Genomic DNA, 144,179 nt, shown 5'->3' with positions numbered 1-144,179 from the left:
AAATAGAAATATTTGACACCTGGAAACCTGGTTCACTTCCGGGGAACTCATTTTCTGACGCACTCATTTTGATAAATTTAATTTTGCATAAAAGTTTTCTTGTTCACTAAGGCATATGATAATCATGTCAGAGTGAAAATATTTTGAACGACGGAATTTATTTATATAATTTTCCACATTCACTACGCACAAAGGACATGAATTGATAACAAGTTATACATGCGACATTTTGACGGATCAACCAATAACTGTGGTGGCATATTTTACGCATGGAATACTGCTCAACTAACTTAAATACGATGATATGACGCTTCATAGGGTGGTATCTCATTTATGGTGAATGGCAGAAGCTAACTTATCGTTGACTTGGAATATTTTTGAAATAATTTACTCTCTAATAAGGTAATGACAAAAATCGTCGTCACTCTCTTCCAAATGTCACCAGTACATCTTTGAAAGTGGTTGTCATTTAAGCTATTAAAATGTCCTTCTCCCTCGTTGGAAGATAGCGGGAGATCACTCGTCTGAAATTCGGTAATTCCGCAAGAGGTGGCGTCTGTGGTCGCGATTTCCAAGGCACAGGAAGGGATGCATACGGGCACATTGTGGGCCAATAATCCCGGGTCTCCTCCAATACCGCCCTCTTAAATCGCTGGGTGTACAGGTTCCTCATTTTTTCACCCTGCGACAAATAATTCAGCAAAATTAAGTAGCCTTGTCCTAATAGTATGTATGTGTTAAACGCGGCGAGGAAAAGTTTTTGTGAACATGAAAGCGTGGATAAGTTGCAAATCGAACTGCATAAGTATACGTGAAACAAGATGTATTTTTTGTTTCATTTATTTTTCCTATCAAAGTTGCAGTGTTGACTTGTTTATGGGTTACCGAGTTATTACCTTAAAGAGTGACGATGGTATGTTTTTTTTAAATCAGCCCATGGGAACCTGAAGTCTGAAATGAAAAGGTACAATATATGCATGCCATTACTCCCACGTGAGCAGTATGTGATTGGATCTTCCGTATGTCGCGTGGCCGGCACAGAATGACATTCAGCTGCATCCAAACAATAACCCCACAAGCCGTCTCAAGGGCGTGTGGCCATTCATGATCCCGATGATGCCATCCATTTCTGCTGCTTCTCCTAGTGGTGGTTGGGCGCCGGTACTCTCATGAAAATCCTAGTCTTTAACACTAACATCTGAAACTTTCATTCCTAGGGAAAATATCAGCGTCCCAAAGAATATACTAGTATTGCTTCCTTGATAGTGACTGATTGCAATTTGGTTTTGGGCTTTGGTTGTGGTTAGATACCTGTCGACTCTGTGGTAGGTTTATAAAAACATATGAATTGATTGTGAAGATTTACAGAAATAAACTATATATGATATTCAAACGATTCTTCACGATTGAAGTAGAATTAATAGCAGTCGTGGAATTAATTAAAATCGAACCGACAGCGAAGTTGTTTTCGCGTCCTCGCTTGAGAGAAATTTCATTACAAATTCTTTGTAATAATTGTAACTTTAAATGATATAGATGGCAGTTTCAAAGATTATTTATAATTATTACTTGGGAGATATGCTCTTTTAAATAATTTACACTGCGAAACTTCTTCAACTTGGATGGGTGACAGGCTAAAATACCAAATATCAGCCTGATGTTTGAAGTAGTAGAGGTAGCTTTAGGGAGGCGACCGACAGCTGAGGTCATTGGGGATGGATGGGAAAGGAGGAAGGGTAAAGGGAAACCCGGCGTTAGCATTAGCCTACTCTTAACGGAAGCGCCAAGGGGTCCACAGCTTAACGTCCCATCCGACGGGCGGCGTACTCACAGTGCTCTTCACACAGCACCTCAAGTAAGAATCGGGATACCACTGAAAAAGATATGCCGCCTCCAGCAATCAAGCTGTCGGTAGGAAGCGATTTCGGGCCCTCTGGGCGGTAAATCAGTACGCTAGCCATCGCACCACCTCAATCCAACTGACGTTTGACAAGGCCAGTTGAAACATCGGTTTATGTTGCAAATTTTATACGTGTGTACAGGGTCCCACCCAAAAGTGGTAGGACTGATTTTTTTACAAGAATTTTATTGACGATATACTTACATCGACTTAATAATTTTCAAAGTATGCTCCTTGAGCTGCTACACACTTAGGATAACGTTGCTCCCATTCCCCGTATGCCCGCTGGAAATTTTCTTTGGGAATGCCGTTGATGACCCTCGTCGAAGCCTCTTGAACGGCCTTTATCGAGTCAAAACGTCGTCCCTTGAGCTGTCTTTTCATCAGGGTGAAGAAGAAGAAGTCCGGTGGTGCCAGATCGGGAGAATAGGGCGGGTGCGGAAACGTGGCAACGCCGTATTTGGCCAGGAGCTGTCTGACGACGAGCGCGCCATGGCACGGCGCGTTGTCATGATGAAGCACCCAGCAGTTTGCGATGGCCAGTCGGACTCTTTTCACGCGTTCTCGGAGGCGGGTGAGCACCTGCACGTAAAAGTTCTCATTCACAGTCTTTCCTGGTGGGACAAACTCCTTGTGAACCACTCCATGACGGTCGAAAAACACAATGAACATCGTTTTTATTTTTGATTTGCTCATGCAAGCCTTTTTTGGACGTGGGGACGCGGAAGTGTGCCATTCCGCGGATTCTCTTTTCGTTTCGGGGTCATATTGAAAAGCCCATATTTCATCACCAGTTATCACATTGTCCAAACAATTTTCATCTCGGTGCAAATTGGCTAACACTTCTTCGGAAATGCGCACACGCGTTGCCTGTTGGTCGACACTCAGAATTTTCGGCACCATCTTGGCGCACACCTTGCGCATGGCCAAATCCTGTGAAATAATACGTTGGACGTTGGATGCAGACAGACCCAACTGGTCTGCAATTTCTTCACTGTTAAGCGTCGGTCTGTGTTCAGCAGTGTCCTCACTCTGTCCACATTCGTGTCGGTTCTTGCCGTCGACGGCCGTCCGGAGCGATGGTCGTCTTCAACGAGCTCCCTACCCTCTTTAAACAACTTGTGCCACTCAAATACTGTGGAAAGGCTTAAGGCAGTGCCCCCATAAGCCTGCTTGATCATATCGAGGGTCTCAGTTGCCGTCTGCCCGAGTTTCGCACAAAACTTCACGGAATAACGTTGCTCTAAATTCAGATTCATTTTGTTTTCCGACGCGGACAAAAAAACTTGCTTCACTAAAAACGGTGTCCTCACTCAACGACAGCTCGCAGGCGACTAAGGTTGGTGTTGGTCTGTTGCTAAGAGCCCCCTCCACCTTACCCTGCCAGGCAGACCCCCCTCCACCGCTCCGTTCGCGCCAGAGAAAATCAGTCATACCACTTTTGGGTGCGACCCTGTACATGTACGCCTTCAAGTGCAATATGCGAGTGTGTGTGTATATATTTATATATACATACATATATATACATATATATATATATTATATATATACATATAAAAATTATATATATATATAATATATATATATTGTGTGTATATATATAAATTTTATATATATATATATATAAATAACGCATATATTGTAAAATATGTGCGGGCTTTACTTCACCCAGTTCCAATAACTTAAACTATTCATGGCCCTGTAGACCTCGAGGGCTCTCAGCCCTCAATAATGCATCGTCGGCGTATGGCTGAATGGATAATTTGCATATTTCACGTGATTACATTAACCTTATTCAGGCATTCGACTATTAAATTTACTCATAAAACCATTGATGGCCCGTGGTAGCATGCTGTCTCCTTTTTCCACATTGTCGTTTATTTCAAAAGAGTACCCAAGGTTCCATTCGGTCTTATCATTGCTGTATGATGCTCATGGATGATTTTTATAGATTCAACTAGTGTTCGTTCAATTCATATTCTCTCAAAAACTTCTACGTTCCTTGATCTACCCCGTCGCATACATTCTACAAATAGAAAACTGCACAATGAATTTGGTTTCGTACGTACATGCACCGCTAAATTACTTGCTGAAGAGGTCACAGATGATCCATGTATAACCTATTGGGCTGCAGACCATATTGCACGCCCTAGATTTTGCCCAATGTTACCTTCTGTGTACTTCACAGTAAACATCTGCCAACTATTGGCTCAGTGATCCTTACGTTCCGTTTACCCCCTTTCCCCTCGTAAAAAAGGTTCCGTTGTTGCATCATTACAATCGTTTGGTGCGACTAAAATTGCAAAAAAATTAAGCATTTCAAACGTACGATGGATAAATAATCAGCACCCAAACTTTATCGGCATCATTAGACATGCAATCTGCATCTGCATAGCTTTTCAATTTCAAAGAAATTCTCACTGCTTTTTAGCTTCATTATCACATATCGGCTTCCGTGAAATCATTTTCATCGCTTAATATGTTTGCCTCACTTTACTCATGAAAATAATCCCCACAGGGATCTAAAACAATCACGCAAAATTTTCACTAACCTCTTTTCTGCCGGCTTTGAAGTGGCTCATGTTGAACTCCGGTATTTTTGTGAGTTGTTTCGGAATTTTTGGTATCTCCACTTCATATGGATCGGCTCTCAAGTTAGCCCACTCGGTTTTACAGAATTTAAACATTTTTCCTAGGAGGAAATATTGTAAAAAATTCAATGGAAGTAAAAAATGCAATGAATGCAGTTGAAAGTTGTACAATAGTGTTCACGTCATTGATGTACTTCAGTTATACAATATGGCAAACTATGTTCGTTGGGCTTCGAGCTCTAGGGTGGGCGAGGGGGGCCCTTCCCCTCGCATTGAACACTTCCGGTTCTATGAGGGACCTACTTACAAGGAGGAGATGAGCCCAGAAATTTCTTAATTTTGCGAATAGGTCTTAAAACACCCCGTCCCCTATTCCCAAAAAAATGTCTCGATGCGTGAATTGGAAACATTGATTTACTTCATAATTTCAGTCTTGACTTCGTGGAACATCGTATATGGTTTCGGGAAGGTAAGCTGAAAAAAAGTGCCTAATGATACTATGTATTGAAAGCCGGGTCGTAAAATAAAATATTAGTGGAATTGATAAAGCTATGTTTTTCTTTCCGTAACGGAAACATTAATGTACTCATTTTAAATTTTAAGAGAAGTGATTAGTGCATTTTCCATTGAGTCATTTTCTTTTGAGGTTAATTTTATGAAGATTGGGTAGATATATACTAAGGCTGTCGAGACAGTATCGGCGATTTTCATGAATTTTTTCGTTGATTTTCAACGTCCGTTCATCTGCCACAAGGCTGGGTCGTCCACTCCGGTTCTCGTCGTGAACATTGTTGCGGCCATTTTTGAAGTGAATGCACCACTGCCTCACTCCGCCTTCTCTAATTATTCCGTATCCGTACGAAGTTGCCTATGAATTTCAATTGGCTTGTGGTTTTTTGCCAGTAAAAACCTAATCACAGATCGCACTTCCCAACTCGCGAGATTTTTTATTGCAGCGCACATTTTAACAGTTCGTAGTGAGCAAAATATAAGAACTACAGTCTTCACTTTACCACTGCAGGATGCGTACTGAGTATGGGGACGTTTAGACATCAAGGTGGTGGCTTCAGTCCTACCCACCGCCACGCTAGGTCGAAACGTAAGTTACTTTCTGGTCAGCCTTCTAATAAATATGCTCAAGGAAAAAATTCGCCATGGCAGCCAAGGGAGCATCAATCATTGGATTAGGAGGGACGACGGAAAAAATATTCCCAGAATTGCGCATTGGACGGATTTCCCATTTTCAAGACCAGTACATTTTTTAAGAAAGATACATAATCTTAAGAGAGAATTTAAGAAATTAATTTTATTCACAAACTGCTCTGGGATTCCAAAGAAACTGCGGGAGATGCCGAAACAGTAACTTTTAACGGAGTCATCCGCTAATGTGCATTTCAATGCAACAGGCGAATGATTTTTACACTTTGAAATTGTTGCATTGCTCTGGTATCTCTATTTACCACTTAATTCTATTATGGAAAGTGATGAGTTATAAATTCTGTTTTATCAAAGTGGCCTTAAAGATCGGAGGTCCACCGCTTTGGCAATTAGCCGTGGAACCCTTAAAAATAACATAAATCTGCCTCGCCAATTGGTCAGCTGAATATTTTCTGACACTAATTAAGGGGCGATTTAGAGGGGTGTGATAGTTGTAATATTAAATTGAATGGGCAAAATTAGCAGGAGATACACGATATGTTTCCTTATGCCGAAAAATATGTGACTCATATGTTACCGTTGGTTTGAAATACGTAAACGTATATTTACCATTAACATTTTTCTATTCACCAATAAAATATTGGCTGGAGGAGTGTACCTTTTGTTTTGGCATTTTATCGTCATTGTGACTTCATGATTCATCCATTCCACACGTTTAATTAGAGGAGATAATTTGGATTGGAATTTTACCCTTGCTTGAGCTGTATTTTGGATCTTCGTATCGTGTTCGAAGACCATCTCTTTCGACAGTACCGAGATAATGCATTCACAATGACTCATTTTTGGGCCAAGCTTAGCTCGCGGCTGAGGAAAAAGAACGGGCGGCCACTTCCGCAGAAAGTATACATCTTGGACAAGATTAACATCATTCTCTATCTATCTACATGGTACCATGCAAACCACCGCTAGGTTGGATGGCAAGTGGTGATTGCACACCAGGCATGAAAAATAAAAAATTAAGTTTTTTTTCAATCTTTAGATGCCGCAGACGAGATATAATTATTGGAATTGAAAGGTGATTTATTTTCCCCTGGTTTTATGGCAGTAAATGTTTCCCAAAATCTTTTTCTGTATACAGAAATGACCGAGTAAATAGACTCGGGGGCGTTATCTTTATTGCAGTTAAATACTCTTTCGTTAGTAGGCCCGAGATAATTTCCGAGATAGCGGTTTGGGAAGTGTTTGGTGTTCAATTGAAATTCCTTTCTCCAAAAGAATCGCAAAGAACCAGTGTTTATTTAATGTTTCACATCGCATCACAATGTTTATTAAATTACACTTATTGTTTTCAGTGCATATTCTTTATGAAAGAAGTCATCATTTAATTTTTCTAGCAAGGCATACTCGTACATTTACTGATAGTACATTATAAGCACTCGTGCATTTACCGACGAGTTGTGCCGAGGACATGGGAAATGAACTGCGAATGATATGTACAATTCAGAAAGCCCTTTTCGAATTAAATTTTAAGAATAATGCTATTCGCAAAATAAATATTTTCCTTCTATTATCCGATGAACGAAAGTTATGTGTAAATGTCGAGTAGTGAAAGACTACAGTGTACAAATTGAGTAGCTTCAGGCGTGATGTGGTGGAAATCGAACATAATGAATAACTGATCAAAGAACTTTTCCACTTGATAAATTTTTTTATTTTACGACCGGGTTTCGATGTATTATCATCATCAGGTATAAAAATAAAAAATTTTATCAATTGGAAAAGTGCTTCGATCAGTTATTCACTACAGTATACGATGGAGTGTTACGTAAGTATTCAAAAGGTACTCGATAATATGAACGCGGTAGATGAATTTGCTTGGACGGACGTGCGAGTTTCTATGACAATGTAAGACGGCTTTCGTCAGAGAATGATTCTGGTTGCTTTAGGATGGCAAAAGAAATCTCTCATTAAGTATCGATCATACACATCCACAAAGTGTCATTGAGAACTTTAAAAAAAATAGCTACCAAAGATTTCCTGGATGATGTGCTTACGCCAGGGAATTTTGCAGCAGAATTGGATGAATTGTAAGGCATCGAGTTGTATGGGTACTAAAGGTCTACAATATATTGCGATTGCGATTTTTAATGCCCATGTGATTTAACACTGTGATGCGAATAATGCGCGATATTCTCTCGGAAACGACCGTAGACGTGAACATTGTCAATGCGAAACAAGGTTGTGGAACCAATTTACCTAACATATTGGCCACATTCAACCCTCAGTAATTTAAGTAGAGCATAGAGTTATAAACGTTAACTCTTTGAAGTAAATGGTGTTGGATGGATATCGTCATTTTATAATTGGCGTCATGTTACACAATTCCAATTTTTATGCCATGTTACGATGTGTGATGTGAAATTAGACGTAATATGTTTACGTAGAAAGGTAGACATCTTGCGATTATTAATTTATATCGCCCTGCAGTGACCAAATTTCAACATTGCGCGTCCCAAATTGGTAATTGATGAGAGATATCAGTCACGTGACCTTATATCTACTTCAAATAGATTTATCAGCTACTGATATTTATAAAATCAATCAGAAATTGATGAATCAGAAATTCACCAATGAATGGCAAACGATAATTCGTTTCGTAACGGATGGAAAACATCCAAGGTCATACAACCATCACCTACATATACACCTGTTATGCAGGTGTAGTTAGTTTTATCAAGTAACTTGTCATGATCGAAGAGCTTCATTTTTCTTAGCAAGAAATGATCTCGGGTTGATAACAAAACTAGATATAAGTGAAAGGGTAATTGGCTGCAAAGTGATTAATTTAAACATGCAGAAATTACAGATTGTTTGAAGTATTTTCGACATTTTATGCACGGTATCTCTATTTCAGAGGAAAGGAACAAATTGATTTGGTCTTCAAGCGTTTAGAGAAGAATTTTGATGAAGTCCCGCGTACCAAATTTATATTAGGCCTATTCCACGACGAATGGGAGAGGAATTAACTTTTACCTTATTATTTTTTCAGCGCATTAATATACGTTGAAGAGAAAATAAGAAGTATGAATTGTAACCCGATCAAAGGAACAGTAGAAATGATAGAGCGAAGGTATGGAGAGTTCACAGAGATACGACAGAATGTTTTGCTACACAGAAAATTTGAGGATTTGGTCAGCGCTGAAGAACGGAACATCCGAGTACACTGTTAGGTCATCATAATCAGTATTTCAATCCTAGGATTGGTTTACTGCCGCCCTCCATTCTACTCTATTCAATGTCAATACCCTCAATCCCTAATACCTTCCCTGTTTTACGTCCTACTTAATTTGTCTTATGTACATGTCTCTTGGTCTTCCCTCATGGATTCTTCCCTTCTCTACCATGTCCAAATATTACGCGAACTGATGCCATAAAAACTTTATTTAACAAAATTTAGTCCACAGTGATTTTGTCACCTTCAAAGTACTCTACATTGGCTGCTATGTTCTTATTCCATCTTCTTTTCCACCGTTTAAAGCACGCTTGGAAGTCCTCGGCAGTTAGACTTTTTAGCAGTCTCGTCGTTTCTTGCTTCGTTGTGTCCATATCTTCCCAGTGATGTCCCCGAACAATCAATGCTGAATGTGCTGGTGTTTTGCCATGGTGAAGGATCTATCCATCGTGTAGTTGCACCCACAAAATAGTTGCACTGTTGATTTTCCTAAATTCAGTTCATCAGCTATCATTCGGACAGTTTTTCGACGATCATTAAGGACAAGGGACTGCACACGATCAATGTTGCCATCAACACAGGTGGTTGAAGTTCATCCCGGCCTAGCATCATCCTTGTGGCGCCCATGTGGCGTCTTGTCGGCCATCTTGAAAATCTTTTAATCTCCACTTGAAATCGGATGTTTTCTCCTGGGCATTATCACCGTAAACTGCTGTCAACATCATAGTAATATCTCAATAACTTTTCCAAAAAACTTGATGTTGATTCGTTGATCCGTGATTTCATCAATTTCCATTTTCGACTAACAGTAAACACAGTAAGGCTGCATATTCGAGGGAGATGTGGTGGTTTTCCGTTGCCTTCCACATTGCAGTACTGCGGCCGATTCCGTGAACTTCACTCTCGCCCGCAGCTGTGGCAACTGATGTCGGCCACTCGGTCTGCGTCACCAGTGCCTAATGGTGAAACTGCTGCGTTTCACCATGGTAGCTTTTTGGAGTGAATTTTTCTCCTTGCCTCGTTTCGAAATATCATTATTGTGTTTTTCTGTTAATGTGTGTCTGCCTCGTTCCGAAAAGAAATTAACAACTCTTTTTCTATGCTGAAAACTTTTTGCCGGTTACGGGAATCGAACCAGGGATCGTCGGCTCCACAGACAGACACGCTTGTACATCTCTGGTACACTCCTACCATCCAATGTTAGGTATTCAAAAGGTATATGCCTAAGTGATCCTGGCGAGAAGGAAACCATAGATGAGCTCTATACATATGTAGTATAATTAAGCTAGTGAGTTAAGATTGTAGAGGGAATGATTTCGATGCAGATAGTCTTGTGACAGTAAGGTCAGTCAGTATGGTTGAGAAATATAGTATAAATGGCTGAAAAGAAAATGAAGTAAAACAAACGAAAATTTATTGAGCTATTATAGTTCGACTCTTTATCTAATATACTGCTTGAAATTGGGATGCATCTCATTAAGAAAACGATGAGCTAACTGAAAATAAAGCAAATGCGAAAAGTTGACCGTTTCGTGAGAGCTCCGAACTACGTCGACGAGTCAGATTTTTGTATTTAAAGAAGAGAAAGGCACTTCCTAAAGGATCAGTTCAAGGATTCGTTTTTCCCCACTCATAATATGGAGTTTCCTAATTTTTTTTTGTCTTTTTGGAATAACTTTGGCCCTTGAATGATAAATCAAGTCGTCCCGTGGAAGACGAAAAGTACATTTTATGAATTACCCATTGAAAACTGGAAAATTGCCGTGGCTGAAGAACGCAGCCAGGAACTGGGAATGCTGCTCGTAGGCAGCGTGACGTCACAGAACTATCCTCCGGTACGCGACAACCTCTCACTCCTGTTAAGTACCTTCCGAAAATTTTGATGCAAGCCTTGAAAAGCGAACCCACCATCTTAAACGTGTAACACAAGTTGCTGCAACATTTTTTTTAAGCAAAGTAATTTAAAAAATGTGAGCGTAAGTAATCGACCCGAATCCCCTTCTTACGTTTTAAACTCCTACTTTTAATTGTATTGGGTACATGCACTGGACCAGTTCTCAGCATTTTTACGCCTGCCAACGGGAGAGTGAGGGTTTTAAATACTTCACAGAATAAATCGAAATATCACCCGCTCTGAGCCTCTGCAATATAATCGATTGGCCAAGAAAGTTGTCACAGTGGATGTTAGATAAAACCCTTACCAGTGGTAGAACCAATGTATGCCGAAAATTCAGAGCCAAGTTCTCAATAGTATACTAGACTAAATTAAATTGATGATAATGTTACACTTTTCATACATGCGGATATACATATGTACAATGTATGCGTACATGTGCGAAGGTTGTTCAATGAAAGTGATCATACATTACTTTCTTCGCATAACTTTCTGTCCAAAATTTTGATCATATGCTTTATTGTTAGCTTGATGCATATTGTATACAAGTTTCAATGATTTGGCTCCAGTATTGCTTAGGTGGCAGTCGGTGCAAGTTACAAGCAAGTAGGTTCAAGTTCCTATATTATTTGCGTCGAATGAATAATTTATCCTTGGAATACATTTCCACTAATCCAATTCAATGTTCTTAGGTGTGCTGAAGCAACTGATCTATTCATAGTTACAATAAAAAAAGAAACGCTAACATATTATGGGATTCCCCCTATGTATACACGTGGATTTCTTCTCTCTTTTGGGTACAAAATATGTGGATTATTTCCCTCGATGGAACATGGCTAATGTACCCGCCCACCTTGCCACAAGCCCTTGCATCGGAGTGCAGAGTATCATGTAGATGTAATTATAATTGCTCTACTCACCAGATTATGATGAATAATATTATAATAATCAATAACACTCATTAATTTAAGACTAGGGTAGAAAATTCTCCCATTATCTTATTTCATCATTAATTTTTACAGGTTTGTAACTTGACTTTATGATTGACGACGCGAATATTATAATTCCGTGTTTATATATTATAATTCCGCGTTACGCAGCAATTTTATAATTATGCGTTTCGAACTGAATACTACTTTCAAATTGGCTCCGTCTTGTCATTTTACTTACTTTTATCTTTTGGAGTCATCTTCGGCCTTATGGAAGCGAATTCTGGGACGGATTTCCGTCTCCTCTTGTCTAGCCAAAGCCTCACTTCAGGCAGTTTCCATGCAAACGGTAAGCGGGCAATAGGATCACCGAACTCTTCGGACACCCTCTTCAAAGCCTCCTGAAAGTGTCCAGAAGACGAAAGTTTATTGAGTCTCCTTATACAGCTCTTAGCTTTACGGCTCTTATGTGTTTCGAATGATTTAGGCAATCAATGGGAAAGAAAGTGAAAAAATGATCTTCCCTCGTCTGGTGTTTACATTTACAAATAATGCATTAGTTTTTTTTGCAAAACTACATTTAAATTTTGTTACAGAGGGCGCCCGATTTTGAAGATTGCGAAAGGGGTTTCCAAAAAAACAATACATTTTATATAATTCAACTCCACATAGTTACGTCCTCAGTGAATCTTTATTTGATATTCACAGGGTCACGCCCGATTTGATCAGCGTTAAAAAAACGACTTGCAATAAAAGTCTAAGATATTACTTTCGATCAATACATTTCTGCAATTTGTATCCGTGGTACATACCATTACTTGTCTCACTATTATCATGTTATCTACTTTTCGGCGAGACTGTCCTCTTCCATCTATGACCTCCTTCCTTCTAATTCTTCCGGGATGACCTATAAATGGAATATTATCATTTTACATCAAATATATTATATATGTATGTATGTATGTATGTATATATATATATATATATATATATATATATATATATATATATTATATGTGTGTGGCAGAAGGTGAATACACACCAGATTAATTTTGACCCAAATATAACCCCTACCGCGGTCGGATAGTGTTATTCTGATCCCTTATCGTTCGTGGAAAAAATGACATAAATCAATCTGTTCTACACTTAATATCTCTAATTTTACTAGCATGATCTCTCCTACCGTAGTACGATCGAGGTAATGATACATTTTCAACATCAATGCTTAAGAGAAGTCCTTCCAATTGATGCAATGCAAGAGAAATACTGTGTAATTTAATCTTCGTTCTGTCAGTGATTCTAGGCCTAGCTCCTCTAATATTTTGGATACGCTACTGAGTTTATCATAACAAAATTTTACAAATCTAACTCCTCTACGCTGCGTGCGATCCAATTCGGCAATTAATCCAACTTCGGGAGACTCACTTATAGATGTACTTGCAGCATTTATAAATGAGGCCTAATCAACGACAGATAACATTTTTCTTTGACCTTTTCATCCCATTTACCAAGTACTCTTCTGGTAAATCCTAATTTTTTGTCAGCTTGTCCACATATTCCCCGTATGAGTTTTCCCCAAAAGAGGTCGTGAGTGAGGGTTGCGCCTAGATATATAATGGAGTCTACACATTCCATTTCGGTATTCCCGATGTAGAAGGCGTTCGGGAGGGCATTGCTCATTTTCCAAAACTTCAACACTACGCACTTTTCCAAGTTTAATTCTAATTACCAAGAGGCGCACCAGCGTTGTACAGCATTTAGGTCATCTGATAAATCTGCTGTGTCCTCAAGTATTACGGTTATCACGGTAAACCACTACATTGTCGGCAAATAAACGTATCTTAGTAGTGACTACGGAGTCAATGTCGTTAACGTGAAGAAGGAATAAAAGACGTCCGATAACACTTCCGGGGAACACCTGGAGTCACTTCTACTGCCCTTGAGCTAACTCCAGCTTTGACTACTCTTTGTACCCGACCATTCAAAAAATCTATGATCCAACCCAGGATATTTTTATCTATGACATATGGTTATAGCCACGTGAGTAGTTAATATCGAGGTACTTTATGGAAGGCTTTGTTAAAACCTAGAATTACCGCTTCCACTGAAACATTGACAAATATCACTCTCTCCCGAAATAAGGATATCATGAACAAAAAGCGCAAGTCGTGTCTCGCAGAATCTAACCTACTGTAAACCGAGCTGATTTTTCATCATCAACTCCCGGCTATTGAGGTGTCTCACGATCGAACTAGCAACTATACTATATGTTCCATAACCTTGCATGAAATGCATGTGAGGGAAATGCTGCAAGTGCATGTAAGCATAATAAGAAAGGTAGACTCTTATGCTTTTCCGAAGAAATACTCAGCAGTCCTCGGTGGAAGTTCGTCGAGCGCCTACTAACTTCACATCACACATCACAGAAAATGTTGGCCCTCATAATCCATAAGTTTGTACGATACTCTCAATTGAACCGATTTTGGTAATATTTCGTACGTATTACAAGAGGATCTATGAATACTTAGTTCAATTATGAATACGTTACAGTCTCATTTCAATAGACAAAAGTTCTCCATTCTTCAAGGCGAAGCTACCTAATTGAACCGGTGTTAGTAATATTTCGTATGTATTACGAGAATAAATCATTAATCCGGATTAAATTTTAATAATATTCTCAAAAAATCGTACTATCTTTCGATTGCGGGTTTCATAGCATCACAAATTTCCGAAAGGATATAAAACTTACGCCTTTCCCATGTTGTATTTTTTTATTCTTACATTTCTAATCAACCCTCTCCCCGTGTTTGGGACACATATTAACTGTAATCAATCTTTTAAAAACTTTACTTTCACCCCTTGGAGAGGGGCCTGTTGTAGGGGTTTGTTTTGCGAGGAGAAACAAAATATTTATTTGGTAACTGTGTCCATCCAAAACCTACCTTAACCAGTAAATTACCTAATTAATTTATAATCAATATAAACCATATGCACAGTAATCAACTCTAAGGTCGGTTTTGTTGGTGATGATAGTTCATCCACTACTCCGCCCGACGGCGTGTGAAATTCACACACCAGGGTAGGGGGGCCAGTTAATTTCCCTGTGCCGGTTATGGTTTCCGAGGAAGAACTGGTACCCGAAAAATCACATAGCTTGGGTGCAGCTGCTGGTGCCCAGGAATCGAACCCGGGCCCTCCGGTCAGTAGTCCAACGCTCTACCCCAAAGCTACCGCTAGCCACAATAATTAATACACACCTCATGAAAACAAAACTGTGTGATTTCCACCAAGGCGTCAAAACCATGTAAAATGGAAGGATGAAATGTTCGACAGAAGAATACTCAGAAACTCTATAACGCTGCGACCAACTATTTTGAGAAAATTATGGTGGATTCTGACGAGTATTGAATGCGATGACGTTTGAGCAGAAATAGTTGAAACAAACTCGGAGAGAATTGTTTTCTCTAATCAACATGTTCCAACTGTGAATATAACAGTTCAGCTTATTACACCTAAGAACCAGTGTCGAATGACAATGAATCAACTATGCGTCACAGAAATAAACAATTAAATATAAAATTATTATATTGTTAAATAATTCAGTTCCCACTAGGGCGAACAAGTATATCGTTAAGTTTGACCAGAATCATTTAGATGCTTGAGTTCTTGAAATCAGGATAAACAAAAATTGTAAATTAAAGGACTTTCCCAAGATAAATCGAGCCCATTAAATGTAGGTATACCCACCGTTAACTTCGGGTGATCCTTTGTCGTTTTCCGTCAGTTGAAAGTATGTCAGGTAAGGAGATTTCCCATGGCGGCGAGTCTCTTTCTTGCACCTCGTCTTCAATGTCGCTGCCTCATTTTCAGCTTGGCCTAAGGTAAGAATGTGAATAAAAGTGAAACTGCAACCATAAAACCTCGAGAATAATTGACTTATACTCCTTGAATCATCCATCCCAATGTATCAAACTGACTGTATACAAATTTTTTTAAACCGTGGGTGGAGTTTGTGACCCCATACAAGGGGCCCCTCGGGTCGCGGATGAGGAGTATTTGTTACTCCTACACGACGCGCTTGTGCGGAGGGTTGGAGTGAAATCAAAAAGTTCCCATGGACCAACAGAAGTGGGCAGGTACCGGAACAAATATAGAAATGGATGCTTCCAGAGTAAAAAACTCCGGTTGTAAAATACTCGCCCATTTGGATCTCCTGGTGGCGAATGTTCCGGGAGCATCTACTATATTTCGCATGAACAACAAAGTGGAACTGAGATAAGTATCAACGGTCCCAAACAACCCGCCTCTTTAACACCCATGACATATATCCATAAAGAAAGGAACTCATAAGAATAGGGTAGAAGAGCCACGATTTTGAAAATTCAAAGGAACGTCAGCAAAGATTATAAGGACAGCGTCTCAAGTAGGCATGGCCGCTCTCGACATGATTTTTAAGGAACGGAAAACTTGGAAGCAAGGGCGCGGAGAAGCGCTAGTTTTTCTTCTCCGCCCTGCACCAAGAAGGAAGACCACAAAAAGAAATTCTGATATGGCCATGAGCTCACAGGAATCGCTGGTTACGTCTCTAATAAGCGACCAAGGAATAACGGTGCAGCTGTTGAACATACTTCACCGGTGCACCCCAGTGGAGAAAGAAGAGAACTGGAATGAGGTCGCCACGTCCATCGAGAAGATACTAGAGACAAAGAAATGAGACAAAACCTAGTCGACGACATTAGACTTGCTGACGTTAATCGAAGTATATGGATTTAGTTTGTAAGAAATAAGTGAAATGAATGATGCGTATGAGTAGAATGCTTACCTGCTGTGAGAAGTTTGGATACACGAAGAAATGCAACCTAGAACTTTCGTTCTACGGTACAACCGCAGAGGGCCTCTCAAACACGAAAAAAATTGTGAATAAGCATCACTTCTATCATTGACATAAGTAACGGAGAGGCACTTTCGTCTATAGCAATGAACTGGACCATCAATACAAAATCCTGCAGAATGAATGTCGGGTAGGAAACGAGAATATTGCCAAAAAAAGGCGAAGAATACCAGCCGGTCGTATTACTAATGTGGGACTGTGCTGGTTCTTCTTCACCCGCCGGAGGTTGGGAAAGGAAGTGAAAGGAGGTTGTAGTGGGTAGTAGGAGGGTGTCGGTCAATTCCGGAAACGGATGTCTCAAGCCTGAGGAGGTCTTATTACGGAGTCTATTAATGGATTTCCTCTCTCCTCGGATAAAAAAATGACAAAAAACACGATTTTAAAATATGCCATGAAAATAAGTGGCACAAAAGGGGAAGGTATTATTGGAAATGTTAATCAGAGTGAAAGGGTTAACAAATTTAAAGATTGAAAAGTAAATAGTGTAAATAATACAGTTTCTGCCACCTTCGCAAGGATATAAATTAAATAGCAAAACTGTACCAAATTCTCACCATTTTATGGTTGCCAATAGTAGTAAAACATACTCCAATACCTACGGGCAACAACTATGAAATTATGACACCGTCATCAGATAATTTTTGAAGTGGCATTAGTTGTTTACATGCAAGTTCCATTGCATATTTTCGAAAATGTATCGCATAAAAAAATTGAAGTAATCCTTGGAATCATAAGTTTGACTAGCTTTGAAGTTATACCATCAAATTCCAAGCAATTTGTTGTCTCAGAGAAGCACAAGTTAGTCAGATAAGAGGCAAAATTTGCCCAAAGATGGTATTGATCCGAGCTTCGTGGAATGAATTTTAGTTTGTGCTGACTTGTAATAAAGTGCATGCATTTTAGAAGGTTTGGTAGTTCATAAGTGTAATGATAATCGGATACAATCAATTTAAATGATACTAAATTTATATGTAGTTCAGAGCCTCAAGCAGTGCATGAATAAATGGAATATTGCTACGGTTTTATTTCTATTGGTTTATTAATAGGGTTTACCGTGCTCATTCTTGGTGAGATTTTCGCTTCTACCTGTCATAATAACCATATGAGTGACGAATGGAATCATCAAGGTAGTAGTACTATGAACATTTTTGCAGTAAGAGTATTGAAATTATGAGTATTCAGCCGTAGCAAGTACTCATTGAAAATGCGAGCTGTTATTTCCAAAACGGCGCAAAAAAGTCGGCCGTAACCGTGAGGATAGGTGAGAGAAGAACCGCTCACCCAGTCCGGCTGGTTACGGCATTGATATAATTGTTGAAGCCCTCTCTAAAATTCCCGAGAATAATTTTTATATTAGTTTTCAAACTTAGAATACACCGTCTGCCTTTCTTAAAGAAAAGTTTAACTGTCAAAAAGGATTTTTTCCTAAGTAAAGATTTCCGATTATTTGGATTAGAAAAATACAGAAGTGTAGATGTGTAAAGGAACATACCTCGGTATGATGGAAGATGTTAAATTCAATAACAGTTATCAAATCGAATGGAGGGATTCACCGTTGAGATGATTGACTGGAATGTAGGAAGATTTAGGAGCTACCACCCAAAAAATCACTCAGCTTGGGTCAAGCTGAGGCTACCCGGAATTGAACTTGGACTCTCGGGTCAGTAGCTTAACGCTCGACCCACTTGACGACCATGTCTCTACCATTCATTCGCTGTTGTTTGTCGAACTTAGAACCGTTGCTAAGGTGTAGGGATCCAACCGTCGTAGACCACTATAGAATTAAATGTAAAGAAAACATGAGATATAAGATTGTTTTCTGTCGTCCATGGATGATTTGAATTAACAGAATCAGAGCATACGTATGTTTGAGAAGTGTTCCAGGCTTGAGAGGCGTAACAGGTGTGAAATGCGTGGATGTTGAATTTTTTCACTACGTCGTCACTTTTTTGCATTACGGCATAAGTTATGGATATTTTGCAAGACTCGCGAAGACTTAACTCATAAATATTCAAAACGTTTGTGCAAGTAATATAAGAAGCAATTGTCGTTAAATTGGTATACTCTGACAAATGTTACGTTATTTTGGAAATATTTTGTTATGTGTTACCATAGAGATGAAAGGAAGCAGCTCCCAAACGATTACGGGGACCCATGTTCCTAGCATTCGCCCTCGCAAGGCCATACGTCTAAGAGGTCTGAGTCGACTGAGGCGCGGAGTCAAGATCGTTTTCAATGCCGTCGTAAGAAAGAGGAGGCTGATGAGGAGCAATGGGATGTGTTTTCTCACTTCCATTCAGACTCGAGCGTGGCCCTTATTCCCCCTGTGACAAGCATCCGGTTCGTTTACTCTAGGGGAGCCGCAACCCAGCTTCGTCATTATTTCGAGGAGTAGTTGTAGCTGGATCTGTAATCTCGTCAAAAGAATAATGCCATCTTTGCAGGGATGCTTTTTCTTCTTGGCTTGCTGTCCCTATGGTTATATTCATCGTATTGTCAGACCAATTTGGTACAAGATCTTAGGGCTATTAGGCCCCTCTGAGCAATCTCTAGCAAAAGTAATCGATGAGATGATTTCTTTTCACTTCCGAAAATTTCCAAATATCCTTTTGCAACCACAACATTTAAAATATCCTCGATTACGAAAATATCTGTGAAATGAGCTACTGTAGATATCGAGTCAAAACTTAAAGGAAATGTAAGAAAGATGTTTCAACAATGTGTACTATTGGTCACGCGAAAAACGCAAAATCTATCATAAAATTTAAAACTTCATTGCTTTCTGAAGGCAATGTATATTAATCGGAATTGGGATTAGAAATAATTAGTTTCTATTTACATGGTTTTAAAATTCTAGATATAAAAATGCGGATAAATTTTAACTTGTAAAATTTACAAATACTTCCGTAAGGCGACGCTGAAATATCCACGTCGAACAGCGGTCTCGATTGCCCCCATCCAATCGTTGGGTGCAAACAATTTATGTCGCCACTTTCGAGAATTCTTTGGGATAAAATCAACAAAAGATATCAACCCGAAGGTTGGTTTGATAGTTGAGGGTACAGCTCACCTGCTGCTCACGGGTGTGTGAAATTCCAACAGTTCGAATATTTTTTCATAAGCATGGCCAAGATCTAATTCCATTGAGTATATTAATACGACAAACGTTCTAAAATAATCTGTGGATTATTGATACGGTAGCACAGGAATCGTTGGTGTTCCGAAGATATCGTTGTGACCAAATAGCGAGTATCATGGCTTCACTGCAAAAAAAGTCCCATTGTGGGAATTAACGTTCTCAAAGAAGCTTTGGCAAACGTTTTTCAAGGTACCATGATTTTCACGGAATTTTTTTTTCAGATGACCCTTTGTAAAATAATTATCGAACAGCATTAAAGAGTATAAAGTTAAATTATTGTTTAAATAATAAATTAATTGAAGTTACATATATTAAATTATATTAAATGTTTACATTAAAAATCAATTTGATTGATGTAAAAGGTCTACTTTACGTTTCTACTTTTCCTAATTTACGTTCCTGCTAACGTTTGCGATGAACGAGTGGCATCAAATAATTTGCATAGTAGGATCATGTAAGTCTTCCAAAGAAAATGTTTTCAAAAACTGGGGAAATTACAATAAACCAATTCTTGTTCGAACGAGATTTGCTCTGTATCCTAATGACGTTGGATGTCTGATAATTACTGAGACAAAGCTGTACTGTATCCTCCACAAATGACGGACATGCCAGATATCTAAAGAAACTGCGGGAGATGCCGCAACAGTAACTTTCAACGGAGTCATCCGCTAATATGCATTTCAATGCAAACATTTCAGAGTGCAAAAATCATCGCCTTGATCCCGGTCAAGGGGAATGATTTTTGCACTCTGAAATTATTGCATTAAAATGGTAGATACCGTTCGCCTAGAAATCGATGGCTCTCAGTGCTATCCGTAGGGATAAAAAAATGACTTAACAAAATAATGTAATATTTTATCTGTCGAAATCCTGAAGCAGCCTGTTGACTGAATTAATTTGTTAATTCAACTATTGTATTAGCAGCGCGGGGGATTATTATGCTCATTTACAGATTCTCACAGAAAGTTGCAGCAAGTTTTATTAACATATTCGTATCAGCATATTAAATACGTACTGCGGTCTAATTAAATGGAACAACCTGGGGTTTAGCGAGCATGAATTGTAGTTCTTGTTATCAATAAATATTTGAATGGTACGAGCAATGAAAAAATCATCAAAATTATTTTCATAGCAAATGTTTAGACAATTGCTGCTGTCGTATATAATAAAATATAGTAGAAACCTATGATTGCCGATTCTAGATTAAACGCCCAGTGCACAATATGGAATGATTTTAATATTCGGCGGCATTTTAGGTGATAATTTTCCATACGTATCGTATTTTGTGCCACGTTTACAAGAGTTTTTACTGATAACAAAGTTAAATTTGATAAGCAACCAGAGTAACATTTAAGCCAATATTGAATGTTCGTATTTACGGCCTATTTGTAGTTGATGTGAACATGGAAACGGATATAAAACTAGTTTACGCGTACTGAAATGTTGATATCCCCATTATCATAAAATACCCAGTAACTTGACCCGACGAGTAATCACCGGAAAAAGCTTTAGGTGTTTGGTTGACGGAAAATAAACTGTTCAGTCAACCTCGGCGATAAGTTTTCTGTTAACATATTTTCCAGCGCTGTTTCCGAAATCTAAAATGTTCTTCTGTCCCTGTTTTACGAGCAACATTTCGTTTAATCTAACGATAATTTTCGTTCGTTCTTCAAAATTCACCAGAAATTTTGTCTTATCGTGCCGTGAGTATCGTGAGTAAATAACCCATCCTTAACACACACTGGCAAGTAGAAATAGAGGAATGGTAAAAAAAATGTTCAATAGATCTCATAAATATATTTCGGTTTAAATTTTGAATTCGTTTTCTCATGAAAACAGTACGCATACGAGTACAAATTAAATTCTTTTCATAGGAATGATTTTACGTATGTTGTTTCAACATCAATGAAAAATCACTAAAAATGAACAAAATACTTAAGGTTTTGACTCTGAATCACAAGAGAAGAGACCAACCTTCTGCTACAGGGTTGAGCCATGCCATTTTCTTGCCATTGAAATTTTTTTCTAATTTGACCGTACGCAAAAATGAAATATCAGAAGACGTACCACGAAGAATGTATCCACGTCTTTAAAGCCAACATTAGAGCTTAAGTGTATAATTCGCATGGAGAGGCCCAATTAAAGGGTATAATTAAATTTTTGAGTCAAATGAGATGCTAGGGAACGATTACTTCCTCCTCCCCCGCAATTGTAACGAATTTTCAGCGAAACGCATTTTTAATTTAAAACTTGTCTATAGTATTGAGGATTTTGAATTTGTAGCAAAAGTGATTTGATTAATTACATGTTACATTACTGCTATTCATTTGTCCTTGGTGCCTTTCCGTAAGCAGTTAATGAGAGTATTAAATAAAGGCGATAAATGACAATAATTAGGTTTGCCACTTTGCAGGGCTATCACTAATTAGTAGTTCTCCCCCGAAAATATCATCCATTTTCTAACCATTAAAATACAATACACTCCTAAATTATTTTTATTAATAAATATATAAATAATTAAAATGTGAATAACTATTTTTTAACTGGTTAGGACAAAGCTGTAATAGCCAAGCTTTAATTCCGGCCTCTACTTCAATTATTATTATTTATTAAGGTTTTTAGTGGACACAGACTATGCACTCCTAAATTTCATAGCCTCGCCTAGTAAGACAGAATGTGACACCCCACAATACAATACACTGTTCCTCAATTCCCCATATATTTGCCTTCATACTCCCACTACCTCGCTTGTCTAACGTTTCCCCTCAATCGCAGTCTTCAACATTTCATCCCAAATCAAAATGCTCTGAATCAATCTTTCCTGCCCTGCTAGGATTTCTCCATCCTAATCCCTAGTATTCTTTGTGTGTTTTCCTGTCCATTCATTTACAATTTACATCCTTCTCAACCCCCACATCTCAAAAACCTCCAATTAACACGAATGAATTTGCTTCAACGACCAAGTTTCCGAGCCGTACGAAGCCACGCACCATACCAGTATTTTCACGTCTTTCATTAACTCCCTTACGTAACGTCCCAGTCCTCCATTCCCTCATTCTTGTGGAAGTGTCTATGCCTAACGCAATCCTTATTATTATATCCATACTACTCTAGACCACCTTGGTCTAAAGCACTTTCCAACTGTTCCACCTGCCCTAGGTTTTGCCCTCCTATTTTAACGTTCAACTTAGCTTTTCCCTATCTCGAAAACCTTATAACCTTTGTTTTTCTTGCATTCATCTTCGTCCCATGCCTATCACATTGATATACCAATGCTCACAGCAGTGATGTACTTCATTAAGCAGTTGAATAAATATTTAAGAATTTTTTAAAACGATTTGAACGTGCAAAAGAGCTAGATAAAATTAATACTAAAGTTTAAAAATAAGGGCTTCTTATTTAAAAATATAGGGGATTTTGAGTTTAATTTTTTGCCAGCTCCATCTTGGTAGATGAGTACATATTTAGGGTTTAGTTACTAGGAATTGCAGGAAGTGTGTGACTATTCCAGGCGTTAGTATGACTTTACTCTTTAATTGAAAGCGCTGAAGGTACAATAGTTTAGCATTCCGATCCAACCGCCACACTGCATTCTTTAGTTTTTCTTCCTAAGCGGCACTGATGTAAATATGTAATTTTCACTGAAAAATCTGCTCTTCCTAGCATTGGAACATCTCGGAGAGAGCTCGGAGTGCGCTGTGGTTAGCGTCATCAATACCACCCACCTTCGTCTAAAGTCTTAAAGTGATTGCTCAAAAAACATACTTTTAGCTTCACTTTTAATGACAATCCTTTTTAAGGACATCTTTGATTATTGAAAGAGTCAAGTTCGTGTCACACGATCGTTTGTAAATGAAAGCGGGAGTAAAAGCCAAAATGATAACTTTTGCATGGATACTCGTAGATGGTCACGTGACGCGAAAATTTTCAGTGACCACGACAACAATCAGATTTTGACCCTTTTTCCATAATTTTTTACGTTACCACTTTTTCTGTCCTTGAATAATTTTTAATCCATACAATGCGATCTCAGAGACAGAATTCTGTTGCTAGAGGAGACTGTTTAAGATCTCATGGACCGAAATAATCGAACCAGTGAAGGGGCGTTTTGGAGGCTAGGGAATGGAGATAATCAATGGATGGGTGTATAGAATAAAAGAAGAGAATGTTCTGAGACAACAGTTGTGGAATTATATGATAAAAGGACAAGATTTTAAACAGGGGCGATATGCCAAGGATAGCAACCCTCGCAGACCTTTGGGCAAACCGAATGTCGCCCTTTCAGGAAAATGAAAGGAAAAACTGTAGTAACCACAATAACTAGACATACATTATTTTAAACCAAGCTGACTGTTGAGGAAAGTTGGAGAAGAAGATATTAGCCACATATAGGTATCAGTGCTGCTATATCAGACCAGAAGTAAACAGGAAAGCAGTATGTTCCCCACTTCTCTCCTTCCAGTTTTCCTATTGATCTCGTAGTCAACTAATTTAGCTGTTGACGCTCTAATTCTTCCCTCTCATTTGATTCCGCACTAACAGGCATGTAGTGAAAAGTGAATAGCATTTACAATCCGCTGAGCGATGGCGGAGGAAAAATCGGGTGAGGGCTATTATTAGCTCTCTCCTTGTTGAACTCCTTACCTACTGCTTGAGTGATACTCTTGAGTGATAATTAATGCTTTCACCCTATCGCATCGACGTTCGAACTTATGAGTTTCATGCAGTAATAAGTGATTTACCGGCCATTATTCAAAATAAACCTGTTATATGAATAGCTAAATAAGAAGAAACCGTTGATGCAAGAAATTCTATGAACAAAAGTATACAAAGGTAATGATGTTTATATTGAACTGAACAGTTTGCTGTTTCCCTGTATTTCCTCGGCAGCTTGTTAGCATAATTTACTGACTTATATGTCTTTTTAACCAAAATAGGAATTTAAATGATTTAAAAAAATTGTCATAAAAACTAACAAATCAAATACGAAATGATCGCATTCCGAAATTGCGAAATCTTTGAGCATTGCTCTTACACTCTCGTACAATGAAATACATTAAATTTTAATATTTTTAATCAACTTGGGCCGTGATTTCTGAGCTAACGTATAGATCTGAATACAACTCTTCCCGTTATTTTAATGTGTCTATGAATTTCATTCATCAGCTTTGATTTCGATTGTTTAAATTGCCCAGTGGAAGTGTGAGAGAATTTCATTTAGTTGGTTCTTACTCCTGAATGGATAATAATTTGCGACTGAGGAGAAAACAAATTTTTCAATGAACGTTGATCCGATTATGCTAGTGACCGTCTCGTATCAGACGTGCGTTGGAGAAGATAGTTTGTTGCTGAATTCCAAAGCTTATATAGTTTAAGTATTATTGCATACGGCCAAGTTCACTTAGGGTCCTCACACGGTGTGCTTGAGCATGGCAACGTATTCGGATATTCGCGAGGAAGAACTCACCAATTGGCCTACTCTCCCAGAGTTTTCTCAGAAAACCCACACTAATCATTAGATATGTCCTTTTTTTAGTAGCTATATATTCTTCAATAAAACTGCTGGAACTGGACTGACTACCTTGTGCTTCGATGGATATCCAAAATTTACATGTATAATACTCTGAACTACTTAGTTTAGAAATACTAAAGATTAGTCGAACGGAAAATTAGGCGGTGATTTGGCACTTAATGTCTGGAAAAATTCCTCAAAGCAGATAATCATAGCTAGAAAAACGATAGAAGTAAAAGGAAAAAGGAATAGCATCAGATGTAAAGAATCCTGACATCAATGATAGGGTAAAAAATATTAATTTGCAAAAGTAATATCTGCAAATTATGTGCCACCAATGCTTTTTCTAGTATGAATTATAAAATGCCTAAAGAACCCAACGTGGCCATTAATAAAATAAAAAAGTTCTATGCTGGATTCTAGGAAAAGGATGCCGTTAAAATCTTCCATATTTCTTTCTTTAATTACCTGAAAGAGCGAGTGGACCTTTGCCGCTCTACGTTCAACAAGGGTTTTCAAATATCACGACTATCGCTCTCTCATCGGCACAATCTGGCTTTGATCTGATGTTATTAAATGCGAAATATTCTTTAGAAAGAGGATATTTCATTTAATAAATCAAGAAATTAGGTCAAAAAATCCCTCGTTACTGAAAAAAGTGGTGACCATTATCAAAAATTCCCTTTATCGTTTCCTCTTGAGTTTTTGCGCCATAGTCTTGCGTTTGGTATTGCCATGCCATCGTGAAACGTAATAACGCAGCAAATTGCACGGCTTTCTATTATAATATACTCATCTTTCGAGAATAGGTGTAAGATTTATTCAAGAATCTTCCTTGTTCATGTTAATTGACAGCCTGAAGGGCCGAAGATAGACAGTTGGTACTGATTTCTCGAGTTGCATGATGGTATTAAGGAACTTTAAGTATCAAAATCCTCTTATTCATTCAGCTGGGAAATCTGGCAAAGTCCAGAATGGAGACATAGACCGACGTTTTAAAAAACAGGAATTTTACATGCGAATCGGGAATACATGGGTATATCGTACACGTATAACTGGATTTCCCCATAAAAATGAATTTTCTTTTATTTGTGAGATCAGTTCGTGTTTGGTAGAAGCCATTGCTATGCCCAGGCAATAACTAAAATTGTAAGCGGGTCCAACTCCAGTGATATCAGTGGCACGCGAAGTGATACGGTTCACATAAAAAATAACTAATCAGATTCAAAACATGTGAAAGAAAATTGGGAAAAAGCCAGGAATAGGGTTCTAGAAAACGAATGGCCGCACTATGATGAACATCTAGTGAGTTAGGCATTGGAAGTAGTTTAAAAAATACTGTAGAACCGATTGCCATAGGTATCCGGTTGAATGTTGCAGACATTGAACGGGTTGGCATGACTCATTTACTACTTCAAGCCTCTCAACGTGAGAGTCAGGGCTTCTACATCAACATTACAGAATACCTCTTGTTTCTATGCACGTGAAACTCCTTAAGTCTGACTTTCATTTCTATTTCCCAATCTTCCAATGCCTCTTTTACCATTTCCTTTCCTTCATTTTTAACCATATTGCTTGTGTTTTTAATATATCATTTTAAATGGCAAACCATAATGTAAATGTATTGATGTGATGAGTTATCGAACGTATCGTATATATCGATACCGTCCACCTGGAGTCGAAGGGACATGGTGCTGTTCAATAAAAGATATGACATTATCAAAGAGTGCAAAATCAAAGCAAATGCGATTATACCCACTCCAATTGTGATGTCGATGCGTGGTTTTGAGATTATATTGCCGATAAATAGCATTACGATGCTCGACTCCAAATATCACTCATCGCTGGACACGAAGGCCCGACAGATGTGGTCGTCCTCAACCGCTATTTATTATGATATAATCCAGCACTTTTACAAGATCTGCTAACCTTTAATCTACGTGACTGATATCGTGAAAACGTAAGGGAACCTGCGGTAACAATAACTGACAACAATGCTCTTATCATTCATTGCATGCCAAATGGACAAAATTAGCCAGTTTGAGTTTGAATTATTATCTTCAGGGCTACGAATAGCTTTTAAGTGGTGAGCGTTGGATGGAGTAATTTATATTCACGAGCCTTTCCACCGATTCGGTTAGGTCTCCTGAACTGTGAACTTTTTAAATTATAGGAATATAATAATATAAGTTTTATTTAAACAACTGTCCCTGACTTTTCTCAGTTACCTTGAACCCTTCTTCAGTGGATGAACTCGTTTTGTTCGAAAAGCGAATTCCTTTCTCCGAATTCAATCAAAGTGTAAATACACTTTTTTCGTGATTTTTGACAATGTGGTAATTTTGCAAGCCGTGTTAACCCTAGCTATATCAAAAAATTGTTATTTTCTTATGATCTAATTCATAATTATTTCCTCTAAAAGCCCTCTCAAATAAATTGCGAAATTAAGTTGTGCATTTGGTTTTGAAGAAAACGTGTGTTATTGTATTTAAAAAAATTAAATGCCTTACGTATCAAATTCTGCCTTCAAAGGAAGCTGTATTATATCAATTTAAGTGGCCTTAGACAAATTCCATAGAAACTGCGGGAGATGCCGCAATAGTAACTTTTAATGGAGTCATCCGCTAATATGCATTTCAATGCAATAAGTGTAAAAATCATTCCAAGGCGAATGATTTTTACAATCTAAAATTATTGCATTGCAATACCTGCCTTCTTTGAAATTGAGCCCATTGGACAAGCGGAATTCTTATCTGGGATACACAACCTGTCATAGATACGGTGAGTTCCTTACACATACGTCATTCATTCACTATTATGCTTGCCGTCCCGGCTCAAATGGTCGCTCGCTCAACATGTCCTCACCCTCCTGTTCCCTCTTCAAAATGACCTTCTCTCACTTTTGCTGGCTCTGCATTCAAACCTGGTAACCTCAGGAATTCTGAAATTTTCACAAAAGCGACCTTGAAAGAGTTCTATGCATTGGAATTTTTAATTGCAGTGGTTTTTTAGCTAACTTTTCAATTCTCCCTTACAATGATTATTCTTATCTTAAACTATTAAGAGCGACACTGATATCTTAAGAATTTTTCATGAATAAAAAACATTATTTAAAATATGAAGCAATACTCCATTTTTGAAATAATATTTCACCTATTATAAAAAGAGATAGCGGTTGAGTATAAGGAGCATTCTAGTAGTATTATTACGCATTGTTTGACCTAAAAATAATACGAGGTCTGTCCGATAAATATGCCAACTGAGGCCATAAAAACTTTATTTTGCAAAATTTAGCCCACATCAATTTTGTCCCCTTCAAAGTACTCTACATTTGTTGCTATACTCTTATTCCATATTGGTTTCCACTGCATAAAGCACCCTTGGGAGTCTTCGGCAGTTAGACTTGTTAGTTTTCTCGTCGTTTCTTGCTTTATTGTGTCCACATCTTCCCAGTGATGTACCCGAGGATAATCAAGGATGGTGATTGATTTTTTTGCCAGAAACAAGCGAACAATCAATGCTGAATGTGCAGGTGTTTTGTCATGGTGAAGGATCCATCCATCATGTTCGGTTAAAATAGTTGCACTGTTGATTTTCCTAAATTCAGTTCATCAGCTATCATTCGGACAGTTTTTCGACGATCGGTAAGGACAAGGGACTGCACACGATCAATGTTGCCGTCAACACAGGTGGTTGAAGTTCATCCCGGCCTAGCATCATCCTTGTGGCGCCCATGTGGCGTCTTGTCGGCCATCTTGAAAATCTTTTAATCTCCACTTGAAATCGGATGTTTTCGCCAGAGCATTATCACCGTAAACTGCTGTCAACATTTCAGTAATTTCTTGATAACTTTTACCGAACTTCACTAAAACACTTGATGTTGATTCGTTGCTCTGTGATTTCGTCAATTTCCATTTTCGACGAACAGTAACAATAAGGACAACAGAAACTAACATAACTGGCACCATACGCACAGCTCGACGATCTGCCAAGCACGGACGGCTCATTGGGCCTCAGGCAACTAGCGCAGCTAGTGGGTGGGGCTATATTTCGCGTAATGGCCGCTAGACTGCACCAGTTCACGCACTTATTACACAGACCAAGTACAGCCTTAATATTTTTAGCCTTGAGTAAAAATTACTTCTGCCTAACTGCAGTTAGTTTTGCCATAAATTTTATATTGGAACGGTAGGTGAAAACTAAGGGCAAGGTAGGTTTAACGAAATGCGAGGTATTTGTATTTGAATTCCTCTCATAAAACTGTTGATTAGAGATTAGTATATGATTTCTGCTGCGAGAAAAGCTTACACATTTTAGCAAATCACTGATTGAAATGCTGTTTATCATTGAAAGCTTGCAAAATTTTATGAATTCTTTAAAAACTTGAATCATTTGGTCTGCGACGCGATTATCAACATATATCCTTTCTGTGGTAGTAATATCGTGTATCATAGTCGACGTGGAGCTATTCTTAGGTCAGTATTTTTTCGATATGACATTACTTCTGTCTTTTCCCTCATTTAAATTCTAGGGTATTCTCTCTATACTATCACTGTTTAGTTTAAGTGCACAAACGCTATTACTGCACGATTAAAGTTTACAAACTTGAAGTTAATAGAATATTAATAATAGCACATAAGATGGAAGCTTATTTATTCTTTCTGTCACCAAGGGATTATCCGTAGATCTACCGATATGCATTGAAAAAAATTCAGCCGTTTGCCCAAAAAGATTTCTTTCGTGACATTTACGTAAGCTTGTAATGCACAATTAATCATATTTCAACATTGAGAAACAAATTTTGCTAGCTCATAATTTCTGTTTACGCTAAATGTAACTGTAAAGAGAATTATTTATGTATTTACGAGACAAATATACTTGGGTTATTTGCAAAAACCGTCAAATTTTAAAACGAAATATTTCATATTAACAAAAACGTCAATTTTTTTACGTAAACATAATGGCTAAATCATATCAATACGAGTTTTTATCATACTGAAAGCATCGGGCATAGAAAATAAATGCCAGGATCGATCTCCAATGATTGATTTTCCGAAGGCCCACCAAGTTTATTCATTCCCTTTTCCGCAGCAGCGGAACGCTTCCTCCTTCCAGATCCCTCCGTCCAATTTTTGAAGGCAAAGGGGGACAGGTTCCGATTCGCTGCCCTCCCTATCCCAAATCCATTGTCTCTTGTAAAAATTTATTGAGCCATGCTTTGAATTTGTGTTCGAGAAAAAATGAAAACAAAGATTATGTTATAAGGAAAGACGTCATCAGTAAATGCATTTATCTACCCACGAATCAAAACAGAATGAGATATAATCGATTTACGTTGACATCGCACGCTATGAAAGAAGTCCAAAGCCAACAAGGCATTTCAGATGAGACTGACCATAGAAGGACATAGTCAGAAATGCAGGAAGCACCTGGAAAACTACGTTTTAGATCCTGACATAGGCGAGCATGGATCATAAACGTACGTATGCTCGGTAAATCGTATCAAACAAAGTGTTCTTAAAATAATTTTGTTGACAAATTATTACGCCATATTTTAATAAAGAAGTGAAGGTATTTAGAGATGAACAATTTGTGTGGTCTAGGGAAATGGCGCCTTCGCGAAGATGTTGGAGAGTATTTTTATTAGACACCATGAATATTAGATTATCCGGGAAGATAAACGAATGGGTGAGAACAAGAAGACGGCCGGAAGGCCAATGCAAAAAAAAAACGTGAGCCATAATCCAGGCGGAATCGAAGGCCATGAGGAATCAGATTCTAATTTCAAGTGGATTCCACTTGTCGCATTTATTTTTACCCGTTACTGTCACTGTTTAAAATGTTAGGAATCCAAATGGTTACACCCCTATTTGTTTGCATTTAGTATGTAAAAATATTTTAGGAGATGTGGGTTTCAGATAAGAAGAAATGACTTCGCACCGCCGTCCTTCTCGTTAAAGAAATTTAAATCGATACTAGTGGGAATAGACTTTGTGTAAATAAACAGACCGAAAATTGAACACAGACAGATATTCCAACTGAAAGCTCTAGGGTTTAGTATCCTTCCTCACAGCGTTTCAAGATATGGTGCGTGTTCTGCTACATACAGAATGGCACTTAATGAAGTACTGCAGCTGAGATCAACGAAATCGTTGCTTCGTCATTTGCGTGCGCCACTGTAAGGTCACGTAATGCTGGCTGAAGACTGGCCTGTCTCGCGCTGCTTTTCGACTGTACCCATTGACCCAGGTTTTTACGTCACGGCTCACCCCTTTCACTCCGCTCCCCTTTCCACGCCCACTCTCGAAGTCTTTCCTCTCTTCTCGGTGCATTGGGTTGATGGTTTTCGATTGGGGCGAATGAATTTTAATAGCATTTCATTTGCATTACAAAAACGGAATGGGGGATGGAGAGTGGGTGTTACATGAGTTGACGTCGTCCTGCTGAGTTGACATTGCGGTTTTCCTAGACCTGGCAAATTAGTGTCGGTCTTAAAGTATTTTTCCCTCCTGTCGACGACGCTCGGACGGAAAATATCATCCCAAGAAGCCTGAAAATCAATCCTCATTCTGACATTTTCAGTCTGAGTCGGTCAGAATTCTTCCCCATGTTGAACGTTTTCCGTTGGAGGGGAACTAACGAGTCGTTTATAATTTCTTTTTTTCTAAATATGGCTAACCAACGATGCTCAAGTTAGCAATATGGTATGACTACCCAAATTGCATAAAGTAATGAATATACTCCATCTCATTACAAGGACGAAACCTATTATTGTCAGGGTATGAAGCTAATGAGTGAGGAAAATTTTTCCCTGGAGGTCAAGGTGACCCCTTTCATTGGACATTATTACTCCATGGCGGCCGACGATTGTATGGTTGTCTGCACAGACGCTCAAGATTAGCCATTAATTTCCTATTTTCTATTTGTAATTCATCTTTAAGTAAAAGTAATATGAGGAACCAATCTCACAAGATTTTTTAACAGTTGCTCCATCAAAAAAACTAGAAATAAGGGAATGAATACTGGTGATGAAAAATTTAGAACTGATTTTTTTAATGGACTTCTTTGAAGATTAATCAAATAAAAGAGAAATTAATGCAAAAGGTTTTTCCACAGAGACTTCAAAACCCCGTTATTGAGATTAAACTTAAAATGAACGAACCTGCGGTCGTGAAATAATCGAAAGGGAAAAAGCCAAGACCGTAAACTTAATTGGCACTGGGTGTGTTTAGAGGGTAGGCAAACACAAGGTGACATTTCAGCACCATATTCAATACTTCGATCCTTACCCGCATTATTACGTCATATCCATTCAGGCGAACAATGCGAGGTAGGCAGATTACTCACGAGCACAGGTTTTTTGAGATTTATAGGAAGTACCATTGAGAATTATAGGAAGTATCAGTGCCATTATGGTGCTTCTGAGGTCGCTTTGCTCTAACACATATTCGGTTTGGCAAGGATAATACGTGCCTGGGTTACAAGAGAGGAGTATTTCCAAGTAAAAAGTACCCTCACTCTAATCTATGGCAACATTCAAGACATTTCCCTCGTCGTCCCGAGCTTATCGACGCGCCAAACTACGGTGTGCATTTTGAAACTCGAGGATACTTGGATACTTCATCTATAATTGATTTATCTACGAGGAGGTTTATCTACAATTACAGCATCAAGTTTCTACTCATACATCAATGGTGTATATGCAAGGCGGGTATATGTAGTACTTTAAATAATTGCCACGGAGTTTTTTTGCTAGGTGCATTATGTGTGTGAGTTTGGCCTGTGAGTAAATATTCGGCTCCTGATCGAAGATCCTCGGGTTCAATCCCTCGTGATGATCAAGGACACCCCCCAAACTCATAGTAGGAACATGCACAAATAAACTGAATGCGAGATTTTCCGGGCACCAGACGAACGGTTCCAATTCGCTATCCACCTCCCTGGGGTGAAGTTCGAGGTGAGCTCTATCCTCTCATATCAAACAAACCTTCGTGATGATTGCTGTGACTTATTCATTGAGTAGCCATGACCTGGGTGGAATTCATGCTCTCGAACTTCGAGTTCTAGCCGACATCAGACTAATGCAAGCCGCGAGGGTTTTTGTGTTTACGATGAATCGGAACGGTATATGTCTCTTTTAAGGTACATGCTTACATACTTAAGACTCAACTTAGACTTCTGTCATAAGCAAGGGTGAAAAAACATTGTGTTGATAGATAGCTCTGGATCTATTTTGTCCCGTTATAACCCAGGATTTCATTTAATCAGTCTTTCTCCTTATTTATGACGGGTCGGGTTGGAAGAGTCGGACACATTGAGAACATTTCGATGCAAATTTCTTATGAGCGTAAAAACAAATAAATGGAGATGAACTTCCACAAGGTTGAGCCAGAGACCATCGAATACGTAAAAATTTATAAATTTTCTTGGGTTACCTGCTGTCTCATCTGGTAAACGTATCAGCAACATCAATAAGTCGGTCGATATATTATATTAATATCATCTCAAAGGATGCAGGGTATTCATGAATAGCTTCTGTATTTGATAGAAAAGCTGAAATTGCGCAAAGTCCAGTTTAGAACCAATAGGTCAATATTAATTTTTGCAATTATCAGGGCTCATTTTCATATACATACATCTATTTCCCACTTACCTGATAAATTCTTTGTGACGGGCAATAATGTGAGACATAAATTACCTGGAAGTTTAAAAAGCTCAAGAAAGAAGCATTGACAGAGAAACGACTTCCAGCATGTTGTTTTGATGGAGATAGAATTTAGTTTATTGGCTACCACGGTCACACCAACGAAACACGTCAGCGTGAAACATGCATATTCGGTGATTATTTTCAGCTGCTGATTCCCTCTTTTCACTTATCTGTCAATAATCAATTGTTTGCGTCCACCATGCATGTTTGCTGTCTTACCGCGGGCAAACTTTTAATTCCTTTATCTAAGTTCCTCGTAATAATGTTCGCCTGATGAAAGAAATTCTGGCCTTATGGTATTTCAATATTTCAACGCCGATGGATCTCCTTTCCCCTAGAGGCGTGAAAATTTTGACGCAAGTGCCTTAAAAAATTAATAAGTTCTCTTTTTTGGAACTTCCACATTACTGTGGTGTGTTCGCGTGTCGTCGACATCCCACTAGACATTTAGAGCGGCCTTTGAACTTTTTATTTGAGCTCCATATCCTTCGAACTTTCTGCTGCTGCCACGTCAGGAATGCGATGAGAGCGCCCCACTTCGTTCTGATTCGAATTGTCGCAGCCGGGCCCCGCCTTCGAGGAGAGTTTCGTGATGCCACTCCGTGCTTCGTAATTCACGGTCGCTCACTGACGTAAGCAGTCCTTAGGAGGTCACCCCGTTGCAGGAGCAAAAGAGAATAGGAATATTCTTTCGGATGTGTTTGCCCGTTCGTCTCCCGAATTCTCCACTTCTGTGCTTAATTTTCTCCCTCGACTGTGTTAAGACTGATTACAGCTGATTATTATTTTGGCATGTACCTGTTAGTGAAGAAGTTTGCAGGAATTCTTTTTACCTGGGAAAATATCAACGCCTTCACCGTGGTTTAGGATACGGTCAACCCTCACAGATAATCTCCAATATTAGCCCTGTCTTGATCGATGATAATAATGTTGACGCGGAATCTGGGACATTATGGATCGATTAACTCATTAACCTAAATATTGTTTTTCCTCGGAGCGCATGCTTTATTGACTATGTTCCAGTGTCAAACAGCATACTATCCTATCCTTTATTGCGGAGGTAGGAAAGAAATGGTTCGCCCAGAGCTTTATTTCGAGACGCGACTGGCCCGTGTAACGAAATACGCCCGACTGATGGGTCATAAATGTGGTTTTGCTGGCCCATCAATTCGCATTATTCTCTCATTACATTTGGGAATTTTTTCGCAAATAGCTGCTTTCATGTTATGTTAGAACTTCTTCACTTCTCGTCCTCACCCATCTCCTAAGCATTACCAACTAAAGTTTTATAGGAAGGCTTATGACATAACGTCGTTAGTAGAACGACGAACGGAACGGAACGTCGCACAAACTGAATAAAATAGCGAACATTTCTCTCTTTAATGCATTTTAATAAAGCAGCGAGTTTGGGGAAGTGCTCGCCATATAACCCAACGGGGATTGATTTCACCCATCCCTGCGATTCTGAATTAACAGATTTTCCATTTCAATTAGGAAAAGGTTCCGTTAAAAAAAAAGCAAAATAAATGTTACATCTCAAATCTGCGGTCTCCCCATACGGATAATAAATGGTAAATTGTTATGTAAATTGACACTGTGAACATTTGGGCTTGATTCCAATTTTAATGCGCCACCCGGGACGCAAATCACAAAGCGAAACGGATTTTTGTGAACTCAAAAATCATGCTTTAATTTCATAATTTTATCATAATTAACTGATCTCACTCAAAGTCATCATATGCCGACTGGAAGTTATTGAAGCGTGGGCCTATTAAAATTATGAGACAACATTCAAACTTCTGGCTTGGCAGGTTACATTATCTTTTTGGACATAAGATCATACGCTTGTCCATGATTCAGTTACTGTGGTTACATGATGCACCATGCCCTTAATACTAAAGCACGTAAGACCGATATATGTTTTGAAAGACGTCCTGGGATGTCGTTCCGAGTATTTTACCACATCTCTTTAGAAGATCCTAATGGGGAACTGTCATATTTACGTCGCAACAAAAATCTCAAATGCCCCAATGTTCATAATCAGGGAGATATAGTATATTAAAAGTGATTTTTGATTGTTTTTTCGCTTACTCTCAACCCAGCAAAGCCTAACCGTACATCTGTAAGTGTTTCTTGGAGGTAAACAGCTAAAGATTCTACACGATGGACAAATTACAAACGATCATTGTAAATGATCATGTAAACACGTGTTCGTAAGAAGTGTATAAAAATAACCGACTTGAGGATAATTCGGATATAGTTCCTGCTTTGTTTTTAGCAGCTAATTCTCATTTGTATTACAACCGAATGAATGCAACGCCAAAGCACTTTACAGAATTCACTATCCTAACTATTCAAAAATTATACCATATTTTCACACTGTGCGCAATTACGAGTAAACTTAACATACGAAATTACCTTTGGACTAAGATCGCTATGCGGTTATTATGAGAATATGGTTTCACACCTCTGGCAGTCGTTAGAAATGGTATTCCAGGCTTCGTGAAATAATTGATTTCCACATCTCAATTATTTGCATAAAGTTATGAAATTACGAGTGGTATCACAATCCATAGCTTAATAATATAGAATATTATCATTTGCTGTGTTAATTACTATATATTACGAAGCAATTTAATGCTAACAGTTACTTACTTCGCCTTATCGTTCGCTTGGCACAATAGTTCCACTCGACTAGTCCGACCTCGAATGACGAGCTAGGACATTCACTGATATCCCGTCGATAATGTTTCGGTTTATTTTGGTAATATTATTTTGATGGAGACAGGGTAAGAGAGCTCTTCAAAGTAACATTTTCTATTTTATTTTCCTTACATTTGTATAAAGGAAGAATAAATGGGTTAAACTTTCATCCTTTAATTTTTCTTTATAATCTCATTGTCCCTACGAAAGATAAGTTTTGACTCGAAGAAAATATTTTATGTACTGACCTCAAAACGTGAATATTTTCCTGGTTCCATTGAAAATATAATGGATGCGGATGTTGAGGATTAAAAGAAACTAACGATCAAAAGTAAGCTTAGCTTCATATTTTTTAAAATTTTATTATGCTCCTAACTCAGCATTTAATCAACTGAAGATTATTAAAAAATATATTTTAACTTTAATTTTTTTGTTTTCTCATTTGCAAATTGAACCAAACCGCCAGAAGGAAGTGCGTAACTTGGGGATGTTACACATTGATCAAACATTATAACATATATCTTACATCTCTCCTCAGGTGTTTAACATCATACGTTATCAGTTTTGATTTATGGCAATTATCTCAGCTATCCTTTTTTTACGCTTATTCCTTCATTTCTTAATTGCTCCGTGAACGCATCTTCCATAGCCTTTTTCTCGTAACTCATTTTTGGCTCCCGGAAGTTTTCCATTCCATAGTTCATTCTTTTAGGACCTTCGGTAAAATATTTTTCTTACTAGTTTTCTAGTTAGTTTTCCTCTCCTTCGTATCTTTCATATAAGACATCTCATTTTATCTGCTCTCTTGAACTTCGTCAAAACTTGTTTTATCCATGTAATGTGATTTTTTTGGCCTCAAATTATTCTCACTGTTATTCTTCTACACTCAACTGCTGCTATCAGTGATTTTTTTGGCCTCAAATTATTCTCACTGTTATTCTTCTACACTCAACTGCTGCTATCGATCTCGTCTCGTATAAGTCGTAAATTATTGAAATTCATTTGTACTCGTATACACGTTTTTACAAATGGTCTACCGATGTCCAGGCCATAACCCATCCCCTTTATGTATTCATGTGTGGCAAGTTTTTTTCCACCACTGTGACCTGGCTTATTCATATACCCATTGTGATTCAACAAGAAAAACCAACAAAATGTTCTTCAATTCTACTAGCTGTTTTCATTACATAAATCGATGTATTAATTTCTTATCATTTTAGGTTTTGCAATTCCTCCTCTGGAAATATGAATTTACAGCCATAGCATTAAGGTAAACTACATCAATGAAATTCATATGCATGGTCTCCTTAGAAGCCTCTTCTTTTACATTTCCTTGACTGGTATCGTGATAACCTATGCCACAAGTCCTTGCGCGGGTCTTGTGTACATATAAAAGTCGGTAGAAAGCGCTTCTTAGGAATCTCATGCAAGTCAATAAAAATCAAATATTTACTTCTCCAAAGGACATTGTGGTGCGGTGATAAAGCGTTGGACTAGTGAGCGAAGCGCCCAGGTTAGGTTCTTGGGGACGCCTCTGGGCACCCGCCGTTGATTTTTCGGGGGCCATAACTTCCTGTATAACCGTATGACGGTACAGAGAGAGGAACTGCCCTCACTACCCTGATGTGTGAATATCACACGCCGTTGGGCTTAATAGTAGGTGAACTCTACTCTCACCTATCAAACCGACCATTGGGTCGATTTCTGTGGTTGCTTTAGGTTTATTTACTTCTCCATCCCCTCCTTTTAGAATAATTATCAAATGAAACTAATTTTGAATTTGCACAATTCCACCATTCGAACATTTATCCATGCATACCCATCAAGTGACTGCTTCAAAACAAATATTCCTTCTTTTTCATTATCCAAACACCGAACGACGCACAATAGTTCAGATTTATATTCTAGTTGGATAAAATTTATAATGCAGTGAATGAAGCTTATGAATATATTTTTCAATCAATGTGTCATGTAAGTGTCGAATGACAACATTTCATTGTTTTTGGAAATTTTTTGGCAAAGTTGTTAGTAGTAAAGTCATTTAAATAGCAACATGACTGCGATGATTAATTTAGCAATATTAAGACATTTTACACTAATTTCAAAAGATGGAGAAAATTAACCATCACAGCGAAAAAACTAAAAGCTTACTGTTTACATATGTATCTTTATATGGACTTGCCAATAGTTTTATACTCTTCTCTGGGAATTGCATACCTTTTTGGTGATATTATTCTTCGGATGGTTCTTTTCTAATGCGATCGATAGTATTAGGATCAAAGAACTGTGGGAGATGTCGCAACGGTAACTTTAACGAAGTGCTAAAAATGTGAATTTAAATGCGATAATTTCAAAGTGTAAAAGGCGAATGATTTTTAAACTTTCCAATTGTTGCGTTTCAAGCACATGGAACAGTTCTTTCGCTGTGTTCTTCCATGAATCGTTTTTATGTATGTCCCTTAAATCGTTTGCAGTCTTTATTGAGTTATTTCCTTATTATTTCCACGTAATTGTCCAATTGCCTGTCTAGCAGATTAGATAATTCTTCCAACATGACTCAAAAGTTTAAATAGAATCAGATAAAACTCAAGAAGTCGTAAAGGTTATCAACCACTTAAAACCCGGCCGTCAAGATTAGTAGTACTGGTTAGACGGATACTTAAACATGCTCTCGACCGACTTTATTTCCCACCAAAATAGTGCCAATGATAGGACTGCAGCACCGTTGTTGTGTCATTCATAAAACAATGAAGCCATCCTAAAATAGTCACATGTTCCATTTTTGTCCAGGCAGATTGGGACTCTGGGCCACACAAAACGAACGTGACGAGAACTCTTATAAATGAATTTACATTTTTTAACGCCATTTTCAATTGTTAATTAACGCATTTTTAACAATTCTTTTTATCGGGAAAACGGCTGGCGGTACAGTTTATAAATCTGCCTCTTTAATCCATTAATATTCATTAATCCGGGTGCTTTTGCTAGTAAATGTAAGCTGTTGAATCCCTGTTAATACATTGTTTGTCATTGAATGAATTCCAAGTGGTCTACGATAAGCATCTATAATAATAATATGGGGCATTTTTTGGCAGAAAAAAAGGTTCATCTGAAAGTAATTTCACTATTATTTCACCAAGACCATGCCCATGACAACGTGATGTAAACCTTCATTCAGGGAAATATGCACAAATGTATTGATCTTTCACCATAATCACTTACTTGTTGGACATAGTTTTATCATTCCCTATCAAACTCATAATGCAAGTGGAGAATTCGCAATTTTGAAAATTGATCCGTCTTGGAGGGATTGAATCGATTGATTCAAGAGATCATTGATTTTCTAATATGTTTTTCCTAAGCAGTAATAGAATTGTGGTCATCAAATGGATTTAAATTTAAATAATCAATTTTAAACGTAATTTATTTCAATTAAATATCGCGAATATAGATATTTGCGGAATTATTGAACAGTTTATTGTAGGATAGGATACCAGGTTTTTCCTTGTTAGGCGAGTCCATCCAGTTTGCCCATCCGGAAACCTATCTTTAAAAAAAATGGTAGATGACCTAATTCAATAAAAACAATTTTCACAACCGAAAACACTTGCTAATAATGAGGCGACAAGTTTGGCTTTCTGTTGCCTCCGTCGGAATTGCCACAACTGACAAACCTTTCCTAAAGGTTTGTCAATTATGTCCTATGTCCACTTTGTAATGGGGCATATACGAGTACTTATGTGAGATAAGCCTTCGATACACTTTTGAAAGAAACTAATATAAAAATAACGTGAAGGTGTAATATTTTTCTAAGCTTCAACTTACATTTCCTTTTAGGCACATTCGTTCTTCCCGCTTCGGTGAAAATGAGGTTGTCAGTGCGCAGGCGCCGTGGCAGGATTTTGTCCAGCCACTCGATCGTCCGCGGCAGTTGGAGGCGTGCTGCTGAACTGAGAAGTAGTCGGTCTCGCTGGGGGAAGGACGACTCCCACACTTTGCCTGCGAATTAGCCGCCGGAGCGGTGAGCAAGAAGACGCTGGATCATTTCATCTTCATAGGTCAGAAAAATTTCTCCAGTCGCAACTAATCTAACAGGTTATCTAAAATATTGTGACGTAAAGGATAGCGTGACAAATTTTTGCGTGCCTCCAAATGTACGTGTTGCATGCTCTAAATTAAGTGAATAGCTCTTTTTTTTCTCTTTCCCTCAAACGGCACGTCAGAAATAACGCTTGTGATAGTGAATATCATTTGATACCATCAAAAGGCTGTCGCAGATTCTTTTGTGTTACCATCGCAAAGAAATTTATTCTTTCTTTTTTTCCAAAACAAGCTTGAATAAAAGTAAGATTTTTTCGAGTGAAACACAGTGCCGCTATTTTTAAAGTGAAAAAACTCGCTTGGTTTCAAAATCTTGTGTTTAGCGACGATTTGAAGCCGGTATTTTCAAATCGGTTGAATAAATGTTTATTTATATCTAAAATAGGGTGTTAATCAGTTTAATGGTGATTGATTAGTGGTGAATTGTTTCTATACGAGATGTATTGTAATTTTTATGTTTTTTTCTTTGGGTGGTGTATGTTCAAATGGATTCTAGCCTTGTAAAATTGAAATCTTATAAATTCGTATAAATCTTATATTAAAGCGAGTTTAGAATCGACTAGGGAGATTTAAGAGTCCAAGGACAAGGGCTATTATTAGCAACCTGTTAATTTAGTTTATCCCGCTGATAATATCTGTATTGATGTCGATTTTATCATGAGTCACTGATGAGTTAATTGACATAAATGAGAAAGATAACGTCGTCCACAAAAAAAACTCCCGGTTAAGTCCTTAAGAGCGTTTGACCTAATTATTTTTCGCAGTGAGACTCAACAATTTTGACCCTATCATACCGAATTGACGCGAATGACGAATCCACGCCAATATTCGTACATGTTGAACGTATGTGTATACAGCTCAAAATGACAGCAGTTGGATCTCGTCGACAGTATTTTAGAAAGATTGGACTGAATATGCCGCAACACTTGCCATCGATATTTCAACTTTTATCCGCAATTTTAACCCCTTATATGTTGTAATCGTCACATATAAACGTAGTAGTATTGTACGACCTAATAACCAATTAAAAGAAGCAACAAGGATATTTGAGTCTTCATGTTTAGGAATAACATATATCTCGTCAGAATTGGCAATATTTTGTGAATTTCAATATGGTAGGACTAATAATTAGTAGTTTAGTGTTGTAAAGGTAGTAATTGGGATTTCATTCACAAACTTACTATTCTTTCATATTCTTCTAGTAGCCAATTTAGACATTGTACGTTTCTTCAAACTAAGTATTTATTTTTTTTAACTCCCTGGAAATATTTTGTTCTACATGCAATATTACACTTACAACTATTACATTCACAACAATATATACATTTACAACTAATACAAAATTAAAATCAATTTTACTGTCAATTGTCAAAAAGTAGCAACCTGAATTTCAGAGGCGCGCGGATTTTTAACCTGGCCAACAGAAAGATGAAGGGGAAAAGATACTTGCGTACCTGTATAGTATGCTTAGAAACTATTTAATGTCAATTTTCCCGTCAATAAGTCAAACGATTTCCTTCTTCCTTTCGAATGCATGTAACGTGTTGGATTTTTTGACATTCAGCCGAAAGAAAATTGTGCACTCACGGAGCGCTTTCTTTTCAGTGCATTTGTATGCGATTCACGGGAAGAGCACTCACTCTCTGCTATCGGTCACGGACTGGGTGTGTGGCATTGCGGTCTTTTCCTTTCGCCTGTTTGAGCACGATTCTTACGAGCACGAAAATCACTTCGTTCGATAGACGTACTCGATTGAGTGACAATTTGTTTTCAACCACGTTTATTCCAATCTGCAAAACGAGGAGGAGTTACATACTTACACTATCGGTCATCCTGTTCAATTTTGATTGTATCTTTCCCCCACGTGTTAAAATATTTACGGAAATCGTCATCATTGGAGATGATTTTATTTCGGTGTTGGTCGATTTGCGGAAATGTGAAATAGTATGCTACTTGAGAAGACCGACTTCATAATTTTTAATTGTATGCATGGGACACTATTGATTGATTGATGAACATGTCGGTAACATTTAGGAACAGTAACTGTAACTTTAAGATAGATAATGGAACCAATGAATATCACACATTTTATTGCCAACGAAGGAAAATGAAAATGGACTCGAACGCGGCATCAACAAATTATAAAATATTATATGTCGCATAATATTTATTATTCCGTGCTTAAAATTTAAATAGTTTTTTTGAAATATTTACTGCTGACCAATAATGTAAAGAATAGACAGAGGATAAATAACTCCTTAATTTCACGTGTTTTCCTTCCCAGCTTTCAATCAGTGTAGGTAGGGTCAGTAATAATTTCGTTTGTATCTATAAACGATGTAACAATATTTTTGTGTTTTTGATCGCTAATGCTATCTTAGTGTGCATTATATATATTATATTTATATATATATACATATGTATGCACAAATATATATATATATATATATATATATATATATATATATATGTGTGTATATATATTTATATATAAAGTTCATTTGGCCAATGTGGATCGTCTCCTTGTTCTGGCTATGCTTGCCACGAAACGCAGTGTTCCTTTCCTTTATGACGTTGTCTGATTGCTTTCCCAACTATCCTTTCCTCTCGTGTTCTAGTCTATTTCTCTTTTGGTGGTTGAAACACCTACCTAACGCCATCTCCTGGCCAAAGAATCGGGGCACTTGGTTGCATAAATCCCCCGCAGATTTCCATGTAATTTACGTTTCCTCGAGAGCCCAAGCGGCTAGAGTAACGTTCCGGCAATTTGAAAGGTCTGTGGTGCAAGTCCCGGGCAAGGAAGTATTTTTGCTCTAGTGATCTGCTCGATTCCGCCTTCGCATTCTCTCATGTGTTTGTCTTTTATACGCATATCCCTTTTCCTTATATCTATATCCATGTATGTGTATACAAATATACAGAACGTCTATTTCATAGCCATAATTCACCTTCATAACTTACATTATAATTGATCTTGCACATCAGTCTTTCACAAATCAATTTACTCCGCATTTTTAATAATTCCACCTGCAATTAGGTCAGGTTAGGTTTAGCGATTTGATAGACACCTTATTTAATTGTGCTAAATATAGGTAACAGACTCGGGGGGGGGGAGAAGTAAGAATACATGACCCGCCCAATCACCCATAACTTTCACCTACTTTCTCCAGCCCATATGACCTCTGAACACTTCTTCTCCCTCGACCAGATATCCTCTCGAATAACCTACCTCGAATTCAGTAATAATATAACCTTTAGAAATGAGTTAAACGCTATATGCTGGGGTTTTTTAACTTTCTATGTGTAATACAGTAGGGGTAGGCACGAGCCGGCAATTTTAAAGGTGATTAAAGGTAATTAAAATTTTTAAAGGTAATTAAAATACAGCGTATGGCTGTAGAGAAAGCGTGTCACTCTAGGGTGAGTGTAATACAGTATACGTTTACTCTGCTTTCTATTAATAGAGAAAACATTTCAAATCGCGACGAAGGTAGATAATAGAAATGCAGGCTGTGACGATCGGCTTCCGCAATTAATTTCGCCCACGTGTGCTCTGGGCGATGTAAAGGTGGAATTTCCTCTTGCTTTTACACCTTATCTCATCAATTCGAAATTAAATCTACATGTAATCGTACTCACGGGTCGAATCGCACCGTTCGAAAGATTTTCAGGATCGTCGTGTTTGAAACTGTGATTGAAGGAAAACATTGACCTCCCCTCTCGTGCCTTCCCTCTTTCACATCCTTCCCCTCTCTCCTGCGCGATAGTCTCCTCGGAACATTGCCGCGTTCTCTCAATATTTCATTTGCGCTCTCGAGTTCGTCGACCCTTTGAACCACGTTTACATATGTGACAGACTGACTGTTGGTCTGATAAACCTGGTTGCTGGAAAAGAATTTCGTAGAAATAATGACTAAAGTCACGAGTTTAACTAAGTTGTTCTTAATGAAATCGTGACATTACTTTGCACTATAATGAGTACACAAACAATGATCTTGGTACTGCTTTGTTTTGAACATCTTAATTAATTTTCTACCGAGTTGTCAATTTAAATGTATTGATTTTATTTTAATTTCGGAAGATACAACGCCACTGGAATTTAGGTTTAAATACCTATTTTTCGCTTAAGGGCAAAGAGCAGCATCTACAGCAGCAATTTTTTCTCTGCTCCTTTTTATTTATGTTAATTCATTTCGTTTATTATCGAGCGTTTAATTCTTTCCGAAGAAAAACTATTCACGTGAATGGGTTTTGCGCAATTTTCCGCTTGTTAAGCGAAGCTCATCAGCGTAGAACCTCAATTTGTATTTTTTTTTGGGGTACTCTTTGGAAAACCGTGACCCGTCCATTATATACGATAATAATGCATGACGCTACCAATTATTTCGCTAATTTTGGCATTGCCAAACGAGAAAAGTAAAAGGAGTCATGAAATGTAATCGCTTGAACCAAATGCACAGTTTGGCTCTCTATCATTTTGACGTTGAGATAAATGATAAGGAAGTATCGCAATAAAAATAGGTTATAATCGATGAATAATGAATGCGCGCAATGTTTTTCCGTTAGCAATATCGATTTCCACAGATGAAATTCGTTGTAGGTGGTAATAAATTTCCCTTTATCACTCAATTCCGGTATCGGCTCCGAAATCAATTCGTTTCTCATTATTGTTCATTTAAGCGCTCCATGAATTATTTTTAGACTAACATACTATTGTCATACACACGTTCGTTGATAAGAATTTTCGAAATGCTCCCAGAGTACTTTTTGTAATTCATTGACTAAAAGTATTTAAATTAAACGCAACATATCAGGCACCTTGCTTGAAAGTCAATAAAAGTGACTAATGCATTGTATTTACTATTATCACCAGGATTCCTATTGTTATACGAAATTGTATTTTAACTGAAATTGAGTACTCATGATAAACTGTCACCTTTTATAGCTTCAGCAGCTGTTGGGAAAAATCATTTGAAGTCTGGGGTACTAAAAGGGCTTTTGAATATATGTCACAACTTTCCATCATGGCATACCTACATGCTCGTACATTTCTACTAGGAGTAGTTGATATTTATTCTATAGGTAATATTTCTTGACTGGAACAATGTGTATCCGTTAATTTCTTGGAAACCCGCTCGTGGTAGGTTTAATTAGATTAATTAAAAAATGGTGATCATTTAGTTGTAAACTTTTCTTGTTCCAGAAGGAAATGGATATCTTTTCAGAGTAGCTAGTTAATGAAGGGTAATCAAACCTACTACTGTGCGTAAAGTCAATCAGTAATCAAGCCGAAAAAGGATTGATTAAAATCAGTTGTGCTTTCTGTAGACTTTGCGATTAGCATGGAATGTTCGCTTTTTGCCTTTGATATATTAGAGAAGACCAAGCACAATACGTTCGTAACCTTCTGCCGCAAGTGAGCCAACGTACAAGAGCGCAGCCTTTCACACCGAGATCTTAAATCCCCGACCAAATTGGAAACCCGTAAATAAATACCAGTGGTGTCCTTGTATTTCCAACGAAAATATTTGAATTTATTTCCACCTACGTTTTCCTGGAATATGCCGTATTAACTGAGCATTGACATTGTAGACGCTTTGAGTACTATTATTGATATGTGCCCTAGCAAATAGCCGAGGGCTAGTGCCTTATCCCAAAGGTCAAAGGCTTGTATCTCACCTCTATTTGTTAACACGTTAAGGATTATAATTCCTTATATGACTTAATAATCTAAATAATGGTGAAATGTGAATTTTATATTTCTACCCCGTTTAAGTACAATTGACAGCAAACAAATCTCAATTTATTGAAGAATTAGCAGGCTTTGAGATCGCTATGATTATTGGTTGGGAATCGGAAATACATAAATCTAGGCAAATGAACTCATAAGTAGGGGAACAGCATCATCTATGCAGGAGTAGTTGAATCTAAAAAATGAAACTTTAAGTGTATAAATTTCTTCCTTTTAAAGTGCTTTAACACGAAAAATAAATTTCAAAATTTTCCATTTTTTACGCTAAGAGCTCAGTGTGTTTACTAAATAATTTTTTTTAAATTCTAGCTGATTGCTGAATAGACAATCTTGCTAGTGCATGATGATCAGTCATCCTAGCGCTTGTTAGATATACTTGAGATCTCTCCTAGTTCATTCGGATATTAGGTTAAATACGAAAAAAATGAAGTGATTATTTTTAAGCGATTGAGAGTAATATGGAATCGTTTGTAAATCGAGCCTCCATTTCATCTTTATTGAATTGAATTCACGCCTGGCCTAATTACTCAAGGCTTTTCTGCTCGCTATCGTCTTTTCAGGTTTAGAAGTCATTAATGAAGTTTTACTGAAACTTAGAGGAACTTTCACCTGGAATCATATAGTATTTCCTTTCACTTACCCATGTATTCGAAAACGTAACTTAAATGACGAAGGCTCCCATACATCAGCGGTAACTAACCTGGAGCCCGCGAATGGCTTTAATCAGATCTGAGTTTTCAGTCAGTGCCGCTCTGAATGTCAGGTAAAATAGTGTTCGAAATCTTTGAAGATTTAAGGTTTTGGATGATGACATAGTGGCTATAAGATTCTGCTCCCACTTTACCTGCAAAAATATTCGAGCCCTGTCCTAACAGAGTGAATACTTTTAAGAAAAGATGTAAGGAATATATGTCATAATTTGATTGATGTGTGGTGTTATGTATTATATGTAATAGCTTAATTTTTTTCAATTTATCTTTTTTTTATTGCTGATTGATGGATGTAAATGAGATGGGGATTCTCTTGCTTTGTTAAAGAGATTTGTGTTTGGAAGTTTCCTTAGTGCACTTTTGTTTTACTGAATATTTTATCTATTATCTTTTGTATTTATTTGGGACTTGTGTGCCACCTGGCACTGTCTATCAGCACATGTGTATTTTTAATAATAATAATAATAAATAGTAAGTGAATATCAGCCATGGTAGGGGTTAACATCAAAGCTCCAAGTCCATTTACTAGTCCTCGAAAAAGATTTAAATTTAGTGTAGGAAAACTTTTAAATACTTCTTAATGAAGTCAAGTAACAGGTGCCATTTATTGCCATGAGTAGACTCCATATGTGCAAATTACAAGTATTTGCAAACTGACTCATAGCTTTGAGAAACCCTAGGTGATATATCTTCTTCTATCAAGTCGCCCTCAGGGTTGGAACTTCATTGGTTTAATTTTGCAAAACCAATTACGTACAAGGCATGTTGTCCGCAAACTTTCAGTACTTTAAGAGTCCTATCCTAGTCAAAAAAGGTTTCGAACTTCTAATTTAGGACCTCTTAATGTAGCACCGAACGCCCCTGCATGTCGTAGAATCTACACTAGAGACTCAACTTCGGAGCGGGCGTGGGACGAAGTGGATTTAACAGCTGTTTTTCCACAGTCGTTGCACTTTGCACTTGCTGCGGGCATTATATCGTATATTGGTCGAGGTCACGCTCGTTCACTCTTGAAATGCGGAAGGGGAGGCAGAAAGAAGAGATTGAGGCGGAATGCCGGCGACTCGAGGGATCGCGCGTTCGAAAAGCGCCCCGACGAACACCAAGGTCGCGACCCCATTTTTGCAATGCAGCGTTGCAACCACGCCACTGTAGCCAATTGCCGCGGAAGCGACGGCCGGGGCGGGAAGGCGGAAGCGGCAGTGTGAGCTATGTTGCGCCTCCGTCAACGACACCTGAGGGAATCTCCGGGCGTCCGATTTATCGTCGGATCCCGCGGGAGAGGTGCACTAGGGCAAACGGAGAAGGGGATTGTGAGATGGAACCCCGAGGTGCAGACCCTTTTTTTCAATTAGTGGCTATTTTTCATTGCGATGACAATTACCGTGAAAAAATGGTTCAAAAACGTGAGTTCTCAGTGCTCAAAATTGTTCACGCCCATGACCACATATCAGCAGTAGTTTTTGTCTGCTGCCAAGCGTCTAAGACTTGCCCTCGATCCCAATGGCGACCACTAAGACATGCATTTGTAAAAGTAAAAGGATTGGAAGTAGCTTCAGATTTTTTGGTTGTTAATCTTCAGGTTCTTAAAGTTAATCTTAACTTTTAAATATATAATTGCAGTTGTAAGTTCTCACGATACTATGCATTAAATATCCGTTTGAGACTGTCCAAAACCTACCTTGAAATTGGTAGAATACGTATGGTTTGCCGGTAGAATTGGTATGGTTTGCCAGCCGTAAACTCTAGGTAGAATAACTAGAGTTTACGGCAGCACGCGTTACTCGGAAAGGACACCGCTGTCGACCCGCTTTCTTGGAAAGGCAATCATATACTGCAACATAGTGTGTCTCAAAGCTTTCGAAACGACCCTCGTATAACAATTATATACTCGTAGTATAAGGGCATCGAGAGGGTGCGGTGGCTATCGCACTTTCAGTAGTATCTCGATCCCTGCTTGAGGTGCTTTGTGTAGGGCACTTTGAGTGAGTACGCCGTCCGTCGGATGGGACGTTAAGCTGTGGACCCCTCGGCGCCTTTCGTAAAATGTAGGCTAATGCCGACGCCGGGTTTCTCTCCACCCTTCATCCTTTCCTGTCCATCCCTAATGGCGTATATGACCTTAGCTGTCGATCGCCTCCCCTAAATACTACTACTACTCGTAGTATACAAATATTGAATAATAACATCTCAGGGGGAAAAGCAGACTTATTTGGCGATGGATTTGCAAATATTATTTAGATTTTTCAAAAATTAATTCATAAAATACACTTAAGTAAAGCGAAATACATGAAATAATATAAAATTAGCCTGTTTACGGGTTGGAAATTCCTTCGTGAGCAACAGAGGTTCGCGTTTGACAGAGGGAAATCAGAAAGGACGTCAAGTGGCTTTACGGTATCTACCTATAAAAATATTAAGTGTAGTAGTTATTTCTAATAGGTAGCTATGGGCGTGAGAGCGATAGTTATGCAAGAATGAGATTGGGAGTTGAACTCACCACCGGGTGAGAAGGATTAGAGCTATTCATGTTCGACTTTTTTTTAAACACCAGATAGGCAGGCATTTTGGCCAGGTGTGTGAATAAATGAGCTTTAAGAAAAATCGTCTAATCTAATATATCCTGACAACTCAATTCAATTTTGGTAGCCGTCCAACGAGTTGATTTCCTGATTTGAAGAGGTAGATAAACTTATTCTTGTTTTCCCTTGCTCTTCCCACTACCGATAATTTCTTATCTCCCGGGACAAACCACCTCTCCTACTAATTTTCCCGGGTTTTTCCGGGTTCTGAGCTGCGATGCGTTAAGTACGGAATTTTCACGAAAAACGAAATTGCAAATTCTAAAAAATGTGTGGTTTCAAATACAGAAAGCTAGAAGAACACTGCCCAATTAACTGGAATATGTTTGGCCCATATGTCTACGAGCACTTAAATTTTCGTTTAAAAATTTATTCGAATAGTCCTGATATTAATGGTGGTGCTTACTGGAGCATTCCAACTGTCACCAGTTATTTATTTTTGTCTATACTCCCCGCGGAAAGCAACTTTCAAAGCACTGAGATTGTCATTCATATGATAATCGTCACCACAAACTGTTGGAACCTCATTCACACGAGCCCAAACAATGGGACGGGTGTATGAGGTGCTGCGGTGTACCCGCGACCTCTGCAATGTCCTAGTGACCTTAAGAGGTCAGTGATGAAGGAAGCGAGAAAGCATAGATTTGACAAGACGTAAGGACATAAAGACACAACCGAAGAAGAGATTCTGAATAAATTAATAATTTTCCAACGATGTTATTGTATAGCTTTAAATAAACTTCTTTAATGTCCTTTTAGCTGCTCAGATGAATAAAAAACAAAATCAGTCGCACATTAGCTGGAGAGAAATGTTTCTTCCCTGAAAGAATTACTTTGGCTGGATGGTGTACATGTATTGATAATGATAATTGGACTTTGACGGTATAAAATTTCAGCTGGAAACTTATGAAACACGTGTTCCTCCTGACAATGGATATTAAATTTGAGTATCACAGTTACTCTTTATACCTCTTGTTAATTTCATTAAAATTTATTGGAACTATATTTTCTGCGTCTTGAGTAAAAATAAAAGTTTTGTCTTTAAATTTTATGACTTTAAGTATTCCATTTTATTTAGTCCAATGCCGGGTTAGTTTCCGTCTACCCTTGCTTAGCTAAGGGAGAAGAGCTCACGTCGGAGTGTTCGGACAAAATATCCAATAATCGGATTTTCAAATGAGCCTCGTCGCAATACTGGCAGAGCACAAATGCATTTCAAGTTACCAATGGGAAATTATAACTAACGCTCCACAATTTTAATTTTGTACACTAGACCAGCGTCCACTAACCTTATGCGTGGCAGTGAATCCGACGGAACTAATTGAAGAAAAAATACGAGTTCGTAAACCTTAGTTGGTAAAGCATTGTGCATTTCTCAGCGTCGCGCCAGAGTATAAATCACCAGATCCTAGGTCAGAAATTAAGTGGGAGGAAAGGTCAGACGAGGATTATTCCTGTATTGCGTAATTTTAGTGCTGGTCGCCTACGATTGCAACCTTAGCATCGCATAACTTTGAGCAGAAATGTTTCTGGTCTCCGTGCTGGATTTAAAGTAAGCAAGCTCGGTTGGTGTCGTTTTTAATTAAAGCCAGCATAAAACAAATACTCATACTCATGAATAACTTCGTGATCTTATTCGTCGTGTATTTTCTTTAGTGGACAATTTGACGAGTCTAAAATCGATCCTTCCGCATAAGTAACTACTGACTTACTGGCTGAAAAGAACCTAGTTAACCTCTTCTTAAATTGATGAAATTCATCCGACTTTCCCCTGTTAGTGAAGTTTATATATTCCAAAAAGTTGAGGCTGAACTGAGACACAGCGGATGAGCTGTAGTTCCTGGTCAATTTTGATTCAAATCTTTCGGTATAGAATGAAACGCTTCCATGATTACTTTCAAACTATTGGATCAAATTCCGTTTTTTTCGTTCGAGTTTACGGAGTAATCGCCGAACCCAGTGCACTAATTTGTCATGTTCGTCCAACGGTCTGCGGTCGAAAGTTCTGGATTCAAACGACCAACCATGTGCATGGCCGAATACTCACCAGCTGGTTTCTCACGATAAAGTCGAAATCTGTATTCCTTACGGAGTCATTGTGGAGACGACCTTCATACCACGCTGCATGCAAAGGACAGCCAGTTTTCAATTAACTTCTTGCGTTGCATTAGTTATTCGGGAAGGTGGCACACAGCTGAGGTCACTTGCACCATTAGAATTGCATGGATAACTGGATACGAGTACACGGATGCTAGGTGGATACATGGTTACTAGATGGGATATCTAGACAAAAAGGAAGATTGATGAAAACACGTCGACGCCTTAGGCTATGGGAAAGGCGCCCTTAGACCTGCGGATTCCCATCCAATGGACGACGTACAAATGGAGTATACTTCTCTCGCCACCCAAGTGGGAATCAGAATGGTACTAAAAAAAATCCTCGGCCGATGATATCTGAACTCGAGTCTTTTGGGAAACCACTAGGCACTAACGTTAATGTAATGTTTGTTACCTTACTAACGCACCAACCCTATCCGCCCAAGTCTTTGCATGCTAATCCTTGAAATAGTATAAAATGAGTTCCCAATGTTTGCTGTAACTTGTTGATTTTAACGTCAGGAAAGAGTGAAAAAATATACATCGACTCACCTCCGGACTGTCCAGTGGCATTATAGAGGGTAAGCAAGAACTCCACCGGATCCACAACAATTTCCAGGTTATTCTTTGATGTGGCCAGCCGAGACATAATGGTTTCCAACGGTGCTCTTGTCCTAAGTTCAATTAATTTATGGCACAAGTTCAAGTCATGAATAGCCTAAAGTATTCTGTTATGATAAATGGGTGTTACACAATAAGGGACCTGGGACGGTGACTTTGAACTAAGGTTTTTCAACTAAATGAAAGTGTAGATCAATGGTAGCGTAAAAAAATCCATCCATCTTTCTCCATAATAACATAAGAAAGCTCCAAATCCAGGCGGGAATTAAGGGCCTAATGTAACTGTCGCGAACAAGTTTGGAAACAACGTGCGTGACTTCCGCTTCTTTAGGAAACTTAGAGTCACGCTCGCCAACTTTTCTTCCAGTTTTTGTGGAAGATACATTTGAAGAGTTTAATGTGGCATTAGTTAAAGAAAATAAATGGCTTGCGTAAGCCATAGATGTGCGAAGCATGACTTTGTACAAAAATACAATGCTGTGTTCAAAGCCACAGTTTTGAAAAAATTAAGTCACATAAATTACCTATGCCTAAAAACCACGTACGCATGAATATCATGAAAGTTTCTCTGTCTTTGGAAGCGTATCATACAATTAAGTTAAGTGCACAGACAGACTGTCCCAGAATGACGTTGAAATAACTTAGCAACGGTAGTTGCAAGATTATCCCTGTGGTAAATTTGTGTGTGGTTATTTTGGGGTACTCTTTACATGAAAGTAAATGCAATAGGTGATAACGTATACCCTGTATCCCTTTTTGGATGTTAATGTTGTGAAAATTACTCCTCGTTCCAGAACTATGGAATATACTCACGATGCTCTTGGCCGTTTCATGCTTAGGGCGAGGTGTTTGGACGAGGCCGAGGTGACATTTACAGCGTTCTTGACGAGAACTTTCTTCTCGTTTCTTGACGCGATGGTTTTTTGGGAACCTTCTCTTAAAGTCTCTTCATCCTATTTTTTGAGAAGTTTATGTATTAGATAGTGTTTTTGACGTTTTAAATACGTAATGTGGGCATCATTCTGTCACCAAAATAGGTAAATCAGGAGTGGCCAGGGGCATTTCTTACGCTTTGTTTTTTGTTTGCCATGACTTAGTTTTTTTGTGTGGAGGGTTGGTGAGAGGGATATGAAGAATTATTATATTCCTTCGATTTTTTCGTAAAATTATATCAATCCGAGAACAGGTGTTGGGCCTGATAACCCGCATTTCTTCAGAGCGATAAGATAAAGGAGCTCGTATTTTTTTGATAATGATAAGATGAATTAATTATTTATTTGGAGAAAGTTATATAATATGGTTTTCATTATTTCGATAAGGAAATCAGATAGCATATACGTGATACATTTTTTCTTTTTCCCTTCTTTTTTCCGATGAGCTTCATAAAGTCATTGTACGCAACGAAAACCAAAGTATACAATATTTAACAATTGTGGATTGGCAAAGACAATTTTACGAATAAATGTTTTGCAGTTACATTTCTACATTCAAAAAACGTATTTTTTGGAACTATCGCTTTGCATTTAAATTTCATACTGTATTCTGCTCAATTCTACTTCATTCTGTCATTATCTTAATCCCATCTTTACATAGCACACAGTGCAATGATTCATTTTGATATAAATGATATCATTAAAATGTTTATCTTTTTAACAGCAAATAAAGCGAGATCTATTCGACTGAAGTTAACGCACAGCATTGTTGAGGAAAACCATATTGCCCCTTGCATTTTTCAACGAGCCATTTCTTTATAGGTGAATGTCTGACTTCTAGAGAAAGGTAAAATTCAGAGATGATCAACTATCTTTAGGCTTCTAAGAAAAATTTAATTTGGGAAGAATATCATATTTTTCCAGGAATTCCACCAGCTGATTTTTAAAGCTACTAGTCAGTTTCGCCGTCGTTTTTCATGATTATGAAAATTATTAGAACTCTCCCAGGTTATTTCAGAAACTTCATGAATTTATGTAGATTAGGGCGGTCCATAGGGCGGTCATAATTGTTGTTTTAACTGATGCCAGGTTTTTCAAAAACTTCATCATAAACATGCAAAAGTCTTCATAAGCACGTGTTTTAAATTTCGACAAGAGTATGCAAAATTAATGTTCTACTTTTAGCGCATAACTTAATGGCTACTTTTTCTGCAAAATTTAACTGCATTTTAGGACCTTGTAAAGGTCGGTCTAGCTTGATTAAAAAAGTTTAAACGGCAACTCGACCTGCGACTCTATGGTCGCACTTGTATCTTTAATAATGGATTTAAATATGTTATTTCGCCTTTTAAAGGTCGATTTCTAGGTTTTCAAATTATAACACGACACTTTCTAAAAAAAACGAGTGAAAACACGCTGCTTATTTGAATGTTTTGAGTTTCAGGGTTTCCCCACCTCGTCTTTGAGGGCTTTCGTCATCCCTTCCTCAACTTTTGTCTCCTCCCCGTCTGCCTCCTCTCGTTCGGCCTCCGCGTCTTCCTCCTCCCCGTCCACCTCCAGCGACTCCTGCGTGCCCTCTCCCTCCGCCTCCTCCCAGGCGTCCTCCAATCCACTCCCAGGGTGGTCATCTCCCCCTTCCTCCCGCGGCTCCTCTGCTTCGCAACCGGAGGGCAGCATCATGAAGGGGCAGTGGTCGTCGCAGTTCCCGCACCAATCGCACCTTGGAACGAGGGGAGAGATGGGGTGGCCGTACGTGACGAAGAAGAGGTTGAGCGGTTATCGTTTAGATATCATTACTATGCGGGATTAGCCGAACGACAGAGAGGACGCGGGCATCCCCTCCCCTTCGCCTGGTGCTCGCGACACGGCAACAGCCTGCCCGGCAGTGCACGCCGGCGACGTTGCGGAAATCGCTTCCACGTCCCTTCACTTGCTACGGCATTGATTCTTAGAATTTAGAAGCATCAAATTAGAGGGGATACCACATGGCCTCTTTTATAGGCCATCTACTGGCTTGGTTGGTTCGTTAAGGCTGTTAAGTGCTGTGAACGAGCTATCTGTGACTCTTTCGCATGAAGGTCTTCGAAATGCATATCCATGAACCGCCTAGTCCGTAGGAACAACAGTAAGAGTAGTCAACAGTAGTCTTTTCAACATCTGAATTGCGAGTAAACATAAAACTTAGGGGAAAGAAACGTGAACACGCGGGGGATGTTCCAATGCTTCTTTGAGAGGTTAAGAGTTTTGGAAAGTTTCATTTTCAGATAACTTGATTCGATATGCTGAGTAATCATATTGAAATGTAGCAGTTTCATAATTTCCTTTTTGTTGTATTTTGCTCGTAGGTTTAGTTAAATTAATGCGCATGGACCAGCCTTATCATGTATCATCATATTACCGCATGAACTTATCAGGGACTGCCGTGAATGAAATGGTGAAATGATTCAAGGATTGGTCTGTGATCTCTCTAGTAGAAGAGAAAACACAAGTCCACAGGGTCCGAATCGGTCGGGATGAAATACTGGTTCGAAATGAAACTCTCGGTGGATCCCTTAAAATCGCCACTTCCCATGCTTTTCTGTACTTGGCTCACCTAATTGGAATATTCAGGCGTCATTTGCCAAGTGAATTGTGAAATTAGATTTGTTTAATTGTAGATCGAAACTTAAATAATTCCTTTAGTAGCTGCAGCTGTGTTAAGGAGACGTAAAGCATCAGCTTTTTGAGTAAAATAAGGTTAAATTTCATATTATGTGGATTCCAGGGTTACGGTAAGGGATAGAGATGAGAACCACTTGAATTAATCTTGTACTGTAAATAATATGCGCGTGATCAAAGATAGGGTAGTTAAAGTATTCGAATTAATATTCCACCTTTTTAATTTCGTTAGTATTTTGTTGTACGAAATAAAATGGAATTTTTCACCTCCTCGTTTATTAGCCTGTTTCCCTTCTGTTGCCAGTAGCTTTAAGTTTCTTTAAGTTGATATCTGTTTTCCAGCCACCCTGCCTCTAGATAATTTTGCCCTGGTTACCATAGCAGTTCTACGGATCAGATAATATTTTACATATGGCACAAATCTTGCAGAAAATATTGTCAATAGTCCGTGCATACTTTACTGTAATAAGTATAGTGTCATAAGTTCAAATAATGCGTCAGTTTTCATCATAGTATCTCTGTCCCACATTATTACTTTGACATTGCAACTTCTTTAAAGGGTCACTGCATACACGCCGGAGAGCCGCTTAGGAGCGAGACGAGGGTGAAATTTAAATATTTCTAGGCTCACGTTTAAATGTGTATTTGTAACTACGTACATTTCTTTAATACAGTATTTTTCATGCATAATCGGAGAAGAAATAATATTCCGGGAGTAGATCACCCTGGGAAAATAGTCATGGCACATATGAGGTTCATAGACGTGATTATTTGCGATACATCATTATCATCTATGCACTCTCACCCCGCAACGTTCTCTTCCCTCAGACATGACACAGAAACAGCCTTGGCGACACGGGAGGGCCTGGAGCGAGCTCTTTCCAATTTCAGTCGAAGTCCGATTTGTAGTAATTCACAGCTTCCTGGACCACTCGACGGCACCGACGAGTTTCATTCAAGCAGTGGAATTGCCTGACGTAACTCATCACGCGTGCAAAAATTCAGTGCGCATGACTGCCCTCGGCACTCTTGGTGTGTGCTAAGAGGAAAATGTAGCACACGCCTCATTTCGTTGCTCGATAAAATACACATACGTCTTCTTGATGTCTCAACTTCTGATTCAATGAACTCGTGGAAAGACGAGAGCAGTTTTTATTCTTGTTTTCACTATCCAAAATGACACATAACTTCTATCTAGAGCGCACGTTGAAGGACACTGGCTTTGATTTCGAAACAAATAGTGTGTGCAAATATATTTATCTTTTATGATATAAAGTAGGTAGCTCGACTAACGCAACGCTCTAAATACGGACTTTTTGATATGCGAACTTTTTTTCATATTCCATCCCAATCTCTCGGTGCGAAATAATTCTCCGGACGCGAACCGTAATGCTTTTATTCATGAATTGTATGACTACTTAATGTGAGCAACAATGCGGTAAAATTGTTTCAAACTGTCAAACGATGTCGTCGAGTGCAAAGCGCGTACGCAAATTTACTTCAAGCGTCACCTACGTAAGGGACGAAAAGAAATAATTGTTGACAGCTGATCAAAAACCAAACTACTCTACCATACATGAGGTAATGATTTTTTGACATTTAACGGAAGATGGTTTTTACACGAAGTTCGTTAAACGAAATATTTTGGAAATCAAAATCTGTAATAACTGTGCCCACGCAAACATATTTTTTTCCCAAAATGTCTAAACCTGTAAAAAGATTAATTGATTTCTCAGGATATGAAATGGAAAATTTGGACCTCGGACAAGAGCGGATTATTTTCGCAAGTCGAGGTACCGCTGTATTATTTTGGCGAGGATTATTACACATTATTACACATAACTAGGGTCACATAACTGGGAAAACAAAAGGATAGTGGGAAAGGTAGATATCGCGGAAGAGTTAATTTAGATATATTAAATTGACGCAGGCGAGAAAAACATCAGCGCAGGAACTAGAGTAGCCAGTTAACGAAGCCCTATGGTAAATTTAGGCGAACTACACTTGGAAGATATGGTATTCCTTCAGAATCTCATTAGGAAATAGGAAAACGTAAAGAGTATTTTTTGGTTAATTCTCATAATTAACGGTGAAAGAGTTTGAGCAGGAAAGTCCCTATGGTCTACTAAAATTCACATAGCTGGGATAAAGTTTGCGTTAGATAAAAGTTATGAGGACCATAAGGTTATGAGTTTTATTTCGTGCGGGGCAAGGGAGCATAGTTATCAATAAAAGTTTGGAAAAAAAAGGCAAAACACTATCGATGAAGTTCAGTTGAGAATTGATTTATACGGGTGACACTGTGGAATGTATCACACTTCGCTAGCATTACACACCGAACATGGTGAGGATGCATTTGTTTGCCTCCTTGGTTTTGACAAGACGCTCGACGCAGCAGAGTGGGCAAAGTTCGTTAGCGTTGCATAATGCTATAGGAAACGAGTGGAATAAACTCTTATTTGAAACCTAAACAAGAATCAGACAACGCAAGTACGGGAAGTGAGTAGAGAAAGCGAACGTGCATATCCATATTGTGAGCAAACTATGGCCGCCCGTTATCGCCCGTGAGTTAGAACTCACGCTGAGGAAATAATAAAAGAATTTATACTGTGCTGGGTGTAGGAATGCTATAAGTGTGGGGCTGATTTAGACACATCTTAAGAATGTGGAGTATATGTAAAACCGATAAGGCAAGGCTTTGCGGTAATTTCCGAGCGGAACAAAAGATAATGCCATGAATCAGAGAAAACAAAAATAAACCGAATATCGAGGAACGGGAAGGTGAAGTAAAACATTCAAGTTGAAGAGTATGAAGTTGAATCGCAGCCGGTCGAAACACTTAAGTGACTCAGCCTGGCCACTCAATCCAGAGAATAGAGGAATAGGGATAAATTCAGATATCGCTATTTTTATCAAATACTCCGAAACGGAAGATATTTTTTAAATTCGGGATTATGACATGTTAATCAAAATAAATGGACGCATTGTTTTAGATAAGAATGGTTTGAGAGGTGAATTTTCTGAATTCTATACCTGAATTCCTAGGATTTCAATAGTGGGGAAATCGGATTAGACTGGAGGTTCAGGCAGGATTAGCTGGTAGTATCACGTATGCTTTTCCTCTTATACACCGAGAAAATGATAGAAGATGCATGGGAATAAGTGGGGGGAGGAATGATTTAGGGGAGCTGTTGAAGTCAGATTTGTATACGATCAAGCTTTTGTTAACCAGTCAGCCAAATAATTGCGGTCATTGCTGACAGTATTACAGAACCAGAGTGATAGGTATGCGATGAGCATCAATCATCAGAAAACGAAGATAATGAGACTACGAATAAGTAAGAAGGTTAAGTTGTCTCGGTGTTTGAGAAAACCTTCGCCGCGACGCAAAAAGGTAAGACAAGTTCGGTCGATTGTCGAGATCATGCCCACTGTTTTATTTGATTCCGTAAGCGTCATTCACCATGAACTTCTACCACAAGGGAAGGGAGAAAATATGAAAAGTCGCTAGAGGAGCTACTTATATCCCAAAGGAATCGTACCAGGAGTGTCCCTTCCTTGGCCGAAACGCTGATTTCAGTGCAGGGTCTCTGGAGGAGGCTACTTCAAAGGAGGACAAGATTTATTAGCTTCTGGGTGATTGGGAAATTTTTGTTTAAGTAGTTCGCGAAATTTTGGGACAAACCTCGAATTGAAACTACATATTTGCAAACTGGAACATTGCAATTCCAAAACCAAATTTGAATTTTTTCATTTGTCTATGTTATTAAAAAATTCCACAAATTAAACAGCTCAAACATTTTACGTCAATTTGCAAATTGACGTAAAATCGGCGTTGAGTAGGTTTCTGAAATTCATTAGTGCTAAATTAGTCCTCTTTTTCTGTGCCATATGACTTCAAATTAATCGTAATTTTAGGCAGATTACGGCTCCTATAAATTCGGTTCTTCTGACATAGTAATCCAACGAAGAAATTTCTCCGCGCTCATGTAATTCAAGCAATTAATCAATCAACGGATAAGGCTGGGAAGGAGATATCCATAAATCGCTTGAAATATGTGAATAAGGCCGAAAGCGTTGCTAGCGCATTAACTGCATTTGCATAAAAGATAAATGGAGAGTAAACAAGTTTGTAGTACCTCTCAACCTTATTAGCTGCTGAAGATAGGTAGTGTTTTCGGGTTATCCTTAGGCGCAAAATCACCCGAAGTACATATGATCGGTAAAGCTTACTTAATTTCTCATCAAATATGATTAAATTAATATTGTAACGTTTCCCAATGCTTTCCATTCTACTTTTATCTCTATTCTTCAAGACCTCTCCAGTGCCCTTGCTGCAAAAATGTGAGAACTCAAAAATCCCCACATTTTGCTTCGTACGTGTCAAAAGTTCAGCCTCAACGAACACATGAGAAAGTCTATTTATAATATTACGTTGCAGCGAAGTGTGCATAGTATGCATTCCAAGAATATGTGTAGTGTATTTTAAGCTGATACTTTATTTGGTGATTTTTGGGTGGAGAAAATATTATTTGTCATATTCCTCCATGAAGCATGACGTAAACATAATAATTAAGGTCGTTTGAGCTTGAATGAAATACAAAAGAGGGCCACATAGTTATGTAGTAGCACATAGCATCACGACTTACCTCGCTTTAGCTTCCTCACCAGTCTCTTCACAATCGGCTATCCCTTTCTCTTCGCCTTCCGCGTCGCAGACGAGTGCCGGCATGAAGGCCGCACAATGGGTGTTGCACTCCCCACACCACTCGCACCATCTGACCCGCAACGTATGTGGTGATGAAGAGCGGGGAGAAATACGGAATCTTAGTCCATGAAGGTTCAATGCGAGTAAGCGGTGGAGCTGGTTGCAGATTTTTCAAATCTGCATCCGCGACCTTAGTGGCGTGTGGGGCTGATTGAGGTTACCGGCGCAAGACCAGGTTGATCCACACGTGCATGGTTCTATTAATCCGGAAGTTCAACTTCGCGCACCGATGCTCAGGGCCTAGATCCTTATCCTAGTCTAGTCTTAACCGCGGTCAAAGTCCCTTCCTGGACCAGCCCCAGGACCGGTCGAAAATGATTTAACAAGTGTGAATAAGAAGAGTGCATTTTTTCCATTTAACACTCAAGACGTGACACCGTGAGCTCAATTCAAAACAATATTTATTCAGTTCAGATTCTTTTATTATCTGTAGCTGTCTTTCAAACATTTTTTTAGTCTTTTTAGGAATTTTTAACGTGAAAGGCTAACTTCTGTGGAGTGACCACTGGATCATTACTCGAGTGCGTACAGAACGCATAAAACGTCTTGATTTGGAACATTTAAATCCCGTAGATTATATATAATGGACTATGTTTATATTTATCGATATTCTGTACGACCTATGATAGTTTCCGGGGCTTAAATTTAATAAGTTTGTATGTAATCGTATATCGTTTTTCAAACTCTTTTTGAATTTATCCTGATATTTCCATGTGAAAAAATTAGGATGTTAACAGTGGAAGTCGGCGAGAGACAAAACGCTTTCATTACTCGTAAAACTTACATTTCCACCTAATTTTTACTTTAAACTGTTCTCTTCTTAAATAGAGAATTAGGGATACTTTACTTTTAAACCTCCGAATAGCTGCTCTAACTTCTCGTGAGCGTTACCGATGCCGTTTACATGTTTATGATGGGCATACAACTTTGTAGGTTATTTTCGTTTGGTTCATTTAGAAAGTTTTTGTTTTCGACACACTTAAGGTTTGCTCTTCGAATTAAGTGATTATCTGGTCGGTTATCCATTTCATCATTTTTCTGCGTAATTGAAAATAGGATCTCATTCTAATAAAGTTCTTTTTAATTGGAATAGCTCAAATCGTAGAGGTTATTTAATCGGTGGGTTTTTGAACCCAGAGACAGTACTGCATCAAAATTGAGATCATGTATGAAGCAAATGGTTCTATAGAAAGAGTGCATTTGCAATTTGAAGACAGGTTGCGTGTTGGTAACGGTTTCCATATCACAATCTAAAAGGGCGAGCGAGGGCGTCATTGCGTGAAAACCTTTATATTTAACGCTGTGGCATCTTAGCCTGGAGATCTTGATTCTCGAGAGATCCGATTGGAGTAAAGCTCTTTGGTCATGAAAATAGGTGAAAGTACCGCTAGAAAGAAAAGAAACTTGCTAGATCATGTTAAATATATAACGTTAACGGTTCCGTCGGGGAAGTAACGACATACGGCGCTGAAGTGGAATGCTGAACAAACAATAGGCGGATAGAACTCTTCCACGTGCATGGGTAAGGTCTAAGAATGTCTTATTTGTTTGAAATTTTGATTGAAAGAGTCTTATGGAAGACCGATGAGGAAACCTTCCAAATATAACTAATTATGCTTGTAGAGAAGCACAGTCGATGGTTCAATGGTGAGATGCCGAGCTAAAAGAAAGGTTCTGGAAGATTTAAATGCAAAAATTAGCTATTAAATGAATAAGTTTGTAGAGAAATGAGCAAAAAGAAAATTCTACTCCGAAAATCTCATAAAACCTGAATTAAAGGTGACTGAGGTAAATTGCATTCATGCTGTACTTCGTTGTGGCATCGTTTATGATATATGAGCTAAATTAAAAAGGACGATGACCAAGCAACCAAGTCATACACAAATCCAGCATAAAAACACAAAAGAGCCGTGTGCGTAATCTCTGATCGAAATGTCAAAGCGAGAAACCATTTACACAACAGGTCTCTCCTTCATAATGTTACCTTAAAAAGGTAAGTAATTAATATTTTACTATAATTAGATGGCAGTTGAGGATAGTTTCACGAAAGTGCACGGCGATGGAATTAATATATACACCTTGTCATAATAGTAGTTCTAGGCATTAAATTTCCATCATAAATTACATAAGTCTCATCTTCCTGTAGTCATGAGAAATGCATTGCGGTCAGTTTAATTGGAAGGTCTTTTGCCATTCATAAATTCTCTTTTATATTCATCCCTTATGCCCCCTTTTGTAGCACAGGGAACACAATCTTCTCATTTTACTCAAGCGACCGTAACGAGGGGCTCTTCCATTGCAAACCTCCTCTCCCAATCCTACCATGTCATGTACATTTTCCTTACATTTTTGAAACGTATGGGAGACATCGCACCTGACTTGTGGGCACAGCATTTATAGTTTGGCATGGTTAACATCGGAACAAAGCGGTATGTTCTGTAAAATGTCTGATTAACTCGGATCCGAGTACAGAAGTTGGTAAATAGACATAATTCTCTCTCAATGGATAATAACCCTCCCTGTTCGAACAGCCTTCAGAGGCATGACGCTCGGTATCTTCCCACTAGAAGCAGTTCCTTCTTTTCCCGGGTGATTGTCACCTGCGCACCGGTGATCTGAATACCTAAGTGCCCTCGTGGATCAATATGGTCTTCGCGGCGAGAGGCAGTATGTAGTCATTTACGGTTCACCTCGTTTCCGGAAGGAGGTAGCCATCCATATTTTCCTCCCTGTACTCATCCTCGGTTGATCCGTCGGTTGGGGGCGTCGTCGAGTCGTGGCAAAACACCGATTCGCCCTCCGTCTCCTCGCACTCGGAGACGTCTTCCCCAAAATCTCTCTCCTGTCTGTCGCTCGGCACTCGCATTTCGTGATTCGAGGCCCCTTCGAAGGCGGACCATGCCCCCAGCCGCTCCGTTTCCACCTCTCTCTTCATCGGGGACTTGACGTTCGTGATGCAGGCGGACATGGCGACGTGTATCTGACCCAAGGTCGGCATGGGGCTCACGCCCAATTCTGAGAGAGCCTTCACGGTCCTCTTCCGGCGTCCCTCCTCGATATCGTACTTCAAGATCGTGGCCAGCGAATCCACTACCTGTACCTGCCAAGGGGAAATTCGAAACGATCGACTGGCTTCACATACTCATGGAAATATTTCATCTTATCTTACTCAACTTTCGGAAGGGAATTTAAATCGAATGAGAAAAGCAAAAAAAAAATGCAGTAATTATTCAATGGTGACCCCAAGTCATAGGGAACGTTATTTGGCGGATGTAATCTTAGTTGTAGTAATCATTATCGTGTTGAAATTTAGTAGATTGTGAAAAGAAAGAATGTCAACCAAATACGGGAATTGCGTTCTAGTTTGTTGTTTTGCGAACTTTAAGGGCCTTTAATCATGGCCTAGATAAAAATGAACCTGGTGATTGAAATTTTAAATAAAATGAAGAGATCGATGCTAGGCTGAAGTGGAAAGAGTTGCCAGAAAGTTTAAAAAATCATTAGTCACTCTATCCAGCATCTTTGTAAAACTTTTAATATTTACACTTTATAGTTATGCATAAATAATGATAAATTTTATTTCGTAATGTAGATATAAATTTGAAAAATTATTACCCCTCGCATTATGGCTAACCAGTGTTTTCTCTAAACACTTCGTGAAGAGATTAGTTATGTAAATATGGCTTTGGAATGTATCAATTGATGAAAAAGTCTTGAGGATTTCGCCTGCTTTTCCAGTATTCCAGTATGCCAGTATTCTTTTTTTTATTTACCAAGCCAAATTATTATTCTACTCTAATTTAAATTTGCATATTTGATTTGCGCTAAGTTATTTTACGTTGAGCGTTTACTTAAGAAATAAGTAAATTCAAATGTTAAAATTTTAATATCTAGTTACGAAAGCCCAAAAGTAGACTTTAATTTTGAAGGATTATTTTTACATTTCCTCCTTTATCCAATCAGTTATTTTTGTCCCAAGACGAGATGCAAATTAAGTACTCATGTAATTGTAAAGATGAAACGTAACGTTGATCGATGAAAATGTTAGGGAAACCCAAAGCCCGGCCCGAAGACACCCCCAGATCCAAAATCACCTGTTATTGTCTGCTGATATTTTCTTGAAACTGGTTATAAGAGGCTCTGAATATGACACATTGGTGTATTGTACAGTCACGTACAAGATTAGCCTTTTTGTGCTATTTTATGCCGCGATTTTGGTGGAGTAAGGATCTTTGTGACTCACTAAAGACGCTGGAATAAGGCGAAAGCCTTTTCATTAAATATATTTTTAACAGAAAGTAGTGTCGTTGGTAGTCCTTTTTCCAGAATTCCAGCTTCCACTTCTTGACAGCTTTAAATTCCAGGTCTCGTTCCTTGGATTAAAGTCGTTATGGGATCAAAACGGATGTAACTTATTTTAGGGGCGTTGGAGTAATTGAAGCTCATTAAATGACACGAAAGGAGGTTGACCTTCCTGGATCCTTCGGTACATAACCAGCACATTCCCACTTTCTTCTTTTGAACTGCTTAAGTAGCGTGTATCCCCTCCTATTCCATTCCAAAGTTCTTTATTTTTAATTTAACCTGTTCTTTGTATTAAAAAAAATTCTTTTTGCCCAACACACTTTCGAAGCATTGATTTTATTCTCTATGTTTTTGTTAGGTCCATGTCACTGCACCATATAAGAATGCTGACCATACAAGGCAATCATTCTCCATTTCAATTTTATGCAGTAATTACTGCTTGGTGGTTTTTTATTCGGTTCTCTATTTAGTTTATTATTTATCCCGAAGGTGTCTTTGGTCATTCCAGTTCTTATTTTGATCATTGCACTCCTTAAGTAATGATAATAAATGAGCTTGAAAATCACCTTTTTTTTAATCTTCGTAGTTATACTTCATGTTATTGACTTTAAGAAAATTTATTTTTATTTTTGATGGATCTTTCTTTCATCGGGGTCAGGATGTGACTGTCGAAATCGACTCTATATTTAGCGGAACACTTTTCCCGCGCCAGCGAATAATTAAGAAACCGATACTCTTAGTCAGCGGTCGCTAGCGGAGGTAACAGCATTCACTTCTTTTTTGCTTGGGGCTAATACGTCATTCTCAAGACTTAGTGTTTCAACAAGTCTAATATATATCATCGACTTATAACCCATGCTCTTCATCTGCGCGGGAACAACGTATTACACCAGTGGCGCAGGAAGTTGGTCGCGTTTTTAAATGATACGTTCCAATCCCCCTAAAGTATTTATGACCGTTATACGTTTACTCGTCCCTCCTCAATAATGGAAAACATATGATAACTTAGTTCACGGCGCGTTTTTATTGTTAATAGCCAATGGCAATCAATACTTTTGCTTTCTATTATTCTTTTCTTAGGTGTAAAAAAGTTAATAATCAACTATGCATTCTTATTCATACCCCAAATGTTCTTCTTCTTGTGTGACTGATGTTACTGATCAGAGCGATCAGAACACGATCTTAAATATTTACCTGAATATCCGAGAGTGCTGTGTACCATGGTGGGCCAATGTGCTTCCACCGCTTAGCTTCCACGGAATCCACTGAAAATTAAAAATGATAATTAAGTGAATTCTTCTTTGCTAGCCTAATGGCAGAAGAATCCTCAAAGGTTTCTTTGCATTTCTCACCGAGTGCAATATTTTCCACTTCCATAATATTTACTCAGTAGTAAAATCGATGAAAAAATACCCGTATGCTTGTGAAACACATGTCTTTTCTGCACTGCTGTTAATCTAAAGAAGAAAACAACCTTTTACATAGGTGTTTAATACTATTACGTCTTTCCTAAACGTGTGACGACTAGCCTTATATTAGTCGACCATTCATCCATGATGATGAATCAGTTAGCATGGCATTTAAAAGTTGCGAAGTGGATAATTTCTGTCCGGGAAAAATATCAAAATGTGCTGATTTTCGTCAGGTTCTAATACTGGCATAAAGGCGTAACTGATGGAGGGAAAACATTCCAAGCAACTAAAAAATATGAATATAAACGACCTACGGTTTAAACAATGAATTCTCCGCTTGTCATTTGACATATATAATTTTATTCTGAAGAATAATTGTTATTTCAAGTTCAAATGAGAGTAAGATAAAATCAGTAAATTCTCCTCGCGCACCTTTGAGACTCTTTGTGTTCCGCATTACGTCTTCCGTGTTCCTCCTTGTAGTCGTAACGTCGGTCTGCAGGAAATCAATGACGTCAGAGTGAGATAGAAACTTTCGTCTAAAAGCTGATTGTCTTCCGTTCGAAACATGCTTGCTTTGCGTGTCCATTCTTATCTCCCTCCATTTCAAAGAACGCTTCTGAGACCTAAGAGGTGGGGTGGTTTCTTGCTGGTGGGTACGTGACTGCATATAAATAATATCCTCACTGTGCATGCTCACACACACACACACAAAAACATATTGCGATTCGGTAAATGCAGTGAACGATTAAACCAGTCTTGCGTGCTACGTGCTTCAAGTAGCCCTGGTCAGATTCGCGCTTAATGACTTCCCGACTCGCCGTCGAAAATTTTTCGAAAAAAATATTAAAGTAACGGAAGTCTATACGATGTGTGGGAAAACTTGATGATGAATTAGAGTATACTTGGGAAGTGCATGTATGGGAGAAGTCTATTTGGTGCATTTCCAACGTCAAAAGCGACGTTTGGCGACGCGACAGCTCGTCAGGGGTTGGCGTGCGACATACAAGATGAAGACGCGTGATTTTTCACTGCAACATGGTAGACTCTATTCTCAAGCTCAGCGTTTGAAACAGCATTGAGGAAAAACTTTCTTTCGACGGCTCATGTGCATAATGAATGTGTAACTCAATACTCTCGCGGATAGAAACAAAAAAAGGGTACCAAAACAATCCCAAGGTCACGATGCAGCAATTCTAAAGGGAGCAATGGAAGCTGTTTTCTCCTTATTACAATAAGGGGCTGAAATTGTCTGAAGCCGTCCAATTCGAAAGGTTGCCCCATACGGGCGTCCACTGTTACGCATCCAGGATATGTGTAGTTTCGGGGTAACCCGAATGGGTGGTCGTGGATTTGAGAGGTGAACGGATGCAAGCTTCATATCGTGGAAAACCGGTTTGATGTCCTTCAATATAGTTAGGAACTTGTTGATATATTATCTTAAAGAGTCTCTACTAGAATAACTGCCTCCAAAGCTATCAACATTTTTATTACGCCAAATCATAGGTGTTAGAGAATGTGAAACGATATGGCGCACATATGGTGACGTACAATTTTTTTCGTTACCAGAATTCTAGACGTCAAAACCAAAATAGAACGGAAGCAAATGAAAAAAAAATGTTTTTTAAAACCCAGGTGAAATTTGGGCATTAGGTACGTGTTGTTTGACTCCGCAAGCCTCTGAATTTTTCTCCTTTATCCATTTTTCATTTATGTTTACCTAAAGCCCCGTCTCATTTCTATTTTCCAGCATGGCAGTCCACAACGTGAGGACTTAATAGGAGGACTTAGGAGTAATGTAAAAATACTTCAAGTTAGCGAAATACAAGTGTACCAGTCATTTAGTGCTTTTCTCCTCCTGCATTACATAACGAATCGTCCCTAACGGACTTTGTATGCTGTTCCCCTTTTCTGTCTTCTTTTATTCTTCCACGATTAAGCGTTCCACCATTCACCCTGTCCGCATTCAGCGTAATAATCTTGAGAATATTCACAACGCATCACAATGGTCCTTTATCAAAATTACAAATCTTTGCCCCATAGTTTCCTCCCTAAAGCACGCTAAAATGGGAACTTTTCTTCCTCGAAAGTCACACAAGAAATCCTTGAAAAAACTTCATTTCCTTTGCGCCCCTTTTTTTCATCATGTTCTGACGTTGCGATCATTTTCCAACCGGTCCTGCCCCTTTGCCGCCATCAATTTTCGATTTTCCCCACAATCAACAATCCACCACAAAGTTTGTCCGCTCATCCCTAACCATATGTCGGATCCCATTCCAAAACACACCTAGTAAAGACGCCGTGGACTTTTCTTGAACTCCCTTGACCGCAATTGAAACGTCTTAAATTGGAAAAGGTCCTTCCAACCTAACCCTAAAATCAACCCCATCAACATGTATGCAATACCTGCAGTTCCTACCGCAGCTTTTGGTGGAAGTCATTTGGAAACAAGCCTTCACGCCAGCTGTAGTCCAAGACTATCCATTCCGCACTCCTTAAATGCATCCTTAAATGCAAAGCCCCATCACCATAACGTAAACCGAAACATTTCCACCCAGCCATCCGATAGAACTCTTTGCCAACCTCCTCCAGTCAATAACTTCCTGCCCTTCTATCCTGAATTCTTTAAAATATAGGAAAAAAATCCATTACCAAATCTTACGCCTTTACAAACTGATCAACAATCCCAGCATCTTCATTATTGGAGAAAGGGAGAAAGCTCGACTGCTGTGCTCCACAGCACCACAGATCCTCATACCATCCCTACTCATCCAAACCCAACCATCCAGAAATCATCTCGTTACTTAAATACATACTGTAGGTTCTCCTGCAGTGTTTAACCACTTCTCATTAATAAATACAGTAATTGTTTATCAAATTTTCTTTTATCTTATAATTTTTGTGTCGATTTTTACTAACCCCCCTGTGGAAATTCGACGACCACCAGACCCGTTTCTCAATCCCTTACAATTCAAAAACTTCCCCCGACTCCGTACAACGCGAGATGCAAAGCCTGCTCGTCCCGCAGTTTCTTCCCCAACAGTGCCTCAAATTATACACCTGTCCCTTCCGCCCTCTTCCTCCACCTCAAAAAACGTAATGTATTACCTTAAATGCACACTCTGCTCGACTTTTTGCACCAGTCAATGAACCACACCCTCAATTCAAGACTTATTTTTAATTTAATCTCAATTCTGAATCTTTAATCCCTCCTACCCGTCCGCCTCCGTCCCCGTTCCCAAACACGCTGCTGTCCACATCTGTTTCGTCAAGTGGTACAATGTATCTATAATTTCTTCCCTTCCTTCTACAGGCAAACCAGTTCAACTACAAAATAAATGAGAAGGCATGCACAAGGCTATTTAAATCCCTTCATTCTTTCAGATTGAATGTTGCTCCCAACCGACACGCCCCTCGATCACCATTGCACTTATTACCTCCTCTTTTATCTATACTCCGGTCCCTCCTACCGCTAAAATCCCTTCTCCATCTTCGCTATTCATCTCTTCAATCATACTAATGATTTTACTATGTGTATAACTTCACAACCTTTACGTCGCTTTCTAAGAGTTCTTTAATTATAATCCATAATGGGCGTTTAAAAACAGGATTGGATTAGTTACTCATTACGGTAGCCAAAAGAAAAAGGTAAAAGGAAACATGTAACTATTTGTGATCTTATTTACCTAGAGCAATTGATTATTAAATAACATTAATTCATGTAAGGGTTCACGAGGAAGAAAGACTTATACGTTCATATATATATGTCATACTTTCTTCTAAACAAATTCACGATCGATCACGCAGCGGTCGATAGTTGGACTAGCTGCTGCCCTGGTAGTAACCTAGTGAAATCGATTATTTCAACCAAACCGTTTGAATTGGACCAAGAAACAACGTAAACATAACCCTTTTCCACGGTTTCCCTTGAGAATCAAATCAATTTTAAATTTATTAAATCATTAATAATTTATTAAATATTGGAGCATCGTTCACCATTTGATGCCCCAGGTACATTACGCTTAGGTATCCGAGAATCCCAAGGTCACCCTCGTTGAGAACGTTCTCGAAATGGGTCCCTTATAATGAAACTTCCAATAACAATGACATGGACAACACTGTCTTACCTTTCCCTCGCCTCTTCGCTCCCTTCAACGGAGGTGTTGCCTCGGGCTCCTTCACGAGGATCTTGGGGTCCATCTCATTCCTTCCGGAGCAGCATGCTGTCCACTCCCGTTCCTCATTTCTATCGCCTGCTCCACCCTCCCTCGTCGCCCCTGAATAAAAGGAGTCCTCGTCCTCGGGGGCTGATGGCTGCCTCCTCGATGGCCGCCCACCACAACACGATTCCTATCGATTCGGTTGGGCAAACAGAGTGGAAAGTAAATAGCAGCTTGTCGTGTGAAGGTGGCCATCAATTCATATAAAACCCGAGAACTGTTTGGGATGCCGAAGCAATGGATTTGTGAACTTGTTTTTTACAAGGGAAAATGTTTAGAAAGTTAAAAATTTCAAGGTCCTAATCCAATCGCTTAATTCAATTTACAGCTCCTCGACGCATGCAATGTCAAGTGATAAGATCCACGTTGCGTCGTCACTGGAAATATCTCTCTATCATAGTGTGATTTTGATTAACCTTAGCTCTGAATATTGTCTAAATTTTCAGTGTTAGCTAAAAAAAATCTATAAATGCTTCCTTTGGGTGTTTGAAATTTGTTTCTGGAAGGCGCAAAAATCATCTTCGTATCGTTAAAAACTCAGGCATTCAATCAGATTGACTAGGTCCTAAATGAAAAACTACGCTCGAAGTTCATATCAAATTTCTGATTCTATAGCTGTATCATTTGATTATTTTACGCATGTTATGTATTTTAATTGCAATGGTATCATTTTTTAGCATTTTATGTTTGTGTCTTTCTTGAGAAATAAAGAGGTGATGGTGTAATTTGTCAGATAAAAATTAGCGAATATTTTCCCCATTTACGTCAAATGAAATGGACTTTTATTGGAATACGAAAAATTTTACCTTATTATAACGAACTTTAAAGGCACTAATTTAAAAACGAGTCGATGTTTGGAAAATGCGACGGTAGAAATCATTCAAAAACTTCGTTAAGCTCCAATTATTCTGAATAATAGTGATACATTCATGCTCACACTTTTCTCTTTCGTGATATGCACTGTCAAGTAAAGCCTGCTATGTTAGTTACGAATGGAAAGTTAATCTCTCTTAATAATTTCTTCCATACTTTCCTTTATTTACATTCTCTTTTGTTCCTGAAATATTTGAATATTCCTGTCTCGAGAGCCTCTTCAACCACATTCCAAAAGTATTGTACTCTCTGATAATACCAGTTTGGTGATTCCATCCATTCTAATAGCGGAACCAAACCAGCGTAGAACAATTTCATACTTAATAATAACCGGTGCATCCAATTCACATTCTTTCATAACTTCTGCTTTTCGCAAACCCGTGTTTCGCTCCCACACAAAGTGGGAGGAAGTGTGGGAATAACTACAATACGTATATACTCATTGTTTGCTGCCTTAAATTCACATTATTTTTTATATGCTCCGCGTACTACAATTATCCTTCCTGCCGGTATTCGAACGTCTTGGGATCTCTTAACTTATCCCACTATCCTTCGTAAAAATCTTGCCAAAATGTAAAGGATCATCCAATTTTCCAATCACTTCTCACTTTACCCCCGCTATGCAATCATTTTCCCTTTCAAACATGACTAGTTGGAAGCATTTACCCTGACTTCATTCCTTCTAAACCTCACTAAAGCCATCCTGTCTTGTTCCCTTGTAGATGTCATAGGCTCTCAACTAGCAATACTGCATCGTCGACGTATAGAACGAGAACAGTTATAACTCATATCATATCCTACTCTTCCGTTAATATCTAAAACTTAAATCCATGGAAATGAACAACCATGGTGACATTACGCATTCTTATTTCAAGCCATTACTTATTTCTAACCATTCGCTTGGAGTCTCATTCGCTCTTTAACTAGGCTAACTAAATCGAAAAATCACTGTCCATTCCCTCATTAATCTCACAAAACCTTCCGAAGCTTTCCTCGATTCACCGCTTTAAAACGCCATTCTCATAAACGCCAAAAATATAATAATTTGGTTTCGTTAGAACACTGCCCGTAATACAATAATTGTATACCTTCCAATGGGTGAGACATTGGCAAAGGTATGCTGGCTTTCATGGTATTGCCTTTAGAAGTGATGCTAGCTTGTCTAAAGCAGTGAAATGGTAATACTAGGGTTTGGTTTCGCATGTACCATTCTGGTGATAATGTACTAAAACTGAATGTTAGAGAAGAGAGCCGTATCCGTCAGCATGAAATGCAAACATAATCACGTAGGAAAGGGTAGTGGAAAATCTGTCGACCTTGCACACCATACCTTTCATTACTTTTGAATGTCAATTTAAATCCTCAAGCGGCCAAGGGTCGCGACGGGTACCAAAAATCATACAAGATTGTCTAATTATCAAAAAACGGACATGAAGAAATACCGTAAATATTAATTATATTAATGCACCTACCAAAATCCGTTTATTTCTGATTCAGTCCTCAGGTTTTGGGTATGCATATGGGATTTAATTTCTGTTATAAGCTATAAAATCGTGTGATCCAAAAACATATTTTGAATCTTGAAAAAAATATGTATGAAGGATTCACCCCGTTTATGATTTATTTTGCCGGCCCTTTAGGGAGGACATTCGGTTCAATTAACGTCAATTGACCCTTTTCCAGGAACATGACAATCGCACTGCATTGAAACTAATAATTATAGTTGAAAAACATCCAAAAGCATAATAATTGGGTTTTCACAAAAGTAGAATGATTTTTTCGTTTTTTTTAATTGTGCAATCCAGTATTTCAACGTAATTAACGAAATATTTTCCCATCTTAATTGTTATTACCATGTATATACGTCCCACTCACGTCGCCTCAATAACTACAGGACGGGATGGAAAGTTGTCGTCTGCTATTTGGCAAATTAAGGCTAACCCAATTAGTGCATATACTTTGAGGAGAAATGAGGAAACTTTACAAAGGAAATCAAAATGAATAAATATCACGTAAAAAAATAGCCTGAAGAAATTTCCACTGACCCAAGGCTGCACGAAAATACGGAGATTGAAATGAACGCTTCCATGACCCCCCCGAGTTGTGCTTTATGAAAAACGTGAAACCACGTTTTGATGACATAGCTCTTAAAAATGCAGCCGCGTCGTCCGTGGAGGCAATGTCTTCGCCTGCAATGCGCAATCACGAAGTTCGTTTGTCCAAATACTGTCTGAGGTGGATTTCTCTCTCCCAAACAACATGGATGTGTTCATTCTTACGGCTCGCTCAATTAAATACATTACATCATAGGGACGCCATTGGTGGAATCACCTCATATTTATTGTTACATCTCGCAAAACCCTCCCATGGACTACAACCTTGACGTGGTGAAAGGGTTTGTGCGTTCCGATAACCCCTAGACCTGTGCTGGCAGGAGCAATGATTATTGCTCCTGGTAGGCTCACCCATACCAGATAGGTCGAAGGTTGGGAGCCAGACGAAAGGTAGTCCAAAAAGGCAAAAGAAGAAGACCTATTTAGTTATAATAGGAACTTGCAATGTTAGGACAATGTTGAGGACAGGAAAATTAGAGAAGATTATGCGAGAGATGGAAAGGGGAAATATAGATATTTTAGGTCTATACGAGGTGAGATGGAAGGATGGGGGGGGGGTTCCTGGAGTGATAATTATAAAATAATATACAGCAGCGGGGACGAGAACCAGCGAGGGGCTGCCATTATATTAAATAAAAGCGGTAGGAAGAAGCGTAGTAACATAGAACAAGCTCAAAATAATAATATTACTAGTAGAGATAAAAGCAGAACCGACGAACTTTGTCATTGCTCAGGTATACATGCCACCGAGCAATCATAAGATGGAAGAGGTCGATAGGATATACGATCAGTTAGAGGACATAATCGCGTGTGTTCCTGCAGGGAAATATTTGATAGTTATGGGGGATTGGAATGCGACGGTAGGCGAAGGAAGAGAGGGTGACGAGGTCGGGGACTGCGGTTTAGGCACGAGGAATGACCGCGGGGAGAAAGCAGTTGAGTTCTGCTGGAGACAGGGGTTAGTCATCGCCAACACTTGGTTTAGACACCACAAAATACATAGGTATATATGGAAAATGCCAGGTGACTCAGAAAGTTATATGTTAGACTATATTCTGGTTAGCCACAGATTCAGAAACAGTGCGATCAATTCGCACGGCTTCCCGGTGCGGATGAGGACTCGGACCACAATTTAGTTGTGATGAAGTGTAGCGTCCGTTTCGTTTCAAAAAGATAAGGCAGAGGCGGTGGGATAGTAAATGGAATGTAGAAACATTAAATGGATTGACAAGGAAGGAGTATCAGCAGGCTGTAGAAAAAATCATGGATGCTGGTAACGAGCTGAGTACTATTGAAGAAAAATGGGAATGTATCAAGAAAGGGATATCGAAAGCCGCAAAAGAAACTATAGGAACCATTAATGGGAATAGGACAAGTAAACCATGGATCACGGATGAGGTGATTACAAAGATAGATGAGAGAACAAAACGGAAGAATCTAAACAAAGAGTAGGGAAAAAGGGAGTACAAACAGTTAAATAATAAATTGATACGGGCAACAGATAAAGTAAAAGAAGCATGGTGGAAGGCGCAGTGCCAGGATATGGAAAGTTTGCAGAGGAAGGGTGAAATTCGTGCGCTATACAGCAATGTTAAATCACTATCGGGAAGTAAGAAGGGAAGATCTGTGCTAACAGCTAGAGATAAGTCGGGTAAGACAATAGTTGACAAAGAAAAGACCCAAGAGAGATGAAAGGAATATATAGAATAACTGTATGGTAAAGAACTTCGCCGACAAGGTTACACATAGAAAGAGATAATGACGTAGAGGGAGATAGCTTTGGTCCAGGCATACTCAACGATGAGATAGAAAGGGCATTAAGGGAGATGGAATCAAATAAGCCTGTGGAGGTACCCAACATTCCAGCGAACTACTGAATTTTTTTTGGAATATGTGGGATGAAGAGTCTATATGGACTGATTCGTAGTATATATGAGGAAGGAATCTGGCCGGAAGACTTTGTTAGATCAGTTAGTCCCTATTCCGAAAGAGGTAATGGCTACACCATATGAGGACTACAAAGCAATGTTTGATTTCCCATGCAGCTAAAGTTGTTCTCTGGGTCACCAACAAAAGGATGAAAATCAGGGCAAATGATTACTTGAAATCACTATAAAAATTACTATGAAATGACAGGGGATGATTAGTTTTGGTTTAGGAAGGATAAGTGGCACGTGTGATGCCATTGCAGTAATGAGATCACTAATCGAGAGGAATATAGCATACAATCAGGACGTATTTGTTTGTTTCGTTGATTTCGAAAAAGCGTTTGTTAGAGTGAATTGGGAAAAACTAATGAGTATATTGCAGAAAATAGGAATATATTGGAGGAACAAGAGGCTAATTCGCAACCTTTACATGAGTCGGACTGCTCAGAAGTGAGTGGGGAACGAAGAGCCGGGATGGGTAGTGTAAGAAAGAGGTGTAAGGCCCATTATCACCGGTGCTGTTCAACGCATATGTGCAGGAAATGATTAGGGAGGCATGGGAAGAATTGGAGGTAGGAACGAAAGTATGAAGGGAATTCGTAAAATTATTCAGGTTTGCTGGTGCCAAAGTAGTAATTTGTCAGTCAGCCGAATGGTTGAAAGCATTGCTGAGTGAATTAGATATTCAGTGCGATAGATATAGGATGAGGACCAATATAAATAAAACAAAGGTTATGCGATTTTCTAGAAAGAAAAAGGCCAAGCTTAACATTAAAATAAGAGGGCAAAAACTAGAGCAGGTAGAACAGTTTACGTATCTCGGAGGTGTTTTGGACCAACACGGTCAAAGTGGTAGGGACGTAAGGAGAAGAATTGCGCTAGGCAAAGAGGCTTTTACGAGGAGGAGGGAGTTGATGAGAGGGACGTTGAGTAAGGATATTAAGAAAAGACTCGTAAAAACTTTGATATGGAGCGTAGCTATGTACGGCGCGGAAATGTGGTCATTGAAGCAGGAGGATAGACGTAGACTGGAGGCTTTTGAAATGTGGGTGTGGAGAAGAATGGAGGAGGTGAAATGGACCGAAAGGAAAACAAATGAGGAAGTGCTAGGTATGGTGGGGGAAGAGCGGGCAGTGGGATATTGAATACTGTAGTAGAGGGGAGAATGTTAGGCAAACGAGGAAAGGGCAGGAACAGGATAGGGATGTTGTACGGGATGAAGGGAGGAAGGAAGCACACAGAGATGAATAGGGACTTGATGTAGAGTAGTTTGCTGGACTGTTTTTTTAGGAGTCAGAAAATATTCATTTGGTAGTTGAGTACATCCAAAACCTACCTTAACCGGTAGATTACTTAATAATAATCTCGCAAAATTACGCTACCTACCACACTAACCTGACCAAACAGGTTTCTCGCGCTGGTTTGTGAAGGTCACGGGTAGTCCTACCGGTGCTGCTATTTTCCTTATATCCACAATTAATTGATGGGTTTGTGTTGACGTAAAGGCAATTGGGTTGGGATTTTGGCTATTGAAACCTCAGAGTCTCGAATTTAAATCTAGGTGAAATCTATTAATACCCCCAATCTAAGGATAAACCCAAACCGTCATTTTCTGACGCTACAAATAGAAAGGCCTTCCTACCCTGGATGCATATGCCACCAAATAGGACTGATGACAGTGCCAGAACTACATTTTCTTCCGAAAATGTTGTTGTTAGAAGTTAAAATTTCTTCACAACTTTTAAAAAAATTGATAAATTACAAATATATAATAAATTAAACGGTTGTATTTGGCGTATATTTCTACATTAAACTGTCAATCAGGAATTTTGATGCGTTGGGTGGATTTCAGGAAAGTACCAATATAATTAAAATGTTTATTTTGCTATTGTTCGCATGTTCAATATATGTAAGTACTTAGAGCGCAGTTCGCGCATGTTAGACTAATATTATATGCAAAATTAATGTATGGCTTCATGTGGATTCCCCGTTTTGTCACTAATTTCTCTTCCATTATTCTGAACAATGCATGTGCTAAATACAGGGAAACTTTCCTTCGTAATTGAACGCTAATCTAATAACTTCTCTGCTCTTGGTGGCCGCAGTTCATGCCCCCGCTCTCCCATCTCTCGTTGACTTTCTATGTTGTATTATTTTGAAACGAATCTCCTTTCCCCCTTAGCTTTCTCTTTTACCGTAATCCCTCCAAGTTAAGACTGCCACGCATCCTAGACTAATATTAGCTAAAACCTATTGTACGGGTTCATGCGGATTCCTCGTTTTGTCACTTATTTCTATGACCACTTGTCCATTTTATTTTCTTATTTTATAATAAAGGAAGTTGTAGTCTAGTGGATAGAGCGGTGGGCTACTGTCTGGAGGTCTCAGGTTCAGTTCCGAGTGATGCCTATGATCAAATTTATACTTCACCCAAGATGTGTGATTTTATGGTATCAGATATAGCAGAATATTTATGACTCCAATAAAATTGAAAATTTATATTACTTCCGACACTATTTTCGAATACCTACTGTCCTCTGAGTATAAAATTATTTATTTATTTTACTTATTTATTCAGTATTAGTCCGAAAACAGCACATTTTGGCCTTTACATCGAATTATATCATCGAATTTACAACGATAATAATGGTCACATTTACAAACACTCAAGCCCTAGATGGAGGGAAACTCACCCAGGCGGGAATCGAACCCGCGATCCTTTGAATGGCAGACGAGGACGTTACCCCGCCGCCACCGGGGTCGGCAATCTACTGCAGGATGCGTCGTAAGGCCATAATGTTTCAAATTTAACTTGATTGGACAACGTATTAAAATATTACTTTGTAAGAAAAATGGTTATAAAATATGCGCACATATATGAAAACATTTCCCTGCTTTATAGTGTTCATAGATCCTTTACCGACTAGAATCATGCGTAAAAGCAATGAATATGGGTTTTTAAATGTTTTTTAGCTGTGACAAGCTTAGATTTTGTGAAAGACGGGTGCCCTATAGTACATACAAATTGCAGTTTATTTTTGAAAAAATGAATGAAATTCATGTCGATCCATTCACCTTTCGATATGGATTTTTGGGGGATTTCGAAAAATGAGTTACTTCTTCCTAGTCATATCAGGAACTTCATACTTCCTGTATAAGGAAAAGACAATGCGCGTCCAGGAACAATGTGCGTCTTGGAACGCCTCTACTCGCATTGCTGAAGAGAAAGCTCCATACACTCCTTTTGGGCACCGGGAACAACCATTTAACAGCTAAGCATAGGTACAAATTTTTGAGCACATTATGAATTGAGGCCCCCCACGGAATACTAATTTATTCTGGTGTAATGTCAAATTGATGGAAAACAAGCTCATGGGGGCTGAAAGGCAGCGTTGACACTTATTGTGTCGATCTTGTGACCATGATGAAAATGAGATGCCTTCATATAACCATGATAACCCAGCTAAGAGTGAAATTCCCACCTCAATAAAATAAACACTTACATTATTTCGTCATTTTTATCCTATTGTTTATTTTCGTAGCTAGCAATTCCAATGGGAAGCTCTATTGTTTTTATCCTTCATATACAGGGTCCGTACAATAAGTATGGGAACTGGTTCCAAAAATCAATATTAATTGCAGTTATCATTACAATTACTTAATAATCTTAAAAATATATTCCTCCTGCATCGATACACTTAGTTCGGCGTGTCTGCCACTCGTCAAAAGCCTGCTTGAAGTCGGTTTCCGGAATACTATTGAGAGCCTTTGTCGTCGCCGCTTCAACCGCCTCGATGGAGTCGATCCGATATCCTTCGAGCTCCTTTTGAGCTATCCTTAGAGGTAATAACGTTGTCGATAAAATCTTCATCTTCCTGGACGCAGTCCAAAATTTCTTCCGGAATTTCCACCCGCGACAGTTTTTGATCCTCGCTTCAGACTTTCGGCTTCGCGTACACTTTCCTCATCGCAAGATCCTCTGTTACAATGGTGTGGACGGTTCCGACTGAAAGGCCGGTCTCCTCACTGATAAGGGCGATGGTTAAACGCCTGTCAGAGTTCAAAACCTTTTTCACTTTGGCCACCTGAGCATCGGTTCGAGCGGTCGTCGGGCGTCCGACGCGGTGCTTGTCTTCGACGAGCTCCCGGCCTTCCATAAACATTTTGTGCCACTCAAAAACTCTTGTGCGGCTTAAGGCATCATCCCCATAAGCCTGTTTAATGAGTTTAAGGGTCTCTGACGTGGATTTACCGAGTTTAACGCAAAACTTCACTGCGCAGCGTTGCTCGACGGTGCGCTCCATGCTGGCGCGACGACACCACAAACAATCACACGTCACCAAAATCCACCTCCTGTCTCAACGCATGCCCGAGGGCGACTGAACTAAATTGCGCCTGAGTGGTGGGGAACCTCTCTACCAAGCCGACCGGTCGGACCCGGTCCGTTGAGGCTACAGCGAACCAGTCACGATACTTATTGTACGGACCCTGTAAATGGGATTGAACTTCCCCTGTTGCGATAATAATATCCATGTGATTAAGAACTAATTTGAAACTTTAAATTAATATTATTGTTCTAAAAATCCAGACCTAGCGTCATTTCGTCATTATATACCCGAATCAGGACATAATTTATCACTTGATCTCCATGTTTTACAAGCATTCCGTAGGTACATTATCAGGAGACGCTTTCTTAATGTTTCCGGTCAATTTAAAAATTCGAGTGGTTTCTTCAAACATTATTATTCAATTGAATTAAAGGTTCGCTAAATTTAAATCCTAGCGTGACAAAAATTTTCATATGTCAGTATATATGTGTTTTGCATGATTAAAAAAATGCTTAATATGTGTAAACGGTTTAACCTTATTCTCTAGGTTCCTCTCCAATATCTTCTGAAGTTGGTCTTCAGCCGCACAATTTTCGTTGCCGTCAAGATCAATATTGACTTTTTGTCCTCCAATGTTAATACAAATAGTGTTGTAACCCCAGCAGAAATCTTCGTGGCATGCACTACATAATGGCTGTTCGTCGATGGTCATCGTGGTTCAATTATCTTGGATTATTTTGAGCGTATGCGCTTTTTCTGCCAGGTCTTCACTGCTGCTGCCAGAACTCAAAATATAAGTAATTTACTGTCAGTTGCAATTCCAGAAAACTTTATTCCTGACAACAGAAATAAACAAAATAGTATAAAGGCGTACGATATGGAGTAACAATGGCAACAATGTTTAGTGTTTTTCTTCGCACATCATCGTTTGCTTTTGTAGTAGGTATACAACTTAAACGATAACGCGACTTTTTATACGTGTGGACTCTGATACTCGTAAAGGTAATGCGGTGCTCACCCAGTTCCATAAATCATATCTTTCCAAATTGGAAAAAATTCCATCCATTTTCATTTGTACTATTTTTTAATCACCACATAGCGTTCTACTGAAGTAAATTGAATTGAAGTGAAAGACAGTTCACTTGATCTTCTTCCTTGTGGCCCTTGCAAACATTAACTTAGTGACAATTGATCATTTAATCTTCATAATGCTTAACTTCATTTGGCTTGTAATTTACTTCAATATATTCTTAATTTTTTTCTATTCTTTAAAATCTTTGGTAAGGCGTATCTTAAAACAATATGCGTCAACTCAAATACTGTGTTATTTATAATTAATTTTAATAATATATCTCTTTCTAAATAATTTTAAAAATTAGGAGTTATTCATGACATTTATAAAACACAACTGAATTATCATTTGTTTTAATTTTACGTCAAGAAGCATGTTCCATATACTACTCCCTAAAGAGTAAGTTTGAAAATTTATTATTGTTAAGAATGGCATGCAGTTGTTTCTCGAATAATTAATGTCTGAATATAATAATAATAATATGTTTATTTGTCCAGCAGACAGCGCACTGTATTGAGAATACATGTGACGGGTGTATAGGACACGTCAGTAGGAAAACAATTAGTTGACAAAATGAAATGCAAAATAGTTATGACCTCAAAATAATACACACCTAAGTTTTAAATAGATATTCGTTGACACTACATTAGCACTCATCTACCAGTTATGCTCCTCGAGCAGGGAAATTCTTGTCTCATTTTTTTAATGGATAGGTAGATTGTTAAACAATTTTGTGCCCAATGATGTTGGTCCTTAAACTGCCATAGACAGGTTAGATGATTTCACTTGTATATATATCTTTACGTCTTCTGGCATTGCGACAGTAATATCTATTATTCATCGTCAATTCATTCTTTTTTTTCATAAGATAAGCCACCACATGATAGAAATATGAGAATGTACACAAGGTACAGTTAGTATTATAAAAATATTTTTAAAGATGATGTTCCCCATATTACAATTCCATGAGAATAGAGCAATGATTAATGTGTAATCGGTGCACGATTGAGGAAAAGTGTGACGTATTTATGCACGAACGATAGCGTTCAATAATTCACCATAGCAAAACCGTCAGTGAACACAAAATATGAACAAATTGTATTTGTACTTAAATCTAACACTGCGGAAAGATTGAAAAAAACTATATGCTCCAACATGCTTTGCGTGTTTGGCCTCCATGGGTGATAATCGGCAGCGCCTAATGGGCTGGAGGCAATGGGATTAAGTCTTAAACAGAGAGGAAGGAACAGGATCAGTACGGGGTACTAGATAGTACAGTAATGCGATGATATAATTTTACCCTTAATAAAATTAAGCCGTCTGCTGGTGCAGTACAGCTTATTCACCGCCGGAGTGTGCGCGTCACACATATGGAATCAATGATAAGTCTGTAAAAATTTTTATTTTTTTGGAACATCGACATTAATACGTCAGTCTACCGTCGTAAGTTTTGGATAGTCCCTCAAAAAAAATTATACTTCGTCTTTAACGTCCTCCATCCCAAATTTATGATTACCTTACATTTTCTTCTACAGTTATTCGGATTAAGTTTTCACTAATATCTTCTGTTAAATATGAGTGAGGTCCCTGCTATCAATTCCCGTTCATCACATACTCTACGCACATATCCTGAAATGCAACCATATACAATGCCTCTGTGTTGGTCAACTCACCAACCTTTCATCTGTAACGAGGGCCAAATCGATCGTTGCGATATTCCTAATTTTCACCAAGCCTAAGTATAACCTCCTCTCTGCCACACGAACGGTTCCTAGTGATTCACGTGGAGTTAGGCTTCGCATATTGGGTCTTCTTCCCCTTGCTGAATAGCTAAGTCACTCTACCATACAGGTGTCACACGATAATAAAATTATGTAAATGAAAATGCGCCCTAAAGCACGCTAACTCGGGTTTTTTTATGTTTGCAACATTGACTATCATAGTGCCCACTTGTGGTGAGTTGGGCCGCATAAGTGTATGCTTTCGAAATTTTGGTGAGTTCTAGACATAAAGTTTGTCTTTCCGACAAAATATGTCACTTAAGGAGAAGAGGAAAAGAAAAATGACGTAAATATGGTACAAACTTGGGTGAGCGAACGATTTGAATTCAATGCAGAAGAGGTGGAGGAATTCGGACGATCGGTGAGACTTCCGATGGTAGTCGGCGACGTATCAGGGTTTCGAGAACTGTAAGAGGCCCTTTTCCCTTTCCGCAAGCCAAATTATGTTACAAATATGAAATAAGTTGACCGAGAAATCTGAAAATGATTCAACATAACCACGAACTCGTAGCATTTAATGCCGCAATATTTTAAACCACTGCTCTCGCTGAATTAAAATACTGGAGGTGAAATCAAATTAGCTGAGTGCCACTGAGACATGTAATTAAGAATAAAAGAGGGGAAATAATTCAATGGTGAAACTGCCGACGGAGTTTATTCACAATAGCTGTAGTTTCTTCAAGAGCTAGTTGATAATTTCAAACGTGTTTTCCGATGGTATGTTGTCTCATTATCGTTGCATATTTATTGTGGAATCGATGGAAATACTCCATTGCAATGGCCACAGCTACCTAAGAATGAATATCATTTTCGGGCGACCAATATTTTTGGGAATGATTCCATGAGTTTAGTATTTTAATGTATCAAAATCATATGAGTTGAATTTACAGACTTAAAATAATGGTAAAACTAGCGATTGAAGTGGCGAATAATGTCAAAATAAAACTGTAAATCCATATGAAAAATACGCTTTTATGCAATCCGGGTTTCTCTGCGTTGCAGCATCATCAGCAACGATTAATGACTGAAGTGGTGCCGATTAATATTGCCAAGCGTCCTAGGAATTGCAACTAATTAATTGATAAATATTTTTGTTTTTTTTTATTTCTCATTTTTGTCACCTTCCTTGCCATGATTCCGTACCTCTAAAAGGAATCTCGTCCCACAGTTCGAAATTCACTAGTTTTTACCATTGGCAAAGGCCTCTTATACTAAGCACCTTAGAGACTTGGAGACCCGATGCCGCTGACCGATTTCGCTCGCAACATGCTCATGGGGAATACTTAAGTGCGAGCGTGCAAGCTTGGAGGAGCATCAATCCATCTTATCCTGAGTGTGCCGTTCGTTGGTATATCCGTTAACCGCGCTTTCGCTCACACTTCCAACTGCATTCAAAACCTAGACATTACTTGGATTCCGCCATACCTCCGCAGCCACAGTGTCAGTCTGGAGACGAAATCGACCTGCCGGACAAACTTTATCGAGGGTGAATGATTGTGCGAAGAGGCAGAAGGCCTCCACGTGAATACTTGGGATTCCAAACTCCAGTGTGGAAAAGGGAAACAGTCCCTTCATGACTAAACCTGAGGGAGGTCTGGTGACTTTTCTTTTTAGCCACCTATTTTTATTTATGGCACACCCCTCTCAATATCGTACTCCGTGAAGTCTTATACCCCCCCCCCTTTATTTTGCTTCGCGCCTTTCCTTTTAAGCCCTCTATTTAATTTTCAAATTTGAATCAACATCAACAGAAAATTCCCCTCATTTTGGAAGATCATTTGGTAGAACTCCATCCTCCACAACACAGGCTTCCTCATTTGTCCGTATATATAATGCCTTCTTAATGGCAGCGCAGTACGGGTGTGCCTGCTTATGGTTTACTCCCACAAACTATCAATCATTGGTTCCTTTCCAGCAATATAAATCAGTGGGGATACCTGTATGAGACTAAATGTTTGAATGAACGCTAATTGTGATATTTATTGAGGAATGTGTGCCAATTAGATTATTTCCGACCAGGGAAAGGTTTGAATAAAACCAAACTTCTACGACCATCGTGGGTTGTCAGAGATTTGTTGTCTTTCTAGTTAGCGACTTAACCTGTTCAGCTACATCTGTAGACGGGTAGATGTCTTATAGGAAGCTGATCGGGAATCGGGATGATCACTTGACTAGTGATACGCCGTCCGTCGGATGGGACGTTAATCTGTGGACGGACGGACGGACTTTCGTTAAGAGTAGCATGACACTGGGTTTCTCTCGACCCTTCATCCATTCCCATCCATCCCTAATGGCGCCAATGATACCAGCTGTTGGTCTTCTCCCCTAAAGTTACTACAACTAGGAAGATAATCGAAGGCTATACCCCCTCAATTGATTTGATATTTGGCAAAGGCCGTCATGCAGCACCTTGGCTTACTGAGATTATGTTTCTACTTATGAGCGTGAATTAATTTTCACCCGTAGAAAAATTGTGCTTTCAAATTCATAAGAAAATACTCTGCACTTCCTGTCACTCGACCGGCCACTCCTCTACCAGTCAATCCTTCTTGCCTTGAGGCGTTGCCTGTGATAAGGCCGACTGGAACGAATTCGATAGTCTACCTGGTTTCGAAGGACCAATTATATTGAACTGAAAAAATACTCTTTATACCTTAATTGGAAAAGATACAAATGCAGTTAGAATCAGCTCGATCTTTAAATTAATGTATTTATGAAATATTTTTTCTATTCTCTCATGCTGTGAAATTATTGGAAAATTTGGGACATTTCTGACGGATCATAGCAATTCGGCAATTAACCCTTCATTCCGTCCCAATTTGTGTTATTTAAAATAAGGCAATAACAATTTAGCAAAGTTTCCTGCCTTTTTCGTTTTATACGTTGGAATCTCTATAAATACAATTTTGTTTTTTTTCTGGCCCAAATTCAGGAAGTATGCTGTTTAGTTTCATGGCTACCGAAAAATATGACGGAATTTATGGTTTCTACATTTTTTTCTACATTGCAAAATATACGCTTGTAGAGCCACAAATATTCTCTTTACTTAGTGAAGTGCCAATTAAAAAGGTTTAGAAACCAATAGTCTGACCAGAGGATACCTATGGCATGAACCCGCAACATGTTTTGTGAATTTAATCTTAATCATAGTTCGATAAAAAATATTCACTACAAGCTGAGGATGACATTAAATTTTTCAAACACGAATTTTTGAAGGAAAATTATCAGACGGAAAGTGCATATAGCTATTGTGAAGGGAAATATAAATAAAGGAACATGTATCGTGTGTCCCCGCTAATGTAAACTTGTATTTTATTTTGATAAAACCGGTTGGTTCAAAAATCAGTGGCATGTGAATGAGTTTTCAATCGCTTCTACTTCACTGGATTAGATAAAGGTTTTTTGGGCAATATGTTATTTCTCAGAATGTCTACCGATTAGTTTGTTAACTTTTATTTTATTTGTTAACATTTATTGTCGATTTAATTAATTTTCTCCTCATGTTATAACTTCTGTAAGTTGGTGTAATGTGACCCAAAGTGCTTTATTTATTTTTCAGGTTTCATCAAGCCATCAATATGAAGGACTGGAAGGGAAGCACCTACGAATTGATGTGAGTTAATATATTTCACTTATTGTCCGCGTCAAGAGTCAATACATAAGTGATTCGCGTGCCGCATTACTTTTTGCCCTTGTTGTCTGGAATATTTTCATATTTATATTTTACTGGAGAGATAATATTTAAAAATGAATTTAGTAAAAATTGTAAACGTAATGAGTGAAACTATATTGCTAGAAAACAGTCCAATGGGGCTGGTAATTTTAAACATAACTTCAGTAAACCTATTTCGCAGTGGTACCTTCAGACATGGCGTTTTCATTTCATACTAATGGCAAATTTCATTCTCCTTACAACGATAAAGTGCTCCTCATTGATTTTCCTTTAGGGAATTTGAAATATTGGAGATATTGGTTCTAGTATTAGTGAGAATATGACATCAATTTTCAGTTTCATAGCTTAACTTCGTTCGAACGGAATGCTCGCAATTGGCATATGAGCATGTTAAGTCTGCCTATGTTGTTGGACTAAATGATGGGTGCGAAATATTTTGAAGGTTTACCCCGTTAATTTGAGAAAGTTCTCGCTCGGTGAAGTTATGGAATAGCTGCGCGACATTTCTTTCTGCTGGGCCACTCTGTGGTGTGGAATCGATACCAAAACACTCTGCAGCTGAATAGCATATTGCGTAGGCAAGTATAGGCTTGCAGGTAATCAGGTACCGGTGTAGATTGTCTGTAGAATAATAATTACTTTGATTTACTATTTACTGTATCGTGGTAAATAATAGACTACGTGCATTTTGTTAATAGTGTATTTAACCTTGGAGGCAAAATGGATTTGTGGTTTTCGATTTATTTCATTAATGATTCATCTCACTTCCGTGTAGATAAATGTAGGTATGAAAATATCAATGCATAATTGTAGGCAAATATTCATTTTATTGCCTACCCGTACTAGCCGTAGTTTTATCAATGGAAAATTAATGTGAAAATTTTAATTATTCTTCACGTTTTAAGTGATGATATATCTATCTTAACACCTCGGAAGTGCGACGAGGTTTTGGAAAAAAATTCGTTCATATTTATTTTATTGTTAATAAGATATCTGAGTAGACTTGTGGAAATGCATGTTTATTTTCATTTCTATGTTCTATGGTCAAAATTGTATCCTTGCGGCAGTGAATAACTATCGAATTTTGTAAAATCTTTTTATTATATATATATATATATGTACTGGGAATTGTTTTTATTGTCTATAGGGGGGCTGTAGACAAACACGCAAGAATCCTTCAGATATTTTTAGTCTCTTACCAATGTTTTTGAAATTTTAAAAATTCATAATGAAGATTATACCACTGTAATACTGCTGCGGACTGGTAGCATGATAATGTCATTATTTATATGTAATGGTGGTTTGGATAGTTGAAACTTCAGAAAAATCGTTTTCTTTCCAGGATGCGGGTTATAGGTGTGCTTCGATATGTAGTCTCCACAGTGGTTATGCTAGGTGCTGCACCTGAGCTTTTCTTTCTTTGGTCCATCTGGAAAGGTGTTTCCCTCGTTCTTCCACCTTGGGCATATCAATATGGGGATGACATCACTTACTCTATTTACCAGCGGCTTGTACTATTCTTTTTTCACCATTGCACTGGATTGCAGGTAGCGATATGAAATCTTCTTTCGTTAAATATGCAGTATTATTTGTGCCTTGTTAGAATTTTAATTAGAATGGCTTTGGCAGAGTGGTAGATTTGGATAATTTTCATTTGTGAATGATATGATAAGGAAAATAGTTGTTTGCAGAATGAACTTATGTCGAACATTTTTAAGTAGGTGCATGTAAAGAAAATATTATAAAAATGTATGCTTAATAAAATGTTTATAATGGTAACTATTATTAATCCTCACTCTTATCGTAGAAGCTAGGTTTCTGTTATTGTAGAATACTAGCCTTAGTCCATTGAAACATGTTCTGTTTTAATTTCTGACCATTCAATTTTTCGTTAACTGTAAGCAACAAAAAACGGTATACTAATAATTATCAATACTGGGAGTTTCATTTAATCATATGTTATGTGAGTGATATGTTAAAAGAGAAAATCACTGGTTTTATTGTTGGTTGTGTGAAATTTCACTGCAGTAATAAAAACTTATTAACTTTTAAGAAGCTGTTATTTTCAAATGCATTTTTCCTAATTATCTGTGTCCCCTTTAATTTGCTGATACCAGAAGAAGATATTAATAAACTCCAAAGAAAAAATTACAATAGCAAAAGAAATATGCTGACAATTTAAAGCTTCATTTTCAGACACTTATGTTTTCAATGTGTCCCCTTGTGATTGAGGCTGCACAGGCATATTGCTTTGTTTGTCAAAAAATGGCGGAAAAATAGTTGTTGGTTTAGATATTGCTGCTTATGTCAGATCAAAGTCAAATATTTCAGAAGCCAAGAAAGTAAATTTTTGTACTGCATCAAAATGTTATTCAGCCTCTACTTTTGAGGTAGTAATCATTGATGATATATGATTGGTCTACGTTAATATTACTCTATATTAGTGATCTCTCTCCCATTTAATTTAAAATGCACATGTGCTACTCTCTTTCATAGTAAATAATCCACAATTTTATGTTAGGACTAAGTGAGAACAGAAAATTGTGGATTATTTACTTTAAAAGAGGAACAAGTATGCACTTTAAAGGAATATTTTCTTTCATTATGGTCAATCCCTGTGGGGTTTTTACATTTCTGGCTCAACCTGCATACACAATATTACATCGTCTCATACCTTTAAAAATAATAAACTCCCTGTCATTATTTTTAATTGGATGTAATTACAGCTCTACTTATTCAATGTTCACCTATTAGGCATTGAAAAACTTCAGTTATAGGTTAACATGTCTTTTTCATTTTGCAACTCTTTCTGCCAGAGCATTTCTTCTGTTCCTTGTTTATCCTCTTTTTCAAATTTCACATAACCTTATTTCTTAGGTCTTCTAGTATGCTCCCTTCACAACTCTTCCCCAAGTTCTAATCCAAGTACTTGTTCCTCCGATGATTCTGGTATATTTTGATCCTGAATTTTGCCATCACAGTTACCAAAGTTGACCCAATCCAATGAGTTTTTTCTTCTTCCTCCTTTGCTTATCTTTTGGCTTTTTCACAGCTACAAATACTTATTGCTTTTTATATTTCTTGTCAAGTTTTTATTGTTCTGGCAATGACAAAATATCCAATCCAGTTGAAGCTCCTTAGGGCATTGCATTATAAGTAACTAATGATTTTCTCATGATACTGTGCAAGCTTTTATCTTTTAATTATTCTCAGTAGCATCAAATATGTGTGCTGAGTACAATCTATTCTCTTCTGGAACATGATTGGTGCCTTAATCATTTTCTCGTCAGTTTTCATTACATTCACTTTATAAAACATGGTCCTTACTCTTTTTTTTCATCTTAAAAGGTGAAATTAATTTGACCTTACATTTTATGCAAAGGGCAAGGTGGTTAGGCACAAGTTCATCCTTCACATCCTGCTGCCATGGAATATAGTTTCTTACCTCACTATAATTTTTTTGAAATTTATTTTCTGTACTTTCAATTATCTCAGCTTTTGTTCAGTGTACTGAGAAAGTCGCTGGGAGATAATTCAAGCCTTTGTGTTATTTGTTATCTGTATATGCGTTTTTAAGAAACTGCTTTTGTCCATATGTAAAATAATTTGGTATCCAGTGGACTCTTGGTGGTTTGGTGTTTTTTCCACGCAAAGTTGAGACAAAAAACATCTTCTCTTTAAAAGTTGGATAGACATTTCAATATCTCAATTGTTCAGGCAGTCAATATTGGGATAATATAGTGCAGTTTTTTTTCCATAACTTTTACTCTCATTATCCTGTGCTCTAGTTCTTACACGGAATGAAGTCATACTCTGCCTTTCTTCCAAATGCAAACAACCCTTCCAAAGCAAATGCTTATATGAGATTCAGTGTACCATTGGCTCAAGCTATGTTGGATAAATGATACAGCTGGTTAAAATTAGGCTTAGGGAGCATAGAAGTGCATGATGGAAAGTAGTTTCAGGTAGCTTAAGTATTGTTTGAATTCAAACACTACTTTTCTTCATGCTCGGATCAAAGTTGGCCAACAGTAGTTCACTTCTAAAAATCCCACAGCCTTCTTTACTCAGTGCCTGTTCAGGAAAATTATACCTCAAGTTGTTCAAGTATCACTGTATCTATTGGAGATATTCCTATGAATAATACCCATAATTTCATTTGATGAACATCAATAGTATGTCACTCTATCTTTCCCTGAGATTGGAATCACTGTGATTCTTTTTCATAGAGCTACCATCTGAGAAGAGGGCAAAACGTCTGCTCCTAAACTTGAACTCCTTATCTACTGAGTATGCTGCTTAAAGTCAATTATTTTCTTTTTGCAAATTGTTATGTCCATAATATTTTCTTCTAGTATTTAAAATAAAATATCACAATAAGGGAATATGGCCCTGAATATAAAAAGAACAAATTGAAATCAAAGACCATAATGTTAAATTTCCAGTAAAATGCTCATGTAGTTTTTGTGCTTGCTTATATTTTCCATTTTGTGGATATTGAAGATGTTGGACGTATGTCTGGAAAAATTTTCATGTAGGTATGTAAAGCCAGGTTCCTTTTAGCTGACTTACGGAACAAGTTGGAAAAATCACCATTAGTAAAGAAGTACACTGGCAGATTTCATGAATCTGGATTATGGTGAAAGAACCAGGTTTAACTGATGAGCATAGTAGTGTATGAAAAGAACATGTTTGCAGTTTTTGCGGAGATTTGTGTGTAGGCCTCTTTCTTTCCTCAACATCACCATGGCTCCATCGTATGTTCCGGAAATTCCTCTAATCTTTAAGCCTAAAGTAGCCCTAAGTCTTCAGCATATGAAGTAGGAGGGAATAAGCTCTTCAATTCAAACTGACCTCTTGAAAATGCAGAAATCTTACTTAAACTTCTCCATCTTCATAAGGTTATAGAATACTGTTGTCAACTGAGCCTTCATCAGTTACTGAAACTACAAAATGGGTTTTATAGATTTCTTTCTTACAATAGATAAAAGTTCATTCTGTATAATCCCAGGAAAATCACAAAATGCGGTAGATGTTATAAGATGCACTTTTAATGAATTGTCTCACTCAACTACTTCATTAAAGTAATTAATTAGATGTTTTGTATTTAAAGATAAAATGGTTTTATATTGCCTTCTAAAAGTTTGGTCTTACTTCCCTATCTTAGCTATTTCACTATTGTTTCTCACAGTGATTTTCACTTATAATTTTTGAAAATTCTGTTTTTAATAAAATTGTAACTGTATTGAATTTTTTTTATCTCTCTAAGAATTCAATTTTCTGGTATTTCCCAAAAAAATGAAAACATATGTAACTAATATGATTATGCAAGTCTTAATGGCTTTAAACAGTCTTGTATATGTTATTCAATTCATCAGTGTTCACTTTAATTCTGAACTATTTCCTCTTTGTAAATGAGTGGATATGGATAGCATAATAACTGGTTAATATTTGAAAGCCCACAAACCCAGGTATCAATCTGGTATCCTAGTTCACTACAGTTCACTGGAGGTATTTGCTTTCGATTCCCAAATGCGTAAACCACTACTCATGCATTAACAATCATAGTTGTTGCCATATTGCCTGTTGCTTACCGCTCCAGTTATTGTTATAATGGGCACATTTTAAAGGCCATTGGTTTCAATCTTCCTAAACTCAATGTTTTATTGTTCAGGGGCATTTTTTTGAAACAAATCTTTCAATATATCATAATTCATCCAGAAATCTGCAAAACCAAAACCTACCACTTCCCTGTGCCACCCATCTCACCTTCAGATATGTTTACTAAGTTCACAATTGGCTGCAAAACTTTACTGTAATAAATAAGTTAATGTTTGCTAGTTATAAGAAAACTGATCTTTATATTGCTTGAGAATCACCTTTGCCCCACAATTTCCACACTAAGGAACTTCCAGTGGAAATACTGTGTGTGTGTACCTTGTAATTATAATTTATCTATAGTTTATATAGGATTATGTTTGTGTTAATTGAAAGTAAGCAGAATTTAAAGTGGATTCAAATCTGCCTCATTTAACATTTAAATGAAGACAGGCCAATGATTCTTGTTAATATTACACCTTACCTAAGTATATATTTTCATATAGTAAATTTTTTAAAATAACAATTGAATTATTCATTCTCTCTCAACTTTGAATTAATATTTTCTCAATATTTTCTAGGTGTATTTCTATGGTGATACTGAGGAGGTGTTTAAGAAAAAGGAAACCGTCCTTTATATTGCCAATCATCAGTCAACTGGTAAATGTCATCTTAAACTGTGTTTATACATGTATAGACTATCATGCATAGGGTCAACATCTGGCCAATTACACCTATTGCATCCTGTTGGGCCACATAACTATAGAATCCTGAGGTTATGGGTGCCTAACATTTTGCACTATATAAAACAAAATCATGTGCATAGTTATTCTATGGTGGCACGATGAGTTTGTATTGGTTGTTCTCTGGCATACAATGTATAAATGAATACTTTCTTCATAGGGGGCTCTGAGAAAGATTTTATAGGGGCCAATTAGCCCCTATAATGCAGAGGGTTAACCCTGATCAAGAAGTATCTAATCTGTCAACACTTGCCATTGGTTATCATTTTTTTCTGTTTCCTTTTAATGTGGTAAAACTTTTTCTTTGTCTTCCAATATTATTTTTCCAGGTATCAAACTGGAGGATGTGGGAACTTGGTTCAGATCAAATATGTTTATAATTTGTACAGAAATTTTAGACTCATCAAACTTTGTGCGATGATCAATTCATTTCAATGGGTAATATGTACTTGTACATAATTTGTGGAGTATTGTACTTGAATTCTTTTTAAAACTAGTTTGGTTACATTTTGAGTTCAGAGGAAAAATTAAATCACAGCTCAAGTTTCCATTTGGTCTTATAAAATGAATGATTCAACTTTGATCTTAATTGCAGGTAAATTTCTAGTCTGACTTACTGCATTTTTAACTTTTAATCAATTTAATTTTTGATCAGTAATGCTGAAGTGGATGACTAATGAGGAATACATTTTATTTTCAAGAGAAGTTAAAAAGGGGATGGGATGTTGATCATATTTATTGTCATCGTACCATTAAATTCATGATAGGATTTTGCTTTCCTTTCTAGAGAATTCATTATCCATGACTGTTTTCAAAACTGTCTCACCTGCAGAAAAGTGTGCATAGTTGAGTCCCAGTCTGAGCAATGGGATGGTAGCATTCCCCTGAAGGAAGAATTACATATTAGTCTTGTCTAATTACTCCAAGTTGCTTGGAAGAAAATGCATATGGGCCTGGTGATAAGGGAAGTGCCATTTGAAACTCCTGAAAAAAATTATCCAATAATGCATTTTCCATAAGTTGAGCTACGTTTTCAGTACAATTTCACCACCTTATATGTGTATAGTTTATTGAATATGCATTATGCTATTGGCTGTAAATTCAAGAGTCCTGGAGTTTTCCTTTGTCATCATCAAGTAGCTGGTTTCTCTTTAATACCACTAAGATTAAGATTGTCCCAATCACTTCTAGTATATTGATCTAGTTATAAAACATGTGGGCCATTTATTCCTGTAAGTAGATAAGGGGATAGAGTGAGAAAATTAATCATTTTTAAGCATACTATAGTCTGCTCTCAAGAATTGTAAGAAAACCGGAATGAAAGATAGATTATACTTTGGACTCATCATCCAAAGCATGATATAAACTCACCCTTATTGTGAAAAATAATATCTTTTTTTATCCCAACACCCAAAATGTGACCACATAAAAATCTCATGTAAAGTTACTAATATTTCCAATTTACTCTATGGCCATTCACTCAACTCCTTGTCTAAGTAAAATTGATGCTACCAGCCTCAGGTTCCAAACTGCGATAAATATATATTGTGAGCTCCTTCAACCTTATTGTAGATCTTTCGGCATTAATTGTAGTCTTGCTGCTTAGAGTGTTCATTCCAGAAACTGCATTAGTCATTTGTGACCTCTTATTGTTTATAATTGGTGTTCTTCTTGCACCATAATTGCTGATACTTTTGCATACCTACTAATTCTCATGTAAATAAACTCATGTACAACAAATCATTTTTGCCAATTTTATTGTTGGTATTGTTGTTCATTTTGTCTATTAGGCCTTTGAAATTTTTTATCCAGTTCAGTTATAATAAATGAGTGTTTTGAACAGTGTTTCAATTACAGGAAAATAATCTGAAATGTGAGTGAAATTTAACTAAAATTAGGTGGCAACACTCACAACTAGTGATAATGAAATCTTGGGCCTAATGTTTGCACATATCTTGCAGTTTGAAAACATCAAAATATGTGTACATGCATAATGCTTGGAGAACTAAGCCATATCCCATTCATTATTGTGTATTTAAATGAGAGATGTCATAGAAATATAAAATATGTAGCCTTTGTAGACAGTTTTAATCAAGTAGTCTTGGACGTTAATTTATGGGAATGTATGGTCCATGTGATGTAATGGAAGGCTTTTACCTATTTAAATGATTTCCTGTTGTCTTTTCCCTTTGAAAATATTCAGTACTTTATGAATAAATACTAATTTCTTAGTACAATTTAAAGAGGATACCTTATTTCAATTGAGAGTTTTTTTTATGAGTCATACTTGCTTTGTGTATATTGTAGTTAAATTTTTTTTCATAGTGATTGAAACTTGTTTCATGCTATTAATTGATGAAAAATGGATAATTTTTAAAAAGGCATTATTTTAACATAAATTATGTGGTATTTTAGTTGATTGGATTCTCACCAACATGGTGGCTGTGGAGCAGGGATCTCTTGGTCACCTCAGATTTGTCATGAAGCATGAACTACAGATGTTGCCTTTATATGGTTATTACTTCTATCAGCATGGATGTATTTATGTGAAACGTAGCCATTTTGAAGCTAACAAAATGGTGAAGAGCATTGAATATCTTAAGGATACACGCATTCCGGTGAGTGTTAAGTGGTAAATAAAGGTGAATACTTCATATCCATAACATTCACCATAATATCACCTTAAACAAGCATTTAGTGAGTTTAACTTTCAGTCTTCCAGTTATTGCATGATAATACTTTGCATAAGTTGGTCTGGTATTGCAGTGGTTTGATCATGTACCATTAATGGTAGATACTTATTATTATTGATGTTCTACTGGTTAACATAAGTTTTCGATGGACACAGCCTATGTTTACAATTGTACAGCAGTTCATTTACTTACTCCTCCCAATAAAACTCAACCTAACATCTAGCACTACAGTAAGTCCCTCTTCAATTTAGTATACTTCCTACCTATCTTCATTCCATCCAACATTCCTATCCTATTCATAACCCTCCCTAGTTTGCCTAACATTCTCCCCTCTATCACCATCTTCAACATCCCTATCAGAATGCTGTGCTTCCTTTGGATTTTTTCCAACAATCCCCTCTTCTCTCCCACCATGATTTGTACTTTATTGTTTGTTTTAATCTCCGTCCATTTTACCCTTTCTATTATTCTCCATCTCCAGATCTCAAATCCTTGAGCATCCATATACACCTATCATCTTGCTTCAGCAACCAACTTTCCAATCAGTGTAAAACTACACTCCATACCAAAATTTTACTAGTCTTTTTCTTAACATCCATACTTCGTGTCCCTATCAACCATGCCCTCTTCCTTGTGTAAGATTCTTGGACTTGCATAATTCTTCTTCTTATGCCCCTACTACTTTGACCATCATGGTGGAATACATTTCTGAGATACATAAACTGTTTTACCTGCTCAAGTTTATATTGCTTGATTTCATTCCCTTAAATTCCTTCTCCATCTCCCAGTCAAGTCCGAACCTGAGCTATCATCATCATATTCTCTCTCCATGACTAAATTTGCTGGCCTAATATCATTAGGAAGTTCTACTGGGTGTTCTTTCAACCCTCTGGGTGTCAAGTGTAATTTCTAAATTTTGTTTTTACATAGATTTCCAAGCTATTTTAAAGAGAAATGTAGAATTTATGAAAAATATCCATAAAAAATTATTATTTATAATAATTTTCTGAACGTTAATCAAATCTTGTATAATGAAGTAAAAAAAAGAGATTAAAGAATAAAAATTGGAATTATCTATTGTTATTTATCTTTAAAGCTATCAAGAAAATAGTCACCTAAGGGATAATGACATTATCTGAAAAAAATCGTGTGTTGATCATGGCGACTTTTGTGCTGAAAGTATTAATAATGAGATCATTTCATTATGTCTGTCGTTCTTTTTTAGTCCATGACTCTATTAATAATTATAATTCTTGTTGTGTAAATAATTTTATCATATGTCAGAAGAGTTCATTTCTGCTGATGCTATTTATTTCTTAATGTGTTATTTTTCACCTGAATCAAATACTCTCTCTGCAGACTTGGGTGGTGATATTCCCTGAAGGTACCCGGTTTGATCCCGGTGATAAAGGGCGTGCCACAAAATCTAGGGAGGTTGCCATCAAAGCTGGACTTACTCCCTTGGAGCACCACCTGACACCAAGAGCCAAAGGTGCTTGGCTGGTTACTCGACATCTGCACCAGCGCTTAGATGCAGTGTATGATGTCACTGTTGCATATGCTGGCACATGCAACTCAATTGGATCTCGTACCAGAGCACCACATCTAGTTGGTTAGTTTTTATGTTATTTAAAATCTATTTGTGTGGTTTGTAGTGACTTTCAAAGTCACTTTTTATATGACTGAGTCAAATTTTTATATGAATGAAGGTAAGGTCTGTGGTGGTATAATCCTACGCGAAAGCAGAAGATTGCATCTCTCAATGTGATGGTTGCCAAAATCCTTTCCTCATTTATCTTAAGCTATAAATTTAATCAAAAGTTTGATTGATTGTCTTATTTGGACTGGGAAGATATATTGAAATGGAACATGTGGCCAAACTCCAGGGCTTCTAAATTGATAAGAAAAAATTAGGTAATGGATTTAGCCGCTATTAATTTTTCAGTTCACCTTTATTTCTGTTGAGCATTTTACCTCTTTTCCTATTCAGGTATGTATGTTTTTTTCCAATATTCACTCGATAAAAGCCGAAAGCCATTATTTAGTGAGGTCAGCTGAACCTCACTGAACTACTACTATCAATGTGATGAATAGTGATGAATACTATCAAATGAACAAAAGTATATTGATCTTAAATGTAAATGTGGTTTCAGCAAACAATAGCTTGGTTTCCTACACATTACAAGGTTAATATATTCTATTATTTCAGGCTTCACTTCGTGGAAGTATTTAATATCCATTACTAAAAAATAAAGAAAGACTCGTACTTTTCCACAGATTTTATTATACGGTACAACGTGTTTCACCGACTTGCGGCATCATCAGGTACAAATTTGCAAAACAGACAGAGAAAGAATATATACCCTCAGGACAGAGTGGGGGCGGGGAGGGTTGGAAGGATTTGAGAGGGGTGGGGGCTCGCAGGTGCGTTGATGGATTGTTTTGACCATTTCCAGGCTAATTTCTCGGAGAGGAGTGGAGAGGGGTATGGGAATAATTGCTCATTACAAAGTGTCGTGTTGGGGTTCACCAAGTGCCTTCTAATCTCTAATTGTTCGAGAGCGTCCATGGACGCTCTCGAGTCTCACTGTTTTGAAATGAGTAAAATGAGGGTAGAGCTGTTTCTAATAAAGGGTAATTATGATATTTCCTGAATTTATTTGGAGTCTGAGGCTGTGGAAAGGTGATTTTGAGAATTTGTATGATACTGGTGAAGAGTTTGACAGTGAGGCAAACTCATTAGACTTTGAAAGTGACTGCAGGAAAGTTTGTGTAATTAAAAATAAGGCCAGTAAGAATTTTAGAGAAAGGAAGAAGTCCAGATATATATGATACATCAAGCTAAGTGTTGAAATTAATGTAAGTTATCTATAGTTCATTTGTACACATTTTTAACCTGTTTGTCTGCAAAATTCTTGAGACTTTTTATTCCAAACCTGTGATTTTTAAGTACGAATATCTTATAGCCAACACTGTTTTTTTGCTGTGGAACTGTTAAATAATTGGCTCTAGGAGTGTCACCTTTCAAACTCAGCAAATAGTTTACCCTCACCCTCAGATAGCCATTAATCCTAGTAATAATAAAGGGAAGTACCATGTATACCACTTAGAAGATTAAACTACTGTAATAGTTTCACCAAAACCAAAATGCATGTTACTTTGGCATCTATATTAGCTAAAGTCCATGAATTCTCAGAATTTTCTGTTGTGATTGTCAGGTTTTTTAACCATACTCTTTTTTTGTATGAAATATACCTGGTGAACTGCTGTCACTGCACACAATGATTTGACTTTCCACGAATACATAATCATTATTAATATTTGTGGTCATCAAACTTTTATTTATTGTAAGTGAAGAAAATAAGTCATTTTCATAAATAAAGTGTTTATTTTATTACCTTATTGCTTGCAGTTACAAATTTTAAGAGTTAATTTAACGAAAATATAAGCTAGAGTATTCTTCCTAAGAAATAAGTTGAAATACCTAAATGCATTGATAGGTGAATTTTTTAATCAATGCCATTGCCTCTTTGATGCATAAAATCTTTAACATGACTGCCTCTCTGGGGCCTTGATAATGACTCCAATAGCCATTTATTCATATTCCCTTTCTTTGACTAATTAATAGTTATCAATTTTGTGTTAAATTACAGATTTCCTTTTGGGAAAATGCAAAGCTGTACATATTCACGTTCGCCGGATTCCAATGTCTTCTGTCCCTGTTGAAGAATCTCATTTTCAGCGTTGGATTCATTCATTGTTTGTGGAAAAAGATCGGTATGTACAAACTAAGGCATTTACTAAATTATCTTACAGTTTAAACAATTTGTTGTCACCAATATATTCTTGTGAATATGAATCCTCTTCATGTTGTTAAAATTTGTCAATAGGTGTTTAGCTTTATTGGAGAATGAAAGGATTCATTACTGTTTTTCTAGTGTTCGAAAATCTATTGGTTTCTTCTGTAAATTTATTTTGAGCTCTTTCTATTTCATATATCAAGCATAGTTGAAGACAAAAGGGATGGGTTTGTTCAAGGAGACATCTTTCAAAAGGACTATGTTTTTGTTCAAAAGCAATGTTTTTTTCATTGTAATGGATTCTTCTCATGTATTTGCCATGATCCCTCTTCTAGCAGGAAATATTTGCTCTAAATACGTGTGTCTGATGGCCAGAAAATGATTATGAAATACTATGATGTGATATATCACCCCAAATAGGAAGTCAGAACTAATGTTAGTAAAAGCTGTTTGAATGGCTATTTTTGATTATGTTTCTACATGTGCTATTAGAAACTAGATTGCCAGATATGCAATATTACATATTTGAGTTCTAATAGCCTAATGTTTTATTTCAGCCAAGCTTAGCTATAATTAAATTCTTTAATGTGCTTAGAACTCAGGGGGTGACTCATTCACCTGTCTTGTAACATAAAGTAAAAAAAAAATAGACACTGCCACTTAGGTGTTGCATCAGAAAGTTGAGCGTGCTGGGGTAAATTGTTGATAAACTTGACTGTAGCGCACAGGTTTGTGGTACCCTGAAAATTTTTGTTGCACTCCTTATCTGGTATGTAAATCATACTACTTGCTTAAAACTATTTAGGTTTACGTTTTTGGGAGCTAATCTTTTTATGATTTTTATACTCAAGAATATGAGGAAACACTGTACCTTGTACTTCAAGGGCAATGTGACATCTTGGACTTTGGAACTGAGACAGGTTTACAACATGTGTAATCTAAATACAGTTCTGTCTAGTCATCAGAAGAGTGATCAGTCAGTCAAAAAACAACTCTCAAGTTTTCTACAGTCTTGTTTCGGCCAATTCAAATATTATTATTATCATCACATGAGATGAACCACTTCTTAACTTTAGATAAAATATAAAATTTTTCTTAAGGTTCAGCTCAGTAAGTTAATCCTCCAGTTTTCCATGGTAAATGACCACTATAAATGAGGCAGTAGATGTGGCATAGGTACCATGAATTGTCATTCAATTTATTGTGGGTCATTTCATTGTTTCCTGTATTATTTCATTTCAATATGATAGCTTGAGGTGCATGAATGAAATCTTGGATTTTTTTTTGCGTAGGTGTCCTTTACTCAGCATATTATTAAGCATTTTTCATTCAGTTCTCTCATCAGTGTGAAAAATGATAATATGTAGATTTGTAATCATCCTTATTCAGAGTAGACAATGATGGGCAAGTGTTTAATATTCTTTTCTGAGTCAAAATACGATCTTTGAAAAGATTCTTTCGAGCACACAAAAATATTGGTAATAAAATGCGATGAGATATGGCAAAGAAAATACTTCCCAACTTCCTCAGACTTCAAGGAGGCTTTACTTATCTTCAATTCAATGCTTGGAATTCACATTGCACAGATTTTCAGTTCCCTAAGTTTTCAGCTTATGCATTGACTAAATTGCTGAAAGATTCCAACTTCTGAAGCGGTTACCTTGGAAGAATGTATGCCTCCAAATGCCATTCACTTGATGATTTTTGTTAGTGCTCTATTGCATTGGGTATGTTCATCTCTTTCTCCTCTGTCATTCTTAGTCTCTTTAACTTATTGATCAGTTGTTTCTTTTAAAGAATAAAGAAAATGTTGCCCCTAAAACTTCCATAACACTCCCAAGGATCCTTTTCCAACAAAAGAGAAGGATTTTTCCTATCACCAAATTTTATGATCCCTAACACTTGTCCATGAAACTAGTTCATAATGACTCTTGGCCTATTACTTCTGAACACCTTAATGTGACGTGATCACTGGTTTCCCTCATGCCACTAAAAATGCCCAACCATGGTTAAACTTGAATACAGGCATTTAGGGGCTCTGTTTTGCGAGAACACAGGAAACTTATGAAGTGTTATGTTATGTTAATATGTATGTGTACGTTAATACGTAAATGTTGATATTTTTGCCATTTATGGAATATTTTCTTGTATGGAACGTTTTGTTTTCTTTTTTCCAGATTGCTGAAAAGCTTTTATTCTAGTGACTCTGCCACCAATGCCAAAGTGGGGCCTTCAAATGCACTTCTCTGGGGCTGTGGTGAAAATGGCAATGGCCCTGTGTTCAAGCAAAATTTGGGCCTGCGTTCCACTTTGCCCAGCCTCTTAATATTCTCCCTCGTCTCAATTCCACTGTTTTTCACACGCTTTGGCCGCTCTGTTTACTTCAACACTTTAGTTGGAGGCACCTTGGGTGGGTATGCTTGGCTGGCAATTGCCTCTGTGTGCTGATCTCACCCAGCATTGGTGTTAGACTTGTGAACATGAAAGAGTGGGAACCGTCGTATTTTAGTCACTGGCTGTAGGCCTCACTTGCGAGCAATTTGGTGCAGGCCACTTAATTGAACCAACGATGTGGGCCCAAACTTGTTAAACTTGGCAAAAGTGCAGAATTGTTAGACACAACTTTTATGTGAGGCATGACATGACACAATATGGCTTGACCATTGATGAGAGGGGTTAGTTACCATGCTATAATCGATAAGTCCTTGATATTTTCCCAATGGTGTAAGCTTGCTGAATTACCAAATGCTAAGGCAATGTAGGAATTTTTAGCTTTGATTGCAGGAACTCGAGTTAAAAAAAAGTAGCAGCAAAGGCTCACAATCCTTCACTTTTGCTCTGCAATAGGATTTAAGTTTCAATTAAATAATTTTTCCCATGTTTAAATAAATGTTAAAGGTGGAAAATTGCATTTTTAAAGAATGTTGACATTGAGGCGTGATTTTTAATGTGGCCAAAGTTTATACTCAGGATGAGTATGAATGAAGTGAGTGCTTTAAAAGCCATGGTCTTGCCTGGCATTTTTAAAGTGTGCTTGAATGCCATGTGCTACCCATTTGATGATGTTGGCTATCTGGTTTTGTTAACTTGATGAGCATCTCCCTTAATCAAATGTGCCCAGTGGTGCCATTTTTTTTAGTTTTATGTATTTATAATTCAAGTTCGATTGTGATGTGATGGGTCAGACTCACTTGAGTATGATAGAATTGTTTGTATAAGGGTATTTAACTGTTTCGAGTGCCTCCATCGATAAGCATATGTTCGAAAAAATGCCAGTGTCTATGACAGTGATCCAATATCCTGCCCATCAATTCTTTGAATTAAGTGGACTGTTAAGGCATGCAGTGGGTGAAATGGTGAATATCATCACCTCTTACTTTAGGTCATCTAATGTAATATTATTCAACTCATACAAATTACTAAATTCCATAACTATAGGGCATTGTTGAAATTGGAAAGAGAGATTTATCACTGTGAAAGTCCTCGTGAATACATAATTAGATGATTTTTATTGGTCTTGCAAGATTGAATGATATTAAAATGATATTATTCCTACTCTTATACAGATATTTGAACGGAAGAATACTGGAGTACTTGATATCATGTGAAAGTATTGAATTAATTTGTTGGATCTCTCATGGTTTGTTGGCTGCATCCTTTTTACCATTCAGTCAGCCATAAAGAAAATTCCAGGTTGTTGATTCTTTTTGAACAGGTATTCATTTTATATGCCTTTTATAGATTGAACATAAAGAGTTATTTGACATTTAGTGGAGCATGTTTCAATTCCCAAAGATTAGTTCCTTTTTTTTCAAGTCTACGTTTAAAATAGTATTGTCTGTTTGTGACAAGCTGTAATTGTTCATTACTTTGTGATTTACAATGACCTTTATAAGGTTGATTTTAAAATATTATTTTTAGGAATTTTGAAATGCTTGGAATTATCAATTATTTTTAAATAGTTGTGTGTGCTATGGTAAAAATTATTTTTCATTTTGATGATAAGTATGCCATAACTATTGCAGTTTACTTTGTACATTTTATATTGGATTGCATATGTGCACATATATGTTTGTATGTATGTGTGAAATATGTATACACTAACAAAAGCATTTTAGGGTATTTTTAATAGTTTTTGTTAATGTAATGGCATGATTAACTACATCATAATTTGCCAAATATTGTCAAGAAAGTATTTTGTGTTACCATTATTATTATAATTTTACTGCACAATCTTTCCAAGTTAACACTTCATTTCTGGAAAAGGAATCACTGTGTGGCTATTTTAGATTTCTGTCAACATAATTGACAAGAGTCTCTAGTCCTCTTTATGGATGTGCAACCAAAGAAAGAGTTTCTCTACTTTGAAAGTGTTGGCTATTTACAAATATTGAACATTCTGAAGTGCCTCCTTTAACATCACTTCTTTAATTTTTTTTGTTAAAAAGGCTCGAGTTTTTATGGCAGTGCATCACCCTTTGCTTGTTTATATAAAAAATATATATTTAAAGCTTGCTCTGCTCATGTTTCTTTAAAGTTTGTCAGTTATAATTTGTTTTCACAATGACATTTCATACTGAAAACATGTATGCATCATTTCCTCAGGTTTGGAAGTAATTTCTTGCACAAATTGAAAAGCCCATGCATTTTTGTTATTAAAACCCTCTCGACCCACCCATGCACAAAAATTCATGGCTTTTACCTAGTTTGCTATGTTTTAGATACCAAACTAGGCATCAAGAACATTCAAAATTGAAATCACATTCTTTCTGGATATGGTTACTTAATAGAATGCATTCCACATTAAACATTCTTAGAGAATTCCAACTCCATTAGATAACCGTAAGTAAAGTTTTTCTTCAATTTTTACACTCAATTAAGATCCCAGGAAATGTTTCTCTAAGTCTGCCTAAGGTTTATTTCCAAATGTTTGTTAGACACATATTGGTAGATAATGCATTCCCTGCAGTGATGTATTAAATTGGTAAGAGTTATTGTTAATAAACCAATTTTCATCTCTATATGCAATAAAATTTTGTTAATAATCCAAGCTATCCCTAAAAGTTCATTGCAGAAGTGTTTTTCATCCACAGAGTTTTCCATTGCTCCATTTTTCATTTTCAGTAAGTTAATGAGCTCCAGGTAAGTGTATGATTCTGCTAACCTTCTTTGATACATTCCATAACTTGTCACTTTCCACCACCATTTACATCCAAAAATTTCTTTGAATGTTAAATTATTAGTCTTTACCTTTTCAAATTCTAGATGGTATTGTCCATAGTGTTTGAGTACCTTTCAAGAAAATGAGCTCTTCAAGTTAAGGCAACATTTCTCAAATATTTTAAATGTGTGGAATCCCTTTATGCAAGTGATTGAACTTTCATGGAACCTTAATCCAGACCCAGTATGAAAATCCAATTGCAATTTAAAAAATTACTGGTACTTAATAACCCTCCTCTTCAATGGAGTAAATTCTTCTACATTCCATTCCCCAAGCTGCCTTCCCTGGTTTATCTATTTGAATCAAACGCTACATTTCATAATTACTAAATTGCGAACTGAGTCAGCATCCACTCATGGGAAATTTTGGGAATCGAAATAACCATAATACAAATTACCACAATACTGGTATGTATAGTCTAACTGATACCTTTCCAAGTCACCTGGCATTTTCCATGCATACCCACACCTTTTGTGGTGTCTAAACCAAGTGTGGGTGATGATTAACCCTTCTGTAGAATTCAATTTCTTTCTCCCCGCAGTAATTTATTGTTCCCCACCTTAATACCATCTCTTCCTTCACCCACCAGTGTATTCCAATCCTTGTCACTAAGAAATGTTTCCCCACAGGAAAACCCATGATGATGTCCTCTTACTGATCGTGTACCCTGTAGGCTTCTTCATCCCTATGATTGCTTGTTGGCTTGTATACCTGAGCAGTGACTAAGTTCATCCGTTCTGCTTTTTCTTCTACGATTAATGTTCTATCCATTCTTGCTCTTATGTTATATATGCTTTTTCTTACCGTTTTATTCGATATAATTGCCATTCCTTGCTGGCAGTCATCCTCTCAGCTTTGTATTACTCTATAACTATGACTCCTGTAATTCCCACTATCCTTCCGTCTAATCTTGCACAGCCCTAAAACATCCATATTTACTCTTTCCATCTCTTGCCTTACAAGATATATACTATTTTCTATATTTGCATAAACTCCAATTTTCTTGTCAACAGTTTTCTAACATTCCAAGTTCCTATTCTACCTAATTCAGTCTTCTGTGCTGCTGCTGTCAGAGTTGCTTTGCAAGGATTTTGTGAGATGACAACCATTGAAGCCTTGCCTCTCCCGCTGCTGGGCACAACACATGACCAATTGGGCCAAGTCCTGTTGTTGCCTGGACTCATTTTCTCTATACTGTGCATCTTAAAAATCTTGGGATGAATAATCGAGGTGGTTTCCTGTTGCCTTCCTCAATAGCTTTTAATGTGACACCATTTCTCAATGGAGCCCTCCTGAGGTCAGATGCCTTTGCTGCCGTCTAACTGAGGAACAGATGCTGAGTGGACCATATTTCATCTCTCTCCCACCCTTTGACCTATCTGATATGGGTGACCCAACCAGTAGCAATTATCATTGCTCGTTGTAGTACAACTCTAGGGGCCATTGGAACAAAACCACCACTTGAAGGTTGTAGTCCTTGGCAGAGGATATTCAACATATGAAACCCAAAATGTTGTTGCCCTTAACTGCTATGTGCATAATAAAACTTCATTTATGCACCACCACAAGAAGAATTGCTTGTGGATGGTTTGTGGTCACACTGGAATATGCAAGTTATAATCATTGAGACCCAATTAATCATCACTGATATCTGGGTATAACTATGTTTCAATCAAGAGTAGGACATCAAAAGAAGTAGCTACCTCTACATATATAAACAGTTAAAGTTTTATTAGAAGTCCAAGAACATTCTGATATTATACCATGAAAGGCAGACCCACAGATTTTTTAATGAGAAAGCTACTTTTGCCACTATTTTTGGGAAACCACATGTAAAAATTATATGTTCTGTTCTCCATTCTTGGTTCTTCCTTCAAGATTTTCTGTAAATTATTTAATGCTTCCTTTTGAAAAGGAGTATGATAATTAATAACATTGGTTCTGTTGGTCAGCTTATTCTTATGGTGAAGCAAACACAGTACCATCTTTATTAAGAGACTGTGACAGGCTTAGGTTTCCTGGCATAAGATCAACTGGTGCAGGACACACATACATACTCATAATCAGGTAGGGTAATTATTGTTTTTAAGTTAAACAAATCATGAGAGCACCTTTAATCCTATTTAGCATCCTTGGCTGAATTGACTTAACTAGCAGGTTCTTAAAAGTCATGAATAATTACTTTTTGGATCTCCACAGGCATTAGCTCTTTGTTCCTTGAAAGGCCCAAGCAGCCAATGTGAATAGGCTGCAAACACAAGTCACTGAGATTTCTTTGCTCCACTGATTGCCACATGTATTGGAGGCATCTGAACCACTCGTAAATAAATGTGACAAAGCAAAACCTCTGAACCCAAAATCAGCATTAGGCATAAATTCAGCTTTTTCCAATTCAATCCCAAGCAAATGATAGTCATGGAAAATGGGAGCCTAATTTTGATATTACGTTGCTAAATTATGTTTTTTTTCTTTTGAGTTTCATGTGATTTTCATCACACTATTCACTTAGATAAGAAAGATTGTTCTGCAATTCTTTGGCATCAACCAAGCAATCGTTTGGGTGGTAAATATAAATCATCTGAGTAGAGATGCACTGAGGTCATTTATAGAAAAGAACATAAGTGTACAATCAGTATAGGTAAGTATTGTTTTTTGCGGATTTTAAGAAAGAATTACAGTAAGTTGGAAATCTTAATGAATGCATCACAGAAAATTCTATTGAATTATCTGCAACCTGTACCCTTCTAATACGTGGATGAGCATTTATAGAAAGAGGTGTTAAGAGAGGGTCAACCATGGTCACCATTATTTTCAATATATACGCTAAGGTAATAGCAAGGCAGGCAGGAGTGAAAGTAAGTGGGGAATTCATTAAATCAATTGGCTATCCGGATAATCAAGCTTTAGTCAGTCGGGTTAATGTCATTGCTGAAGGCATAAGAAAAGTAGTGTGATAGCTATGGAATGAGAATCAATGTAAAAAACAAAGTTTGTGACATTTTCAAGGAGGAAGAATACGCTAAACATTACATTCAAAAGGGCAAGAACAGATGAAATAGAAAACGAATTTAGTGCGGTTTATACCTAGATGGTCAAACTATTGGGGACTTCAGTCAAAAGCTTTCGCAGGGTGGTGTCAGCTGATGACGGGACATTCAGTAAGCATATGCAGAAAAGATTAGTGAAAACTCTTATATGGAATGCAGTATCATTCTGCATGGTCAGGGAAGGATGATGATTGGCAGCTTTTTAAACATTGATGTGGAAAAGGTGAAATGGACAGATAGGAAATCAAACAACGAGGTACTAGACTTGGAGGGAGAAGGGTATGATTGGAAAAAATCGACCAAAGACACGTAAATGGATGCAGTGCACTTAGATGGGTAATGGAATGCTTAAGACTGAGACAGACGGGAGTATGTAGAAAAACCGCGGAAAAAGATACTCATATTGGATTGAATTAAAGGATGAAGATTGAATACTTAACTGAACTTGGCCCACGACGAGCTAGCCCACGACTATCCACCGGCCGTTGGAGCTCTGGATTTTTCAGTCATACCAACGTAAATATTTATGCAAGACATAACTATGTAAATCCCCTAAACCATTGCAATAATCCGACTACAACGGACACACTAAAATCAGTGATACTCCCTGTAACCACTTGCAATTGTAAGACCGGGATGAATTATGTAGTAAACGATATAGGGCCCTAGAAAGAACTCTACACTGAAGTTAGCCCAAGCGGGAAGTCGTCTTTCATAGCAAAAACTATGAGGTCCTAACGAAAACGTTTTCGACAATATCTGCTGAACTAGAAAAGTAATTTTCCTGAAAATCACCAAAAACACTCGGCAATCCCTGCTCTATCACGGCACAGGCATAAAACCCACATCCATAGGCTAATGTAGCATCCAGGGCCCAGTGCAGTCCAAAGGGTCGCCCTTTCATACCAAAAACAAGAAATTACTTAACAATATCTACTAAACTAGAACATTTATTTCTCTAAATTTCACAATACACATTAGGCTACACATGTACTTCAAGCAGTCTTTCGCTTACCCCATGCTCCTGGCCTAGTTTAGTAACCAGGGCCATATTACCTCACCTCGGTCGTCATCTCACACGAAAAAACACAAAGTACTTCACAATATCTCCTAAACTAGAACATTTTTTTCTCCAAATTTATAAATACACATTAGGCTACACATGTACTTCAAGCAGTCTTTCGCTTACCCCATGCTCCTGGCCTAGTTTAGTAACCAGGGCCATATAACCTCACCTCGGTCGTAATCTCACACGAAAAAACAAAAAGTACTTCACAATATCTCCTAAACTAGAACATTTTTTTCTCCAAATTTATAAATACACATTAGGCTACACATGTACTTCAAGCAGTCTTTCGCTTACCCCATGCTCCTGGCCTAGTTTAGTAACCAGGGCCCAATAACCTCACATCGGTCGTCATCTCACACGAGAAAACACAAAGTACTTCACAATATCTCCTAAACTAGAACATTTTTTTCTCTAATTTTCACCATACACATTAGGCTACACATGTACTTTAAGCAGTCTTTCGCTTACCCCATGCTCCTGGCCTAGTTTAGTAACCAGGGCCATATAACCTCACCTCGGTCGTAATCTCACACTAAAAAACAAAAAGTACTTCACAATATCTCCTAAACTAGAACATTTTTTTCTCTAATATTCACAATACACCATAGGCTACACATGTTCTTTCAGCAGTCTTTCGCTTACCCCATGCTCCTGGGCTACTTTAGTAACCAGGGCCCAATTACCTCACCCCGGTCGTCATCTCACACGTGAAAACACAAAGTACTTCAGAATATCTCCTAAACTAGAACATTTTTTTCTCTAATTTTCACCATACACCCTAGGCTACACCAATGCTTCAAGCAGTCTTTCGCTTACCCCATGCTCCTGGCCTAGTTTAGTAGCCAGGGCCGATTAAAAGTGACTACGACACGACACTGAACTTGGCCCACGGCAAAGGGTTATCTCAGCTGATTTTCTAAGAATTTCAAAATATCTCCTTTACTAGAACATTTTTTTCTCTAATTTTCACCATACACCCTAAGCTAAACATGTACTTCAAGCAGTCTTTCGCTTACCCCATGCTCCTGGCCTAGTTTAGTAACCAGGGCCCAATTACCTCACCTCAGTCGTCATCTCACACGAAAAAACAAAAAGTACTTCACAATATCTCCTAAACTAGAACATTTTTTTCTCTAATATTCACAATACACCATAGGCTACACATGTTCTTTCAGCAGTCTTTCGCTTACCCCATGCTCCTGGCCTAGTTTAGTAACCAGGGCCCAATTACCTCACCCCGGTCGTCATCTCACACGTGAAAACACAAAGTACTTCAGAATATCTCCTAAACTAGAACATTTTTTTCTCTAATTTTCACCATACACCCTAGGCTACACAAGTACTTCAAGCAGTCTTTCGCTTACCCCATGCTCCTGGCCTAGTTTAGTAGCCAGGGCCGATTAAAAGTGACTACGACACGACACTGAACTTGGCCCACGGCAAAGGGTTATCTCAGCTGATTTTCTAAGAATTTAAAAATATCTCCTTTACTAGAACATTTTTTTCTCTAATTTTCACCATACACCCTAAGCTAAACATGTACTTCAAGCAGTCTTTCGCTTACCCCATGCTCCTGGCCTAGTTTAGTAACCAGGGCCCAATTACCTCACCTCAGTCGTCATCTCACACGAAAAAACACAAAGTACTTCACAATATCTCCTAAACTAGAACATTTTTTTCTCCAAATTTCACAATACACATTAGGCTACACATGTACTTCAAGCAGTCTTTCGCTTACCCCATGCTCCTGCCCTAGTTTAGTAACAAGGGCCCAATAACCTCACATCGGTCGTCATCTCACACGAGAAAACACAAAGTACTTCACAATATCTCCTAAACTAGAACATTTTTTTCTCTAATTTTCACAATACACATTAGGCTACACATGTACTTTCAGCAGTCTTTCGCTTACCCCATGCTCCTGGCCTAGTTTAGTAGCCAGGGCCGATTAAAAGTGACTACGACACGACACTGAACTTGGCCCACGGCAAAGGGTTATCTCGGCTGATTTTCTAAGAATTTCAAAATATCTCCTTAAGTGGAACATTTTTTTCTCTAATTTTCACCATACACCCTGAGCTACACAAGTACTTCAAGCAGTCTTTCGCTTACGCCATGCTCCTGGCCTAGTTTAGTAACCAGGGCCCAATAACCTCACCTCGGTCGTCATCTCTTACGAAAAAACACGAAGTACTTCGGAATATCTCCTAAACTAGAACATTTTTTTCTATAATTTTCACAATACACCCTAGGCTATACATGTACTTTCAGCAGTCTTTCGCTTACCCCACGCTCCTGGCCTAGTTTAGTAGCCAGGGCCGATTAAAAGTGACTACGACACGACACTGAACTTGGCCCACGGCAAAGGGTTATCTCAGCTGATTTTCTAAGAATTTCAAAATATCTCCTTAACTAGAACATTTTTTTCTCTAATTTTCACCATACACCCTAAGCTACACATGTAAATCAAAGCAGTCTTTCGCTTACCCCATGCTCCTGGCCTAGTTTAGTAACCAGGGCCCAATAACCTCACATCGGTCGTCATCTCACACGAGAAAACACAAAGTACTTCACAATATCTCCTAAACTAGAACATTTTTTTCTCTAATTTTCACAATACACATTAGGCTACACATGTACTTCAAGCAGTCTTTCGCTTACCCCATGCTCCTGGCCTAGTTTAGTAGCCAGGGCCGATTAAAAGTGACTACGACACGACACTGAACTTGGCCCACGGCAAAGGGTTATCTCAGCTGATTTTCTAAGAATTTCAAAATATCTCCTTAACTAGAACATTTTTTTCTCTAATTTTCACCATACACCCTAAGCTAAACATGTACTTCAAGCAGTCTTTCGCTTACCCCATGCTCCTGGCCTAGTTTAGTAACCAGGGCCCAATTACCTCACCTCAGTCGTCATCTCACACGAAAAAACACAAAGTACTTCACAATATCTCCTAAACTAGAACATTTTTTTCTCCAAATTTCACAATACACATTAGGCTACACATGTACTTCAAGCAGTCTTTCGCTTACCCCATGCTCCTTGCCTAGTTTAGTAACCAGGGCCCAATAACCTCACATCGGTCGTCATCTCACACGAGAAAACACAAAGTACTTCACAATATCTCCTAAACTAGAACATTTTTTTCTCTAATTTTCACAATACACATTAGGCTACACATGTACTTTCAGCAGTCTTTCGCTTACCCCATGCTCCTGGCCTAGTTTAGTAGCCAGGGCCGATTAAAAGTGACTACGACACGACACTGAACTTGGCCCACGGCAAAGGGTTATCTCGGCTGATTTTCTAAGAATTTCAAAATATCTCCTAAACTGGAACATTTTTTTCTCTAATTTTCACAATACACCATAGGCTACACATGTACTTACAGCAGTATTTCGCTTACCCCATGCTCCTGGCCTAGTTTAGTAACCAGGGCCCAATTATCTCACCTCAGTCGTCATCTCACACGAAAAAACACAAAGTACTTCACAATATCTCCTAAACTAGAACATTTTTTTCTCTAATTTTCACAACACACGGTAGGCTACACATGTACTTTCAGCAGTCTTTCGCTTACCCCATGCTCCTGGCCTAGTTTAGTAACCAGGGCCCAATTATCTCACCTCAGTCGTCATCTCACACGAAAAAACACAAAGTACTTCACAATATCTCCTAAACTAGAACATTTTTTTCTCTAATTTTCACCATACACCCTAGGCTACACATGTACTTCAAGCAGTCTTTCGCTTACCCCATGCTCCTGCCCTAGTTTAGTAGCCAGGGCCGATTAAAAGTGACTACGACACGACACTGAACTTGGCCCACGGCAAAGGGTTATCTCAGCTTATTTTCTAAGAATTTAAAAATATCTCCTTAACTAGAACATTTTTTTCTCTAATTTTCACCATACACCCTAAGCTAAACATGTACTTCAAGCAGTCTTTCGCTTACCCCATGCTTCTGGCCTAGTTTAGTAACCAGGGCCCAATAACCTCACATCGGTCGTCATCTCACACGAGAAAACACAAAGTACTTCCCAATATCTCCTAAACTAGAACATTGTTTTCTCTAATTTTCACCATACACCCTAGGCTATACATGTACTTTCAGCAGTCTTTCGCTTACCCCATGCTCCTGGCCTAGTTTAGTAGCCAGGGCCGATTAAAAGTGACTACGACACGACACTGAACTTGGCCCATGGAGATATTTTTTTTTATAGTTTGTTCTTTTATGCACTCAATATTATCTGAAATACGACCGTTTTTTTCTTCTTTTCAGTGTCACATAGTAGACCAATGTTTTAATGGAAACACACCAACTCAGCAATCTGTTTCCTAATTCATTACTTACAGGTTCTTTTTCATTTTAGCACCATATTCCGGTCACAGATTCCTCACTTTCACACTTCCTCCTGATTCTTCACTTCTCTCCATTTTCTTTCTCTGATGTCTTGAGCTGCGAAGATGGGATTGAATGAAAAGGTCTTAGAAGGTATGTATGGATAACCTTTTTTTGTATTATTAGTAGTGTTCATTTATACATCACGGTTTTAGTTTATCTGCAAGTTATTCCACATCACCCGAAGAGGTTACTCGCTAGATGCGTTTCTCTTTGTGCTTGGAGAAGAAACGAGCGAAAAAGAGATCCCCGGGAGGCATATGAGAAACCGCTCGCTCTTTCCCTTAATTAAAAAGGGAGCATCTCCCGAAACCTACGGTAAAACAGAGGAATTTTATCAACATTTTTTTTCGTTTTTTAGCGTTACGAAATCCTTTAACATTTTAGTGGCATGAAATTGCCGTGTTTTAAATAAGCATATTTAATTTTCCCAAGTCATTCCGTCACCCGCTTCTTCAGATAGACGGAATTGACCGCAGATCCTATATCATCATTGCCGCCTCCCTTTTCCTATTTTTTAATTATTCCTACGCTATCTCTTGAGATGCTTTCCGTCCCCCGCTTCTTCAGATAGACGGAATGCACTTCAGTTACTATAAAATCATTGCTATTTCTCTTTTCCTATTTTTATTGGTTCCTACGCTATCTTTTCTGAGGCTTTCCGTCCCCCGCTTCTTCAGATAGACGGAAAGCACCTCAGTGCTTGTGATAGTAGGTTAACGTATAAACTATTGGTTAACCTTTGTATTGGAGGAAATTCAACCAAATATAATCGCCGGTCAACTTGTAAGATGCGTTCAAAGCTAAGACGATGTACAACCAAGGGATAGCCACAAGGCCAATTAATTAGCTGTTTGCCATATCTAGTGATTGAATATCTAATGTTATCCATTTAGTGCACAGTATACTCGACCAAGCCATATTTTCGTAATCGGAAGCGGTGGCAGTTTTATCTACGCAATAAAGGTGATACCATCGGGAACACACATCGCACGCGACCCACGTTGTACTTCCTCGGATTTTACCCCGATCGCACAAAGGGCATATTTCGTTAACTTTACGGAGGGATTGTAATATAATATCCCCCCCGCACAAAGTAAACGCCTTGCGGCGTTTACTTTGTGCGGGGGGGATTTGTAAAAAAACTTCCTTTGTTCGAGAGAAGACATGGGGTTGGATTGCCCTCAAAAATCTACCGCACGGCAAATGTAAATTATAATCCAGAATCGTGTTTTTCACGATTCCGAACCACCTTTCCACGCTTGCGTTACTATATCGTGGTCCAAATGAAGATAATTCATCTCTGCCCTTCAAAATATTCGACCAAAGAGGTACAAACGGTAGGAAATGCTTCAAAAAAGTAGATAAAAATTTAGGGCTGAAAAAGGGATTTGGATCCCCACAGCACTCAACGCTTGCATTTTCCGCAATGGCAGTGAAAAGGAGATAAAAAGGACTACTGTTATATAGGCTGCTTTTACGGACCCGAGGAATGGAAAAATCTTTCCTGATAACGGTTGAAGGAGTCACTGAGCTCTGCGTAACCATCTCTTGGATTTCACACACAGCTGCATCCACCGCCTCGCCACGCCTCTCGCATTTCAATATAATGGAGAAATTTTTAAAAATATTTTCCAAGACGCTCATGGAATTTGACGTAACCATTAAGCCAATTACAGCTGCCAAGAATTTCCTGATTTTTTTTTTGGAATAAGCCTTCGCAAGATGTCGCGCCACTAAATGCATGAAATGAGCGCAGCAGATGAATACGGGAACTTCAATTTTGGCATCCGTCTTACCAATCAACATAGCATAACAATCATACAAATACTGAGAGAGGGTGCAACGTGACCAAACCAAAATTACAGCATTAATAATGGCAAAACTGAAATCACACACGATGCCATTAAATAAAGGTGAATTTACTTTTGTGACGGAGCTAGCGAAATGACGGAACTGAAATAGAAAGTTGGCTATCGCATTGACATTGTGCCTATCGCTAATTAGCTCCAAAATGGGAACAATTACATTTCCTATATTAACAACTCCTGCGTAGTAAAGAACGCGTTTTTGAAAACCAGGAAGGCGTTTCACGACAGACCCCGTTGCATCTAGGTGGAGATATGGTCGGCTTCCTTTCGACAAGGAAGCCACGAGGCGAACTTGCTTCGTTGAAAAACAGTATACTGTTAAAGGGAGTCCTAAGAATTGAATGTATCTCTCCTCATCATTTTTTTCTGCCATAAACATTTGAATTAAATCATGTACGGGATTACTGCTGAAATCCTTTTCGGCTTTGCTCTCCATACGCGCGCGTTGTAGAACATTTAGAGAATACAAGCCTTGCAAATTCCCACTTTCCAAAGAACCCTCTTCTGAAGATAAAACCGCTCTACTTCGGAAAACAGATGGCTTCTCTTTCTTTAGAATTACTTTTGCAGCATCTCTATCTGATCCACGAAGAGGACGACAAAATTTTTCGGTGCCATGTTTCTCTTGGCCCTTGCTGAAAACTCTTAAGAACACCTCACTACTATCATTTATACTTGGATCGTCTACCATTATATTAAAGACCTTGCACTCATTATGCTTGCAATACGCCCGAATCACAATACTACCGTTGCCTCCTCGGACGCGATAGTCTCGGACAAGAAGAACACAGCGCGAATTAATCGCAAAGAACTTTCTACTTAGCACATTAGTCCATTTCCCTTTAACAAATTTTCCTTGCACAAATATTTCCTCCCACTCCTGACGGGAAAAATGAAACTGCCCTTCAAATACCCCTCCCGGTATCCAATTGCTCCCTATTCTCATGCTTTTCCCCGCTGTAACTGAACTTTCGTCTTCCATTTGCATGCGTGAATCTTGGGGAATCGCAAGCACTTCCTTATTATTATCCATAGTGGAACCTCGTTTGATAAACTTTTCCATATTCCACCCACTTCTTATGGCAAGCCCTTTCAATCTTTTATATCGCTTGATTATCTGTCTACGGCAAACTAATTGAGAGGATGGACGTCTTACTACCTGGCTACTGCGCAATGGACACCCTTGTTTGAATAAAATCCTCACTTGTTTATTCCTTCGCCAAAAGTAGTACACCGTACGCCTTCTCGTCTTGTCGTTACCCCCAAGGAATTCGGAGGCGGCATCCCCAAAAATTGTACTTTCCATGTAACCAGCAGTCTCCAAAGTAATGAAATCCAACCCCCGCGAAATAAAAAAATCACTCACAGCACTTGGACTAAGGGCACACTTCTTCGGAGACGTCATTTCCACCATGAAAAGTGAACTAATTAGGAGAAAGTGACAAGATTAATACGAAAAAACATGCACAGGAAAGGGAAAAGAAAAAATTGACAAGAAAAAGTGATTATGAGGATAAAAATCGGTGACTGCTGATGCATATAAGCAGAACTATTCGATTTCACAAATAATCAATTTCTCTAAGAAACACAAATGAAGGGATAGAATCAACTTATCAACAAGATATACAGCAGATGATGGCGCACTCTCTCTGTTAGACGAAGCAGCAGTTGGTAGAAACAGCTATGTTCCTCGTCCGTATGCGAAAGAGCAATGAAGCATGTCCGCACAGGGCCATGTGATTCGAGTCACCCTGAAAAATCTGTGAATCCCGTTTTCCAGGAATACCCAAACCACCTACTGCCAGAAGCAATTTGTTTTACTCCTCTAAGGCCCGTTATTCTGCGGCTAACCCTTCCCTCCTCCCTCGACCCTTTTCTCTCCTGCAAGGGTGAAAGCGATGCATTTTCTCAAGCATAGTTAACGCTCAGCAAAAGCTTTTGCGGTATATTCGAATCGATTTCTCAAGACGTTAGCAAGGGTGCCAGAATTCCAAAAGGAACGCATAATATTAAGTTAAGTTCCGTTCATAACATATGTTCATTCTTAGTTTTCTGTACCAATGTATTTCCACGTAATGGGGATAATATGCTTTTCCAATGTCACCGTTAGTGAAGATAAATAAAAATAAGTAACCTGAGGATAGCCATTTTCCATTGCAAGTTACTACGAATTTCATGTTAACGCGCAAACAGGTTATTGACATGATATTCAGTAGCTCTATTTCCCAATATTGATGACAGAGTTTTCGTTATGGTTATCACATTTTGCAGGCTCCTCTCTCAAGTATTTCCTCATAACCCTTTCTTGGTTAAGTTAGATATGTCTTCGTCATTTGCCAGGGTTTTTGTGCTAGCGCATAGTTGTTTACCTTTTGAGGATAAAGCCACCCATTAATAGGGTAACAATTCCTTTCGGAAACTAGTGGCAAAGTGAGATATATTGTCATTTTAGAAAGAAGAGCAGACGTTGGCAAACCTAATTGGGTCTTTAGATTGACAATGCTTTTACTCATTTATAATAATGATAGGTTACATTATACCCTGCAAGGCACCGCTAGGGTGTGGGACAGGGGGTGACTACTCACGTTATTCTGATCGTTTATCGTCCGTGAGAAAAATGACATTGAAAAATACGAAAAGCATTATAACCATGGAATGGTTATTTTTGTTAGATGTTTGTAAGCTGCTAGCTTACTATAAATGGATTTTATACGAATGCAAACGCTTCCCTAGGCGTTAAGCTGCTATATCCTCAGGGTTACGGATATCTCTGTGAACCAAAACATCATCGGCCGATTAACTACGGAATTAATGTCCTTCGTTTCCTCGGTGAAACCTGAACGAGGGATATGTGGAAAGCTAACAAAAAAATTGGAATTTAATAGGAGAGTCCTCGGTTAATGCGATGAAAAGGTGAAAGAGAAATGTGATCTTTCGCTGGTTAGGTCTCATTCAAAAAATGCTGCAAGAGTATAGAATCCTCACGAGGTTGGATTTATTGTCGACTTGGATCGCGTGCAGCGTGGGTAGGGATTAGATTTGTAAGACATTGTAATGACAAACCGAGTAGAGCATGAAAATTATTACAGCTGCTAAGCTCGGAATCACTCACGGAATGGAGTTAAATTACAGATTAAATCGCTCGCAGGAATTGAAATGACGTCTCTTCAAGGAATATGTTGAAAATGTTTTATTACTGTCATCGTACTACGGCAGAAAAGATCAAGTGAATTGCATCAGAGAGGTTAAACGTAGAACAGATAGAACTAAGGTGCAAATTTCCCACGAAGAAAAGGGATCCCAATGATGTTGTCCGGCGGCGGTAGGGATAAAAATATTCGGGTCAAAAATAAATATACTAAATATTGCCAAGAAAAACCGAGGTCATCAGTCAAACATGCACAATCCCAATACACAGCTCGACACAAATGTCAGTTTGATTGTGCAGATTACCCAGAAAAAGAAGGCTCAGGGAACCGTTATAAATAGAAGGCCTTGTTTAAGCAGTGGAATCTGTCCACTGTAGGGCCATTCCGAGTCTTCATCAAACAATACTGTCGTTCTGCCCCCTAATAGTCGTGGTGATTATGTGTTCTATATCCTTGCCTGAAATTGATGTCACGTAGATTGTCCTGTAATTGCTGCGTACTTTCCTCTATCGACTAAATCCGGCGTTGTGTTACCTACTTCACAATCTTTGTGTAACTTGGCTCCAAATATTTGATAAAAATTAATGTTGACTAAGTTTTCCTAGAAATAGCCTTAACATTTTCTGCTGAAATCAGCGAGCGCTTTAGGAAAAGCTGCTTTTGCCATGGAATAACTTTCTACATTTACATAATACCCCGCAAGCCGCCGCATCATGCACAATCGCACAATCATGCAAAAATCCCTTCATCCAACACTCATGCAAACACATATACCACAAACCAAAAAAAAACTGCGCCCCAGGATGCAGCACGAAAGCCACCCAGCAACACGCAAGCTTTGATTGTATTTTGGTAAGAACTTACCGTGGTGACTAATGAGGACACTTTACCGGTAATGAATAGTTTTGCGTTGGACACCATTTGTTGCCATTGTCATAACAGTATAAGTGGAATGCCCTGTGAACTAGAAGCCCCAGCCACACGCACTTGAAGGGTTATTGTGACCACGTATACGACGAACGACTGCTTGAGTCTTGAGTGCGACGGTGCATATACCTCTGTTATTTTATTGCAGTGGTTGAATCTAACAATACCATTTGATGCCGTCATCATTCACTTTGCTGCAAGGAAACTCATATGCCCCGTGAGCTTGAAGTACTTATGATGGAATCCGGATAAGATCCGTTTCTTTCTTATTTAAAGGAAGACAATTTCCGTGTCTTGGCGGCGTCTGACTGATTATCAAGAAAAACACGTCAAGTAATTGTTACATATGAATAAAAAAGTTACAATATTTTCTCAGTTTTTCTCAGTAATCAAGTGTATGCGTCACATAAAGGTATTCATAAGGCAACATAGTATCAATTTTTTCCCACTAAAGCTTAATGACTTCTCCAGTTAAAAATATAAGTGCGACAGCGTTGTTTTTCAGTTCCAGTTTAAAGGTTTTTATTTCCGTAAAGCACAGTTTTACAAGAATTGATAAAATATACATTGAAATATAATAAAAACAATACGGAAACCCCGTTTAAGGGGGTGCTTTCTTGCTCCTATCTACGGTGTTGAAGTACAAGTGGGGTTGGCAGTCGGCACCATGAAAGGAAATGCGCAAACAGACGACACCGGTTTTTCCCGGGAAAGCATATTTCGTCGGCCTTAAACGACGAGATTAGGAATCTTTTCCTTCGTTCTCGCCTTAGGAGTTTTATGGAGGGGGTGTGTGCCAAGGAGGACCTTTGGAGGCATTGGGAACCTTTGGGGATTCCTTTGTTTCCCTCTCCCGGCCCTACGTGCTTAAAAAGGATACAGAACATCATTTCATTTCAAGGAAAGCTTATGTTTACAATGAACACCATTAAATGTCCACAAAGGTGGGAAAAAGGGAGGGCCACCGTCATGCAGGGACAAGGGAAATGGGGAAAGCGAGGGGAAAGTGGAAATCCCAAGCTGGTCGGAAAAAACCCAAGTAAGAACGCAACGTAAAGAGCAAATACAGAATGAAAAGACTTCGATAAACCATAGGTTTTCACATATCAACTAACCTCATGTCCGATTACTCGTTGCCTGCTACCGTGCCGTCTTAATTGCTATACTTTCACCTAAAAGAGTATCTGCCCCCCCCCCCCGGCACGCGGCCTAGCGATGACGAGTATGGTACTAAAATATGTAAAAAAATATCTATCCAAAATTTTCACTAGCTCTTTCAAAGTGATGTAAAAATCTTATTTGGAACACTATATTCTCTCGATGGAACGATAAATATTGTGAACAAAGATTGCAACTTTGTGACGCCAGATTGACCCAGGAGGAGACCGAGCGGATTCTTCATGAATAACTCCTTACTATCGGGATGAGTTATTTCATACTAAGACATTTCCCATACCTTGACCTTGCATGACGGCGACATACGGAACATAAGTCTGCTGTTCTCTGTTTGAATGGAAGTGCGTTGGCATGGCTAAATCCAGTTTGAGCATGTGGAAAGTGGAGGATGGTTACATATAAAGTTAAAAAACAATATTAGTGCCCTGCAAGCCACCGCTAGGGTGTGCGGCTGGAGGTTAATACACAGCAGATCTATTTTGACCAGATTTTTTCTCCTACTCCCGCGGTCGGGCAAGGCAATTGTGATCCCTTATCGCACCTGGAAAAACTGACACACGAAATTTTTTCTTCCCAATACATAATCCGTCTTTTTTGGTGGACATGATTTCGCCTACCGTTGGAAGATGGGGTTATTATACATTTTGTAATAATATTATTTTAATAGCACATAATTAATGTCATTATTAATCATACATCATTGTTCTAATAATACATGATTGAAAATATTTCATCGGGTCCAGGGAATATATTGCGCTTAATGTGTTTCCAGATAAATTTGTATTCTCCTTATTTAGTTAGATTTGTAAAACGTTGTTTTGGTACTGTATCCAAAATATTAGAGCAGCTAGGCTCGGAATCACTCGCGGAGCGAAGGTGAAATAAAAGATTAAACCTTTCGCAGGATTGAAACGACGTCTCTTCAAGGAATGATGTTGAAAATGTTTTATTCGCCAAATCGCACTACGGTAGGAGATATCATGCAAATAAAATTACAGAGATTAAGTGTAGAACAGATAGATTTAAGTTGACATTTTTTCCACGAACGATAGGGGATCATAATGACATTGTTCGACCGCGGTAAGGGTAAAAATATCCGGGTCAACATTATCCTGGTGTGTTTTCACCCCCTGCCAAGCACTCTGGCCGTGGCTTGCTGGGTATATATTAATAAATAAAAAATGTATTATCTGAAATGTACGCATTGAATGGAGGTTATCTTTTCTGATTCTCGGCGTACGAAGGGAGGTCACATATGCTGTTGCATCTGATGCAGTTGAATTCACTTCAGCTTATCCTCCGGGGAAATGTTACGGGACCTCTTTTATTCCTACTCAGTAAGATACGTTTATTTGCCGACGATGTAGTGGTTTACCGTGATATCCGCGATCCTGAGGACACAGCAGCATTTTCAGATTACCATAATGCTATACAATGCTGGTGCGACCCTTGGAAATTAAAATTAAACTTCAAAATATGCGTCATGATAAATTTTTAGAAAAATTCCAATCCCAACACGAACGACTACTGCATTGGAAACACCGACATGGGATGAGTAAATTGAATTAAATGCCTAGGCGTTACCCTGACTCACGACCTCTCGTGGCACATACGGGAAATTTGTGGATAAGCTAACAAAAAGTTAGGATTTATCCGAAGAGTACTGGGTATATGTGATGAAAAGGTGAAAGAGAAATGTTATCTTTCGCTGGTTAGGCCTCGTTTAGAATATGCTGCTAGTATATGGAATCTACATGTACTTAATACCCCGCAAGCCGCCGCAAGGGCGTGTGGCGGGGGTGTTAGGACACCACCCGTAATTTAGAAAAGAAAAACAAACCGCATGCAAAAACCACAAAATCATACATCCACAAAAATGGCATACATTCATGCAAGAACACTTACACCCCACACACCTGCAAACACTCAAACTACAAACTAACATACGCATGCACCTGAAAGTATACCTAACATCTTTGCAATGTTTAATTTTGTTCCGACTTGTAAATTCAATGTTTTTAATATTTCTAAATTGTCTTCGGTTTCTTACTATTATGATTTCTGATTTTTCGGGGAAAGAATGAGTATTTGTACCTATCTGTCTTGGAATCTATCTCCCTTATTTTATCTTTGTGTTCTGATCTACCTAAGTAGTGTGGGGCCATTATGATTCCTTCAGTGTCATAGTTAAACTCGTTTGTTCTGAACCTTTATAAAAGTCTAAGCCTCGCTTGTTCTCTTCGTAACTCAAGTGGTTCCCAGCCTAATTCCCCTAAGAGACCTGTCACGCTTGTTCTTATCATAACAATTTTGAACGAATCTAGCGGATTTTCTCTGGACTTCATCTAATTCTTTTTGCCAAATTTTCTCCCAAGGATCCCAAATACTTTCAGCATATTCCTAATGAGGGTCTAACCAGAGCCAAATAACACCTCCCTTTAACTTTTTTATTTTTTAATTACATTTCCCCACCACCCGTTTTATGAAGCCAAGTTTCTTTAAAGCCGATCCGCATATTGTCCCGATATGTGCTCCCCATGAAAGGCGTTAATGAATCATCAAAAAGGAATCCTGACGAAGTTGGATTGATTGCGAAAATAGATCGCGTTCATCGCTGAGGAGCTAGATTTGTACAATGATAAACTTCTACATCTACATCTACATAATACCCCGCAAGCCGCCGCAAGGGCGTGTGGCGGGGGGTGTTAGTTCACCAACCGTAAAAAGGAACAATACCACATGCAAAACAACAACGTGGAAAATTACACCCACAGCAGCCCACACAATCATGCAAAAATCCCTTCATCCAACACTCATGCAAACACATATACCGCAAAACAACAACTTAGTAGCGTATCCAAAATATTAGAGGAACCAGGCTGGGAATCACTCACATAGCGAAAATTAAATTACATATTCAATCTCTTGGATAAATTGGAAGGATGTCTCTGTATCAGTGAGGTTGAACATTTATTATCACCCCCATCATACTACGGTAGGAGGCATCTTGTCAATAAAGTTAGAATGAATAAGTGTAGAATAGATGGATTCAAGATGCTATTTTTTCACGACCGATAGGGGATCAGAATAACATTGTCGCGCCGCAGTAGGGGCCATATTCTTCTCAAAATTAGTCTGTTGTGTATTCACCGTCAGCCAAACACCCCAGCGGTGGCTTGTAGGGTCCTGAAATAACTGCGCGTCCTTTTCATCTCCCTTCATGCTTTCCAGCATGCTTAATGTCTTCCTTCCTCTACAACTCTCATCCAGGGGTTACATTTCTAAAACGTTTTTTTATTGATTACAATCCATCATGGATCACGAAGAGGTAGATCTTGTGAGACACAACTACCTCTTTTCGCCCAACACGTTTTCATGTCTGGCAATAATAACACTCACGTTGCTGCGATGTTTACAAACGAAGTTTATTATAAACTTGAGATCCACATTTGCTGACGATGCAGTGATATACGAGTGCCAATAGCATAGGGAAATATCCAGTAATGAAGATAGGGAATAATTAAGAATCATTCAATCATTAGGAACTATGGGGAATCAAAGGGAACCTGGGAATCATTCCATTCAAAAGTGGTGCCAGGATAACAAATGAATAAATGTGTTTCGATAAATTCTTGGAGCGAAAGAATTTCTCCCGAAAACTCACTAAACAGGGAAACGACGTAGCAAGCTTAGAAACGGTAAAAACTTCGTTGTAACGATAACTAAGGATACGTCCTGGGAGAAAGACAATCGTTAAAGTTGCAAAATAAAAGTTAGGATTCATCTAAAGGATGCTTGGGCATTATAATGACAGGGTTAAAGAGCTTTCTCATTCCACATTATTTTGGCCCAACCTAAAAAATACCGCAGGTGTATGGCATCCTCACGACATTGCCTTAATTTTGGAACAAGCTCCAGTGCAACGTAGAGCAGCTAGGTTAGTGAAAACCCGCAACGAACAAGGTAGCAACGTCGACACACTATTAGAATAATTAGCATGAGAGCCACTACTTCACCGTTGGTTGAATTACAGGTGCAATGGTAGATCACGTAAAATCAGGGAAAAAGATTGTAGATGGAATGTAGATGGATGGATTTAAAGTGTCTTTTTTTCCTTGGACCAATGAAGATAAAAATAGATATGATCGCAAGCGCGTAGACAAATACCATTGGCTGTGCATATATTTCCCTGACTACCTGAATGTTTTTGTATTTAATAGACCCATCTTCATTAATATTCTCCCGCATGATTTTATTATACGTATCCTGTAATTGAATATTTATCCATGTAAGTCCCTTCTTTCGCGTGATGAACTTGTTCCAGTGCACGATAAAACAAATCTTTGTGTTCAGGTGTGACCATCGGGAATGTTCTTATGCGGCTGATGACGTCACACCCGCCACCGTACGTCCTCGCGGTGGCTAGCGGGGAATGCTTTGCATGCGTACACTTGTGTTTAGATGATAACGAAATTTTCAGGAAATCGGAAGATTGGTGTCATTAAAGGAACAACGTTGGCATGACGACTGCTGCAAAAGCTTTGTCTTTTCCAATTAATTGAAGAATGGCACTGGAATCACCTCCGGGAAAACCGATACGCGATGGAAGAATTCGTGCCCGAGTACGCACCAACCTTGAACCCAAAGGCATGCTCCCCGCTGAGACGGGGTTCGCCTCGAGAGCGATGGCTATTGTTGATGTCCTCGGCAGTATTTCCCCTTTCACTTGATTTTTGACGCAGTGGGACCTCTCCTATTTGGGTTTAACCAGGATTTACCCTTAACCGATGGTCGACCAACACCCTTCGCCTCCCAATTCGTTTTCGTCCGTCGTTCAAGCCAATAGGGATTGTCCACCCATGAATCCTCTCCACGAATAAAGAAACACGTGACATTTTTTATCTAGGCGCGTCCGTCAACTTTCAAAGAGATGTGAACATTTTTCTTCAGTTACAACAATGATTCCCGTGGTAAGTGACCTGCACATTTCATCTTCTCACGTACTTTATGCAATCGTAAAAATGTGTCCCCGTTATACGAATTACATTTTTTTGTGTCATCAAATTTTCCACTTTCTACATTTAAGGTACTTTCTATGTTGTTTCCTTCGTTTCAGAATGAGAGACCTAAAGTGTTCGGGGCGGAGATGTTGGGTGACTCCTTCTTTGTTAGGGTCGCCTCAAACATTGGGTATAGGCTGCAAGATGGTGCGTTGGATTTTATGAGGATTACTCTTTCATACGGTAGTTTTGCTTATTTCTAATATCATTTACTTTGTGGTTTTATAGTTCATCCTGCCCGCATCGGAATGTGTGTCTCAGGACAGACAACCGAGGAGTTGAAGAGGAGGACCCAAATTGTTAACGCGATAAACGAAGAAGTCATTGTATTGATTGGTTGCAATGACTTCACTAAGGTATTATGTTCACCCATTTAAACTTGAGAGACGATAACATTAATTAATATGCCCACCATTGCTGACTGATTTAATTACAGGGGACTAAGTTTCACTCATTAAGGGGTAGCTACTGCTCCTTAGTGAGAACTTTATGGAACAGGGGATGCAGAATAACACTGTTAACCGTGATACCAGCACCAAGGTTTTGGCATTGTTCCAAATATAGGGCGCTTCTGGAGGCATTAAACAAAGCAATTTTGAATTGGCGAAAAAGTAAGTTCACAAAATGTCCTTACATATTTCTTTTTCGACGGTCGCGGTAGTCCTACGGGTTGAGCGTTTCACTACAGAGTAGAAGGCCCGGGTTCCATTCTCGGGCGAGTCTATGGACACCAGCAGATCCACCCAAGCTAGAGTAATTTTTCGGGTAGCAGGTCTTCCTGGGAAAACATAACCGGCCAGCACAAAGAAAGGAACTGGCCCCCCTACCCCAATGTGGGGATTTCACACGCCGTCAAGCTTAGTAATGGGTGAACTCTACCATCACCTACCAAACCGACCTTCGGGTTGATTACTGTGTTTATGTCTTTTTTATTCCTTTTTCACACAGATAAAAAATATATCTTCTGCTACTTTCATTATTAGGGGGGATAAGGGTGATTGACGCGGCAAGCTTATTCGTCAATGCCAACGGAACGATAAAAACACAATATTTTGAGAGGTAATCGATATTCTTAAATATTCTTCCGTAAAATTTGAATAAGAAGTTCAACACTCACAATATATCTTTCAGGTGGATAGGGCACCCAAACAGGAAGCGGTTAGACGGAATTCATTTGAACATCAAAGGTATGAATATATAGTTGAAAAAAATTAAACAAAAGTTAATCCCTTAAATCAGAGCGGGAGATGCTCCCTTTTTAATTAAGGGAAAGAGCGAGCGGTTTCTCATATGCCTCCCGGGGATCTCTTTTTCGCTCGTTTCTTCTCCAAGCACAAAGAGAAACGCATCTAGCGAGTAACCTCTTCGGGTGTTGTGGAATAACTTGCAGATAAACTAAAACCGTGATGTATAAATGAACACTACCAATAATATAAAAAAAAGGTTATCCATACATACCTTCTAAGACCTTTTCATTCAATCCCATCTTCGCAGCTCAAGACATCAGAGAAAGAAAATGGAAAGGAGTGAAGAATCAGGAGGAAGTGTGAAAGTGAGGAATCTGTGACCGGAATATGGTGCTAAAATGAAAAAGAACCTGTAAGTAATGAATTAGAAAACAGATTGCTGACTTGGTGTGTTTCCATTACAACATGAATCTACTATGTGACACTGAAAAGAAGAAAAAAACGGTCGTATTTCAGATAATATTGAGTGCATAAAAGAACAAACTATCAAAAAACCTATCTCCATGGGCCAAGTTCAGTGTCGTGTCGTTGTCACTTATGTTGGGCCCTGGTTATTATACGAAGCCAGGAGCATGGGGTAAATGAAAGACTGCTTGAAGTACATGTGTAGCTCAGGGTGTATGGTGAAAATTAGAGAAAAAAATATTCTAGTTTAAGAGATATTGTGAAGTACTTTGTGTTTTCTCGTGTGAGATGACGACTGAGGTGAGGTAATTGGGCCCTGGTTACTAAACTAGGCCAGGAGCATGGGGTAAGCGAAATACTGCTGTAAGTACATGTGTAGCCTATGGTGTATTGTGAAAATTAGAGAAAAAAATGTTCCAGTTTAGGAGATATTTTGAAATTCTTAGAAAATCAGCTGAGATAACCCTTTGCCGTGGGCCAAGTTCAGTGTCGTGTCGTAGTCACTTTTAATCGGCCCTGGCTACTAAACTAGGCCAGGAGCATGGGGTAAGCGAAAGACTGCTGAAAGTACATGTGTAGCCTAATGTGTATTGTGAAAATTAGAGAAAAAAATGTTCTACTTTAGGAGATATTGTAAAGTACTTTGTGTTTTTTCGTGTGAGATGACGACTGAGGTGAGGTAATTGGGCCCTGGTTACTAAACTAGGCCAGGAGCATGGGGTAAGCGAAAGACTGCTTGAAGGACATGTGTAGCTCAGGGTGTATGGTGAAAATTAGAGAAAAAAATGTTCTAGTTTAGGAGATATTATGAAGTACTTTGTGTTTTTTCGTTTGAGATGACGACTGAGGTGAGATAATTGGGCCCTGGTAACTAAACTAGGCCAGGAGCATGGAGTAAGCGAAAGACTGCTGAAAGTACATGTGTAGCTCAGGGTGTATGGTGAAAATTAGAGAAAAAAATGTTCTAGTTTAGGAGATATTGTGAAGTACTTTGTGTTTTTTCGTGTGAGATGACGACTGAGGTGAGGTTATATGGCCCTGGTTACTAAACTAGGCCAGGAGCATGGGGTAAGCGAAAGACTGCTTGAAGTACATGTGTAGCCTAATGTGTATTGTGAAAATTAGAGAAAAAAATGTTCTACTTTAGGAGATATTGTGAAGTACTTTGTGTTTTTTCGTGTGAGATGACGACTGAGGTGAGGTAATTGGGCCCTGGTTACTAAACTAGGCCAGGAGCATGGGGTAAGCGAAAGACTGCTTGAAGGACATGTGTAGCTCAGGGTGTATGGTGAAAATTAGAGAAAAAAATGTTCTAGTTTAGGAGATATTATGAAGTACTTTGTGTTTTTTCGTTTGAGATGACGACTGAGGTGAGATAATTGGGCCCTGGTAACTAAACTAGGCCAGGAGCATGGAGTAAGCGAAAGACTGCTGAAAGTACATGTGTAGCTCAGGGTGTATGGTGAAAATTAGAGAAAAAAATGTTCTAGTTTAGGAGATATTGTGAAGTACTTTGTGTTTTTTCGTGTGAGATGACGACTGAGGTGAGGTTATATGGCCCTGGTTACTAAACTAGGCCAGGAGCATGGGGTAAGCGAAAGACTGCTTGAAGTACATGTGTAGCCTAATGTGTATTGTGAAATTTGGAGAAAAAAATGTTCTAGTTTAGGAGATATTGTGAAGTACTTTGTGTTTTCTCGTGTGAGATGACGACTGAGGTGAGGTAATTGGGCCCTGGTTACTAAACTAGGCCAGGAGCATGGGGTAAGCGAAAGACTGCTTGAAGTACATGTGTAGCTCAGGGTGTATGGTGAAAATTAGAGAAAAAAATGTTCTAGTTTAGGAGATATTGTGAAGTACTTTGTGTTTTTTCGTGTGAGATGACGACTGAGGTGAGATAATTGGGCCCTGGTTACTAAACTAGGCCAGGAGCATGGGGTAAGCGAAAGACTGCTGAAAGTACATGTGTAGCTCAGGGTGTATGGTGAAAATTAGAGAAAAAAATGTTCTAGTTTAGGAGATATTGTGAAGTACTTTGTGTTTTTTCGTGTGAGATGACGACTGAGGTGAGGTTATATGGCCCTGGTTACTAAACTAGGCCAGGAGCATGGGGTAAGCGAAAGACTGCTTGAAGTACATGTGTAGCCTAATGTGTATTGTGAAATTTGGAGAAAAAAATGTTCTAGTTTAGGAGATATTGTGAAGTACTTTGTGTTTTCTCGTGTGAGATGACGACTGAGGTGAGGTAATTGGGCCCTGGTTACTAAACTAGGCCAGGAGCATGGGGTAGGCGAAATACTGCTGAAAGTACATGTGTAGCCTATGGTGTATTGTGAAAATTAGAGAAAAAAATGTTCTATTTTAGGAGATATTTTGAAATTCTTAGAAAATCAGCTGAGATAACCCTTTGCCGTGGGCCAAGTTCAGTGTCGTGTCGTAGTCACTTTTAATCGGCCCTGGCTACTAAACTAGGCCAGGAGCATGGGGTAAGCGAAAGACTGCTTGAAGTACATGTGTAGCTCAGGGTGTATTGTGAAAATTAGAGAAAAAAATGTTCTAGTTTAGGAGATATTTTGAAGTACTTTGTGTTTTTTCGTGTGAGATGACGATCGAGGTGAGATAATTGGGCCCTGGTTACTAAACTAGGCCAGGAGCATGGGGTAAGCGAAAGACTGCTTGAAGTACATGTGTAGCTCAGGGTGTATGGTGAAAATTAGAGAAAAAAATGTTCTAGTTTAGGAGATATTGTGAAGTACTTTGTGTTTTTTCGTGTGAGATGACGACTGAGGTGAGATAATTGGGCCCTGGTTACTAAACTAGGCCAGGAGCATGGGGTAAGCGAAAGACTGCTTGAAGTACATGTGTAGCTCAGGGTGTATGGTGAAAATTAGAGAAAAAAATGTTCTAGTTTAGGAGATATTGTGAAGTACTTTGTGTTTTTTCGTGTGAGATGACGACTGAGGTGAGATAATTGGGCCCTGGTTACTAAACTAGGCCAGGAGCATGGGGTAAGCGAAAGACTGCTTGAAGTACATGTGTAGCTCAGGGTGTATTGTGAAAATTAGAGAAAAAAATGTTCTAGTTTAGGAGATATTGTGAAGTACTTTGTGTTTTTTCGTGTGAGATGACGATCGAGGTGAGATAATTGGGCCCTGGTTACTAAACTATGCCAGGAGCATGGGGTAGGCGAAATACTGCTGAAAGTACATGTGTAGCCTATGGTGTATTGTGAAAATTAGAGAAAAAAATGTTCTAGTTTAGGAGATATTGTGAAGTACTTTGTGTTTTTTCGTGTGAGATGACGACTGAGGTGAGGTTATATGGCCCTGGTTACTAAACTAGGCCAGGAGCATGGGGTAAGCGAAAGACTGCTTGAAGTACATGTGTAGCCTAATGTGTATTGTGAAATTTGGAGAAAAAAATGTTCTAGTTTAGGAGATATTGTGAAGTACTTTGTGTTTTCTCGTGTGAGATGACGACTGAGGTGAGGTAATTGGGCCCTGGTTACTAAACTAGGCCAGGAGCATGGGGTAGGCGAAATACTGCTGAAAGTACATGTGTAGCCTATGGTGTATTGTGAAAATTAGAGAAAAAAATGTTCTATTTAAGGAGATATTTTGAAATTCTTAGAAAATCAGCTGAGATAACCCTTTGCCGTGGGCCAAGTTCAGTGTCGTGTCGTAGTCACTTTTAATCGGCCCTGGCTACTAAACTAGGCCAGGAGCATGGGGTAAGCGAAAGACTGCTTGAAGTACATGTGTAGCTCAGGGTGTATTGTGAAAATTAGAGAAAAAAATGTTCTAGTTTAGGAGATATTGTGAAGTACTTTGTGTTTTTTCGTGTGAAATGACGATCGAGGTGAGATAATTGGGCCCTGGTTACTAAACTAGGCCAGGAGCATGGGGTAAGCGAAAGACTGCTGAAAGTACATGTGTAGCCTACCGTGTATTGTGAAAATTAGAGAAAAAAATGTTCTAGTTTAGGAGATATTGTGAAGTACTTTGTGTTTTTTCGTGTGAGATGACGACTGAGGTGAGATAATTGGGCCCTGGTTACTAAACTAGGCCAGGAGCATGGAGTAAGCGAAAGACTGCTTGAATTACATGTGTAGCTCGGGGTGTAGGGTTAAATTTATAGAAAAAAATGTTCTAGTTTAGGAGATATTGTGAAGTACTTTATGTTTTCTCGTGTGAGATGACGACTGAGGTGAGGTAATTGGGCCCTGGTTACTAAACTAGGCCAGGAGCATGGGGTAAGCGAAATACTGCTGAAAGTACATGTGTAGCCTATGGTGTATTGTGAAAATTAGAGAAAAAATGTTCTACTTAAGGAGATATTGTGAAATTCTTAGAAAATCAGCGGAGAGAACCCTTTGCCGTGGGCCAAGTTCAGTGTCGTGTCGTAGTCACTTTTAATCGGCCCTGGCTACTAAACTAGGGCAGGAGCATGGGGTAAGCGAAAGACTGCTTGAAGTACATGTGTAGCCTAGGGTGTATGGTGAAAATTAGAGAAAAAAATGTTCTAGTTTAGGAGATATTGTGAAGTACTTTGTGTTTTTTCGTGTGAGATGACGACTGAGGTGAGATAATTGGGCCCTGGTTACTAAACTAGGCCAGGAGCATGGGGTAAGCGAAAGACTGCTGAAAGTACATGTGTAGCCTACCGTGTGTTCTGAAAATTAGAGAAAAAAATGTTCTAGTTTAGGAGATATTGTGAAGTACTTTGTGTTTTTTCGTGTGAGATGACGACTGAGGTGAGATAATTGGGCCCTGGTTACTAAACTAGGCCAGGAGCATGGGGTAAGCGAAATACTGCTGTAAGTACATGTGTAGCCTATGGTGTATTGTGAAAATTAGAGAAAAAAATGTTCCAGTTTAGGAGATATTTTGAAATTCTTAGAAAATCAGCTGAGATAACCCTTTGCCGTGGGCCAAGTTCAGTGTCGTGTCGTAGTCACTTTTAATCGGCCCTGGCTACTAAACTAGGCCAGGAGCATGGGGTAAGCGAAAGACTGCTGAAAGTACATGTATAGCCTAGGGTGTATTGTGAAAATTAGAGAAAAAAATGTTCTAGTTTAGGAGATATTATGAAGTACTTTGTGTTTTTTCGTGTGAGATGACGACCGAGGTGAGATAATTGGGCCCTGGTTACTAAACTAGGCCAGGAGCATGGGGTATGCGAAAGACTGCTTGAAGGACATGTGTAGCTCAGGGTGTATGGTGAAAATTAGAGAAAAAAATGTTCTAGTTTAGGAGATATTGTGAAGTACTTTGTGTTTTCTCGTGTGAGATGACGACTGAGGTGAGGTAATTGGGCCCTGGTTACTAAACTAGGCCAGGAGCATGGGGTAAGCGAAATACTGCTGAAAGTACATGTGTAGCCTATGGTGTATTGTGAAAATTAGAGAAAAAAATGTTCCAGTTTAGGAGATATTTTGAAATTCTTAGAAAATCAGCTGAGATAACCCTTTGCCGTGGGCCAAGTTCAGTGTCGTGCCGTAGTCACTTTTAATCGGCCCTGGCTACTAAACTAGGCCAGGAGCATGGGGTAAGCGAAAGACTGCTGAAAGTACATGTATAGCCTAGGGTGTATTGTGAAAATTAGAGAAAAAAATGTTCTAGTTTAGGAGATATTGTGAAGTACTTTGTGTTTTTTCGTGTGAGATGACGATCGAGGTGAGATAATTGGGCCCTGGTTACTAAACTAGGCCAGGAGCATGGGGTAAGCGAAAGACTGCTTGAAGTACATGTGTAGCTCAGGGTGTATGGTGAAAATTAGAGAAAAAAATGTTCTAGTTTAGGAGATATTGTGAAGTACTTTGTGTTTTTTCGTGTGAGATGACGACTGAGGTGAGATAATTGGGCCCTGGTTACTAAACTAGGCCAGGAGCATGGGGTAAGCGAAAGACTGCTTGAAGTACATGTGTAGCTCAGGGTGTATGGTGAAAATTAGAGAAAAAAATGTTCTAGTTTAGGAGATATTGTGAAGTACTTTGTGTTTTCTCGTGTGAGATGACGACTGAGGAGAGGTAATAGGGCCCTGGTTACTAAACTAGGCCAGGAGCATGGGGTAAGCGAAAGACTGCTTGAAGTACATGTGTAGCTCAGGGTGTATGGTGAAAATTAGAGAAAAAAATGTTCTAGTTTAGGAGATATTGTGATGTACTTTGTGTTTTTTCGTGTGAGATGACGACTGAGGTGAGGTAATTGGGCCCTGGTTCCTAAACTAGGCCAGGAGCATGGGGTAAGCGAAAGACTGCCGAAAGTACATGTGTAGCCTATGGTGTATTGTGAAATTTAGAGAAAAAAATGTTCTAGTTTAGTAGATATTGTTAAGTAATTTCTTATTTTTGGTATGAAAGGGCGACCCTTTGGACTGCACTGGGCCCTGGATGCTACATTAGCCTATGGATGTGGTTTTTATGCCTATGCCGTGATAGAGCAGGGATTGCCGAGTGTTTCTGGTGATTTTCAAGAAAAGTACTTCTGTAGTTCAGCAGATATTGTCGAAAACGTTTTCGTTAGGACCTCATAGTTTTTGATATGAAAGACGACTTCCCGCTTGGGCTAACTTCAGTGTAGAGTTCATTCTAGGGCCCTATATCGTTTACTACATAATTCATCCTGGTCTTACAATTGCAAGTGGTTACAGGGAGTATCACTGGGTTTAGTGTGTCCGTTGTAGTCGGATTATTGCAATGGTTTAGGGGATTTACTTAGTTACGTCGTGCAAAAATATTTACGTTGGTATGACTGAAAAATCCAGATCTCCAACGGCCGGTGGATAGCCGTGGGCTAGCTCGTCGTGGGCCAAGTTCAGTTAAGTATAGTAATTGGTATGGAGCAAGGCGTAAATGACTGAATCTTCACAACTGAGTAACTTGAAGGGAAGCAAGAATTACAACCACACAGCGGTAGATCATAGTCACTCATGCAGTGCAAGGAGAATGAGGATGATGAAATGTCATTTAAATATTATATGCACAATTTAATAAAAGGGAAATACTGAAGCAATATCAAAACTTTGCTGGTATCGTGGCCCTATCTTCATTAAATTTTTTTGGCAACTGACAATTTAAACGGTAACTATTTTGCCGTATCAAGCTTATTTCGTATCTCTTCTGTTTATGAGAGCGCATTTTGAAAATTCACTGGATAAGATTAACTTCGTCTTGTGTGGATAAGACTTTTGTGAAATTAGTGTTTCTGTGTTTATTTGAATATCATTTCCAGTTTAAATGGTAATATTGAAATATATGAATAATGGAAGTAGGTTGTGGAAGGGATTAGTAGTTAAGTACGGTAATCACTTAGTACAGTAATCAAGCAGTCAGTACGCTGAACTTCTTGTCAGTACGCTGAACTCTAAAAAGTACTTTGAAGATGACAATCAAAGTAATTTAAATTGCTCAAATATATTCTTTGCCTGACTTAATACGCCCATAATAGTTTTGAAAAAGCTTATTTGACTGCAATCAAAATGTGAAGTATGGTGGAAGATGTATCATCTCATGGACTGATGTTTGCTGCTTTGCAAGTAAGAGATTATCTATCAGCTTAAAAATAATTTTTTGTTTAAACTACAAATCTATATTTTAAACATAAAATGGTTAATAGTAATATTTAAATAAGCTCTTTTATATCATATTATGAATGTTTACCACTCCTTAGACTGGGATACATTAAAGGTACTAAAGTTTTTGTATTTATCTATTGACATTTGTGCTTCATTATTTGCCTTAAATTAAATTGAATGGGTTAAAACTCTCTGATGAACTACAAAGTAGGGGGTTTGTAGCGGGAGAGGTTATTTTACAGCGTTATTTGGGTGGATTGGGGTATGGGATTGTTGATTGTTGGGTAAAGGTTTTGCGACCAATGAAATTACTACAATAGTGGCCGGCCATTTATCGATCGACACAGACTAACCACTGCAACATTTTTAAGTATCACCTAACATGACACAATCTCAAGGCTTACACTGCAAGAATACTTTCTGCATCTCTTTATACCGTTCGTATTGCCCATTTGTTTCCTCGCATGCCTAGCATTCTCTTCAAGCCTTCGAAATTCCATTGCCAATCAAGAGCCTCTGCATGCACTCAAATTTTTTTCCGGCCACCATTTTTCCTCGTTTAGGCAAACGAACGAGGAATTACCCTAGCGCTTCCTCGTTTGTTCGCTTTTCCATTCATGTTTCCTTTCTCCGCGCCCACATTTCAAGAACGTTTCATCTATTGTAAGCCTCTTACCTCTAAGACCATTTGAAATTTTACAGGGTTAATAAGTATAAAACCTCCGAAAAGCTTATTAAATAAGATTGTTGAGGAGGGAGGGGGGAAGTAAAAGGAAAATATAAGTTGAACTGATGAAAAACATTTCCCCTTTCATTTTGAACTTTGAATCAAGGTGGGATTTTAAACTCCTTTCGGTCGGACAGTCGAATTGAGATCGCTCACAATGCCTTTGCACAGGGTCTGGGCAGCGAAGGGGACAGGAGGGAAACCAAATGAATTTGTTGGTGGTGTTCGAATATTGGATTTATTTAAAAAAAACTGATGAATACAGATGTTCAGCTTAATTAGAAAAATTAATGCTTCGCTCACACGAAGTCTTTGTTTACGAGTTCAGCTTTGTTTGCGCATGCATGTCGAAAAAATGAGACTTTTCAGAATCAATTGAAAACGTAAATTTCAGAAATATTTGTTGTAGCCGTGTTAATTTTGGAGTGACCTTTTTTGTCCCAGTTTCAAGAAAACAATTGCGGTTGGGTGCCGATCCGGATGGGAACATTGCTCTCAGGAATCAAACACCGTCCCCGGCCTCATCATTGCCTCATCATCACATACTGACTAGTCACTGAGCGTTGTGTGTCATTAATGGCGACCAGTCAAACGCCGTGATCTGGATTAACATACACAGATGTACTTTCGCCTTGACATTTAGTCGGTCATTTTAGGGAGTGCCCATTTCCTCGAAGTTCGTCTCTCGATGAGTGAAATTAATCCGAAGGCCAGGCACCTCAAATCACAGTATTTTTTTTTTTTTTTAATTCTTGGTGTCGATTTTTTTGATTCCTCATTCGAGATATGCCACCAATGGAAAATCCTCTCAGTCTTCCGTCCATTGTGATTTCCGGCAAGGTCTGAGGAGTCCCTCACTCTTCGGGTATCCGGGCTGTTGGGTAAGTGGGGCAAAGTCACTCGCGAAGACGCTTTAGCATTGGTGGCTGACGAGGGGGGGGATGTTGGCGAAGGACGTTTTCCCTCTCCACACACACACTCTCCCTCCCTCTATCTCCCCCCTCCCCCTCTTCCCGCTTCACGTCGTCGCGTGTATGCATTCCACGCGTGAAAGCAAACTTGAGTCAATTTTAATTCATTAATAATTATTGTATTAACACTTTGCTAAAAAAGATGTGCGACTTTTTCTTCTAAGAATTTTGTTGATTGACTAAAGAAAACCAAGAATATGCACGTAATTATTTTTTTCAAATTAGGGTTTTTTTTTAAGGAAAGGGTGAGATTTTCGAATTGCGATTCCGTAGGGTTGAAATACATTTGCGATTTCTAGTATTGTACTCTTATAATGAGAAGTTAGCCATTGAGGTTTCGCTTTACTGTTTTGTTAGGCTTGAAAATTCTTGTCGCACCTGTCATGTTTAGCCGGAAGTCAAACTGGGCCGAATACCACGATCGTCTGGCATGGTCATTTATAATTGATTCTTTTCTTCGTTTGTTTCGTGAGTTTTTTTTTTGCGATTGAATTTTGTGATTCATGACGGAGGAACCACCGTGAAATACTTTTTTCAAATTCATTACATTTATGCATAAAATATGCAGTAACCTAATTTTCTTGTCCAGTTATCAATTATTTAAGGAATAAACTTGGCTGCCAAATTCAACAGTCTCAGTGTAACCCTATGGCTCATGAGCATAATGCCCGTAAGCGTTTGTGCCACATTGAAGGTAATAGGAAAATACCTCACGCTTATAAGTGTGTCATCAGCTGCAAGCTATACGAGAACCAACCTTCTAAGTGGCACAGAATTGGCAACTAACTTCTATTTTCCATAGCTTCTTATTCCTAGTGTAATACGCGATGAGTGCCATGATTAATTAGAACTTTTTTTAATAAACAGAAGTCAAAAACTCGAAAACATTAATGGTGGTATGCATGCGAAGTCCTGGACATCATTGAAGGTGTTTTCTTCACAGATGGTCAAGAACAGAGAGTTGGCACGAACTGCGGCATAATAATAATGATTATGAGCGTGATTCTATGTCGAAAAACTTGACGGTCAAACGTTGCTATTTTGTTGCGTAGGGATTCTAACGTTCGCCTTTCACTCCCCGTTGATTTCATTTCCGCATTTTTTAATGCCTGAACTGTTCGAATAATTGTGATTAATAATTTTATTTAAGTCGCTATCTGTCGGGGTAATTTAATATTAACCAGTATTGAAGGTTTATTCGAAAATTGAATCACAAGAAAAATGATTGAAGGCTATCAGCAGGGGACTATAGAGTTTTCTAAATGCTAAATCCGCGTGAACAGTGTTTTAAAATTTTTCTGAATATTTTTAATATTCATATCTTCCCTATCCATGCGTTTCTTGTTAACAATACAAAGCGTTATATTTGCACATAAGAGTATATAACATGGAGGCAGTTCACGTGTTGCCATTATTGAAACGGTAGCTTAAATATATTTGGTGTAGTTATTGAATTCTAATCATGCGCTCCAAATTGTTTTTGTTTACAATTATGGACAATTTATAACGAAAGTGTATGGAAAAAACCTCATTAAAGATAAAATGTATTTCGTTCTAGATTTCATGCGTAATAACATTTTTTTTAATTGTATGATTGTATTTTTACATGCAGTGTCTCTTACAACGAATTACGATTAATGGATCTAGAGTGCTGAAATAACCTTCGATAGGGTGATAGACAGAGCTCTTACCGTTGCAAATTTTGCAATCTAGATTCCATATATTCACTAAAACAAGGAAGTTGGTCTTTCTCAGTCACTTTCCACGTTTGGTAACGGGAAATTTGTTTTACTATTCCAAGGTCATCTTACACTTGCTGCGAGATGTTTTATATTCCTGGAAAACTTAATTACTTTTTATAAAAATATTAAATTTTATCTTAATAAGTATTTTATGTAAATTAAATTTTCCAAAGTTTTCGAAAAATGAATGAACTTTGTATGAAGAAAATTTTAATAAAAATGTCCTTTTGTGTGTTCAACCGGTCACAGCTGGTATTTGGATGAATGTTTTTTTTTTAAGGTTCACAATGGTATTTCAAGTCTTGAGGGTGGAATGTGGCGGCCGAGACGGCGACAGAAAAAATACGTTACCTTGGAGAGAGGTTTGCAGCGCATCAAGGTTCACAGCTGGGAAACATTCGGAAAAATTTCGCGGTCTGATCAAGGTAATTGATTCGGGCAGCACTTTGTGGCGTACCTCCGTATTAATGATAAAAAAACACACCAAGTACATATACTTCTGATGCCCCCCTTATTTTACTTTTATAAGATGAAAAATCACTAGTGTACACGCATCCAACACCATACTAACCGCCACATTTAAAAGTGAGCCATGCTTACCATATATCACCACGTTTAGCATTAAAAAAATCAAAAAAATATTTCCTGTTCACCCGATTATATCACTTGCTATATAAAAACAATTTATTTAAAAAACATAAAAGCAATTATTGAGATTTTACGGTACTTCGCCTAATGGGATCAAATCGCAAAGAAAGCAGTTCCATTAAATTCGTCTTCGTTTATCTTGCAATAATAATTTTATGCCTTTTTTTATTTGTTCGTTCAATTTAAAATCAAATGCACGTCTCTCTTAATCTGGTCTTTTCTGATTTTTTTGTATTAATTACTATAGCAGGGAGGCTGTTCACCAAAGACGAAAGTACCATTATGAATTATGATAATTTAAGTTACTGTAAAGCAGTAGTTTTATTTCCTTATCGGAATGCAAAGAATACAACGAAAATTATTAATTTATTCTGAATATTTTTGGAATTATTTATGAAAATGATGATTGATTGTTGCCATCTCCAATCTGAAAAAAATATTTGAATTATGTATTTCAATTTCCCTTAATTTAAATTTACTTTTATTGACAACGTAAAACTTTCATGAGCCTTCTAAACCTCGTTTCGAGGCCACCATGTCTTCAGTATACCATGGCTTAAAGATGCGAGTGATTAAAATGTTGGATTAAAATAAATATTGACGTCGTAAAAATATTTTGTGTTTATGCTATGTGTGGAAAATGTTGTCTTTTTGAGATAATCGGTGTCGCAGAGCGTCAAATTTCAAAATGTTGGTATTGAAAAATCCCATTACATACCCATTTATGACATCTACATCTACAAAATACACCGCAAGCCGCCGCAAGGGCTTGTGGCGGGGGGTGTTAGGTCACCAGCCATGCATGCACAATCCCAATCATGACACCTATACAAAAATATTAGTTCGTTCATGCACTGCAAGAAAGCTAATTGCATAGAAGAAGGTGCTCTCATTGAACAGTATTCAATAACAGGATACGTATGTCCATATCTTGCGGGAGGAGTGTGAAAAAGTTGAGTATTCAAGCAAAAAAACACACACAGGATATCGATAACATTAGTACGCTACCAATGCTACTATCTACCTCTCGTGTTTGCATCGTAACATCCCGTTGGAAGTCCCTCTCTTGTTCCCGCATGGCGCACCATACCCAACATTAAATCCTTCGTCAATTCTCACCTTCGGATGGCTATAGGACGTGTTATTTATGGAACGCTTTTCGAACGGCATCTAAATTTTTAAGTATATCGGAAAACAGTTGTAAAACTTCTTTCAATTTTGAAGCGAAAACAAAATCTAACGATAAAAATGAGAATTTTTCTTTAATTTTCTTTCTGATGACACTTCTCTTGAGTTTGGATATTTATTTATTTTACTTTAAATTTGTAAAAGAAGAAAAAACCTGCTAGCGATTTCAATAAACTATATACTTGGATTTCTTGATAGAAGTTGATGGGAATGATCTGGAGTCGAATTTGAAACTTAATGCGTCCAATAATTATACTTTTATCGGCAGAGAGGCGGACTTTCGTGGCGTGTGAAGTTTGAACGTTGTTCAATTACTGATTCTTAAAAAAAACTGATCTTTGAAGAAAAAAGTTGCATTGCCTAACACGATAACGTCTATTAAAAAGATGAATGGTTATACTTCTATTTTTGCAATGAATAGAATAAAGCTATAGAATTTGTTCCATAGCATGGTTTCTGGACAATGTTTCTAGACATGGTTTCTTCTATCAATTTTTCACTATTGTTCAGTGTGCTTGGTGTCACCTCGGTAAGTCTAGGACTTTTGGTCTAGATGTTCTTTAATTTAACCGAGAAAAGGCGTCCGGGGCCGCTGCGAGGAGAGCCGGTTGCCATTTTCCAACTTTTCTCCTTCAAGGGAAACCTCATCTCGCAAAGATTCATTAGAACTCATGGAAATAATTGGTTCGCAATGACTGAATATTGTAATTTAATAATTTTTTTTTCAATCGATACATATCATACTTAATCATTTTCATGCCATGGGCAAGGTTTTCTTCTTCGCATTCTAATATTGGTACCGACTTGAAGATTTCCTTGCCTTTCCGTATCGTCCTTTGTAACTGACATACTCTGTTATCATAGCATGGGCCATTGAATCTAAATCTGCACTTTCATGGAGTAAATAAAGTATTTAAGATCTTCCCATAAAATTTAGAAATATCCAGGAACAACGGAAACGGAACATTATCGATAAAATTAGCAACAACATTTCTCTGGGGGGGTCAGAATGTCACGTAACCTAGGGTGAAGTAAGTTTTCGTGATCAGGAGAAATATTCGCTATACCGCAGGCCTCATATTTCGTCGTCTGTTGTTCCCTTATGGTTCAGACAACCTTTTGAGCCTTTTAATTATATCATTCTGTTATCCACAGGCGGGATTCGGCCATAGGAATCTGAAACTTACTTCTGTTTTGGGCAACTCGTTCCACCATGCCCAGAGCATGCCCATCCTGGTTGTGATTTTTCATCTTCCCTTTCACCGTCTACTTCCCGTTTCTCCTAAGTACACTCCATGAATATAGAAAGATTTCCACATATTCTTGATCCAAACGATACACGCCCTCTCAGCTTCCTCTATCTTGCCTTGCCAACTGTATTGGCTTTTCTCCGTTCATTTCCAACACCTTCGCTCGTTGTTCTGTTCCCGAGGGCGACACCCACTCATTATTCTATATCCGCATCTCTGATGCGTGAATCTCTCCTCATGCAAAGATCGACACACTAACCCGGCAATGATACCCCACCATCTGTCAGTAAATTTGCTAGTTGAGCTTCTTGGATTAAATTTCATTTTGTTCGGGGGTACTCTCGTAATTTTTTTGTCAAATAAGCCACTCAGTTTTTATTCAGTTATTCACATATCTACGGCCTAAGATATTTCAAAGTTCCTGCATCCTATGGTATGTGGACATCTGTTCCTTCTTCGCAGGCATTCGCCACCAATGTGCATTTTCAGCTTCTTCCGTTGCTCGTTTTTCTTCAGAATATCTTTAGCCTTTGGATCTTCTTTTCATTAATGCATATTGTGAACTCATTATGTAGTCCCTTTCTTATTGGATGATGTAAACGGTGAATAATGTGCTGGCTGGCACTTCTCTTTGGATGAGTGGTTTCAGCGATAATTTTTCAATTTTGACCGGAAAATGGCTCGGAGCAGAACCCTATTGGATTCCAAAAATACCTCCGTCCCATTATGCATTTCACTGCATTCATTACATTCATAAGGAATAACGGTGATGTGATCCTTTTGTATGCCTAATTCCTCTAAGTATTCACAGATTAATTTAGCCGAATTTAGATCTTACCTTAATCTCGCAATAGATCATTCAAGAAGTACGTTTAGGGGCGCAAAGAAGAGGGAACCAGATCGCTCTTCACGTCAGGGCAAGATAACAGAGCGGAGAAGACACAACCCTTTCTTGGGATAAGATTTCCTATGTGAACGCTCATGTTTTGTGATTTGACAACCCAAGTGATTCTTTGAAATTGAAGAAAGTTGGAAAGCTTTCTTCATCGTTCATCAGTGATAGTGAAATTCGGGAGTGTTACGATAGTATTAATTTTGCAAGATGATGTGAAAAATGCTTATTTTTTTCAAGATTTGAAAGATTTAGAGACTTTTCTACCAAGTCAAATCGTCGGCCGCTGTTCGGGAAATTAACAATAAAATTAGTTTGTTAAATACATCGAAAAAATCAAAATATATACAAAAATATTAAAGTTAAGACCCAGGAACGTTATCAATACCAACCAAGTACCTAGAACTATTATTTGCAGCTATCCTCCCCTGAGATCGGGGAATATGTTTTGTGCTTTTTACTGTTCTCATTGAGTTCTTATTTCAACTTCCCTAAGACTTTGGATTCACGGTGCCGCATTTGGAAAACTCACCTGTGGAAGTAAACGTGCCGCAACCTTTTCGCAACTTACACCTTTCTTCGGGCAATAATTTCTCCTCGAAGTCGGCACTTCAATTACGGGATATGCCTGACGCAACTACCCAGGCAGGGATGAGGGAAAACCGCTCATTAATGCATAATGCATAGGTGCACGACGGTGAACCTACTATCTATTGGTGACCGTGGGCGAAAGAAAGGGAAAGCACACGTGTTCACGGTGAAGAGCGAGGGTGTGGGGGGGATGGTGCCCGAGTGAAAGAGCCTTGATCCATGTTGTCGCAAAAAAACATTTGGAACGGCGGTCTCCGGGTACTCGAGCACGATTCTGGGCGTACGCTGTTGGGCTTTCACGCAGAACATCCTCGGGAGTTTGCTACACAATCTCCGTCGCCTCTAGTCGTCGTCCCCCCTGTAACTTTCTCCGTTGTGTCTGCGATTACCTACAAAGGATTTTTTAATTCACCGCAACGCCCACGTCAATTGCATCGACACGGTGAAGCGGTTCCCTCCTTCCCCGCCGAAGGGCACCACCCCGCCCATCATCCCATTGGCGGAGATACTCTTTGCTTGTTCTTTGGTCTAATTCGATCTCTCTTAAAGTTGCCGATGAATCATCATTTGAAATGCGTAGAGATTTTGATGTGATTTGTAGAATATGTTCCTAAAGGTCCGTCGACTTATACAAAGGTGGAAAAAATGGAATGTCACCAGATTAGTTTTATCAGTGATATTGAGCCATGAAAAATCTAACTAAATCAGCCGTACGACTGATGGGAAATTCCGCATTAGTTACTCCTTTCGTGTAAATACGAGGGCAGGCTGAAAACTAATGCACCCATCCTTGTAGACCACAATCAAAATGACATTTAGAAGCACTCCTGGTGGCATGTGGAAGTTAAATTCCCCCTCAACACGCATGCGTAAGTTTGAGATCGTTGCTTTTCATCCAGGTATTTCAAGAAGCAGAAGTATGAAGATGTGTTCTAGTGATATGTCAACGCGAGTTAAACAGCGTTTTGTTATCGAATTTTTTATTGCTGAAAAAGTGACTCCTACTGAGATCCATCGTCGTTTAAAGGCTGTTTATGGTGACGATGCTGTTGATAGGTCTACTCTAAATCGATGGGTAGTAAAATTTCGTGGTTGCGAGCCTGGAAAAGCCATAACTGTTGATGAAACACGTCGCGAACGTCCGATCACTGCCACAGACGATAAATATCGCAAACTCGTCGAAGATTTGATTCAAAATGACCGGCAAATCACTGTAAAGTGTATCGCAAACTATATTGGAATATCCAAGGAACGTGTCTGCTTCATTATTGAACAATTGACCACGCCCGTCCACACAACTCGCGCGCAACTGGAGAGGCTCTGCGAAACGTGAAATTTGAACCGATTACACACCCTCCTTATTCCCCCGATCTTGCGCCTTGCGATTTTTATTTTTTTCCTCAACTCAAGAGACACCTCAAGGGTAATCATTACACCTCGGACGATGAGGTGAAGTCAGAGCTGTCAAGTCCTGTATTCGAGAAAAGTCAGAAGAGTTTTTCAGTGACGGAATGAAATAACTCGTTACACGTTGGGAGAAATGTGTTAGCCTTAATACGGTGACTATGTTGAAAAATAAATATATTATTTTGAAACTTAAGA

At 38.3% G+C, this 144,179-nt stretch overlaps 1 protein-coding gene across 3 annotated transcripts; it reads left to right on the top strand.

The window, feature by feature from the left end:
- The first annotated feature begins 40,606 nt into the window (after positions 1-40,606).
- LOC139698294 (1-acyl-sn-glycerol-3-phosphate acyltransferase epsilon-like) lies at positions 40,607-104,452 on the top strand. 3 transcript variants are annotated; one of them, XM_071597177.1, is made up of 8 exons: positions 40,607-40,714; positions 86,470-86,523; positions 87,926-88,130; positions 92,763-92,841; positions 95,340-95,542; positions 96,977-97,229; positions 99,271-99,394; positions 101,595-104,452. In XM_071597177.1, the coding sequence occupies exons 2-8, from the start codon at positions 86,489-86,491 to the stop codon at positions 101,863-101,865; spliced, it is 1,170 nt and encodes a 389-aa protein (XP_071453278.1). In that variant the 5' UTR covers positions 40,607-40,714; positions 86,470-86,488; the 3' UTR covers positions 101,866-104,452. The 3 variants fall into 3 exon arrangements, with proteins under 3 accessions (XP_071453278.1, XP_071453279.1, XP_071453280.1); XM_071597178.1 differs by lacking the exons at positions 40,607-40,714; positions 86,470-86,523 and adding an exon at positions 87,038-87,179; XM_071597179.1 differs by lacking the exons at positions 40,607-40,714; positions 86,470-86,523 and adding an exon at positions 87,169-87,187.
- The last annotated feature ends 39,727 nt before the right edge of the window (positions 104,453-144,179 follow it).

Source organism: Hetaerina americana, unplaced genomic scaffold (genome assembly GCF_022747635.1).
Source record: "Hetaerina americana unplaced genomic scaffold, ioHetAmer1.1.p SCAF_81, whole genome shotgun sequence".
Taxonomy (NCBI): domain Eukaryota; kingdom Metazoa; phylum Arthropoda; class Insecta; order Odonata; family Calopterygidae; genus Hetaerina; species Hetaerina americana.
The sequence above is the reverse complement of the archived record's forward strand: the minus strand, read 5'-3'. Positions and strand labels throughout refer to the sequence as shown.

Bases quoted from the DNA above. Each gene is read 5' to 3' on its own strand.
- LOC139698294 (XM_071597177.1), top strand. From the start codon at position 86,489: ATGAAGGACTGGAAGGGAAGCACCTACGAATTGAT. The intron at 97,230-99,270 runs GTTAGTTTTTAT...GTTAAATTACAG, and splicing joins CAGAGCACCACATCTAGTTG to ATTTCCTTTTGGGAAAATGC. The intron at 99,395-101,594 runs GTATGTACAAAC...TCTTTTTTCCAG, and splicing joins TTGTTTGTGGAAAAAGATCG to ATTGCTGAAAAGCTTTTATT.